At 47.2% G+C, this 140,423-nt stretch overlaps 12 protein-coding genes across 16 annotated transcripts; 6 read left to right on the forward strand and 6 right to left on the reverse strand.

Moving 5' to 3' along the window:
• The first annotated feature begins 40,555 nt into the window (after positions 1–40,555).
• On the forward strand, positions 40,556–44,113 carry LOC131271742 (uncharacterized). The gene is made up of 4 exons (XM_058273263.1): positions 40,556–41,213; positions 41,283–41,697; positions 41,760–42,149; positions 42,222–44,113. The coding sequence occupies exons 1-4, from the start codon at positions 40,775–40,777 to the stop codon at positions 43,126–43,128; spliced, it is 2,151 nt and encodes a 716-aa protein (XP_058129246.1). The 5' UTR covers positions 40,556–40,774; the 3' UTR covers positions 43,129–44,113.
• A 24-nt stretch (positions 44,114–44,137) lies between these two features.
• On the reverse strand, positions 44,138–47,174 carry LOC131260118 (coiled-coil domain-containing protein 39). Its single transcript, XM_058261785.1, has 3 exons — positions 46,799–47,174; positions 44,385–46,733; positions 44,138–44,316 (listed from the first exon to the last, which is right to left on the reverse strand). Exons 1-3 carry the CDS (start codon positions 47,172–47,174, stop codon positions 44,138–44,140), a joined length of 2,904 nt encoding a protein of 967 aa, XP_058117768.1.
• A 733-nt stretch (positions 47,175–47,907) lies between these two features.
• Positions 47,908–49,978, forward strand: LOC131259502 (zinc finger protein Xfin). The gene is made up of 3 exons (XM_058261007.1): positions 47,908–49,042; positions 49,106–49,303; positions 49,377–49,978. Exons 1-3 carry the CDS (start codon positions 47,908–47,910, stop codon positions 49,976–49,978), a joined length of 1,935 nt encoding a protein of 644 aa, XP_058116990.1.
• Positions 49,979–51,072: 1,094 nt separating this feature from the next.
• Positions 51,073–66,456, forward strand: LOC131260022 (E3 ubiquitin-protein ligase TRIP12). The gene is given in 11 exon segments (XM_058261674.1): positions 51,073–51,160; positions 52,924–53,134; positions 55,299–62,405; positions 62,487–62,826; positions 62,910–63,271; positions 63,801–64,097; positions 64,176–64,901; positions 64,985–65,173; positions 65,240–65,441; positions 65,512–65,826; positions 65,829–66,456. Coding segments are annotated over 9 exon segments (9,279 nt in total). The 5' UTR covers positions 51,073–51,160; positions 52,924–53,134; positions 55,299–55,709; the 3' UTR covers positions 65,981–66,456.
• Positions 66,457–67,800: 1,344 nt separating this feature from the next.
• Positions 67,801–70,075, reverse strand: LOC131260585 (probable mitochondrial glutathione transporter SLC25A40). Of its 3 annotated transcripts, XM_058262351.1 has the most exons (5): positions 70,008–70,075; positions 69,166–69,284; positions 68,909–69,078; positions 68,029–68,841; positions 67,828–67,926 (listed from the first exon to the last, which is right to left on the reverse strand). In XM_058262351.1, the coding sequence occupies exons 1-5, from the start codon at positions 70,058–70,060 to the stop codon at positions 67,924–67,926; spliced, it is 1,158 nt and encodes a 385-aa protein (XP_058118334.1). In that variant the 5' UTR covers positions 70,061–70,075; the 3' UTR covers positions 67,828–67,923. The 3 variants fall into 3 exon arrangements, with proteins under 3 accessions (XP_058118331.1, XP_058118332.1, XP_058118334.1); XM_058262348.1 differs by having other exon boundaries at positions 67,801–68,841; positions 70,008–70,073; XM_058262349.1 differs by lacking the exon at positions 70,008–70,075 and having other exon boundaries at positions 67,801–68,841; positions 69,166–69,433.
• On the forward strand, positions 69,815–75,464 carry LOC131260584 (scaffold attachment factor B1). Its single transcript, XM_058262347.1, has 8 exons — positions 69,815–70,011; positions 70,096–70,509; positions 70,592–70,763; positions 70,834–70,927; positions 70,993–71,027; positions 71,656–72,877; positions 73,989–74,126; positions 74,379–75,464. Exons 1-8 carry the CDS (start codon positions 69,886–69,888, stop codon positions 75,241–75,243), a joined length of 3,066 nt encoding a protein of 1,021 aa, XP_058118330.1. The 5' UTR covers positions 69,815–69,885; the 3' UTR covers positions 75,244–75,464.
• Positions 75,465–75,658: 194 nt separating this feature from the next.
• On the reverse strand, positions 75,659–77,541 carry LOC131260586 (mannose-1-phosphate guanyltransferase beta). The gene has a single exon (XM_058262352.1). The coding sequence runs from the start codon at positions 77,179–77,181 to the stop codon at positions 76,072–76,074; it is 1,110 nt and encodes a 369-aa protein (XP_058118335.1). The 5' UTR covers positions 77,182–77,541; the 3' UTR covers positions 75,659–76,071.
• A 422-nt stretch (positions 77,542–77,963) lies between these two features.
• Positions 77,964–79,327, forward strand: LOC131270811 (geranylgeranyl transferase type-2 subunit beta). The gene is made up of 4 exons (XM_058272479.1): positions 77,964–78,074; positions 78,140–78,244; positions 78,310–78,669; positions 78,738–79,327. Exons 1-4 carry the CDS (start codon positions 78,072–78,074, stop codon positions 79,266–79,268), a joined length of 999 nt encoding a protein of 332 aa, XP_058128462.1. The 5' UTR covers positions 77,964–78,071; the 3' UTR covers positions 79,269–79,327.
• On the reverse strand, positions 79,254–80,131 carry LOC131270826 (transmembrane protein 256 homolog). The gene is made up of 3 exons (XM_058272480.1): positions 79,963–80,131; positions 79,594–79,890; positions 79,254–79,521 (listed from the first exon to the last, which is right to left on the reverse strand). The coding sequence occupies exons 1-3, from the start codon at positions 80,053–80,055 to the stop codon at positions 79,378–79,380; spliced, it is 534 nt and encodes a 177-aa protein (XP_058128463.1). The 5' UTR covers positions 80,056–80,131; the 3' UTR covers positions 79,254–79,377.
• Positions 80,132–80,577: 446 nt separating this feature from the next.
• LOC131260880 (Bardet-Biedl syndrome 5 protein homolog) lies at positions 80,578–81,679 on the reverse strand. Its single transcript, XM_058262724.1, has 2 exons — positions 81,624–81,679; positions 80,578–81,565 (listed from the first exon to the last, which is right to left on the reverse strand). Exons 1-2 carry the CDS (start codon positions 81,677–81,679, stop codon positions 80,578–80,580), a joined length of 1,044 nt encoding a protein of 347 aa, XP_058118707.1.
• A 106-nt stretch (positions 81,680–81,785) lies between these two features.
• Positions 81,786–83,710, reverse strand: LOC131260879 (RNA polymerase II-associated factor 1 homolog). 2 transcript variants are annotated; one of them, XM_058262723.1, is made up of 3 exons: positions 83,574–83,710; positions 82,261–83,508; positions 81,786–82,173 (listed from the first exon to the last, which is right to left on the reverse strand). In XM_058262723.1, the coding sequence occupies exons 1-3, from the start codon at positions 83,639–83,641 to the stop codon at positions 81,861–81,863; spliced, it is 1,629 nt and encodes a 542-aa protein (XP_058118706.1). In that variant the 5' UTR covers positions 83,642–83,710; the 3' UTR covers positions 81,786–81,860. The 2 variants fall into 2 exon arrangements, with proteins under 2 accessions (XP_058118706.1, XP_058118705.1); XM_058262722.1 differs by having other exon boundaries at positions 81,786–82,197.
• Positions 83,711–131,546: 47,836 nt separating this feature from the next.
• On the forward strand, positions 131,547–136,984 carry LOC131260881 (putative odorant-binding protein A10). 2 transcript variants are annotated; one of them, XM_058262726.1, is made up of 3 exons: positions 131,547–131,667; positions 132,090–132,327; positions 136,420–136,984. In XM_058262726.1, the coding sequence occupies exons 1-3, from the start codon at positions 131,656–131,658 to the stop codon at positions 136,557–136,559; spliced, it is 390 nt and encodes a 129-aa protein (XP_058118709.1). In that variant the 5' UTR covers positions 131,547–131,655; the 3' UTR covers positions 136,560–136,984. The 2 variants fall into 2 exon arrangements, with proteins under 2 accessions (XP_058118709.1, XP_058118708.1); XM_058262725.1 differs by having other exon boundaries at positions 131,565–131,681; positions 132,098–132,327.
• The last annotated feature ends 3,439 nt before the right edge of the window (positions 136,985–140,423 follow it).

Genomic DNA, 140,423 nt, shown 5'->3' on the forward strand with positions numbered 1-140,423 from the left:
TAACAACATTTGCTCTGCTACCATTTTTCCACCGTTTCCATATTGCTACCATTAGTCCTCCCACTGCAAGAAGCAATCTTCTTTGGAACCATTTTTAGCGACCCTTTACCTCCTTCGCATACTCCAAATCCGGGCGCGGTTGTACAACACATAAATTAACATATAATTCAATTTACATATTTTTACATCGTTTTCGCAGCTTGTGTGTGTACATGCGCGAAAGCACCTTCTTGTTGTTTCGGTTAAACTACAACATCGAGAGGGGAAAGAAAAAACGATGTGTTTTCCCCCCTTCCGGAGGTCCGAGTAATTTCATTCTATATTTCTCCGGTTTTGGTTCTTTTCTGTCTTTACACATAACAGGCACAACCGACATCACATTTTTATTGCGAGTACAAGCAAACAACAACCGTGATTGTTGTTAATTTTTGGCCTCCCTCCCTCCGGTTCCTCGCCCCGTGGTTTGGTTCTCCATGGAAACAAAAAGATTTTTCAGCACAATTCCACCCATTCGCCCACAGCGATCATTTGATTACGGTTGCAGAACGTGGGAGGTGATGGATTGGGGGCATTTGTGTTGGCTTGTTCCATCGAATGAATAAGTGGGGGGGAGAGGGGAGAGGCAAAAAAAGAAACATTATTAAAGCGAGAAAAAATAATGTTCAAAATTATGAACGCCCGATGTTGTGGCTTTGTGTTTCCTTCTTTTTTGACAGTGGTTTGTTTTTCGAGAGTTCTTGAGCCCCAAACAGAATCGGCTGCGTTGGTCATTTCAGAGCAGAGGGGCCATTTTTCGTTGTTATGTTTTGTTTTAATTTTACGATTCTCTTCCACATCCCCCTATTGTTTCGGCCGTGTTTTTCCCATTCCGGGACGATCCACAACCCCAACAAGTACTCCCGCGCATCAAAACGGAGAAGACATGCTGCGTCCGGCGCTCTTTTAGCTCAACAACTGGGACCTGATTAATTGGTGCGATTTCGAGGCGCACTGCCGAATTTATAATGTCCATTAACGGGTCAAATGGAAATCATTTGTTTCGTTCAGCAAATTCGTTGCCCCAGCGCAAATTGACGCGGGGACCGTGAGGAAAACTCAACCCCCGGGGGTTGGAGGGCTTGCATCCAAGGTGAGTTTCGAGAGGGAAAATTAGTTTTCCCCCGTCCTTCGTCTGGCTCCGGGGCCGCCTGTTTGGAATGTAACGATAAATTGAAGGCTCATGTGGTGGCCACAACAGAAGCTCCACATATTATTACGAACACGGCGAAGGTGGTCTCGAGGGATGAAGAAATATTGATAACGTTTAATTGGGTTTTATTTTCTCTGGGTTTTTTTGCTGATTCCGATTGTCTTGAATTACTTTTTGAATTATACTCAGTATATTTACATACCATTTAGAATGATATACATGCACTTTTAATGAAATATACTTTTCTATTCAAGACAATGTAGTTCCAAAAAGGATTTAAAAACCTGTTTCCTCATTCCACTTGTTAAAGACTAGTATAAGTAACATTTCCTTAAGTACACTAAAACAAAACTAGCGTTATCAAGTGAAAATAATTCTACCCTAAGCTATTCCAGAAAAAAGCGTGGTTCTGTTTTCGAGGCGATCTTTTGAGAGCAAAAGGGTCGAAAGAGCTGACGTAGTGTTCGGGGATCGTGGCACACGAACGAAGATACAAACAAACAAGCACGAAAAAAAACGCAGCACGCCCCAGCAGAAAAGTTAACAACTGGTTTTATTTTGGCTCCAGCTCGCTCACTCCCACCGCAAGAAGCGAACGATTGCTTGCCTTCCCACTCGCACACGCGCTTCAACGGCGCACGCGTCCAAAACATCCCTCGCGGCAGCAGCAGGTTTTCCGTTTCCGTGGCGAGGGAATTAATGTTTCCCCGGTTTTACTCACGCGCATCCAATCTTTTTCTCGCTCGCTTCTCCTCCCTCTCACTCGCACCGGGGGAAGCGTTGTACCAACATCAACCCACAACAGCGGGGTGCTCCTCTCGTGCACCACACACAACACACACCCCCGCGGACCAAGGGATGAAGGCGCGAGAACCAACCAACACCCGCGGACCCGAACCACGCGTGCTCCGCGACAAGCGCATGAACAGCGCGCACAGTGGGCGCGGTTTTCTTCGCTTTCCGTTTCCCAACCACCCCCTCCGGGAGAAAAGAAAAGACGGCCTTTGGTCCTCCCCGCCTGCTCACCGGGGGATTCCCCCAATCCTGGCGCGTTGGGCCTCCCGACCGTGCGACATCCTGTCGAAGCAGTGCGCTCGTGGCGTTCGGTGTGAAATGAAGGCGGACTGTATCGATGTAATTATCTCGCGGTTTCTCCTGTCTTTTCCCGATTCCTGAAGGACCTTCCCTTACCGCAGGGATGTTCCCATGCCAAGGACGTACGAATCAAGGGAGACCCTGTTGGGATGAAAGGGTTTTTTCAGTTCGGTTTCTTGCGCTAACGGTGAAACACAAGGGCGAAAATGATCCCTTCCGACATGAGTCGGTAGAATCCCCACCGAGAGTCCTTGGGGCGAATCCTATGGTTTCCCTTCCGATAAGTGGTTTTGCGACCTTGTTTGGTCCATTGTTGGCATGGTGGGAGTTTTTTTCCGGGCCGCATATGGAAACTTCCTTGAGTTTCGAGAATATTTGGGATATCAGGAACTTGAGGTCAAACGTACCAAGAGCTTATAGATAATACATTATTTAGATAACTTCCATGAAAACTCGATGAAATTTTACATTACTATTGAAATACTTCAAACATCACATCTTCTAACAAATTCCCAGTACTTTCTGCGCCATTTCGGCGTCTTACCTCTAGCCGAATCAATTAGTATTTCCTGCCTCTCAACACCATTTGCGCTCCAACCTTCCCAGCTCATCATAATTAGTCTCTGGGAATCCAGGAAAACCTCCCAAACTATGGCCTCGTGAAAGCGGAAAAGCGAATCACAAGGGTCCCAGAATGGACGTCCCGGTTTTGTGGTCGATGATTAATTAGTCCACTCCGGAGTACTTTCCGCCCGGGAGGGAACCCTCAAACAGAAAAGGGAAAATTCGTGGAAAATGGGATGAAACAAAGCTTCACGCGGTGGATGAAGAATTTTCCCTGTTGTTCCCTTTGGATTGGAGTGGGGAAACCGAAATGACCATTCGGCCCCCGTAAGTGGTACAGCTATTATTGTTGAGGCACAATTTCCTTCTCCCTCGTTTACGATCGCATCAGGCGAGTGTTTATGCAAGTGGGCCGCGATAGGCGGAAGTCGTTAAACCGTGGAGGTTGATTAATTTGATTTTATGAAGTATTCATAATTGTTTGTACGCAGCATAGAACGAATGCATACTTTATTATTTATTAATCGGAGAGAGTAGAAACAAAAACCCTTCCTAATGCGTTATGAATTAAACATAACGTTGTTTTGAACACAAGAAGTGAGATTTTGATTCTGCTGTCAAAATACAACTAAGAGGAATCCCTAAATGATTCATGAACGTTGTGATGGAGCCTTAATGAACTTCCGCAACATTCATCGTGTTTTAAGCAATAAAATTGTGCGGAAATTTATATGGATCTGTGGGTCCAAATCATCGTTAACCTGATTTCATATTTAGAGTATAAAAATCTCAATTGGAGATTGGAGTCCAAAAACATAAGTGAGGAATTTCTAACATATGTTTTTAAAAGGTTAATAATTATTATTACGGTTCATGTTTGATCATTTTTCCACTTTGAACAACACAAACCTTTCATAAAACATGTTTCATCATGCGATAAAAGTGCATTTCAAAACACTTCGTCTGGCTTCTGAGGGCAACGGCACATTTCCCGTTACGAGCCAATCGATAAGCCGTCAATCTAACACCAACCCGGGCAGACACTTTCCACATTCAGCGTGTTCCGTGTTGAGTGTGGAAAAGCACCAACACCAGACGGTGGGTGCTCGCAAGACCCAATAAAGAAGCAAACCCGACAGGGGCAAAAAGCACTTTTGCAGTAGCATTTTCACAATCGCCCACCCCCACTGATCGATTAGCCTTGTAGCCATTCAAACACACTCTCTGTCACAGTCCTGCGCGCGCGCACACACACACACAGAATGTCGGACCCACAGCAGGGCATGAAGAAATGTGCAAAAACAACATAACAGCGTAGCTCCAACTGAGTTTGATCCCCGAGTGGAGCCCTCGAGCTTCGAACGACGCGTCGTACAGTAGTTTGCAGCCGATCTAGGGTACGATCGATCGTGTGCGCCCTTCCTTCGCGGGGAAAAAGGGACGAGACGGAGGGTGGGTGGGATGAAAATTGATGGCAAAAGAAAATGGAGTCAATGTTCGCCCAGTGGCCCAGTGTCGGGCGTCCCGGGGGCGTCCTGCTACCGGTCTGCACGATTCGCATTCGCCTTCCATAACTGGAGAATCATATTTACGATTTTGGTTCACTTGATCGGTCCGGGCTGCGCTGCTGAGTTCTCCAAATATACCCGTCCTCATACACAAACACACACACACATACACCCTTAGAGTGGTCCATTTCACCCGCAGGATACAGAGGCACACATCCCGGTCATCCAGATCCAGGAAGGTTTCCCAGGAACCACCGGTTGTCTAATCAATTTCTGCCCCTTTTTTGCGCCCGCCCAGGGGTCCTGGAACTCCTGGAACTCTGCTCCCGGTCCGAGGATCGGAGGTCAACCGCTAGCCCGCCCCTCGCACACACCCTTCTCTGGCGATCCGCATCGCCCGAACGATATTCCACGCGTATGGAAGGGTTTTATGGGAACGAAATCAATTATCTTTCGAGCGCATTCGCATTCGCTGCCGCCGCCTCCACCCGTGTTGGCTTCCGCCCCTATCGGTCTGCGGGTTCTGGAGCACGGTTTCGAGCTGAAAGGCGCTTCCCCCAGCGCCCTTCGAGTACTTGCCTCCACACTTCGCTCCGTTTGGAGGTGGTACATTCCTTCTGCTTTTCGATAACGATGTGCGCTCTCCACCGAGATTGCCCATTTCGGACTTAACGCAGAAGGGAGAGAGAAAAAAAAGTACAAAAACAAACAACCAGAAGGTAGCAGTTCTCCTTCCAGCCTCCCTAATGAAGCCACCGACGCGAGCCACCCGGCAGAAGAAATAATTTTCGAAGCGCATGTTTTGATAAATTGATTGTTGAATCAGTGAAATGCTGGACTACCTCTCCCATTTCAATACGCCTGTTTTCCGGGCAACCGGGAAGAGCTTCCGAAGCTTCCTACTGGCCGGCACACCTCCACCACCTCCTTGCCAGGAATCCTTGCCCGGTTAACCCTGCTAGGAAACCCTGCGAGCCCCACGGGAGTCCTGGAAAACGGAAAACAAATAAGCAGAATGATATAAATGATTTTACATTAAAACGATAATTAATTACCATCCCGAACGCGGGTCTGTATCTTGGAGCCTTCTCGTCCGGCCTGTAATCAGCCCGCCTCCGACGGCTGAGGAACCCCCACTTGCGATCGATTGGTTTTCTATTGGTTCTTGAAGGAGCGGAACCGGGTTCGAGTACTTTGCAGCGATTTCGCCAACACGTCCATTTCCGAGCCGGTTTGTATACCTTTGCCAAACGTTCATGATCAACATCAATAACTTTTAATGTCGTTGCCGATTGCATTTTTATTACAAAGTTTATTCTGGAAATATATTTTTTCCGTTCTTTTTGGAATTACACTGCTGAGCTGTTTCTCCGTTTGGAAGCTGAATCGATGCTCATATCTAAAAATACTCCAAGATTAAGAAATAATGAGTTGTGTTCGAAACTAATATCGTTTAAATTAAGTAAACCCAATCTCCCTTCCTCAGTCCAATCGATCAAAACTATGTATCGGAGGGCACAAACTTTTAGATTTACGTTGTATAAATCCGCTCAGATAAGCTTTCACTCGTCTCGAGCGAAGCCACCCTGAGCGTACTGACCCTAAACTGGTCGCTTCTGCTCCTGCGACGAAAGGATTAATTTATCAATCTCTGGCCTTACGACATTTTACTATTATTCACTCCGTAAGCCGTGAATGCAACCTCACACGCAGATTTTTCTCCCGCCCTGCCCGATGTTCGAGGATCCCTTTTGCCCCTTTCCTTCCTTTAGGGAAAAAAGAAAAGTCGCACCGAACCCTTCGCTAACCGTCTTGGCTGGAAGCTTTTCGGTGGAGTTGGAATGTGGCTTTCTGTTGTTTTTGCTCCCCTATTCGATCGATCCTCGCGATTGCGTCCCGTTTCGAGCTGCGATCGATACCAATTTATCATAGATCAGGAATCCTCCCGTCCCGGGATCGATGGCCGTCCGTCGCGTCGCGAGATGGATGGGAAACTAATTTTGCTACCAAGCATTAGCCCTTCTCTCCGTGCCGAGACTCCGGGGCGACTTTTACCAACGTAACGCGCGCACTGGAGCTAAATGATGAGAAATTGCTTTCCGCGCTGATTGCTATTAATCTCCCGCCCGATGATGCCCGAGATGATCACCCGTTCGACCACCCTCAGGACCTCCGCGACCAGTATGGTACGGCATCTTGGAGCTGCTGGTATTTGCTGGCCTCGGGAGCCAACTAATCCACCATCCATCGTCTCTCTCCCCCGTCTCTGTCTCCAGCATGGAAGCGACTGCTGCCGACTGAAAGATCGCGTAGATCAGACGCCGATTATGATGGTGGTGGTGGTGGTGATCGTGAGTTGGCTCGACGTGCTTTGGGCCAATTAGATTGTCGAGCCAGCGCCAGCGAGTAGGAGAATCTGGTTGGAATGCTTCTACCGCAATATGGTTCCAATCAAATGGAAAGGATGGAAAGCTATGGTTGGAAAAATGAACCTTCAGCACAGCCTACTACGCGGATCAGCTCAAACTCGTCGTCAATACATCTCCACCGGGACGATATCCATCAATCAACAATGCGATCCGCTGCAGTGAGGATAACCTTCGCCATTCGATTGCTTAGCCTTAGGACTCGGCATGTATTCCGTTCTATTAGTAAAGGATAAATCCTTAAAACTGCACTTCTAACATACTTCAACTTTTTTCTACCCAAAATGTTTGATACAATTGCTCCAACTATCTATCTGTTATGATGGATAGAACTATTTTCAGATCTTGTTTTTGGAGAAATGATTGAAAGCTACTTACATTTTTTTTTGGATTAATTCAATACTCTCGAAAGTGCTTCATATTTAATGAGTAAATAAAGACTCTAACCGTATAATAAAACACAACAGATCTAATGAATCATTCCCTTTCCCTATTTCTCTAATAAAGTTTCTCTCGGAACATGCTTCCAATTTAATAAACGAACGTCACAAGGACTCGTTGCCTTTGTACGAAGAACAAAGAAACTATCGTAAGACACTGAACTACGCCAACTTCTCAGTGGCCCGCTTTATTTTCTTCCCAATTTTGTGCATCATAAAAATTGCGCCCAGAACAACAAAACTGCGTAACTGCGGCGAGCTCGAGTCGAGAGGCGCATCGTCGAACCCGCGTGGAACAGATCTCCCGCAGGTTTTATGGTCGTAACTCATCAATAATAAAGTTTTGCCCCAGCGACGGGCGTCGGCTGACCATTTCCTTGTCTCTCCCTGTCCAAATCCCAAAGGCGATAAAGGGAGGCGGACCGCACGTTTGTGGCCGGTTAGTGTGACCAAAGTATGTTCCAAGTTTGATATCGTTTATCGACCGTAACCACAAGGCCCTCCTCTACGCGTCTCCAGTGTGACCAAACCATCACCATGAGGTTCCACTGGTGGAAAGATTCTATCGATATAGAGTGAAAGGTAATTAAAACTACCAAGCCGACGATGAAGGTCCACCCGATCGGTAAAGTGGGAAATGTCCGACATTTTCTTCGACAGTCGGGCTTCTTGCCTTTTGGGAGCGGGGGACGGGCAAAAATTGTCCGATTGGGAGCCTTGCCGCAACGCCCATAAACATGTCTCGTTTGATGTGGTCAGCTGAACGCGCCGCGGCTTCCCCGGAGATTATTTTATTAACTTTCTCCCAACATCCCTCCAGCGAAGGGTTTAGTTTATGGCGGGAGGGGGAGCAGAGGGCGCCATGATATAACGAACTGGAAGTTGTAGTTGCTTCCCTAGGAGTACTAGGGGGGACTAAATGTCTTTTCCTTCCGGCCATACTTTAGTGGACATAACGATACTTCCGTTCCCATCCAATAACTTCATCCCAAAAAAGATAATGTTGTAAAAGAAAACACAAGGGCCACATTCATAAGACACATAGGTAACGTTCCAGCTTTTTTTATTCATCTAGTGAAGGTCTGGTTGGAGGTTCTCTACTACTAAACTTTTTGTTACTTGCATTTCCTGGTTCGTTTATGAAAATATGCTAGAAGATGGTTCTATAAAAACTATATTTTTCCATAATTCAGACATAGTTTGTCCCAAGGTAACGAAGAAGTGTAGGAAGTTAGTAAAATAAATTGTCATCCGTAGGGCATTGGAAGAGGATAAGAATCTTTCTCCTCCTACATGCTGTATTCTTTTCGGATTTATGTTTTCATCCCGGAACCTGTCATAAAACCTTCAAATGAAGGCTCAACGAAGCTTTCGCCTGCCAAATGACCAAGTGTCGTTCAAACCGGGTCCTTCTAGGATACATCGCCGTCAATTACCCTCGGCTCGACAAACATTTTGGAGGCTTGGACGTTTTATCGGTAAAGTTAATCCCGAAGTCAATCGTTTTATGGGCCGAGGATCAACCGTGCTGATTTGTTGGAGCGTACTTCAGGTAGAGGTAGAGAAGCATCTGAAAATAGCTAAAGATCTGATCAAAGACCGCTACGAAGTTAGCCAAAAAGATGTGTTTTATGATCGGTTTATTGTTTTACGGCATACCGAACGAACTCGAAACGAGAAGCGACTTTAAACAACGAACTGCAACTAAGAAACACGATGTCCTTCGGAAAATATTGAACGGTTTTGTTTAGAAAGTTTAGTTTACAGAAATATCTACAATTGAAGTTTGAAAATTCCCTTTCACCAAGGACATACCGATGTACTCGAGACAATTCTACCTCCACCGTTCCGTACCTTAGGATCTCGATCGGCTTCTTTACCTTTTCCTTCTACCTGAAGACGACGAAAGATGCATGAAAGGAAAATATACCGTTGATTGACATTGAGCTTATGTAAATATTTATCGCCCGGGCTACTCTGTTTGTTGCTTCTTTTGGCAGCGAGCGACCGACGAACCTTTGCTGCTGTTTTCCGTTTTACCACCGATGGTCAGAGACCGACGTTGTTCCTGCCGTCCGAGGATCTGGAGTTTGCCGGCGTGAAATGCTGATGAGCCAATCGATGCTGATGTTTATCGGTTTATTGGCAATCACTGGCGATAACGTGCATCTCGATTGGGCTGGGGGTTTTACTGCAGCGAGTCAAATTTGATAAATTCTACACAACTTCTAATTGGATGTGTTGCCTTATTTATTGCCTGAAATATTTCGTATTTTATTTGCACCATTCTAGCGTAGGAAATATTAGTTTAAGCATACCACTCGTTATGGTATAATTTTATTTAAGATAACTGCTGCAAATAGCTGAAGAATATACATCAATAGACAACAAATATTAATCATTTCTGTATCTGAGCATCCTTTCTTGTTTTTCTGGTGCTCCAAATTTATCTTTCATTTCTCTGTTGCACGATGACATTTTTCCTACGCAATCAATTATGAAGCTTATGAAATCCTATACTCTTCTGATTGGCCGCTTCGTTGAATACGAATTGATTGTGCTGCTCAAAGAAGCCGCTGCCTGATGCCAAATAAGATCGTAGAAGAAGTCGAAATCGAATACGCAGGAAATTTAGACGAAAGATGATCCTCCACTTCCTGGCCCGGGGGCCACTCCTAGAGACGATTTGTCGCATGCGCAACGCCCCAATGGAAAAGGCCCCATAAAACAACCGCTTTTTTCTTCTGGGCTCGAAAGGAGTCGCCGCCACTGACGCCACCGGTCAGTCTCGAGCAAGTGTCTGGTGTTTGGATAATTTATCGTTTCCAGCCCATAATCAACTGATAAAAATCTTGTCCATTTTTAATCCATTTAATTTCTAATCATCTCGGTTTTGTTTCGTTCGGGATGGCCGCGTTCTAAATTGTCAGCTTTTCGGCCCAAGCGACGCGTCCCCCCTCACGAAAGTCGCTCGACGAACGGCCAGTAAATCATAGCCTACTTAAACATGCTTAGTCCACCCGAGCGCCGACTTTTCTTTTCTTTCCCTTTGGGACACTTGACTTGACGCTGTATCCAAGATGGCCAAGAGCCATCTTCCCAGAGCAGAGCGGGGATACAAAACAAACGACGAGATGATGATCGCTGGTTCGTTCGCTTTTGTGTCGTGTTTACACAGAAATTATGGAACGAGCATCCATTAAACCGCATGGAGGCTCGGTTATATGTATTTTTTACGAGCTTCTCACTCATTCTTTTGGTAGGTCTTTAACATCGGCTGCCCCCAAGACTCCTCCACAAAACGTCACGCGAAAGAAGGGTAGGATAAGGGAGGGGGGAGGGGATGGGGATACCGACTGCCGACAGGAGGGAGCTGCTGCTTAATCATTTCGTAATATGCGCCGGCGCAAGTAAGGGCTCCGGGAGTTTGTTCACCAAGCGGAGTACGACGAGAGTTTTCGGCTTGGATTGGATTAAAGCCAAACCTGGCGTCATAAGCGGATTGGAGTATTTCGGCCTGAGTTAAACCTGACTTAGTTGCAAGCAAATGCAAAGGCACGTCTTCTTCTGCTCAAATAAGCAAAAGAGGGATAGAGCAACATTAAGAAGACGCCGCAATTCTTTCGGTGGCCATTAATACCGAATTTTAATTATATTTTGATTCGCTCGCAATCCGCAGCGAATGGATAAATGGTATTTTTATACGCACATTTTCACCGTTCGGCGCGTTGGGCAATGTGGCCGAAGTGGCCATAATAAATATGTTTAATTTTTTTCCAACCCCCCTTCTGGGTATCGGTTGGAAGGAAAAAACCAAAACCAGACTCCAGAAAAGCCGAGGCTGGTCGGTAACAAATAAAACGCCATTTGTAAACGAAGGAAACGTACAAATTGTATGTGTGACTGTGGCATTGCTTGCTACGTTAATAATTACAAAGCACGCCAATTATTATCATTATTGCTTGTCTCGCCATCTTAGCATTACTTCTGGAGCGTGTGTGTGTGTGTGCATGTATGTATGTGTAGCCCTCGAACCACAAGCCCTGAGGTGGAAGCAGTTTCTACATTTCATTATTTTTACCCTACCAAACTACGACTAGGTTCTGGCAATGTAAAGACAGTTTATTTAAACGTTGGAACTTGGTATCTGAGTGGTTAGGAGGAAGAAACGGAAGGTAGTGAACGCCATGGCAATAAACATATTTGATAAAATGTTAAAACCGTTCCGAAATGCTCATAAAATGGTGAAATATATGCACTTCGAAGGCAACGTGGTTTGTGAGTCTGGTTAAACTGGCAAGTCGAAGGTACTGGGCAGGAAATGTGGTAGGACATGAACTAGAGGAAGACATTCTGGGAGAGGCACGCATGAAATGATACCCTTGAGTTTGTGTACGCGTCTAGGTGTGCTCTCCAAATATGTGGCTTTCATACTTTCATCTTTGTTCAATAAACACCGAACGAAAGTCACGTTCTTTGTGCATGAAAAGCTGGAATTTATTCATATCTTTACTCATCAATGCTCAAACCAATTTTTGAAGGTTCTATAAAATCCAAATCGTTCCTTTCCAGAGGAATCAACCTGCAACAAAAACTGTCCTGTATAATTAGCTCGGAGAGGGCAAATTACTTCAATTTGGGGGTGCCCGGAAAGATCTGACAAATGGAACAGGTCGTCCCCGTCTGTAAGCAAGCGCACAGACCTAGGGTCTTACCCTTATGGGTTGTAAAGTCTACATGCTAATGCCCCATTACCTTCTCAAGCCTCCAGACTTAAGATGAAAGTCAACGTGCGTCAATGAAGCCATTAGGAAGTCGGAGGATCTCGCGGGAGGTAGTCAGAGTTCGAGTTCGTGAGAGAGTGGGACATTATACACAAGCATTTTTGGCGATTTTAGGGCACGGACACGTTTATGGGAGCATTTAAAAGTCAAACACTTTAGGATCGCAGGCAATTCGGTGGGAGCGGTTGGCGAATGTGTGTTGACCAACCGAGTCGTCCGAAGTTTTCCCGTCCGGAGGCGTGCTTGGTGGGCGGTGTAACGAATGAGCCCGTGAGGGTAGGTACGCTGGCTGGTTCGCACAATTTTCCCATCCTCGGAGAGAGTTAAAGGGTTAAGCCATTCGATCGAGGGTAAACCCCGGGTTCGAACAAAAGGCGAAAGGATTAACACTTAATCTATTTATGGGCGCACCTACAATCGGCCGACACCGATATTTCAACCCCTCGCTCGGGGGTTGAAGCCACCGATCCTCGTCGCAGTACCGAGGGAAAACAGATCGGTGCGACAATGGGAAGAACCCAGCGAGCGGGCAACCGTAGTTTGCAAATATTGGTACAGACATATTTGTTGTTTTAACCCTTTCTCGACGCGGGACGATCCGGCAAATCCTGTTAGGAACGTAGCATGGGGTCGACCCGAACCGGCGGAACCGAACGATCGATCGTTGACCCATCGTACCCCTCGTTGCCGAACCTGTCGTCGCCTGGTCGCCAGGTCGCACGTTCTAAGCCAGTGTGACGAATTCGGACCGGAACGACAAACAAGCAAGTCCTCAGAGCAGGGAAACCTTCCAAACAACCATTTTCAGGATGGTTCGAACGAAAGCTATCAATTTGTACTGCTGTCTTCTTTTAATCCTTTTATTGAGTTGTCTACCGTAACGATTTGATTTATTGGCAAAGATTGTAAAACCTCGAGGCTTAGCGTTCACAGACTTTGTGCAATGAGTTTTATCCTGTTTTGCCAAAGTAATTGTATCCCAGGATTTACATTTATCACCTTGAGGAAGAGATTACACTTTCACGCCAATTTGAAGAAAGATATACTTGGAATACATTGACTTTTATTTCCCTCTCCTAGTTCAACTTAAGTCCAATCTCTAATCCCAATCAAAGTTCATACAAAGTCACTCATTACCTCACCCTAAATAATCAACTTGAATCAATGGACACAATTGTTGATGGTCGAACAAATTTGTCAACAAATAGGCAAGGTCCCGTTTTGTAATAACCAATTTCCCTTTGCCCTGTTGTGGTTCTCCAGCATGGAAACCCATAATCCAAACGAAGGGTGAGCCTTCTCTGTAAACCAATTGCTCTTTGATTGTCATGATTGTCGTCATTGTGTATGAACCTCCTTTAACGACGTGAACTTCGGCTGGTAAAAGGCAAAAGGCCTCAACAACAGTCATTTGCGAAACAAATCCGCGTAACACAGAGCCAAAAGCGGATCGCTTTCTGGATGGTGACACACACCCACCATCCCACGGAAGGCGGAGAGAGCAGCTTCACATTTAATGGCACTTTAACTGGCCCATAACATTGGGGCTCCGTTTATGGCGGTCGTTTAAGTCCATCCAAACGTTTGACAACATACGGCTTACACTTTGACCGCGCGAGTTTCCCCCACGGAAGTCCATAAATTGGGATCAAACTGGACCAGGGAAGTGGTACTCGTGCCGCTTCCACTTTTACGCTGACAATTTAAGCAGCTCAATCTCGGGGCCCTCTCTCTCAGCATCATGGCTTACTCTTGGCCAGCTTGGGCAAAAGAATGGCTCGCCTTCGGATCATCATCAACACCGCCGTAATCGATTCGTTGTTGTCGCTGCGCTTCGGGAAGATTATTTTCCACCCGGCGGAGGGTTGGTGGACGCGAAATGGTGATCGGTTTTGTGTCGGGGAGAGAAACGATCCGCAAACAATCCGGCCGCTCATAGCCAACAGATCGTTACGATTTCCAGGGGGTGACCGTTTAAAATTCTTCACAGCAATCCAACAAACCAAACACCGGCTGACCGGCTTTCGGGGCGAACAACAACGACAAAAATGCCACATAACTTTAACGAGCCCGACGAGATCCTCCGAGAGCGCGAGAAGCGTCGAAACCTGCATCATCGCCGGAGCAATCATAAATTTCAAGCAAATCGACCAATGGACGAGAAAGAGAGGAAGATGTAGAACAAGAAAAGTTTGTCAAATCTGGACCGAGTTTGGCGCGATCAGCCCCGATGGTTTGGATTACGGAAATTATTGGAACCCGTCTTTCCGAGTGTCGGTGGTTCGGCAGACAAGGCAAAGTCGTCCTTCCAGGCCTTCGAAACCGACAAGATGATCCAAAACAGAACTAAAAAAAAAACTTCGCTGAAACCAACGACTCGGAGCAATATGACAAGAACGATCGCCGGGACAACGATAAATGGTTAAATGAGGGTTTGAGAAAACGTACGAACGCATCGCACCGCGGAGAAGAATAAAAAAACGAATGATCTCGGCCCGCTTCCCGAGGATGATTCCGCAGATGATCGAAACACCCATTCCGGCATGCTTCGGAACCGAACCGATCAGCATAATTTTTATGATAATTTTATTCATATTTCAACTTTATATATCATCCCCCCAAAAATCGTTTCGGGACCGCGCGAGGGATTGGATTTATTTAATTTTTATTTTTATTTCAGTTTTGTTCATTTGAAGTGTTCTTTCTTCTGGACGTCGCCAGCGCATCGAGGGTGGACGATTTTCGACGGCAACGAAACACTCGAACAAAATCGGCTGTGGAAAGATGACTGTGACTTTCATTATTGTGTTCGAATTTTGTTCCTTTTTCGACGTTCATTTTTCTTCGATACACTTCTTTTTCTTTGAAACTCCTCACGATCGATCGATCGATCGATGATTCTTCCGCTCGCTTGACACCCCTTAATGCCCGGTGCCATGCGGCGTTTTCTTTTCACAAAAAAGGCCAACATTGTTCGAAGGAGTTGTGCTGACCTCTTCCTCACCGACGCACACCTTCGGCTTAATGAGAAGGTTCAGGTAACGCAAGGACGCCGGCAAGTGTCATTAACGGGCAAACGGGCAAACACACGCCATGCTAACAATTACTACCGACGTATCACCTTCACGATCGCGCCCGGATGGGGGATTAATGGGAAACCCTGGGAGGCAGATTCGGTGGTTATGAAAATATTTGTTTTGCACGTCTTGAAAATATTTGCTGCCTTTTTTACGGCTGCTGCAATGCATTCGGTCATGTTTTTATTGTTATTAATTTCCCTTCCCAAAGTCCCATGTCCTTGCCGACCGGCCAGCTGAGTGGGGGTGAGTGTTTGTTATGTTACGTACCATCACTCCGTTCCGTGTTTTATGTTTCGAAGGTTTTTACCACCATTTTTGCCCGTGCAATAATCTGCCGAGAAGTGTGTGTTTGTTTTTTTTGTCCACAGCCAACTCGATGTCTTTTATTTACTTTTTTTACATCCCCCTTTTTCCACGTAGACCGGGGGTTTCACTAACAGAGACAACAACACGCAATAAGGCAATAAAACAATATAATTTTATTTCGTCTAACATTCCTTCCACTCCCGGGCGAAACCAATGTCCTTCGACGGTAGGCCGAGCCGTCAAACGAGCCTTCGTCTCGCGCCTACGTTGGAAGTTCCTTCCTTGGGGAAAGCTAGCCGAGAGCGAAGCAGTTGAGTGTGGGTTTAGCAGCTTTACTTTTCATTTTTCCGTTGCCTTTGCCGTCGTTGTTTACAACTCGCTTTATATGATTATTGGTACGAGACACGTTAGGTTTTAACGAATTTATTGGAATATATCGTTCCGGGGCTATTTTGTCTCCTTTTCGTTAGCGTTTTCCCCATATTCTTTCTTCGTTTAAACTTTAGCTTTTTTACATTGCGATGTGGCCTTCAAAGGAGTAACCAATCTTGAGCCTCTCGGTACGCACACGGGGATTAGCATTTTTAGCATGGGAATCGTCGCGATTGCGCCCGAAAGGCGCGCCTTCGGACACAAATTGGTGCTCGAGCTCGTAAATTTGTTAGAAGTCAGCAATAGGATTGTAAACAATTTTATGGTGAGCATCGCACACCTATTGCCTCTCACTCCCACATTAAACGGCCATAGACGGGTTCGGGTTATTGATGGGATCGAAGCGCTATTAAAGTGACAACTCGCCGTGAGAGATGTCTTCATAAAAAAAGGAGGATACCCTCAGCGGAGGGGAGGGAAGGAAAAAAGTTGTGAGAGTGAGTGGAAGGGTCACGTTCCCACACCAGCTGCACACGACGCGTGATGTCACCTAACGGGTCTACGTAACTCCTTCCCGTAACTTGTACCAGCATCACCGTCCCAAAACAATCTTAAAGAAGGCAAGGACGCATGTCCTGCTGCATTTTACGATCACAGGAATCGATCCCGACGATCAAAAGAAGATACTCGGATGTTCCGTTGATCCTGGTGGACAAAAACAAAAGGACTCAAACACCACGAAGGGCCAGCCGGGCGGAATTATTAATGTTACCAATCAACTATCGAAGACGAACAAAACACTTTTACGACACCGTTGGGGGTTTGGCACATTGCGACTGTCCGGAGTCGGAACCGCTTTTCCCTTTTCTTTTATCCTTTCTATTTCATGTTGTTATCGATAAACAACACACCAACCATGGAAATGAAGGCGGTTTTCGGGGCCACGGATCTAATCGAGACAAATGACCATTTTGTTCGGGTTCGTCCTGCCACTCGATTTCACAAAGCAAGGATGAGCCATGTTGAAAAATGAAGGACGTCATCCCGCATTCTTTCGCCCAGCCGACCGCACGGTTGGCAGCTGCACTCAAGGAACAAAAACAAAGTGGAAAAGGATTCGAAAGGAAAAGGGTGAGCGCTTTCTTTTATCCTTTTATATCGAGAGAAGAGTGTAAAAGGATTTGTTTGGGTAAAAATAGCGTGAAATAAAATTCCATTTCTTGGTGAAAAATGGTATCGAATGATTCTGGCAAAGCTTTGTGAATGTTTTGGATTGGATTAGGAAAGACAAAGAAAAGTTTGAATTTTATTTAAATTTAAACTCCGTTTGTCTCCTAGACCTCCTTTACGTGAAGAGATAAAAGAGCCTCGAGGAACCACCCCAACGTTTGTCTCATTCCGCTATCCGGATGCAATCTGCATTTCCAATCACTCCGCCGGACAGATATTGTTATTAATTACGGTCATTACGCGACCGTAACAACCTTCGCTCCGGTCCCGATCCGCGCGACCAGATATCGCTCCCATGATTAATGCCTGTTTACACAATTCGCCTTGTGTCCATGCACTGACACCGCCGGGCCGGTGCAGCGAAGTGCACTTGGGGCGATGCACATTTTTGCGGTCGCCCTCAACGTTGGTAGCCGGAGAAACTATTCGACGAGTCGAGCAACTAGTCGCGACGCGGTCCTGAAACGACGACAACCTGCTTATGAACGGTTCTTTTTCCGTAAGTCCGGGCCGGTAGCCTCGATGGCGCCAAAGTGTTGAGCTTTCAACCTGTACGAGACACTGCGTAATCTGATATTTTGGATTCCGAATTAATTACCACCACTAACGGGCCTTCCAGTTCCCTTCAAAGCCTTAATGCGTATAAGAATACTTCAAGCTGGCGCCCGGTTTGCCGGGAAAAGATGGGGTCGATCGGCGGATCATCGGATTTCATCGAGTTTCGTCGATTTATCTCAACTGTCATCCGACGGTACGAAGTACTGCGACGGTTGCGATCGCCAATTCGCTTGGCCGTTCGATCGATTGACCCTCCCTGAACTGGTCGACCGGCCGTTACTAATTGCCCGCTCGGACACAATCCACGAGATCCTGCAGCAGGCCGACCCTAGAGACCTACATTGTGAGCATGATTAATTGCATTTAAATTAAGCACACGTGGAATGCAAGACCCTGAAGAGAGCTCGGCGAAGGTGGTTGAAGGTGGAAGGATTGTTGGATTTCGATTGCTTACCCGATTCCTTCCCGATTCCTGGCCCGTGGGTCGTCCTCGAGGTCGAGTTCTTGGAAAGCATTCCTCTACTCGAAGGCCAATTAATTATCCTTCCTTAGGTCAGGGTGTTGGACTTCGAGGATCGAAGCCCCGAACAAGAGGGCTTTGATAAAGGGAAGATGAGAGCACAAAATGTAACACCCAGTAACGGTCTTGGACCCTGGACCCCGAGCCCAAGAGCGAACACAAATATGTTAGCGCGTCCCAGTCCGCTTAGTGTTTTAATTAAGGATTATCACGAAACCAGCCCACCGATGGGCAAGCGCGCATCGGTAAGCTCCGAAGCTTCAGAGGCTGACTCACCCTGATCAGGTACATCGGGATCGAGATCCCTCTAGGAGGCTCCCAGCTAATAAATCATCATCGGGTGTTTTGGAACAAGAAGTTCTCGAACCATTTAGCAAGTTTGCCACGACATGGAAAGAAGCTCAACCTCAAACGGTCACGATAGGTCCCGGGCTCGAGCGTGTTAAGACGCTGACCAAAGTATCGGGGAGGAATCGTGCAACCTGTCCGTGGTTTGGGAAACTCGCCATCGATCCACTGTGGTGTGGCATTTACACGTGGTGTTTGTTTTCCTTCTAATTAAATGATTAATTAACGAAGCTGGAGGCTGCTGGAGAAGCGAAACTGGCTGCGCAGGCGAAAACTACCGGATCGGTATCATTCCTCCCTTCCAGCATTCCTTAATTCCCGGTTGGTCTTTGGGACCTCCATTAACCAGACGATCTACGCGACCCGCAAGTGTTTGCCTCATTTCTTACCGGGAACTCGGTTATTTCTATTTTCTCGTAGGTTAGACGAAACTGTTGTCCATACGACCGTTACCATACCTGAGTTTCATTCAACGGCACATGCCCTCAGAAAGAACTTACAAATGGGCAGGACAGCTGAAGATTTTGTGCAAACATATCGTCCGGTACTTTGGCCGATTTGCGAAGGCTCTTTTATTGTCTTTTAATTTTCTTCCACCTTCTAACGTTTGGTTTTGTGGAAAAGTGTTCCCTTTTGTCTTCGCAGCGCACCGGGAGGGCAAGAAACGACCTGTGCATTGCAGACGGCGTCCACCTTTTCCGGCCAATTCACACCTTGTGCCAAACCCGTCGCAAGGAAACGCATCAATATATTGCTGGTAAATGACTCCGAGGTCGACAATGGGCGACGGAGGAACACTTTGGCGGCACGGGCGGTTTGTGTAGGCACGCCAGGACATCGAACATTTAGGATTGTCAATGCGGGGAGAAGGCAAATAGATCAATTCGAAGATGATCGACGGTGCAAGAAAGTCTGGAGCGAATAAAAGGAGACAATTGACCGATTCGTTGGCAATTCGTTCGTAGAAAAGAAGGCGTAAAGGTGGCCGACAGTCCCTTGCGCCATCACATCGAAAGGGTCTGGGAGTCATTTGTGTCCCTCTCGTGGACCTAATAAACCGCCCTGTTATAAATAACGCAGCCAAGATTGAACTCACATTGCACATTATTGCATATTCCGTGAATCGTTTTGTGTTGCTCGGAGGGATTCTTTGTCTGTGCTTGGGATGATCTGGCAGCAAGTTCCTCCCAAGGTTGTCCAAACCGGTACCGAATGCAGATGTTGAACCAGTGCTTCGAGGTAATTACTCTCTCGACAAGTTGAACAAATCACAGACCCAACCCGTGGACTGGTATATACACCGGCACAAACCAATCCACGATGAGCCAAAGAGATGTGAGCGTGTGTGACATGATGGCCCTGTTCTCGAAATGTTCGACCAGGTCGTGTACACTACCATGTTGTACAATGTATCAACACGGCCCTCGGAACTGGAAGCAACGGAACTCCGGAACGGAAGAAGGGATGGGACGTTTAAGAAGGGAGGCAGATGCCAACGCCGCTGGTGATCTCCCGCCAGGAGGCGCGTGCAATATTGGCCGGATATACGTAACAATAAATAAAACACCACACCACTTTGCCGGGTGCAGCCATGCCAGAGGGAGGGAGTAAACGAAATAATTTACTTTACTACTTTTCTCTCCACCCGGCCCCGGAGACATCTGAGGGTATCCTTTCCAGAATTCCGACCAGAATGAAATCATCAATGAAGGAATGGTACATCTTCCGAGACGTCATCGTGTACGGAAAAAGTTCTTTGTGTTGCGACTAATAGCGATCGTTGGTTTATCAAAAGAACAAAGGATTCTCTGTGAGGAGAATTGTCTTTAGAGTTGCAATTACTGCATCTATCATCGATCTATGACAGTTTACTCCTACGCTTTAAAGATAGTTTCTAACCTTTTCACGGAAACATAAAATCAAATACTCGCGGCTACCTCTGCGAACCCATATTAGCGAGAGTGATTACCATAAATATTGAGAATGGATACACTTTATACGGTATAAACAACTCCAGCGTGAATCCATGTACCTCGGGGAGCTCACCTTTTTGTCATCTCATCCCTTGCATTCCCAAGTCCAAGCCCCTCGGCTCGAAGTCGCTCGTCTGAATTATGGATCTCGCTGTTCACGTTGCTTTATTTTTGACCACAACTCTTTTGCCATGCAAAAGCTCGTAATATATTTAATCTTAATGGGTAAATAAACCTGCGCTAAATCATATCAACCGTCCCGAGGTGTTTCGCGAGTAGCAGCCGAACAAGAACGTCTCGGCCGCGAAGTGGAGATCTTTCTTCGGCGATCGTCTGCTTACGATCTCGATGGCAAATGGGTCTTGTGGTTCGCCTCCATTCACGCAACGAACCTTGCACCATTAGGACCGGGCTGAACGGTTGCATTCGGGAACGTAATTCAGCAAACACCACACCCACCCGGTCGCATTTGAGTTGATTTATTCCAGAAAATGATTTATTCACTCCACTCCGGTCGGAAGCTTCGTTTTGCTGCCCGGTTCCAGATTTTTTCCTGGTCGCATGAATGCAAGCGTCATTTTTTCCTGAATTGGAGATGGAAGTGAAACCACGTACAACAAGTTTATATAATATATTCTGAGAAAACAGAGTTGCAGCATAATTTTAAACCATGTTTAGAGAGACCTTATTTGCTTCTACTTTTAATTTTTCCTACAATTTTTTGAGAAAATGAATAAATGTCAAACATTTTCTAAACGGACTAATTGAAAATGTTTCAAGTGTTCCATTCTGACATCCACACACATCACATAAAACCATCATTTGTCATATGCTAAAAGCGCGTCATCAATCTCCCATTTTGTGACTTCGGGTTCGGGACGAACTCCATTCCAAAATGTTTGTACCGACATTTAGGACTCGGCCCGATAATAGAGAGATAACGCTTGACCAAGAACCAAACTGGAATCGCCTTCAAATGAGCATCTCACCAATGACACGAACACCTTTCGCTAGGTTCCACCTTCCAGAGGGAAGCAAAACAGCTGCGTCATCAGGACGAACCCTGGTCCCGAAAAGAATGGTGTGGTGATAAATGATGGCTGACGAGTCCTAGAACGAAGTGGTGTAGGCGAAATTGGGTTCACCTTTGGAACTAGGACCCATTTGCTCAACCTCCCGTACAATGGAACCATTTTTGCCTCTGAAGAGCATCAACCGAAATAGTTTCCTTTCTGACCCGAAATGGAGGCAGTAGTCCGCAAACAATCGGAAAAAACTGGAACACACACGCGCTTCCCGGTCGTCGTTCAAATGTTTGTGTACACTTTCGGAAATTCATCATCTTTTCATCGGCCAATTGATGTAACCATTTTGATATACACATTTCACGCTCATCTCCAAGGGAAGGTACTTGAAAGGAGATCGGCATAATATGTCCCCGTCGCAGGAGTCCGACTCCGTCCGTGCTTTGGAGGCAAACAGAGAATGGCGAGCAAATCAGGGAACGAAATGAGTTGTGCATTTCATTTATTCCAAGGATGGGTCTCTTTGTGCTAATTGTTATTAATACGGTCGTGGGTGGTTTCCTGATTAAAAACTTTCATCAACAAAAGCCGAAACCCTACCGCCGTGAAACGTAAGACAGTTTCTCAAGACATTCCGACCGAGAGACACGGTTGTTTACTGCAGGTGAGAAACCGGGCCCATGAACCGAAAACTCCGTATGGGGTAGCTGTAAGTTGTTTTTTAATTAAAATATTGTTAATTCCTCCCGGTTAAAAACGCCGTTCTGAGAGTGAGAAAAGAAACCAAAGGCTGAAGAGATTCCTCTTTGACTTTCGTGCGGTGAAAAAGACGACACACAAGGGGTACACAAAAGGAATTCTTTTCTCATTTCCCCCAACCGCCCACCGAGGCGGCCCTAGACGACGGCCCCGTGTTGCGTGCGCCAACAACAAATAATAATTAAAATTTAATAATGAAACCGTCCTGTTTCGTCCGCAAACCCGAGTGCAACAGTAAATCATTTGTAAATATTCCAAAGAGTTGCGATGCAGTTATAAGAAATATTTGCCCTCATACCTTCTACGTTAAAATCTATGAGTCGCAGGTTTCATTTTCAAGGCACGATAGGATGGAAATTTTTAGAATTGATCAATTTTACTAATTAACCTTAAGGTAAACCAACTAAAAACTCATTGTCAATGTCTATGAGGAGATGCACAACTTTACAAAATGCTGAAAACAAAACTTGATCGTTGATGAGCTATCGCTATAACGGAAATGAATCGCCCCAAGGGCACTGAATTGTCCCACACTTTCCACCGCACCAGAGGCAAGTTCCTGCTGTGCCTGCACACGCTACCCACGCCTACTCCAGGAGTACGCATTTTATCAATTAAAGCCTTACCATGTACTTCTTATACCCTTTTCCGATCCGGAGCGAACACAGCTGGCTGTGCGAAAACTTTACTACCAGCTAGGTTGATTGGCAAACACTGGGCAGCTCGACCGGAGTCTGGCGAAATCTGGCCCCCGGGGGTTGTTTTGCTCGATGCCACTGATGTCCGCGAACTGTTGGCCTTGTTTGTTTCATTTCTTCGGCGTTGCGATCGGTAGGTGCCAACTCATTATGTTCACTTAGCGCTGTCTTACCGTCGGGACCTCGTTGAACCCCGTTCGCGATTCATGTTGGACACTAAATGCGAGCAAATGACGCCCAAGTTTGCCACCGGCAATGCTCCCCAATGGTGGTGGTATTATTCTTCTGGACACCCTCGTCCACCTCAGTGGCGGTGTTTGTTAATTTGTTCCATAATTCGTATCGACACCTTCTTTGACACTTTCTGGGGAGCGAAAGGAAAGAAAACTTACAGTTTCATTCGGATTTGATAATAAAAACGTTTATCTTGCAAAGAAAAGCATCATTCAAACAGGGTGGTTGAAGTTTAAATAACACAAAAATAAATGTTTGCATAATGAAATGAACTTAACGACAGTACGATCATGGAGTATACAAGAGCCTTTCAAGGACAAGCTCCAAAGAGGTACAAATTTTATGTACAGAAACATTGTACGTCAGCCTCCTGTAGACCCCTAAGCCCCTTTTCCTATGCAATCTCAGCAAAGGACTAACAACTGCATAATGGGTTGTAAATTATCGACCCAAGAAGTGAGGGAAAATTTTGGGCATGTTCACAAATCTTCGTCACAAATCAATCTTTGCAGGCCTTTTTCTGGCCCTGTTTATTTCTCTCCCATCTTCTGCTTGAGGTCTTCGTACACCCGATTCCGGATCCTCTTATTGTTTCTGCTGCTAAAGATTTGGATAGGGAGAAGAACGAACAACCGTAAGGCCGAAAGGCGCGAACGCCCAAAACAAACTTGTTACTTGACTTTTGACACATTCCTACATTGCCAGCCGAAACGAATGCGACCCCCGAGAGAACCCTAATAACCCCGGCAGTGTTGTAAAACAATATCATACACCCGAGAACCCGTCTCCGACGATCCGCTCCGAGCGGATGGGAAGTAATTGACCTCCTACGTCTCGGAACAGGATCCTTCCCACAACTTCTCGCAAAAACCAACAGACCACACCGCACCACCAGGGTGTTTGTGCCGCTGTGTGTGAGCTGTGTATTGGGACTTTTATGGGTTACGGCTTTTATTGGCCACTATTTAGGCGAAAGTCTCGAAAGTCACTAAAAGTCGATTCATGGAAGGCAAAGGAAGATCCGTTTTTCGGGACGCTCTATACCAAGGTCCTTCGCTTTACCAAGGCTGAACGCAATTACCGATTTCTCTCTCTATCTTTACGCCTAATAATCAACCCAAGAAATACGGTTTCGAGTACTCCAGAGTTTTCGACGTGGAAGACGTGCATCGCCGGAAGCACACTTTCAATCGTCGCCGCATGGTGTCCCAGAATTTCGTGCCCTGCGAATTAGGCATAGATTTCTTCATTTTCCTATCACCGAACCGTGAACCAAAACACCGTGCGGCCTACCGCAAGTTGTCCAACAGCGTGCTCCCGATTTCCGAAGCGCTCCATCGATCAAACAGCCCATCGGAGCATTTACTTTCGAAAGAAGATAATTTGTTTCGTACTGCGTAACTTATAACTTTCCGGCCCCGTTGGCTTTCGGAGTTCGGAAGCCTCCAGAAAAGTACGCAAGCGGCAAGTGCGCAATTGGCCCCCCGGTCGGACACCATTTTAATTTCCACCATTGTCCGCCCTGCCAAACGGTGGCTCTGTACATCTCGGGTGTATATATTTTTTTTCTGTATTCGGGTATTGTCGATTCCTCCATTTTCTTCCATCAGAACTCCCACAATGTGATTCTAAGCGTGATTCGAACATTCGGTTCAAGGAGCCGAAAACCACTTCAAAGCGAAATGAAAACCCTCATTCATCCTTTACGCGTAGCCGAAAGTTTTTTGAGCCTATTGAAATTTGTTTCTTGTTGAATTGTTGAATCCAATTCAATTATAGAACCAAGTACTGCCCGCCCTCGGAGTTGATTTTCCTTGCCTGTGATGTAATTTTGGAGTTTTTCAAAGATCCGTATATGTAGAACTCCAGGAAAAAGGATCTTTTTTGAGGGATCGAAAATCAAATTCTCACACTCTATTCTTCTCTACCGAACATTTTCATGAACTATTGGTAAGGAATGTTTAATTAGAATAAAATAGCCCTACACAACAGAGCTGTTTTGAATTGAGAACATCCGACAATCAATGTGCGCACCTTTCGTATAGGAAGCTCACACTTGCGGAACGACATATTCTTCCCTTTTATTGCATCACGCAACTTGGTAAATCCCATTTTCCGATGCGATAAATATTTCCGTTGAAGAACGTCCCCTAATATTTCCCATTGGAAAATTCGTGTAGGAAAATTCGATTCCAATACCCCGCAGTTGATTGAAGTTGGTCGTGATGTTGTTTAGCACAACAACCTCTTTTCATCTTCTCGTGTGCTGGGATTTTCTGAAACCAGTTCATTCGTTTGTACGAATTTCTTTGATCTAGCAGGCCACGCGAAATACTGACCAGTCGAGTCGAGCTCGCGATTTCTCTAGTGGCGTTATATGTATGTAAATGGAAATGAATAAACAGAAGTGGTATTTTTAATTAAATGTGAATGCGGTGGACCAATGGATTTATATGCGACCAAATTCGGTGATGCTGCATGGAGGTACACTCCAGTTCAATAGTGGTCACGACCTTCCATTGGCCTCGGATGCGTTTCAAACCACCTCTCTGACCTTTACTCCGGAGTATGATTTAGCGCCAAAAATACTTCACGTGGAAGAAACGTTACCGTTGGCGCTTCGATTGTACCTTTGAAGCCGCCATTTAACCTCGGTTTGGCCTTTCGCAAATACGGTACAACTCCAAAACCCATCGGGGCCATCTGGTCCGCCAGCGGCAAATCCGTCCGGCCTATCAGCGGGCTACCGAACTGCGAACAATTATCGATTGTTACTTGCGCCGCCACTCGCTGCGAGGAAAGGCCTCCAATTTCTTCCTCGCGGTGGGTTTTCGCTTGTTTTTTTTTTTTTTGCGCAATCATCATCATAGTACGCGCGGGACTTTGATTATGATTATTATATCATCATGTAACGTATTTATTTTATTATCACTGGGAGGTCGTTAGCCGCGTGATGTCGAGTCGGGAAAAATCTCCCGACCAACGCGAGAATCGACTTCTAACAATGGTTTATTGCACCATTGACATCACCCCAAGAGCGGGCCAACACGACACAGATTCTGTCTCTCCCCCCCCGGAAGGTGCACACACTCCGTCACGCCGTACACCCTCCTGCCGGGAGGTTACACACCCCCCGGAAGCATTCGTCCAGGGAGGTCTAACCGAAAAATTACGCAAAGTATAATGATCTCAAAGGACGCTCCTCAGCCGCGCCCGGGGTGAGGTCTCAGGCCGAATCCGAGACCCTTGGCTCTCGATAAACAGTGGCGGGAAACGTCCACCGGGACGCTGCCAGAACATAGCGCACGGTTCCCGCTAATGTTATTACTGCCAAACGACGGATGGAAGTCATGTTCGTTGATGAATCTGAAACGAAAAACACAAGGGTTTGTGATGAACAACATGAAGACTGTGTGGAACACAACGCCCGTCACTGCAGAGATCGGCCGAACAGCAAAAGGAAGGAAACGGGAACGCCACTAACTACTCCGACAGTCAAATGTGACAGCGCGCCAATGTAGGCCATTTGTTGTTTTGTTTTTGACGAGCAAGAGAGTGAGTTCGCCGTCGCGTCCCGAAAAAAAGGGGGAAAGGATTCAAAAACCTCTCAATGGCCACGGATATTGCGAAAAATTGACGTGTCCTCACAGCGGGCTTGGGGCGGCGGTAAAACGGTTCCAAAAGTCGGCCAGCTTGCGATGGCCTTCCCGGGGCGTAGGCTACCCGGCGCAAAACAAAAGGGTTTCCACAGCTGGGGGTTTTCGGGTACGGGTTCGGATTCGGGGTAGGCGAAGTGCGGGTGATCGAGGGAGGCGCTGCGGCTAAGTGACTACTTCAGCATCCAAATGCCCTCCGTCGCCGAGCACGAGCTCCCTCTACGAGTACGAGGACTCCGTGCACAGCACGTGCCGATTGTGACGGCGTGCCTTTTACACCCTTTTTTCCCGTTGTGACGGAATGTGCATTCGATGGCCAGCGTTCGTTCAGTAACGGCAGATGAGGTCTGTTAAAAATTCAAAGGAAATCGTACACACATAATCATAACCGAAAACTCTAATAATCTCTCCAGTAGGAAGCTGAAGTCAAAACGGTGAACATCCACAAATCATTTCTCGATGGGATTGGGGAATTTTATCAGCGCGAGAAGATCTTCGCCGCGAGTCGTCGAGTCCCAAAACGTTGAGAACGTCTCCACGAGTCTTACTTCCACGGTCCATGGGTGGAAATATGTCCGAAGCATCCGGAAATGATACCAATTTCCCACCGTAAGATCGAAATCTCACCAGAAAGGGCCACGCAGAACTCGGTGACATCTTAATCCCTCCGATCCGAGACGCCAGCAGGAAGATGCGGAGATAGCCGTTGTGACAACTCGGCTCATACACCCTAATCGTTACAATCGTCGTCGACATCATCATCAAGCAGGCGTAATATTCATCCTCGGGCCTGGATCCGGTGAATGCAGTAACGTAAGGAGGAAAATGTCCAACCACTACGGAGAAACGACGTCAACGACGACGGTGCGGACGATTGCCATCGTCTCGTGAATGTGAATAAAAATTAAACAAAAATAACTTGATTATATCAATCAATTTATCACATTCTTCGCGTCCTCCGGAAAATCGCAAACCGAAGCTTGTTGGAGGATGTGATGCAAGGCAGAAGAAAAGGACTGAAATTGACGGAGACCAATAGTAAATCGTTGTTTGCTTATCGGATGAAACGGTCTCATTAGTGGCTATATTGTAACCATAATGAGTGTCGCATTATGACAAATGTGAGAGATGAATTTACCTCGTCCCGTCTCGTGGCGAGGGCATTCGTTCGCTTGTACGGGAAACCTTCCCCAACATATGGACCGGTGGAAGCAATGGCGTTGCATTCGAAAGCTCATCCGGAAGGTTTTAGGGGCCATGTTCCCAGATTCCACTCAGCGCGGGGTGGAAAACTCGGCTCGACTTCGGAAGCCACGAAAGTGAGAAGCACCCTGTCGATCGTGGTGCGATCGTGGTGTGCTTTCGTTCCGGTTATCCAACCACGCGGGAAAAACAGAACGGAAAATAATTTCCGGCGGTGGCAGCCGGTGGGAGAAACAGCATGCATTTGGCTACCATATTAATTACGACAAGAGAAGGTAGCACGGAGTGAGGAAGCTCCCACCGAACCACACGCTCTTTTCTTTTCTTCTTTTTTTGGAAAAGTTATCGGTAAGCATTTGGCTCGAAGAGTCGAAGATTGATCCCTCTTTCCCCAACCAACGTGTCGATCGCAGATCAGCACCGCCAACCACTCGAACATCAGAGAGGAAAAGCCGACCGACATATGTGCCACGGGCTCCTCCCAGGTGAGGCTAAGCTTCCCTCTCAAAGCACCCCCACCGGGACGTGGCCAACTCGCGACTCCGTTCGAAAGAGTTTTGAAAAAGGCTTGATCGAGCTCAGGCAGCCGCCGCTTTGTTTCCCCATTTTCTTCGCCCTTGGCTAATCGAATCTTCTAAACTTCGCATTTCCAAACCGCCCGATCGATCGATAGAAAGGACTTCAACAGCACCAGCAGCAACAGCAGCAGCGGCAGCAGCGGCAACAGAAGCAGAAGCAATAGCATCGCACCACGGGGTAAAAGGGTAATTTTCCCGAACTCCGCTTTTCAGCTCCACCGCGGGAGCTCTTTCTCTCTCGCGAGTACCACCCACCGATCGGGAAGTGCGGTTCATGTGTTACCTTTTCAGCTTCTTTTTCCCTGGGTCTTCTTTCGGGAGTGGGTTATATTATGTTCCAACCGATCATCATCGGGCAAACTCCTATCCTAAAACCGCCGGTCTTTGACGCAATTCTTCTTCAATTCATCCAAAAGAATTGATCTACGCTGGCAGCGAAAGAAAGACGTGGCGAGCGAATCGATCCCGGGCGACGAGGCGTTCGTTTCACACCCGAGACACTTTGTCCCGGACCGATTTTTCCGAGCCGAGAAGTCTGTTTTCCATCAGACGCGCTGCCGCTCCACCGATGTAACTGTAATAGCAATAATAATCATAATTATACCAATGAAAGACGCTTTTTTGAATATCATTATTGTTGCGTGATTGTAGTTGCTCCGTGCTCCAACACCCTCTGCTCCTTCCCTGGCTGTTCGACCTACGTGCAAACAATGATAATCTCTAATGGCGGCCCAATCGTAAGATGATTTGTGTTGTTCGTTTCGAGGTTCGTTAATTCATCTTCTGGCCGTTCGGGTGGGGGGAGAAAAAAAAGGAAACGAACACCACACCACCATTTCGGGCCCGATTTGGCAGCTGGGAAAAGGGTTTTACATCGGAGCTGGTTGGTAGCTGTCTTCCTTCTCCTCTTTTCCTGGTGGCAGAAAATCATCCACCGAATGCCGGGCACCGGCAAACCCGCAGAAGCAGCAACCGATGGACTGCGATTTCGGCGTTTGATGAAAGAGCGAACTCAAACGCACCGCAGGTGATCGGTATCGTTTGATATCGTGAATGTGATTCGTTTCGTTGATCCTTGCCCCTTTTCTCGGTGCGCTGCCAACTTGCCTGACGGTAGAAAAAATACTATGACCCACGCCTTTGGGACGCAGAGGGCGATTGAGAAGGCCACCCAGTCACCCACCCAAGCGAGCATAACCGCGAACCACTCGATCTATTAACACCAACAAAGTTGCATTCAAACCCGACTCGATTCAATCGATCAAAGGGGAGGAAAAAATATCGATTGGACGAGAAAGACGACCGAAGAAGCTAAACACCTTCCATTTCTATTTATCCGTGCCGTAATTATGACAACGTAGAGTCTTGCCGCTGAGGTTTCTTTACACCGAAGGTCAATCGGGCCGCATTCTGCTAATGAAGGGCTCTAGCAATTCGCGTTAGCAATCGAGGAAATCATTGTCAAAGTACTATCAATTATTTCACCCTCGCTCGTTACCTCCTGTCAGCGAGTGGCTTGACAACTCACCGAGCCAAAAACCATTAAGTTGCACTTTTACTTTGCAAACAAAACTGGTTATCTTACACTTTTTGAAACATTAATACAATCTATCAGGAGTTGATAAATCTTCCCCTAAACTTGTGACAAACAATTTCCCAGCATCTGTAGGAAAATACGGTTTTATCGATTGATTGAAACAGAAGGAAACTGTTATCTCGAGCTACACTAACGATGCAACTATTGTGACGAAATCACTACACTCCAGACGATATCTGAAATCAGAGGAAACCATCTCAACACGATTGGAGTCGTAATTATTTAAACAGAACGACGGGAACGGATGTGTCGTTCCCCCTACTGATGATGTTCTTATCGGTCCGAATCGATCTTGTTCTCCCGTGAGATCTTTGTGTTGTGTGGTTTTCCGGAACATCCCGCACAGCATCGGCCGGAACTAACGCGTGTGAAGTGACAACACGTGTTGTGTTTGGCGCCACAATAAGTTGCTCAATTAAACGTTCTCTTGAACACGAGTGTGTGTGTGTGTGTTGGTGTTGTGTCGTCCAGCCGAGTGCACTCTACCGGAGGAAAAGTGCTCTCGAAACATGCAAAACACGTCATCCATAACTCCAGCTCTGGATGTTATGAAGCATTTCATCGATTTGATTCGAATACAACAGTTCGTCGAAAGGAGCGAACAATCGCAAGGAAAGCTGCATTTTGTAACCGAAATTCCCACGTACGGAAGCGTTCCTTTTCCACCGCGGCGAGACATCGAAAAGGCATTTACCATTTGCTATTGATCCAAGTTGGAACCTTCCCGCGCGCAGGGAGCCTTCATTCAGCCGGTACGATAATTGTTAGGTTTGCGAGGGCACAACAATGCGGGAGCTCATTTGACGTTGCCGTAATTTGGCGGTGCAAACGTATGGAGAAGTAAACGCTGGCCAAAACACGGCACAACTCCAACCCTTCGCGAAAGCGAACAAAAGACCAAGCGAAAGACCCTAACGCCCGAAAGTCGAAAAGTCTTCCCCCTGAGAGGGAATTCAAGGTGCGAACAATAAACGTGAAGTTCACCTCCTTCTAGAATCTCGGGAACTCGGGAAAGATTTTCCTTCAAGATGCAAACTACGAACTGGAAGTCTCGAAGGACGAAATTTGACACCGGAAGCAGAAACAATGGACGTGGATATCCCTTTTCGGTTCCGCTCTACACCGCATACAGTGAACGAAAGGGAATAGAGAGCGTCATTGTGAAGTTGTCGTAATGAGTTTGTAATTGTTGATACTTGACGAATGTTACGACAAAGGACTAGAGAGAGTCATGTCGTAGGAAAACTACGTCGCTTGCAAGCCTCACTCGGAAGTGATATTTGGAATGCAATCGCACACACGAAAGATCGCTCTGGAATGTGGTCGAAAATTAATTTATTTTCCCCCCGATTCGGTTCAATCTCTGGTGAATTCCAAATAACTGGACCGAATGTGATTGGAAATTGCGGTTTCGTTGGGTTTCCGGCCTACTGGTAGGGTTGATTATGATGAGCAGAAAGCGCTCATCCATTGATGTTTGCATGATATGATATAATCACGTGTCAAACGCTGGAAACCCCAGAAGCGAATTACGATGTCCCACTGTGGCCATTGATTAATGTACTGCCCGGATCTATTTATTGCGCATAGCATGGGTGCAAAATCGCTTCATTTTTTCGCCCTCCCTTTCCTTCCCGTTGGCGTGAAGCACATCCTAGAGAGACATAACCGAACGAAATGCCATTAGTTGCGAGAAACAGTTACAAACATTTTGTTTTGCGGGAAAAGGGGCAACTGTTACGTGGCATTCGGAACCTTACACGTTTCATTACGAGGAATGCAGGCATACAATAACAACTATTTATCAAAATTGAACCATCAAACAATGCTTATAGATAGCTTATCCAAGATCGAGCACTTTAATAGTTCAGAACTTGCCATTTCAATCCATCGATCAAGATTACATCAAACCTCATCAGCTGTACCCATATTTTGTGCACCTTGCCACGTTTTGCTCGAGGTAATGATGGAGTCCCATTTTGGCGCGAAAAACTTCCTCGAGGAGTGAACGGACATTTTTGAACGAACGGCAACGAACAAGTCCGGGGAATCAATGGATCGCAGCATGTTGCATTTCACGTTTGCCCTATCGCTTGGATGGAATCTCGAATCCAGGCGTTTTTCCTGATCATGCTCGAGAAATCCATTCTAACAATCTCTAATCCACAAAAGTCAGGGGGCTTTACATTTATTTCTACCCTACAATTTCAACCACCTCCTGCTTGCTTCGTTCCTTCATTCATCAGCTTTCACCGAGCAAGATGCATTGAATATCCTTTTTACCGATCGTCGCGAATGTTTTCTCCCTCTACAGGAAAACCCTCCATAGTTCGACACGGAAAAGCACGGGTCTCCAAGCAATGACCACGCAATGCTTCGAGATCTGCCCCGCTGTTGTTCCTTTTGTCACCCGACAGGACCCATCGGGAGCTCCGGCACAGCAGTAGGCACTAATTATGTCCTACGGACCTCTTTTCGACTGCATAAGGGATGGCTTTTTTCCTTGCTTCTTCGTCTTCTTTTTCCCGCTGCAAAAATGGTTAATCGTTTTCCGACGCTATGTTGCGTCGTGTTATGCTAATATGTGCGCATTTAACTTCAGCACTTCTGGCTGCCGTTCGTTTGTAGGTCGCTTTTGGGTTTCCATTTAATCCACGGCACAATAAACAAAGATCGAGCTCAAGCTAAGGCGCAGACAAGTGAAAAGGTTCCTGTGTGGAACCACGGAATGGCAAATAGAACAAATCTCGGAACGACTCGGACGACCCCTTTTCGGGGGTCGCAATGTTCGAGGCAAACGGGAACACTGGCAGGCAGCTTTTTCCTCCCGGCTTGACGGGTGAAACGAGGGCGAAAATTGAACAATAACGGGGCGTCGACTGGAACGTCCTTCGTACTTCTCCAGCCAGGAGTCGTCTACTTCCACCCCAAACCGGAGTGGGCAATTAATGTGTACATACGCTTTCATTACTGCGGGCGAACCTCGTCGGGAGGAACGTTTTCCCTTCACCTTCCAAAACTGTCAAGCGTAAAAGCGCAGAGACCGTCGTGACGCTTTTTCCTGCCGGGAAAGGGAAATTAAACTACAACAAAACAACAAAAAATACGGGGACCACCAAACGACACCGGAATTCCCACGCTGTTGGAAGGATCGACTAGGTTCCAGGTTTTGAAAAACATCGGGGAGCAATCCCTGTCCCCGTGGCACGCACCTCCGCCACATCTTGCCGTTTATTTTAAGAAACGAATCATTCCAACATAACGACATTGAAGAGTTGTTAACAGGGACTCTATAAGTTTGTTTGAATGACAAAATTTGTCAACCAAATAATTTGCGTCTGATCCAAATAAATTTAAACACCAAAATAAGGGGGTAGAAAAAGTGAGAAATAGATTACATAACTCGAAAAAAATAAATAACTGCTCGAAATTTAGTTCATCCTCTATAAATAAAAATGACATATCATTTTTGTTTCAGAAATATCTGGAGAACATCGCTTGGTTACAAAAACGGCATTCCTTGCTCCAATTTCTTGTATCGGGAGGAACAAAAAAACAAACAAAAATGTATCTTCTCAATCGTGTTAAAAAACCCGGTAGAACGTTTCTCCATCCATTTGGTATACTGAAGGACGTTCCCCAAAAGAACATCCCTGCAACCTCGGGGAGCAGAAAAAAGGAAGGACAAGTAAGTCCTCAATGCACCAAAAGAGCGATCTCCATCCCACCCTGCACCTCGTTCGACTCGACATTCTTTTCTTGCACCGGCACTTCCACTTCCTTTTCACGCTCGCATGGCTTGGAACACGAACACGAACACGTCTCCGCCACCACGACGGTACGGACAGGACGACTGGCTCCAAGTAGGGTAAGGCCGGGTGGTCGCGCTGATGACGACAACATGATGTATCATAGTTCAAACTGCGGGGATGCCTGATCAATTTCGCACGCAGCATGAATTTGCTTTTATTTAATGCAAGATTCTGATAATATTATTTATAACAATCTATATGAAATATACGTTTTGTGCTCGCCCTTTCCTTCCTGTCTTCCAGCATCCGCTTCCATCCTGTGGCCACTGTCGGAATTATTGGTCCAGGACGTTTTTCTTCTTCTCCGCGAGTGAAGCCTTTTCCCGTCCTGCAAACATATGCTGCAGGTTACACTGATAGGGGAAGTTGAAAAGAAACTGAGCTTTTGAGTTTTACTAGGTAATAACCATTTGCATAAAAAAATATGTCAAGCATACTTATGAACCAAAGGACGTAACATTACGTATTGAGAGAATCGGTGAATATTTCAAAGACTCATTTGGTAACTTTTCGGTTCTACCACCGTCGCGGTATGGTGCTGATATAAAAGTACCTCCCAAAGGCTCCCGAGCCCATCCTCTCCAAGCTCCACGCGTTCGCAAACGGGAAGTTGGCAGGCGTAGACGAACAAACCAAAACAGTGGTAGCACTAAAAGCACTTTTTCCATCGACACACACACACAATGCACACACACGCGGACGCGAGCTGGAAGTTGCCAAAGTGCTCCTTCTCGAAGGCACTTAGCCTTCCGGGCCCCAAGCCACCTCCAGGAGATCCTTCCCCCAGTGGGGAAGAAAAACACACTCCGAACCGAGGGCGCCATGAATTATGAGCAACGATATACTTGACGTACATGCGACCAAACATAATTCGGGTACATACACTCGACACGCTCGAAGGGAAAACGCATCGGGAAAGCGGTTCGGAGGAGGGCAGCTTGTGCTGCTTTCTTCTCTCTTCGAACAAACTCAAGGAGCACCCGTGTCCCCGAAGAAGTAAGGGATTTCTTTTTCAATTTGCTTCCCCAACCTTTGGCCGGGTGGCGTGTTGATGCCGCTGGCATGATTGCTGTATTGCTGTGTGGCCTTATAACACATCCGGCGGCTTCCCGTTCCACGGGCTGGCCAGCAGGCAAGTGCCAATAAAGGCTGCCACAAAGCGTAGCTAGAACGAGATGCAAGCAAGGCAAATGGGGACGATGGCAAGTGGAGTGTCGAACATAAACATGCTAGCTCGATCCGCCCATGTTTGTCCTTTCCGTTCCGTTCCGTTCCGTTCTGTTTGCTCTTTTCTCGCCTACTTCGACCTCAATCGGGACCTTTTCCTACAATCAGCACTCTCTTTCTCGCTCTGTTTGTCGTGGAAAACTAAACTAAATCGAATACATTCCATCACTACAAAAGGTTGATTGAATCTTCTATCATATTTTCATCCGATATTTGTCCAAGGGAAAAGAAAATGGGCAAGCTTTGGCCAGAAATAAAACACTAAATAATTCACTCGATTTGTAACCCCGATTCCATCGATGCCATCGCTCGGTGTAACGTCTTTGGCCCCAACCAGGGTAGAGTGGCCGAAAATTGGATTTTTCACTTTGTCGGCTTCGATTCGTCGGGAAAGCAGCCTCCTTCCACCCCCCCCCCCCCCCCACCCCCCCCCCCCCCCTCCTGGAGTGACGGTCGCCACGGGGGAAAATGCGATTTGCCGCTACCGCTGCTGAGCCGAAACCGCTCCGGCAGCAATCGACAGCACAGTGCGATAATTATACAAGATTAGATTATGCGATTTAGCGTCTGTTCCGCCGACTCATCATCGTGGCACGTTGTATTGAGCCCGCGGAAGTACTGCGCCGAGGCTAATGGGTTATTTCGGGATGCGGATTCATTGGGCCGGCCGCTATTTGCGGAACAGTCCGTCATCATTAACCCCCGGTTCGCTAGGGGAAACGATGACGTGCGACGAATTTTTGGAAAAGTGGAGAAATGCCGCTGTCTTTGATCGTCGCCGGAGTAAAAACAGCATGCTACCGAAAACCGTTAGATTGCGGTAATGTCTTTATTAGTTTTTATTCAAACCCCCTGTTAGCTTGCTACGATTGAAAGTGTCTTAGCCACACGCAGAAACCGTTGGCATATAAAGTAATCATGAAGTTAAAAGAGGTACAATGTACAATCGAAAAGTGTGCTAACCTAATACTTCTAAACAACGTAATAATAGGGCTAATTTTAAATTATTTTGATTAGTAGCTAGACCAAGTGCAAAATTTGGTTCTATCCCAATTACTCCAATAATCGATGATCAAAAGCATCAAAAAGCTAACGTCATCTAAATCGCTTCTATTATTGTTAAGTTCGACAGCCTTTTACAACACTCAAAACTAATGAAAATTAGTACAAGGACCCCCCTCGGATTTCAATAAAGACTAATAACAAGAATAATCATAAAATTTGGTACGTTCCTTATTGTCTAAATATATCTTTATGTTGTGATAACCGATTACCACAAAAACGGCTTTGAGATACAAATTAACCACGAAGTTACAAGAGGGCTAAGTAGTTAAAGAGTATAGTGTGGTCCCCCACAGACACTTCCAAACATCCGTATAACATTTAAAAAACACTCAAGCACATAGAATTGACATGTTCCAATCCTTTGGTTTTTAAGGAAAACTAAGCAATTAGATGTGTTAACATTCGCTCCCAATTGGCTAAACATACCCCTATTAAGTAACGTTTCTTCGGGTATTTTTTCCTCTCACTAATTACGTCATACCCTTTATTGAGTATTTTGCTAATTATCGACTGCAATGATTCCTGCGTGGTGGCGTTGATTGTTTGAACCCTCCCCCGGCATTAACGAGTGCCGTCGACAATTTCATCCCATGACAACTTCATCCGCTGTGAAGTCGTAAAAGTCTCGGCCGGTATGAGTCGGTCTCCCATAGGTCATAGACCATTTCTCAACTCGTCAAACACAGCGCCGGCAAGCTCCCACGTGCCGCCCGTGGCCGAGGCCTCCAGGCACCCACGAAACAGCGATCTCCCGTTGGTGATCCCGTGATGGGACACGACTCCCCGACCCCCATGACTCCCCAGGAAGGCCAGGAGCGCACGCACCAGGCACCAGTGCCACCGGGAAGCGGTGCTTGCCTGTCGTTGATTCTGAAGTCGAAATTTGCATCCAATCTGGTCACCGGACAAACACTTCTCAGGAGACCTCCTCCTACTCCTTTACCCCTCGGGCAGGGATCGATTCCGAAAACCGCTGGTACGGTACACGCTCGAGGAGTCATGGGGAGCAATTTTATTACACTGTGCTAAACCACTCTCGACGAAATTGGACCACGGTGTGCGCAATTGGTGTGCGGGAAAAGACACACGACAGGGGAGGAGGAAAAAATCGTAAAACAGCACGGATGGACACCACGGACACCGGGTGAGGTAAGAAGTTCGGGGCGTTTAATCCTCGCTGTTCGAAGCCGATGAGGGAGCGTTAGGTCGCACAGCTTCACGCACCGCATGAGATTGGTCCGAGTGCAAATAAATCTGGAAAGAAAAAACCACATCAAAACCACGACACGGAGATATCTTTTCACACCTTCCCGCAAATCAGTCCGACCGGAGTTCCGGAGTAACGGAGTCGAATCGAGTCCAGGCCTCACCAATCGTTGTGGCCGTTGTCGTCCGACCGTCGTCGGATTGTTTCGAAAGAAAATAATTTGACAGCACTCATCACACAGCACGACACATGATGCGGCGGTCTTGGGATGGAGTTCTCGAGTGGTTCAATTTCCCGTCGATTAGTATTCGCCTCAGCTCGGTGAGCCATCGAGTTATCGCGGGTGTTGTGACCTGTCACCGCAAACTGTGTTTAAAGAGCCGAAAATTGATGATCCGCGTCACATGATGTGATAAGTACCTGATTGAATTGATAGACTAATTAATAACCTTAAATAGATTAGTTGCAATAGTTTTTTTTTACAGTCCTATAACTTTCTCATATTTCAATTATGTGAAACTAGGCAAAAAGGTTGTTTTAAAATGTTTTTGAAATATAATTCAAGTCATGAATCCATCGGTAAAATCTTTCAAATTTGATATCAACAGCTTAACAGATCCTAGTCATTTCATTTTTTTTGTAGTGGTCTACAAACTTATCAATCCTGTATCTCCGGAGAGTTTTCAAAACTTTCAACCCGGAGGACGCTTCTTCCGTTTGGACGACACATCCAAAATGGACGATACAAGTTTGAATTGATTTTTTATACCCGTTTTCTGTGCCTGGCTTTATTCATATTTAAATCGTTTTTATTTACCTCCAACTTGTCTCGTAGTAAAATCGTCGGTTTATGATCTCGGAGACACTGAACCTAGAATACAACACGCACGTCTTACGCTTTCTCATGGTGATAATTACGGTTATTGTTTTTTGATTGGCCGCTCGTCACCATCAAAGTCAGTCCGACTATGGAAATATTATTACGCCTCTCCTTACCAGGATGGAACAAGCTGGCGGACAAAGCCGCTCGACAGTAAAAATGTCCGTATAAAGCATAAATCTACTCCCTCTCCCGGTACATTTGGAGTTTTCCGCACCGTCTGAATCAATCCCGGTGATGCCGGTTGATTTTCCAAGAGTCTCGCTATTACAACTCTTATAGGCCATCCTTTCTGATTTCTTCCAAAACTCGACGTAATCGGTTTCTTTCGAGGGCTTAAGAGTTGTTGTTTTCTTTATTCCCATTCCCCGTTGCGCTTGAGATCGTAAAATCGACAACCGTTGAATCATTCTGTATGTACGCTTGCTGCTTCCTTTTCTAGTGATTCTTGAGATTGCCGTTCAAACAATAGAATTACTAACCGGCTCAAAACGTTCAGACCCAAAATAGATTCGAACGAACATCAAACGAGACCCTCTTACGCTGGAAGGACCTTTTCCGACAGAATCCTCGGAATTCGGTTGCCGTACTTGAAAGCTTGCAACAATTGCCATCGGGTGGTCGGTTGCAAAACAATCTGCATTGTATCGCGCGTTAACTCTTTGACGTCAGAAGAGCACTTCTTACGTCTATGCTTCTGGTGCCTCCGGGGGCCAACAATTGGCACTCCTTATACGACTCCTTGATACTGTCCCCATCTTTATCGGAGGAAAAACTCCGTAGTCGGGATTGCGCCCCTAGAAACACCGCATGACGTACGAAAACGTTGGGATATTTTTGCAGCTGCGCATTCTGATAACGGCTGCGAGGGTATTTTGTTTTTTGTTCGGTATGAAGGCGGAGCATTTGCGAACCAATCAAATCCAGTTTATGCATATGCACGATGTTATGCATCGCAGAAAAACATTGTTCGCAACCAATATGAAATGTTACTATTCACAATACGTGCCATTTCATTGAACTTTTATAAATTAAGAGGAAGTATCAAATATCTTGTTTGTTTCACACAGAGTCAAACAGCGATCGAGTATCTTACTTTCATGATGACAATATATTTTATTAACATAATCATCTCAAACATTCAGTAAACTATTTGAAAATAGCTTAACTCATAACTTTACATAAGTGTTTTAATCTTTGCTGCAGCCTTGGTATTTGTTTATTAAGACATGCGTTTATTTACTAATCTTGCATCATTATCGAATATCATAATTTTACCATCCCATGCCTTTGATTAAAATCGATAATATAACTATGTACGAAATAAAAGAAAATTTAATTTGAATTTGAATTTTTATCGAAGTTCCCTTTTCCCGGTTGGTTAGCCGTTACCGGTTTAATGAACTGAAGAATGAACAAAATGAATGGGTTCATGCATTTGACAAGTCGTTCATCGAACGCTGTCAAAATTAGCTGTTTTTCCTAAATTGTAATTCCGGGTTTCTCTACATTTTCCCTTAGATTGCTATACCTTTCTGTCGAGGAGTCTTAAGCTGGCTGTAGACGTCACATATTAATCTGTGCAGATCTTTGACGTCTACAGATTTCCTTTGTTCTCTCGTACCCATCGTCTGTCAAACATCCCTCCAGATATCCCGAATATCTCGAGGGATGTTGGAAATAGCTAAGGAAAGGCTGTAGACGTCAAACATCTGTGCAGATTAATATGTAACGTCTACGGCTTGCTTTACTTCGAACATAATTATGCGACTTAAAAAGACCTTTCATTTAAGGGGTCAATCGTTATTAACAAATTAGCAGATTTTTGATTTTTACTAATCAAGGTTTATCAACCTTGTTCCCGGTAGAGAGCTATCTCTTTTTCAAACAAATGATTTTCTCAAAAACTGGAAAAAACCAGAAAAATCTTTTATAGCAAAAGTTGTGTGCCCTGAAAAGACTTTTCATTTGAGGGGTCATATGTACCAATCGGTTAAGCGATCATGAAGTTATTAACAAATTTGTTATTTCAACAGAAAATACCAACCAAGGTATTTGTACCTACGTCCCAGTCAAATGTTTATTTGGTAAACCTCAATCCGACAGCAGCATGCTTTGACAGTTTCGCTCTGTCTAGTACTAACAATCGGCAGAAACATTTGTGCGAATAATTAAATGTCCCTGCGTGCCGGTCTTTAAACGTAAAAAAGCATACCGTCCAGTTAATAATAACCGCGTAGTTGAAGACTTTAAGTTAATACCACATTTTCGCGGCACCCAATAGTTAAACAAGTGCTTTACACATGAAGAAAAAGCAAAATTGTTTTGTTTGTTTTCACTGTTTGTAATGTGACTCCCGGATGTGACAATGAAGCTCGGTGGTTGTGATTGTATCCTGTTGCAAAAGCTTGACCACTAGCCAATCCATGTTTCCCGGAAAATGTCCTCGAAACTGTTAAACTACCCTTCGGCTACCAGCACCCGGTTTGGGACTGATTCCTCGTCAGCTGTGTCGTCTAGCGCACTTGCAGGGTCCTGCTCGCTCAACTACGACAATCTCCAGCTCGACGACATCCTCTGCCCGGTCTGTACTTCGGTTCTTGTCGAACCAGTCTTCCTGCCGTGTAAACATCTGTTCTGTCGCAACTGTCTCAGCGAGACGATCGAGAAAAATAAACTTAACTGCCCGTGCTGCCGGAAGCGTTTCGGTACCTGGTACCGCAATGCATCCCGCGTCAACAACCTCGTGCACGAACGGCTTTGGCAAGCGATACAAAGTCAGTTCCGTGACCAATTGACACTAGAAAGCTCCCTAGGATCCCAGAAAGGCTCATCGAATGGATCAACGCAACAGGACAAAAGCTGCTACGAAATAAACCGTAAGAGCAAGTGGTTCTTTTGTAGCAAACCATCAAACGAAACTAATTCTGTTCAACATTTAATTTTAGGGCCAAAACAAAACATCACCTTGGCCACGCCGGGAGAAATTAGGAAGGAATTCACTAGCGAGCTGAAGCGCTTCCAGAAAGAGCGTCTCGAGGAGGCTACAAAAGAGCTGGCCGCGACTGAGCAGTGCATCCTTAATCTGTACAAACAAGAGGGGATTATAGAAGTTGGTGACAACAGCAGCCATGTGTCCGTATCGTCCACAACGACCCCAGATCCGCACGATGGAGTGGTTGTTCGGAAAATTACCACCGTTGGCAACATCTCCCCAATGGCTGGTCCATCCTCACTGTGCAATACACGGCGACAAGTTCCAGAGAAAGTCCCACAAAACTGTAGTCAAACCACCAAGGATGGGATACAAAAAACATTTGGCACAATCGCATCGTTGTTTGTCAAATCTCCATCAACCGGGAGGTAAGTATTTTTGAAGCTGCCTGGTTGTAGCTGTCGACTAACGAATTCTTTGATCCCTTCAGCGTCATCTCCATCTCGTCGACTTCGTCCGCACAATCTGCCGTGACCGATTCTTCGTGCGCTTCTTCGTCCGCGTCAGGGCGCTACAGTTTGCTCAAGTCCGTCGTCCAGCAAGTTGGCCGCAGTGCAGAGATGGTGAAGCAAAAGGTGCAAGGTACTATTCTGAACCGTCTAACGACCGGGAAGTTGCAGCAACAGCATTATAAGTCGCTGAGCATGTTCGATCTGAACAAAAGTGAACATTGCATAAAACCGACCGCGCTACACAAAATTGAACACCGTGGCGTTAAGGAGGAGGAAGCCAATGACGATGGCACAATGGATGATACCGATAGCTTGAAGTCAGAGCAGAATCACTTCATACCGATCATAGCGTCATTGCCAAAGAGCAGGTGAGTTAACAGTGGTATAATGGTCGATGTAATGGCACTTAATTGTCTTTTGGTTTTACTACTATTTTACAGTTTCTCGCTTGATACGGTCACCCGCGCAGTACCGGTGCGCCCAATCGTTTTCGGTAACAAGTATGGCTATTCGCCTAAAAAAAGTCCCTATCGGCCACTGAAGGCAACAAGTGTGCATCAGTCAGCTTTCTCGGTTGTGAAACTATTTACACCTCCCAAAATATCATCCCCGGTTGAGAGTGAAAAGGTGGGAGCGAAAAGTAAACGAAACGATAAAACACCCACCAAAACTCCCCAACGTCGTGGCCGCCCACGTGGTACGAAGGTAAAGTTCAGTCCTACGAGGGCGAGAAAAACAGTCCCTCGGAGTCTCGATCGTTCTGCTAGATCCGGCGGTGGTGGTGGTGGCGGCGGCGGCACTAGCACCCGCACGACCCGTAGCTCTGTCGAGGCTCAAGCCAACGCAATCAGAGAACTGATCATAAGCGATCAGCAACGACGCGAGCAGCAGATCGAGATGGAAAAACGCGACTTCGAGTTCGCACAAAGACTGCAGGAAAAGTTAAACCGAACCAGTGGCATCATGCAGGAGATTCACCGGCAGTATCCGGCACCTAGAAGCACCGGTTACTCGTTGCGACGAAAGGGTCCCGCCAATTGCACACCGAACGACGAGTCGCCCAACCTCGGTGCCTCGTCGTCGACGGAAGAGAGCAGTTCCAAGAATACTCCCGCCAAAAACTCGCGCAAACGAAAAGCCACCAGTAGCAGCGTGGAGAATGATGTTCCTTCGAGTTCCTCGCCGGCAAAACAGATCGCTGGCCGTGCAACTCCTCCTCGTCAGACTAGACCGAATCGCACATCGAAACGCAACAATGTTACTCTTCCGGCGGACACTTCTGTGACGACCGCCAACGAGCAGCCGTCGATACCGCAGCGCAAATCTACTAGAAACAAAACACGTTAGAAGCAGTTGATTGCCGGTAAGATAAAATTTAAGCCGATTGGGGGAGGGAGGGGGAAAGCAATTCACATTCAATATTTTGTCTTTTACGTATCATTAATACAACGTAATACTGTGCCAGAAAGCCCGAAACGTTACCCATTGTGGGTGACCACCGCCCATTTGCATCGTAGGGCGTTGTCTTCAAAAGACACACGTTCGTTAATGTAAGGTACATACACGGGGGGGGCTTTATCTCAATCCAGATTATCCGGGTATCTATGCATTCGTTGCCAATCAGCTCGAGCAAGACTCAGTGCATGACACGAGCTGGTTGGGATAGCGTTCGACGTTTTCTTTTGTTGCAAAAGTATAATATTTGTTTGTAAATCCAGAAGAATGTTATTTCCCTCAGTCAAACCACATAAAATGTTTTCACTGTCCTATATATATTTTCTTCTAGTAACCTCTGTTGCCACCAGAAAACTAACAAGTATAGGCAGAATCGTTTGCGTGCGTGGTGGTCGAATTAAGTGTAGATATGTATTTCCATGTATATTAAATCCTTGCGTATTTGTACGAAAATAAATCACATGTCGTTATCAGTGTGATAGCTTTTTATTATAGCATAAAACTACTTTTTTTTATTCGCGAATAGAAGGATCAGTTCCAGACTTACAATATACGGTAAAACCACACAAACAAACAAACACACAAAGTCGACAGTTTAATTCTCGTCCTGCATTTACGATAGTGTTAGCCATAGCCGAGAGGAGGAAAGCATTTCACTGAAGCTACGTTATCGATATTTTTTATATGAAAAAATCAAACGCTCCATAGGTCCACGCGACATAATATACGACATAACCAGACGCGGTGTCTTCGAGTAATTTGAAATTTCTGTTACTATTATAGCATGGTTCCAGAAGCAAAAAAAAAAAGAATGCTCAAAAACACGACTCATACAAAACTTGCGGAAATGGTAACAAAATAAAGGTAATCATTGTCAAATCACACACAATGTTTTGGCTCCTCACTTCTTCATGCCTCCTCCAGCGCCCATCGATTTGCTTCCGCCCCCTTTCGTGCCCGGGAAGTCAATCAGGATGACCGAAAGCCCGGCGCTCATGCGATTGTCGAACGATTTTGCAATATCTTCCGAAGAGTCCGTGTTCCGCGATGACGTTGTTGTGCAGATGGACAGGCGTGATGCTAAGCAATGAAATGGGACAAGACATGGAGTCAGAATGGATCATCATCTCTTGCGCTTACGCACTTACCTTGTTTCGATGAAATTGTATCAACACGACCGCTATACTCGGTTCCGTGTGAATTCTCACTCCGCCATGAAATCTGGCTCTTCGTGCGCTTAATCAGCGGCAACCGTAAACCACGCTCGTAACAATGCTTGCTAATCGATGCCGCCAATTCCGAATTGTGCTCGACCAAATCGGCCAAATGTTGCAGTGCAATCCCGTTCCGTTCCTCCAGCTCCTTCAGGTTTAGATCCTTCTGGAAGATCAGCATCAGATCGTCATCGTTCGTCTTTGCCTTGGCCGCTTTAATGGCCAGCTTCAGTTCCCGCTCGGCTCGTTGGATTTTGGTTCGCTGATCCAGCAACTCTTTTTGAATTCGTAGCAGCACATCGTTGCTGTCGAGACGCTCCTTTTGGGCTTGCTCGAGGGCTTTGTCGTTTTGCTCGCGACACTCGTTCAAGTCGTGCAAGTTCTCCGTATTCATGGCTAGATCGGAACGAACCGCTTTCAAGGCGGCCACCGCCTTGCAATAGTCCGCCTGGATGTTCTCCATTGCAATCATGTCGGGATTTTCGTCTTCCACTTTCTGAAAACCGCGCTTGTACTTCTCGTTCGAATAATTCATCACCTTCAGCGTGTTCTCGAGTGCCTTTAGGTCCTCCTCCGCCTTTAGTATCTTCACGTTCAACTCACTGCCCTCGCGTAGCAGCATGTACTTCTCCTGGGCCGTTTTGATTTTTATCTGCGTTGCCGTCACAATCGAGCCATCCTCATTTTTTCCCAGCAAATCCAACGACAGTTCGTAGCGATTTTTCAACTGATCAATTTTAAGCGTCCGCTCCGTAATGTCCGCCTTCAGCTGGGCTCGCTCTTCGGCAAGATATTTGCGTCGCAACTGGAGCATATTCCTCTGTGCGCTGATGTCCACCATGCGCTTGCTGATGGCCGCCTCCAGCTCCATCCGGTGCCGCTCGAGCGTGTACATCTTATCGCTCTGGTTCTCGAGCTGTCGCTCCATCTGCTTGATGCGCATCTTCAGCAAGCTCTTCTCGACCAGTCGCTCCTGGTTCTCGATCGTACATTGACGCACCTTCTTCTCACCACCCTCCACAATCAGTGTCTTTTCCTTCCACTTGCCGGTCATACGCTCAATTTCGGCGGCGTCCTGCTGATAGACCAAACTCGATTGTCTATATTCCTGTTGCGTCCTTGCCGTTTCCCCCAGGAGGGTGGTTAAATGTTCGTTACGCTGGGCGAGCACTGCCGCGGCGTACACCAACTTTGCGTGGACACGATTTTCCTCTTCCTGCCTGTCGCCCGCCCCCTTCATGTTGGCGATTCTTGCCTGCACCTTCTCCATGCTGTAGTCCACATCGTAGGAGATTTCAATCTGCCGGGCGATTTCCTTCGTAAGCGCCTTTTTCGCCGCCCTGATCTTGCCTATTCCCGACTCGGTAGAGTACACCTCAGTTTTTAGCAACTTGTCTTCCTCCTTCATGGCGAACAGTTGCTGCTGTGCTCGGTACAGGGCGGTCGAGAGTCGGGTCGTTTCCGTTTCCATGGCTCGAATCTGCTTTTCCTCCGACTCCACCATTTCGTTAAGCTGCCGGAGCCGCTCTTGCGCACACATGCTCTTGCTGCGGAAATTGTCCAACTTGTCCCGCAGTATCTCCAGCTCGCTCAGGTTCGTGTGAATCTGGTTTTTCTTCTGATCTTCCTCGTTGAGCGCATGGTTGTTACGGCTACGCATGGCGGACAACTTGTTCGATAGGTTCTGCACCGATTTGCGCGTTACTTGGTACTCGTTCGTCTTCAGCTGAACGCTATCGTTCAAGATCGTCAGACGGTTCCTTAGCTTCGAAACCTCGACGTTGAGATCGCCAATGCGTATCTCGATTTCCTGGTTGTTTCTTTGCTGCTCCTCCAAAAATTCAACCTGCGCCTGCATATCTCCCTGCAGCTTATCTGTCACGTCCCGTGCCGTGTCAATTTCGGCCTCTACGTCTTTGATATACCGTTCGCGTTGATTCATATGCTTGACCGCTTCCTTCCACGTTCGAACCAGCTGCCGGCGTTCATGGTGCGCCAAACGAAACAGCTGTGAGGTACGCTCTAGTACCTGCTCCAACGATTTGTACTCCTCGTACAGCGTCACCAGTACCGCCCTTCGTTGGGCAATTTTATTCTCCAACTGTTTGCGCTTCGCCTCCAACGATTCCGCCCGACTGGTGTCCAGTTTGGAGTACTTCAGGATCAGCTTGTTCGTCTCCTCTCCGCTGCCCATCACCTGCTTCCACTCCAGCAGCGCCCCTTTGGCCCACTTGATGCTCTCCGTGTATTTCTCCACATTGGCCGTGAGTTTTGTCATGTCCCCTGTAAAGCATAAGTTGGTCCATTTGCGAAGAGCATCATAGAACTTTGCGCGATGCGTTGCTTACCCTGAGCACGATGGTCGTGTTTCTCCAAATCCGAGTGGGATTTTTTCACTTCCAGCACCTGCTGCCGGAAGTAGGCACGATCGTTTGAAGCCACTTTAAGCAACCCATCCTCGGTAGAGATTTGACTCTTTTCCGCACCGATCAGCTTGGAGTTATGCTCAAACTCAATCTGAGCGTTTTTCAGGTGCACTTTCAGATTTCCTAGCCGCTGGTCACTGATTTGCAACTTGCCCGAGGATTGGGTCTTTTTCTCACCCAAACGGTTAATGTACTCCAGGAACCGCTTGTTCTCCTCGTTCGCAATCGGAATGAAGCCACCATCGGCTAGCCCCATCTCCTCCATCACTCGTATAATGTACGGTTGTGAATCAAGCATTTTTATCGACGTTTTTTTTTTGTTCAGGTAAAAGTTTAATTATATCGAAAGAACACAGAATTTTATTTGCAGCAAATGCAATGTTACTGTAGAAGCTTCCAAGGAGCAACTGTTTTTTCGCTGACAACAACTAGCAACTCCTCCACGACGTCGGTTGCCATATCAACGAAGGATTTGAAATACCGATCGCGCCTGCTTCGCAATGAATGCACTAGCATCGTCGGATGACGCTATGCAGAATGCGCATGCGGCTGCACCAACTGTTGCATTCCTTGGTTATATGGAACAGTGCGATTCCAAATTTAACACATTTGAACACCAGGTTAGCACGTGGGAGGATTTTATGGTGAAGAAAATAATTCCTCCATATCTTCGATGCAAAGTGCCGTTACAAAAGATTTTGAATCAGATCCACGCTTATTTGTTTTTTTGGTGGAAGGGTTTTGTATCGAGGGTGATCGGAACGAGTAGAGTCGCAGGAAGAGGGTATTTACCATTCCTAGCTATTTCCGGACGGTTCGACGGTGTGTAAGCCAAAATACGACTCAATCATTTCACTTTCTAAGACTGCGGACGCCTGCGCAAAGAAGTACATAATCTTACGTCAAAAATCACCTACCAAAGCTGAAACGGCGCAGATCAGTTTTCCTTCGAGTGAGTCTCGTCATGAATTTTCCTTAAGAAAACTTGGATCCCCACAAATCAAATTTGATCAACTACTTTCTTCAGTAAGATGTGCACAAAAGTTTTATCGTGTATTTTGTGTGGGCAGCCCAATTTCCCAAACGTGGATGCGTTACGGGTCAGCCTGCTCAAAGTAACGGCGCGACCTCTAAAATGTCCAATTTGCGGTGACGAGTTGCTCGGTTTGGACAAACTGACCATCCACCTGTTTGGTCATTCGCTGCTCGAAGATCATCAGGGTGCGCCGAACCGACAGGAAGTGGCCGATGAGGGTAACTCGATCAAAAGTGATTCCATAAGAAATGATACAAGTGGCAGCAAAGCAGAAGGTTCGTCGAAAAGTTTGCGGAAGGTGCGACGGAGAGAACCATCATCCGAAGCGGAAGTGAAGCGTAGTGAAAATGGCACTGACATTGGACTGGGGAAAATGTCACCAGCTGGTGGTCCGCTTGGTGGCTCCAACTACTGCTCGATGTGTGATGTTGAGTTTCGTAATCCAGCACTTCTCAAGATGCACCAGGAAGTTTTCCACGAGAACGGAGCGGCTGCAACCAGCCCGGCCAGACTCGGTGGGGGAGACAAACGATTCGTTTGTCACATTTGCCCGAAGGAGTTCAAGATGAAAGGATCACTAAAAATCCACATGCGGGTTGTGCATGCGGATGGGCCAAAGAAGTTATGCTTAGAAGGGACTCATCGAGCGAACATCACACATGGACGTTCTTCTACTACCACGACGGCGGTTGAAGCTGCCCCCCGCAACAATGACGTCATGGCAAAAAACGACCAACTCATCCCCTCGCCGATGTCCTTGCAAATGCTCGATCAACATCAAAATATAGCCATTTTCCATCCACCCGCAGCGTCCGCCGATGGAATTGGGGTACCACCCCCAGAACCGCACATTATTCAAATTATAGATCCTCGACAATTGGCGCAAGTGGTTTATCTTCCTCCCAATAGCTCCGGGACACCTTCCGTCGACAGTGGCAACATTGTCGGTGCGCAACAGTTCATACAAGAAGCTACTAATGCTTCCCCGCGCAGAATCGACAGCCCGTCACTGCCTTCCTCGCCCCAGCAACCGGGACAAACGGACAATCCAAAGCAATGGGAATGTGATGTTTGTCGAAAAACTTTCACTACGAAATATTTCCTCAAGAAACATAATCGACTCCACACAGGTGGGTTTTCATAGTTTTCCATACTTCGAGCGTAATGCAACAACGCCTCACTACTTTTTGCAGGAGAAATGCCATACACGTGCGGTATTTGCAATAAATCGTTCACGTTTCAACAGTCCTACCACAAACATCTACTTTATCATAGTGATGAAAAACCACACGTCTGTTCGGTGTGCAATCGTGCCTTCAAGGAACTTTCTACACTGCATAATCACGAGCGGATACACTCCGGTGAAAAACCTTTCGCCTGCGAAACTTGTGGTAAGTTGCAACAGCTTCGAATGTTTCCAGGTTCAAGTCATTTCTAATTTCCATTTCCAAAAATTTTCCACAGGAAAATGCTTTCGCCAGCGCGTTTCTTACCTCGTGCATCGAAGGATACATACCGGGCTGATGCCGTACAAGTGTTCCGGATGTGAGAAAAGTTTCCGTTACAAGGTTTCCCAGCGTACGCACAAATGCCCGGCAAGTCCTCCGGGCACAGTTGTGCGGAAAACCGGTGACCTGCTGCAGAAATTGCTCCAGTCATCATCCATCCTCCCGGAAGGATCGTCCCATCCAGATACGGGGAATTTGTTTCCCGTCAGTCCTATGGAGGAGAGCAACAAGCAGGAAGTCGATTACGTGAACCGCACGCTAGACGAGCTTGTTCAAGGAACGTACAACAAGTTGGGTAACATAGCTGGAACATGTGATTCTTCTGCCACGTTGTATGACCATCAGACACAGCAACAGCCAATTTACAGCATCTCCATCAACGAAGCTCAATTTAAACAACCTCATCCTGCGCAGCTCGAACAAGTTCCAGCAGCGTCCAACTCGCCTATGGATGGCAGTTTTCCAAGAATAGAAAACCTTTGCCTCCTTTCTCCAAGCGCCTTCGATAGCGGGCAGCTTGAGGATCTGGAAGGATTGAAACTAGATAACGGGTGGTAATTAAGGAGGACATCTCACAGTGCAATGTATCAGTTTTATTTATTTATTTAATGTAAAAGCATCTATTTAAAATACTTTATGCAAGTCACAAAAGTCGCTTACAATAGTAATAATAAAAAACTTAAACGAGAAAGGCAATCGAAGTGTTTTGTAAGCTTTCTACATAAAGTCTACTGATAACCCCGAAGGAAAAAGTACAATATTTACGAACAGATTCTCCAGAAATTTAATTTAAAAAATCTAAAGTCGGAGTCGTGTAATAAAATTGGCATGAAAAAGACTTCTTACCAAGGTTACTGCGGATACACGCGGAGTTCTTGATGTTTGACGCATCGCAACGCATCAGCTGTTCAAAGTAGTTGTTCATTCGGGTGTAAACTTCAAAGAACGGAAAAATCTTAGTTTGAAAAAACAAATTTTGGGTTGAGAAGACGATGTTTCATGTTTCAAATATAAAAATCTGTAGAAAAACTCCAAACAAATTGGCAATTCTAGCCATTTTCATGTTATTACCGTTGATGTTTGAAGCTTTGCTCAACAACCTTGGTAAGGTAAATATTTTGAAAGATAGCAAAAGTCAACTCCGCTGTCAGTGTCATAGTGGTGGGAGATGTAGCTCCGGGAAGGGATCAAATCTTATAACTCCAATATGTTAAACGAGCTAATCCTTTCATTAGGTCCGAAGCAAAAGGCAGCTTGATTATTATTACTCCGTTTACACATGTGCACCTTTATTTGCTGTCTTACGCTTACTAGGTTACAAATTTAAATAGTGGGATTGCAAGCTGTCTGTTTAGGAATCGATTTCGGGATGATCCAACTGTCGGGAAAACATCTAAAGCGATCACAGATCGAGAAATCGTCAAACCACATTCATTCCCAGACAGAACCCAGTAATATTTCATTAACTCCTGGAGCGATTAAATATCACAGCCCCATTTGATCCCAGATCAAGTTTCTTCAAGCATTATTGAGATCGGATCGACAAACTCCCTGGAGGGATCGGATGTAACCAGTCGCTCCACTAACGGCTTCGCATCTCTACACCAGCAGCTGAATCAGAAATGTGTTTTCTTCGATCCCAATCGTTGCGACACTTCCTTTGTTCAACTGCTGAAAAATCTACCAGAAAATTGTCGTTCTTTCGGTGAAACTGTGGTTGAATCCAAGGACAAAGCGATGGTGAGTAGCCTGGTGGTGTAGTTACATTGATTTTACCGCTCGGAAGCCTTTAATTATATAATTAAATATGGGATCGTTTGCAAAGTGCCACTCTAAAAATGGCTGGCAGTTGCTCGCACGACAACGACGACGACGACGACGAAGACGTTCAGAATAGATTGAAGTAAATTTTTGCTACCCACGTACGGGCGCTGCTGGGGTATGGAGCATGTTCGATCAGGTTTCTTCTCGTCTGGTTCGAGCTATGCTTCGATGCGCTGCAGTAGCGCACCTCGCACTTCCATATTCGCTGCTCGATGCGAGAAAATACCAACCTTCCACTGCATCTCCGATAGGCCATTTTGTTGAAAATTTCTATATCAGCTCTCGGGCAAGTCAGTGTAGTGTCAGACACAGTGTGTCAAGCTGCCGAGAGACGAGGCGATTCAGAAAGCTGCTGTGTTAACACTTGTGCTAGCATTTTTTTTCTTTACGAAAACGCACTTTACAAAGGTAAAAAAAGTTAATCGAGAAGGAAAAAAATGCCAACCGATTCTGAACGCTCCGCCACCAATCGTTCGTTCGTTCGGTGGGGCATGTGAAATGCAGATACAGCTGTAGCTTTTAAATATAAATATTAGATCCATCCGCAATAAGAACCTACGGCGGGGGCATATGTGCTTTTTTCCTGAACTGTTACGAAATGGCAAAAGACGACCTCCCAGCTCGCTTCACAAATCGTCGTCGGTTCACAAGGTGTGTGTAGGAAGTGAAAATTCAGATGGAAACACGTTGCGAAATTTACGTTTTCAAGTTGCGAACCGTTCTATCGAATCATGTTATCTTCAGTGTGGGATTTAGGGGAAGGAAACATTGAATGATTAGACTGTAATTGCACAGGCACAGATTATTTTCAAGTCTGAGTTCAGCAAATGATTGGTGGCAATAAGCAGTGTGGTGTGCACATTTTGAAAGTATTTGATTAAGGATCGCAATCGTCATTGCACACAGGCGTTGCCGATTTTTCTTTTCATTTTTTTTTCACATGCCCGTTGCAAAGTGGGATTGTGAGTGAGCGAATCAGTGCTATTCTCCGAGTCCAGGGGAAGCGCATGCAATATAACAAAAAATGCTTGCAATTGCTGTACCAGCAGTCGCATCAACACATCAGCAGAGCTATTGCGTCTGACTGATGCGCGTGTTCCGCGAACCCTCGAGTTTTCCATTTGTCGTCGACTAACTGGCAGAACGCGCCTGGACAAGGGAGGACCCCGACCGTACCACCGTCAGCGAGTCGATAGCATTATGAATATGCTGGTGGTTGGCATATTCTACGCCTTTCGAAAGGTCAGTAACCTTTTTTTCGAGGTAGGCTTTGAACATAGTTCAAACAACAAACGTTCAACATAGCCGTTTCGGGTGTTGATACATTTGACATATTCGGGGTTGTGCGTTCGATTTGTTGCTCTCTATTATGTGCGAAGGACCGTTTTCATAGGTTTTCCTCCGCCTTCAAAACACGAAAATAAAATAATGCCCACGTTGTCATATTTCTCGACTCTCCTACCGTATGGTTAGCGTCTGGCTGTGCGACACACGAACGCTTTCTTTCCTAATCTTATCGCTATTTGTTGCTATGGTGATTACATTTGGAAACTAGTATCGTACCAAATGGTTGGTGTATCAGAGCAGCAGAGCACAGAGAGATAAAAGTTGACCAAATGGAAACGTTTGAATAATGCGTATTGTGGTAAACGCAGTGTGTGTGTTGAATGTATTTTCAGATAAGTTTCCCAAAGGCGAACCCCCTCGGAGAGGAAAAAGGATTCTAGCTTCGTGCGCGTGAAAGCAACGTCCGTGAACGAAGGAAAAACTACAAAGAGAGATAGAGCGAGAGAGGGAGAAAGAGAGTGAGCGAAGAAAGGAAACCTGTGCAAGTGCTGTTGTGTAGTGAGGCCAGAAAACGGAACCCGATCGAAGGAGAAACAAAGAAAGGTAAACAGAAAAAAGGGAGACGCTACCGATTGTGCCCACGTAAGGGGAAGGAAAAGCGGGACGAAGGGATAGGAACCTGTGGAAAAGGGTGGTGGGCCTTTTTGCCTCCTAGACACCCCGATGACGACGATGCAGGCCCAGCATCAACTGGCAACAGCAGCAGCAGGACTCCAGGATTCGACATGTTACTGCAAGTTCCTGAAGCATCGCTCTCTCGTGCTTTTTCATGTGGTGTCGGGAAATCGGTGCGTTCGCACACAATTTTAGCGAACGGAAACACTCTCCGTAGGTCGCCGCTGTGTTGTGAGGTGGACTTGCCTGCGGGTTTTCCCGAGATCGAGCCATTCGGAAGAAGAGAAGAGAGAGACAGAGAGCATAGTTTGGTTCTGCAAGTTTATTTTCATGTTCGAAACACTCGGGCTTGTGGCTTTATGGATCATGTCGTTCCGAAGCGTAAAGGGAAATGGTAGGTCGGCCAGGTCAGGGTTTGATATTTCGATATACCTTTTGGTTTTTTTTGCCATTTGTTAAACGATATATCGAACCAAAACCGGACGTCGACAAGCATAAAGGAGATTCTGGATGAATGGGTGTCACCTCCATTGAACAGAGATCTGGCATTATTAGTTGCACGTTCATATCAAGGAGAGATTGTCGATAGCAGCATATGTTGGATGTTAATCCATGTTTGGTTATTTGATTTTGAAACATCCATCGGTCGAGCAACTCGAGGGCCCGTTTAGAAGTGTGTGTTGTCTGTACGGGGTCATCAAACATAAATACGAATCTTTCTCTTTCTTTCGTCTTGTTCGTCGCTCGCGTTTCTGTCTGTCTGGTTTACCGTGATTCCGGTTTTCCACGGTGCGTGTTTTTGTGAACGAATGACGGAGCCGATTTAAGTATTCGTTTTTCGAGCTGGTTCCCTTCGAGCTGTCTTTTCGCTGCTGGAGGTTCCTTGTTTTCTGTTCGTGAGCCCCTCCTTCCGGAGTTCGCAGACGAGTTGTGTGTGTGTGTATGTATGTATATCGTCTTCTCGTCCTCGCGACGAACTTCCCGTGGGCTCCAGATCATGTCGGGCCAGAGATCGTCCAACCGGAGCCGCCGGTAATATTGCGGTGAGCTCAGAGCCCGACCGATGAATTAATATGTGTCTACGGTGGTCGGTCTTCCTTCACTGTTGCTGTGTGCGCTTTCGACCCCTGTCGAGAACGAGATCGTACCGGATCATGTTTTCCGTGCGCGGAGGTGCGTTTTTTTTTCCTGTCCGTTCGCTGCTGCCGTTGCTTCGCGAACGTTGATACCTCGTCACACCCCCCAGTTAGTACCTCACACACACCGTCAGTTGGTTCCGACCAACCGATACTCACACGCGCCGTGGAGAGGGTGACGAGAAACGTCCCAACATTGGATTAACTAACTGGGATGGTGTGTTTTTATGCTGTCGACCCAGCCAGCCAGCTCCACCATCGATGATGTTGATGCGTTATTGAGATGGACAATAACCTTTATTTACATTCGTATATATGTCTCCGTTTCGCGTTCCCCATTCGGTCCGCGTGGTGGTCCACAAGCGGTGGTGGTGGTGGTGGTTATTCGTGTTTCCTCTTTAAGGGTTGCCTTCATCCCAGACTTCATTATGTTGTGGCTCGCATCAAGTGTAGCAAACGCAGGAAAACACATCAGAGCAGGCTAGCGGTGCGCAGCGACTGGAAGGAAAAATAGAAGGCGTATCGCTCGCGCTCGCTCACTCCTCGTCTGCAAACGCAAAGAGCCCTAAGTTCTGTGTACGTGTGAGAGAAAAAGGGCACGAGAAAAAAGGGCCGCGGCTAACATACGAACTTACTGTACCTTCGAAAACGAGAATCGTCATTACCGAGTGACGACGGAGGGAATTTCACAAGCGGGCACAGAGATTGGAATATTCATTCCAGCAGTCTCGAATCGTCGGATCATTAGTTCATTGATCTGACTTTTCGATAATTGTGTGCTTCAGAGACGAAGAGAGAACTTACTTCCAAGACGCGTCTCGACCCGCGAAGAGGCATTATAGGGATCATTTCTTCTTTTGCGAGTTGGAACGATTTTCTAAATCCCAAATTACTTTCTGCGTATCGTCCATAACTCGCTTACTAATGCATTTTTCCTGGTCTTGTTCCCTTTGCAGATGCGACGGATATCCTCTGGGCTGATTCTGTTTAACTAATGTGGAACGATCAGAAGCAGACGGTGCCGTTTAGTGTGCATATGAGTTGTGAAGAAAATAGGACAGACTATTACAAGTGTGAAAGCAAAACGAAACTTTGAATCCGTGTGAAATCAGTGGACGATTTCTCCCAGGACGGTCTCCATTATCCGTCCAGTTTCGATGAGATCGATCGAGGAGTGCATCTGAAAGCTTTGTGTCGCGACCAACGTCGCCAACAACGGCTCCATTCGGCGTGTGTGTGTGTGGAGGTTAGCTCGTAGTTTTGTTTGTTTGTTGCCAAAGTGCCCCGCAGCGAGCGCGCATAATCGCCATTTGCACCACGCAGCCGGGTATGTTTAATGGAAACAAGGAGCCGTGTAAGTGTCGTCTATGGCCGAATCCGTTGGTAAGCAAGTGCTCTCTGCAGTGACGGAGGGGCATCATCATCTTCATCCGCAACAACAGCAGCAGCAACAAGAGCAACAGCAGCCGCAACAACGGAACCAATCCGCCATCACCACCGACACAACAAGTAGTACCAGTAGCGAGAGCCGCCGATCCAGAGGTGGAAAGACGGCCAAGGGAGGTGGTGGTAGCTCGCGTGCAGCTTCGAAACAGGACCGTACGGGGTCCACAGACAAATCGACACAGCGTAAAGCAAAGCGGAAGCACAGCTTGCCACTGATTGGTGGAACAACATCCGACCTACCGTCGAGTTCCGAGCCTTCCGTCTCCGCCAAGCGGTTATCCTTAAACGTAAAGGCGGCCGCACCGACGGTCACTGCTGTCCCGGTCGCGTACCGCACCCGGTCCCGGACAACCTCCAAAGAGCTCGTGTTTACAGCGGCGGCGGCCAGTGACGCCGTCGTCGAGCAGCAGCACCACGGATTCGATCTCAATAGGCAGTCGCATCAGCTCCAGCAGGACGTTTCTTCGCCGCACCCAAAGCTTGTAGACGTTCGCAACAGTCGCAACAAGGCTACTGGCACTACCAAGAACCCCGCATTGAAGCGAGCGGCGGCGGCAGCAGGTGCCAGTCCCCATGAGAGTACCAAGGCAACCGGCCACCAACAACGTACTACATCATCGGGCGATCAACAGACATTCGATAGCAGTAGCTTATCACCGTTAGTTAATTCTAGCTGCTCGTCGACAATCGTCCATCCATCGTCCGAGGGAACATCCACGGGTGGAGCAGCAGCAGCTGGCGGCGGGGAGAAGAAAGCTCAGTCCAAAAGTAAACGAGGAGGAGTAGCAAGTCCGCCACCCCTCACCTCCACACCACCGATTGCATCGGGGTCGCGTGCAATAAATAAGAAAAGCCCACGAAAGTCCGCAGCGGCGGCGTCCAAGCTATCGCGGAAAATCGCCGACCGGAAGGAACTGCTGATCGGCGAAGGAACGTCGAAAGGGGGACCGAAAGGCAAATCGGGTCAAAGGAGATCGAAGGGAGGAGAGCCTCACGCAGCACCGGAAGGAGCAGGGGGATCGTTACCGGGAGTCGAGGTTACGGTAATCCGTAATTTACGTTCTCACCAACAGCATCTGCCACAGCAGCAGCAGCAGCACCAACCGCAGCAACCGCAGCATCTAACTCTAACCGCTTCCGTCAGCGAATCGGGAGTGGTCATCGGTGCGCAGGTTTCGAACGTCGCACCCGCACCCGCCGTACCCTCGTCTTCTTCATCGTCGTCCGGTGGTGCCCAAGTGCCCAAAAAGCGCCAGAAAGTGGGGGGGGACCACCACAATCATCACCATCACCACCACCAGCACCACCAAGAGATCGCGGGCAATCAGAAGGCCCCGAATCTGGGGGCAAGACTAGCAGCACGCGGTAGCGGTGGTAGGGAACAGCACCAACTGCAACAGCAGCAGCAGCAGCAGCCGCAACAGCAGCACTACAGCCATCATCCTCTACCAAACCCTGCTGCCGGAACGCACTACCAACATCATCCGCAGCAGCAGCAGCAGCAGCAGCAGGTGCATTATCATCAGCCACCGAGCCATCAGCTGCAGCACTACACGGCACTACATTCCCAGCAGCAGCAGCAGCAGCAACAGCATCCCCAATACATCCAGCAGCAGCAGCATCCGACACGTTTCCATCACTATCAACATCAGTTGGCAGCCGTTCCTCAGTACCATCCTCAGCAGGCGGCGCAACCGATTCTCGGTGCGAACAACAACAGCAGCAGCGGCCAGGGAGAAGGTGCGGCCGGATACCATCACCACCAACAACAGCAACAACTACAACAACACCACCATCACCAACAGTACGAAGCGCAGGCACAGGTGGTAGGAGCAGGGTCACTGGTGCAGCAGCAACAGCAGGGAGGACGAAGCGGTAGTACAACCGGCAGTGGAGGAGGAGGAGGCAGTGGTCTTCTGCTTAGGCGCAGTTCTCGAGGCAAAAGTTCCCACCCATCCGCAATCACGGGGTCTTGCGTTAGCTCGAATCCGACCAACAACCCCTACCAACATCACCACCAGCCACAGTCGCACTCTTCGGCGTCGCAGTCATCATCGCGCTCCGGTAGTCACCACCATCATCATCATCATCACCGTGGCGGTGGTGGCAGTGGGGGAGCGGGCGGCGGCGGCGGCGGCAGCGGCGGTGTAGTGATAGCGGGCACTTCATCCGGCTCTTCCTCATCTTCCGCGAAGGGGGGCGCGAAGGGGGCGATTCTGCTTGCGACAAGCTTCGACGGCACTGGGGGTGGTGGGGTTGGTGGTGGTACTGCTGCCGGCGGCCCGTCTACCTCGGGCGCGATGGCCAACGATGGTTCGCGGAACAACAATAATAACAACAACAACAACAATGGCGGTGGCGGAGGAGGAGGCAATAGTGGAGACGGAGGGCACGCCGCCACCCACCATGTAATAAGGTTGACGAAGGCGCTGGGCGTTGTAGCGGGTTCTTCGTCAACGACGACCGCTTCTTCGGGCGGCTCGGTTCCGGCGCAGTCCGCTTCGTCGTCGGGTGGAATGGTTGACGTAAATATGGTGCATGCGTCTGGTGGGAGTGGTGGGGGAGCTGGAGCAGCTTCGAGTTCATCCGGTTCCACTGCGACGGCAAGCGCTGGAGGAGGAGGAGGAGCATCTTCCGCCGCACCGCCTCATCCAGATTCGGAGAGCGATGACAGTGAGGTGGGTCGTCTGCAGGCACTGTTGGAAGCTCGCGGTCTTCCGCCGCATCTGTTCGGTGCGCTGGGGCCACGGATGCATCACCTGTTGCACCGGACGATGGGCGCGAACAGCAGTTCCTCGAAGGCGCAACAGCTGCTGCAGGGATTGCAGTGTCCCGACGAAAGCCAGCAGCTGCAGGCTGCCATTGAGATGTGCCAAATGCTCGTGATGGGCAACGAGGACACGCTGGCCGGTTTTCCGATCAAGCAGGTCGTTCCGGCCCTCATCACGCTACTGCGGATGGAGCACAATTTCGACATCATGAACAACGCTTGCCGGGCGCTGGCCTACATGCTGGAAGCTCTGCCGCGCTCCTCCGGAACGGTGGTCGATGCAATCCCGGCCTTCCTCGAGAAGCTGCAGGTGATCCAGTGCATGGATGTGGCGGAGCAGAGCCTGACGGCGCTGGAGATCCTCTCGCGGCGCCACAACAAGAGCATCCTGCAGGCGAACGGTGTCGCGTCCTGTCTCACGTTCCTGGACTTCTTTTCGATCAACGCGCAACGTGCGGCGCTAGCCATCACGGCCAACTGCTGTCTGAATCTGCACGCGGAAGAGTTCCACTTCGTGAAGGACTCGCTGGCGCTGCTCGCACGTTTGCTGGCGCAGCAGGACAAGAAGAGTGTGGAGAGCATCTGCACGGCGTTCTGCCGGCTGGTGGATAGCTTCCAGCACGATCAAGCGATCCTGCAGGAGATTGCCAGCATGGAGCTGCTGAAGAACTGCCAGCAGCTGCTGGTGGTGACGCCATCGGTGCTCAACAGCGGCACGTTCACGAACGTCGTTCGGATGCTGAGCGTAATGTGCGCGAATTGCCCGGATCTGGCGATCACGTTGCTGAAGAACGACATCGCTTCGACGCTGCTGTATCTGCTGACCGGCTCGGCGGAACCGGTGACGGCCGACGTCGAGCTGGTGCCCCGCAGCCCCTCGGAGCTGTACGAAATCACGTGCTTGATCGGGGAGCTAATGCCTCGGCTGCCGACGGACGGAATTTTCGCGGTGGACGCGCTTCTCGAGCGGCCCCAGCCAACGATTCAGGACGCGGTACAATGGCAGTGGCGCGACGATCGCGGGGTGTGGCGTCCGTATTCGTCCATCGACTCGCGCATGATCGAGGCGGCCCACCAGAACTCGGACGACGAGATCAGTCTCAGCACGCTCGGGCGCACGTACACGATCGACTTTCACTCGATGCAGCAAATCAACGAGGACACCGGCACGACTCGCTCGGTGCAGCGGAAGATCAACCATCGGCTGCTGGCCCTGCAGGGAGCGGCGGCGGCTGCGGCAGCGGCAGCGGCATCTGCGGCTACGACGTCCTCGAACGAGCCGAACTCCTCACCCTCAACACCCTCTGGTGGAGTGGCAATTGAGGGTGCTGGGGAAGCCGCTGGTGGTGCATCTTCGACGGTCGCTGTGGCCACAACGGGTTCACTGAATCTTGCCACGCGACCCCCGAATGCGCAACGTGACGCCCGTATCGCTTGCCTGAAGGAAGAGCGTGGCCTGGCGGCCGAATTCATTCGCAACCTGTTCTCCGTTCTGTACGAAGTGTACAGCTCGTCGGCCGGTCCTTCCGTACGGTACAAGTGCTTGCGGGCGCTTTTGAGGATGGTGTACTTCGCCAACGGTGACCTGCTGCGGGACGTGCTGAAGAACCAGCTCGTCTCGTCGCACATCGCCGGTATGATGGCGTCGAACGATATGCGCATCGTCGTCGGAGCGCTCCAGATGTCCGACATTCTCATGCAGAAGCTTCCGGAGGTGTTCGGAGTGCATTTCCGGCGCGAGGGTGTCATGCACCAGATCAACCAGCTGACGGACCCGTCGATTCCGATCTGTGCAGCTCCTTCGCCGAAGGCTGCCAGTGGGAGTGGCTCCTCGCAGAGTGCGCCCCCTTCGGCCACGATCCTTCCGAGCGCGTCCAGCAGCTCCGGGGGAACCACGTTCGATTTCGACAGCAGTGCCATTGCGTCCAGTTCGAAAGCGGGAAGCGGTCAACAGGTGGCCATTGCCATCGGCGGAAGTGGTGGCGGATCGCACGTGAAGAACCTTTCGTCCGCCCTGATGCTGGCAAGCGGGAAGATGGGCGGTGGGCATCATCATCATTCGTCCGGTCCGAGCTCGAGTACCATGACGGCGGGTGGGGGCGTCGGCATGGCCAGTGGAAGCATGAGCTACACGACGACCAACTCCCCGGCGACGGCCATCAATATGAACAAGTCTTCGATGCACCACCACCACCACCATCATTCGCATGCGCATCCGCCGCAGCAGCAGCATCATGGCCATGCGCACCTCGTCAATCCGATGCCTCACGGAGGAGTGGCGCAAAATGTCGCTGGCGGGGCGGCACCCATGGCCGTGGCCAACCTGCACCATCATCATCTGGAGGCAGGAGTGGTGGGAGCAGGAGGGACGGGTGCCATCGTACAACCAGCAGCCGGAACGTCGATCGTCACGGCCACCGTCACGACGACGAGCAATGGGAACATTCTGCTGAACGCCATCTACAACTCGGCCGCAGCGGCCGCCATCAATCCGATACCGCATCATCCACCGCACCCGCACCCGCACCACCACCACGGTGGTCAACCGGCGGCCACACATATCTATCAGCCGCCGCATCACTTCTCCGATGCTTTCGGCACCTACAGCACCACTGCCGCCGTTACGGAGACGGCCAATGTGGCCCTGATCAACTCACCCACGCCCACGACGGGTGCCACCGCACCGAGTGGTTCTTCTGCGACCGTGGTGGTCACACCCGGCAGCCACCCACATCAACAGCACGCTGGCGGGGCCGGGGCTGGTGGTAGTAGCTCCTCCGGTCAGCTGAAAATGTCCGACATACTGAAGCGCAAGGTGCCACCGAAGCGAAAGTCGCAGGGAAGCTCCAAATCAAAGTCGCGCCAAGATGACGGTCACGGCCATCACGGTGCCGCTGGTGTGGCCGGCGGTTCGTCGTCATCGTCCACGAACCCCTCGTCGGGGGGTGGTGTTTCTTCGGCGATGCAGGATTTCATCAACAAAGCCACCACGATGGGGTCCGGCTCGTCCGGATCTTCCGGCCGGCAGACACCGTCGTCGAGTTCCGGCTCGACGCGTTCGCGTTTCACGGGGGCATCGTCCAAGACGAGTTCGTTCCTTGCGTCGCTGAATCCGGCCCGCTGGGGTCGCCAGTCATCCTCGTCGACGTCGTCGGCGGCTGCCGCGCACAACGCGTCCGCATCTGGCTCCGGTTACGGCGGTGGCAAAGACGGAAGTGGGAGCGGTTTGAACAAGAGCCACTCGAACTCGAACCTCATCGCGGCGGGAAATCGGGAAAAAGCCCGCCAATGGATACGCGACCAGGCGCTTCTGTTCGTCAGCCGGTACTCGGGTGATACGGCGGGTGGTCGGGTGGTGGTCGCCGGAGGAGTCAGCGGAGGGTCGATGCAACAGCAGCATCCGGCCTGTACCATTCTGATCCGGCTCACGGCCGCCATTCGCAAGCTCGACGGACGGTACGAGGAGTGTCTGGGGGCGCTCCAGGAGTTGCGCGACATCCTGATGGAAAGCGACATCTCCCCCTTTGAGGTGAACCACTCGGGGCTGATCCGGGCCATGCTGAACTACATGGCCAACGACGAGAACGCGCTGGTCGAGCGGCCCACCCGGCTGCGTATGTTCCTGCACGTGTTTGCCGGGTTGCCGCTGGACGCGAGCTACTCGCAGGTCGGCGTCGGTCCGCCGGCAACCATGAACGGGGCCGCGTTCAGTGCGTTCGTCGCCAAGCTGAACGGATGCGTAACGCAGCTCGAGCAGTTCCCGGTCAAAGTGCACGATTTTCCGGCCGGCGTCGGTGGCCGCTCCAATACAAGTGCTCTTAAATTCTTCAACACACATCAACTGAAGGTAAGCTAACGGATGGGGGGGGGCAACTAGAATAAACAAGTAGTAGTGACACTCGTTTCCCCTCTTTTTTTTGTTGTGCAGTGCAATCTTCAACGCCATCCGGAATGTACAAATTTGCGCCAATGGAAGGGCGGTACTGTGAAAATAGATCCGCTCGCGCTGGTGCAGGCCATCGAGCGGTATCTGGTGGTGCGCGGATACGGCGGCATCCGCGTCGACAGCGAGGAGGATTCGGAGGAGGACATCGACAACATTGACGCTGCGGCCATGATCACGATGGGCGGGCTGAAGCATAAGCTGCAGTTCTTGATCGGCGAGCACGTGCTCCCGTACAACATGACCGTGTACCAGGCCATACGGCAGTATTCGCCGCTCGTCAACGATCAGTCCGAGACGGACACCGATACGGAGACGCCGATAGGTAAGTTCGGAGCGCAGCGGTCGTGGTCTGCTAATGGACGATAAAAAATCGCCACCATTCATTCATTCATTCGTCCCCTACAGGAAGTGCCAGCATTTGGGTGCAGCAGCATACCATCTACTATCGGCCGGTGGAGGAAGAGTCCGGTGGTTCGAGCAAGGGCGCGTCAGGGTCGTCCCGGAAGAACAGTAAAAATTCTTCCCAATCGAAAATCATGCGCCGCAAGCCGGAATTCTGGACCGACGGTCAGGTACCGGCCGTCGTCTCGCCACTGGGCCCATTCCTCGTGTCCAAGCTGCCGGATGTCGTGACAGTGCAGGACGCTTCGCTCGATGCGCTCTGCATGCTGCGTATCATCAACGCGCTCAATCGGCACTGGGCCACGCTGTACTTCTCCGTGCCACAGGTGTCCATAGTTCCGCAGGTTGAGTTTATCCATTCGAAGGTAAGTGGCAATTATTTGGTGGTGACGGGAGCAACATTTAAGAGATTTGAATCAGGCTTAACACGATCATCACGATGTGGTTCGATCCCATACAGCGTTTTACATCTACCCCGGCAGGGTACGTAGAACATCAAAAATGCTAGCCTACTGCAAAGTTTTTGATGTTGAATCGTCATGAAAACAAGCGCGAATCCCAACAATCCTCGCAAAAGAATGTTTTCGACCGGAAAGCGATTTTCCCCTACTTTTACCTACACCCCTCGACTAGTCGTGTCTACTACAAACATTCAACCGCTAGCTATCATTTTGGTAGATCCCAGAAGGCGACGAATTGTCTACTTGACGAATTGTATGACGATTCAACATCAAAAACATTACAGTAGGCTAGCATTTTGTATGTTCTACGTACACTGCCGGGGTTGCTAAGTGAGATGTAAAACGCGGTAACGATGAACGATCCTGTTTGTTTTTAATACGTTGATATTAATACGTAATGCATTTAACACGTGTTTTGTGTGATCTCCGACAGATTGCTGCCAAGGCAAGCCGACAGCTGCAGGACCCACTGGTGATTATGACCGGCAACCTGCCGCAATGGTTGCAGCAGATTGCGGTCGCGTGTCCGTTCCTATTTCCCTTCGAAACGCGCCATCTGCTGTTCTACGCGGTCTCGTTCGATCGTGACCGCGCGCTGCAGCGTCTGCTCGACACGACTCCAGATCTCAACTCGGCCGACACGAGCGAGCGGGTGACGCCGCGTCTCGATCGCCGAAAACGAGCCATCTCCCGGGACGACATACTAAAGCAGGCCGAATCCATAATGCAGGTACGGGGATGGGGATGTGTGTGGAATGTGGGCGGGCGGAAGATAATTTTCTAACGCTGGCTTTTGCTTTTGCTGCAGGACTTTGGTCACACGAAGGCACTGCTGGAGATTCAGTACGAGAACGAGGTCGGCACGGGGCTGGGGCCAACGCTCGAGTTCTACGCGCTGGTCTCGACGGAACTGCAACGCTGTGATTTAGGCTTATGGAACGATAGTGATAGCTACAAAAACAACAACCAACAATCGACCTCGATCGCGGACAACATCGTCAAGTCGTCGATAAGCGGAGGAGGGGTCGCGCTGGAGGACGGCTCGCTGGACACGACGACCGTCCTGGCCCTGACCCGTTCGTCGCTCGGTTCGGCACGCGGCAGCGACGATGCGGCCAACAACAGCGTCGGTGGTGGTGCGAGCGACGACAACAACAGCAGCTACGTCATCAGCAATGACAACTCGCTGAACATGCTGATCGAGCAGTCGGACCATCTGCTGCATCTGAACCCGCAGCAGGCGGAACTGGAGAACAACTCGACGCCACCTCCCGCCCCGCCGCCGGCCTCATATGCCGACGTCGAGAGCATGATGATTACACCGCTGACCGGGGGAGGCGCCACGGATGGCACCGGCAGTCTGGCTGCTGGTGCTGCCGGAACCACCTCCTCCGTGTCGTACGTAAACGCACCCCGGGGCCTGTTCCCGATTCCACTCAGCAAGACGGCGAAAACGTCGCAGATCTCACGCTTGAAGCATAAGTTCAAATTTTTGGGCAAATTTATGGCCAAAGCGGTTATGGACAGTCGAATGGTAAGTGAGGGAGGCATAACGGGAAATGTCGAGGATCAACCAACTGCAACCAACGTCTTCTTCTTGGCTCTCTCCCCACATAGCTGGATTTACCATTCTCGATACCGTTCTATCGATGGATGCTGAGCGAGGAAAGCTCCCTAGGCTTGGCCGACTTGGGACAGATTGCGCCGGAAGTGCAGGGCACTTTGCTGCGCTTGAATGAGATCGTTAAGCAGCGAGACCAAATCCAGGCCGACCATACCATCGATGCAATGGAAAAGACTGAAAAGGTACGTCGTGTAGCTGGCCCATATCGAACGCCCAAAACTGATTCCCCTCATAAACACTCTGTACAGATTGAATCTTTGGACTTGGATGGATGCCCGATTTCGGACCTGGGGCTCGACTTTGTGCTGCCGGGTCACCCGAACATCGAGCTGCGGCGCGGAGGGCGCGACATGGCGGTTACCACCAGCAATCTGCATCAGTATATCTCGTTGGTGACCCACTGGTTCCTTGCCGAGGGCGTTTCGCGCCAGTTTGAAGCGCTGCGTGAAGGTATGTAATGATAAATTGCAACACAGGGATGTAAATATAAACCATGGCTTTTGCTTTCGTTACCCTCCAGGATTCGACTCGGTGTTCCCGATGAGCCGTCTGCAGATGTTCTACCCGGAGGAGCTGGAGAATGTGTTCTGCGGCTCGGGACTTGGCGGTTCGCAGCAGCAGCAGCAACGCTGGGACGCACGGATGCTGGCCGAATGCTGTCGCACGGATCACGGCTTCAACGCGGACTCGCCGGCGATCCAGTTCTTCTTCGACATCCTTGCGACGTACAATCGTGATGAGCAGCGGCTGTTCCTGCAGTTCGTCACCGGCAGTCCCCGGTTGCCGACCGGTGGCTTCAAGGCGCTGACGCCTCCGCTGACGATCGTGCGCAAGAGGTGGACGGCAATCAGAATCCCGACGAGTACCTGCCGTCGGTGATGACGTGCGTCAACTATCTGAAGCTACCGGACTACTCGAGCCGGGAGATGATGCGCCAGAAGCTGAAGATGGCCGCCAGCGAGGGTAGCATGAGTTTCCATCTGTCCTAAGGAGCGTTCCTTCCCGCGCGTCCGCCGCCTGTCTCCTCCCTGTCGTCGTAAATGGTTGCTAGCATTTTGTGTTGTTGTGTGTGCGTGTGCGTGTTGGTGATTCGATTCGAAGCCCACGAGAAATCGTTCGATCCCGCGTGGTTTGTGTTTCGATTCCTAAAGAGCTAAATTGTAATTGTGTCAGTCAATGAAAATATCTCCCCGCGGGGAAAAGAAAGGAAAGGGCGCGTTTGATAAAGCGGCGGGTGGCAATACTAAACAAATATATAAATTTATATCTCTAGATCTATTCCATTGCGTGTGAGTGTGTAGTGGCTACAATATTAGCAAGCGGAACATTTTCATACCGAGCCTGTGGCTGGAACGACGAGAAACGAGAGGAGAGGTGGGCGATGTAGGATACAGCAGACACGGAACGCTAACAATGTAAATAATCTTTTTCCTCTTTGCTCCTAAAATATAATCATAAGGTATAATATAGAAGTAACAGATGAATGGAAAGTGAAATAAAAATCAGTATAAGATAATATACCAACAAAGAAAAGCATTTGGTGGTTGGTGGTGCATGGGAAAAATCAACCTTTAGCCATCACCGGCCCCCCACCACATCATCAACGTGATCGTGTTTTCGTCTACTTGGATGACGACGTGCGCATAGTGCTTCTTTCCGTTCTGTGACACATCTCTGTCCCCTATAACCCCGCACGCACATGGGTACATTTTTTTTCTGCGCAAGCAGCATAAGATCTTTGATAATGGTTGAACTTAAGATAGGTGAATACGTAGTATAAAACAGGGGAACATGCATATTCAAAAGAGCGCGATACGGTGTTACGCACTTCAACTAAACACAACAAACGCAGTTAGTCGGAGATGTGGCAAACTATATACATATGCATACTGAAATATCTATACATATATACATATTAACATAATTATGAATATAAGTAAAATAAAGCTCTATTATAACAACCACATCCGTTGATTGGTCGCTTGGAAAATTATTCTTATCCTCGGGAATGTTCTAATTGGCACTTGATTAGTTTCTTTTTTTTTCTTGTTTCGGATTGGAACTACGTAAAATCCCACCGCGTGTACCGGCCGTCAGCGTTTGAGGCACAAAGGCAATGGCAGAAGGAAAAAAAAACTAACGTTTGGTTAAGCTATTTTACGCGATATGTCTGTTTTGTTGAACGTACGTAGAGCATTGAAAATGTGCAGGAGAGGGGACATTAAGTAATTTTGAAATTAAACGATCACCTAGTTTTACGGGGTGGGGACATAGAAGAAGTAATAATTGATTTGGTGGTTAATTTTTAATGGCAGCTTATTTTACATGGATAAGGAGGAAGCATTCAGTATGGTTAAACAAACTACAAAGCATGCAACTCAGAAAGCAAAACGTGTACCGAGCGGTAGCATCCAAAATAACATGATGCCAACCAATGAAAGTTAAACACACGATGAAAACGATGAAAAATCAAATCAATTTGTGAGGAACCAGTACAGAAATGATATAAAAATGGTGGCTACACAATAGATGGAAGTGAAATAAGGTTCGCTTCGAAAGATGCTTGGATTTCTCGTCTAGATTGGAACATCATGAGCAAATCAATAAACAAGATAATATCCAATCAATAGAATGTTGGTAGTATTTAAACATATTTACTGACGTGTAATAAGTATCAATAACTAAATAGAACCAATAAAAATCGATGGTCAAGTGGTCAATCAAAACTGTATTCTGAGTCTTTGCTGCTGGCTGTTGAATTCTTTGGGAATTCTGAACGTTTCAATTTAAATAACGAGAACGGTTTTCGAACAAAATGCTAACAATTTTATTTTAAACAGCTATAAACACATTATTACGTTAAGTTTACGATATAGGCCTTCATCCTCAACCATTGCCAATGAGATTGAAAAAGGATGAAGTAGATCGGTGTTCACTGAGGAGCAACAAAATAAAAAAAAAACAGCACTTAATATTTGCTTATCTGCTGGCCTTGGCGCGACGCCGGAACTACGAGAGTGGCGGTTGAACTACTAACCACGGAGCCCGTGCCTCCCCCCGGTGCGGTTTTCTCCAGGTATCGCTGCACGTTGTAGTTATAGAAAAAGTTCTTCCCGTACTCGAACGAGGCAATCATGATGGCACAAGCTGGGGCCACCTTTACCAGCCGTGGTGTGAGCCCGGCAAACAAACCTCGAATACCGTGCACTCGGTAGATGTTTCCCATCGTCTCAAAGGTGCTAGCGATGCGGAAGGATTTTTTCTTTGCCTTTTCACCGTTTTCAGCGTAGAGAAACTTTTCTCCGAACTCGATCTGTTGGTGCGTTTTGACGACGTCGAACGGTACGGTGAAGAACGCTGCCACCCCACCGGAAATGGCCCCTCCGGCAAAGCTGAACGCAAACGTTGGCTGAGTGACGTTGAAGTGTTTTTTGAGCGACTCATATGTTGTCCAGTAGATGCCACTGAACGGTACGTCTCGCAGGATCGTAGGGAAGAAGCCATTCCAGAGCCCAAATACGCCTTGAACTCGCAGCATGCTGCGGAACGCGTGGCCCACTTCTCGGTAGCTTAGCTTTTCGGACTGCATCTTGGTGCGCACTAGCTCGAGCGGATTCACGATGGTCACAGCGAGGACACGGGCCGAACTGCCCGCCAACAGCGGCAACCAGATCGGAAGTTCTGCATCGAGTCCTTTCTTGCTTTGGTACAGTTCTTTTAGGCGAATACGAAACTGTTCATATGCCACAAAGTAGATTACGGTAGTTGGTAGAGCTAATACGAGCGTTGGCCCCAGTCCGGACCAGAGTGAGCGTACACCTTCATAGCGGCTGATTTTGGAGAAAGCATCCTGCAAGGAACAGGCAAGTGTGGGTTATCCAAATGGCAAACATTCCTCGATTGCGATTACGACTTACGATAGTTCCGGTGAAATGTAGGGTGGGTTTGCTGACCGCAGATGGACCCATATTAGGACCGCAGGGACAAATGTGGTCCATCAGACCATTACAGTAAAGGTAACACCTGTTCGATAGCAACAACTTCTGTTGTGCTTGCAAACGCGTTTTAACCACATCCAATGGCGTCACTGAAAAAAGACAAAACGAAGCAACAGCGATTAGCAAAAGTGCACTATCACGCACTGTATCACCTAGATGTGATTTGTGGCACCTACTGAAGAGCGATGTTACCAAAGCACCACTGCACGACGATAGTATCTGCTGATAGGGCCGGATGCGGAATCGGCTGTCGTCCATATCTTGTCCGGGGGCAACGAATGCCCTGCTGCCAATGCTTTGTGCCATTTTTCCGAGCGATCAAAACCGATTGATGAAAGATAGCCTTCACGCAATTAACAACCAGCAATCTATGTAATAGTCAGGATCATCTTTTGCCGACAAAAACACCACAAAACAGGTGAAGAAGCAACAAACAGAACTATCGTAAATTGTTCCACACCTGCTTGTAAAATACACTTGACAGTGGCAACTTGGTGACATAGAAATAAAAACCATAACAATCGATGAAACTAGTGTTGTGCTTCATGAATCTTTCGATGAGATTCATTGCTATAAATCTTTTGTGAAAAGTGATTCGAATCGCGAATAGAATCTTGAGCCCTCTTGAATCTTGAGGAAAGTGAGAAATTATACAGCTTGAACGTGTTGAGGCTGTGAATCTAATCATCTGAATTCAATGAAATCGAAACGTATACAGCTAATTCGAATCCGTTCAATGGGTCTCAATCCCAAGGAATCTGTCAAGGGTTCGAGTCTTCGAATCTTCCGATTGCCGATTCTGCCAACACTAGTCTGCAGAAAATCAGCATCGAAAAAGCGTAGTGCATCGATGAGACGATTTTAAGCAACTATTGTACATTAAAATACCGAGTAAAATGGCTGAAACAACCGACAAAAGAAAGTTGAGTGAACTGCGTGTGGTGGATCTGAAGCACGAGCTCGAAAAGCGTGGTAAAGATGGAAATGGTGTGAAAAATGTGCTACTCGAAAAACTCACCCAGGTATGTCGGGCGCCGCCATATTGGCTATCGATGTTAGATGCTTTCTCATGCCTCGGATGATGTGATCTCTTTAACTTCCACTAGGCGCTTCGGGATGAGGGTTTAAACCCGGAAACAATGGAGTTTGAAATTGTGGTCAGTAAAACGCCAGCGAAGAAAGGCAAGGCAGGCGCGGGAAACAAAACGGATGAGGAATCTGGCAGCAGCGGGGATGCTCCTGCTGTGGAACAAGGGGGTGACGAGAGGGACAACACAAAAGTGGATGAAAACACCAACAACGCTGAGCCGGAGGGTGCAGTAGAGGCAGTGGAGGAGGAAAAGATTGGAGAAACACAAGATTCGAAAGCAGAAAAACAGCAGGCAGATGTTGAGGATGGTCAAGAAGAAACTGCCAACGGTAAGGATCTATCGGAGAAGGAGAAAACTTCAAAAGAGGACGTGAAAGAAGAGCTATCGGAGAAGAATGCAAACAGGACGAATAAGGAAGAATTCGTAAAGGTATGGCAAAGGAAGGAGGAAGTTAGATTATGGATACGCCGAAAGTGTTTCTACTTATGCTTTTATCATTATATAATTCAAGCCCGTTGAACCCGTCGCAGTGACGAAATCTGAGGACAATTTTGGCAAGCAAATCGATTTAAAGGACGACCCAAAGGAGGCAGATAACGAAGATTCGCTGAACCTAACCATCGGCGAGGAGGATGAAAAGCTTCTCCATGATAGCAACATGGAGGTAGATGCGAAGGATGAAGGTAAGTTTTGTTCTGATTTCACAATGCAGGTAATCAGGTTAATGTTGCTTTAATGCTCAACGTTTCTCAGCTGAATCCAAGCAATCCAACCAGGGTGGCGATAAAGTATCCGACAGTACTTCCGAAGAGCCAAAGAAAACTGATGACAAACGGGAAGGCAAAAGGTAAGTTCTATAACCACCTAATCGATAGGTTCAAGCGGAAACTAATTTATGTATACTTTTTCCAGTGAGAAAAGTGTGGCTGCATCCAGCATCGAAAAAGGTAACGTTGTCCGTCAATAAGTTCGTCAACAATTCTGATTGCTCCAATGTTATCTGTAAAGTGCCTTCATGAACCACTTCTTTTTAATAAGCCACCATTAGTTTATTGGAGTGTATAGTTGTTAAGTTCTGTTTTGGTCAATTCAGATTGTTCCACTTCATGATACTCATCGATTTTAAATCTAGATATTTTATATCGGTTCCCGATCCCGTGTTGTAGTCGCGCGTTTTGTTGTTCTATGCTTTAGCCATTTTAAGTTTAATTCTTACGATTGGTTGATTGTGACGTTGTGACGCTCGTTGTGACAAACTCGCACGGCATTGAAAGACACTCGACACGGTTGGCGAAAGACTAGAATGGTGGAAACCCGTACTCCCGCAGCTACGAGGAGAAGTTCGTGAAAGGGATGTGTCTATGGCATGGAGCTAATGCGCCCGATGTCCGGCTGTGCTGGGAGAACGTGGAAACGCGAGAGAAACAGATAACCGATAGCCTACTCTACCGATGACCGGCCGTGAATTCGCGAAAGGGGGAGAAAGAGAGCTAGAGATTTTGGTGTTATTGTAAAATAATCGTTCTATATGTTGTTGTTCTATATTTTTGCTCGGATATGCGGAATATATTGCAGACGGTGCAGCAAAAACAACAGCATCATCAGCATCCTCCTCTTCGACTACAGCGTCCTCGGCGAGAACGGGCGGCGAAAAGGGGGCGAAAGCCACCCCACCCACCTCCAGTGGCTCCACCGTCGGTGGAGAGGATAAGGTAAAGGCAAAGACGAAGACGAGCTCGGGCAGCGCGGGCGGAAGTAGCAGCAGCGGCGGTGGAGGAGCAGCGAGCGTGAGCCGCAATCTGTGGGTCTCGCGGCTGTCCTCGCTAACCCGGGCGACCGATCTGAAGCAAATCTTTTCCAAGTACGGCAAAGTGATCGGCGCCAAGGTGGTCACCAACTCGCGCACCCCCGGTACACGCTGCTACGGGTATGTCACGATGGCTTCCGCCAAGGACGCGACCGAATGCATAGATCATCTGCACCGCACCGAACTTCACGGACGCTTGATCTCGGTGGAGCGCGCCAAATCGGAGCTCGGCCCAGCACGCCAATCGGGGACGACGAAGACAACGACTGATTCGACATCGGCGAAAGCGTCGGCTTCCAGCAGCAGTACCGCCAGCAAAGGAGGATCCAACGGCACCACCGGTGGGAGCAAGAGTGACGCGGCCAAACCGAAGGCCGCATCAGCATCATCGTCGACCGACGATAAGAATAAAAACGGCGAAGCGACCGGTGAGAAGGATCGAAAGCCAGCGCAGAAGGATACGAAACCACGCCCGAGTCAACCGACGGGAGACATCAAGCGGCGCATTGGAGAGAAAGCGGGACGCAGCGTCAACAGCAAGAGCCGGGAAGCCAGCACATCCGGACGGCGCAGTACCGATCGCGGTGGTGCAGCCCGATCGTCCCGCGATCGCCGCTCGACAACGCACGGATCATCGTCGCAGCAGCGTGATCGTGATCGTCCGCGCAGCCGGGAGAGTGGACGGACCGGCGGCGGGGGAGACTCGCGAGAAGTACTATCGTTACAGAAGATCCGCGAAGAACGGGAACGCCACCGTCTGCGCGAACGCGAACGGCAGCTGCGCGAAGAGGAACGGCGTCGGCGGGAGATCCGGGTCCGGCAGCGGGAAGAAGAGGAGCGGCTGCAGCGGGAGCGCGAAAAGCTGGCCGCCGAACGCGAGCGCATCGATAAGGAGAAGGCGGAACTGCTGCGGATCGTGCGCGAGCGGCAGAAGCTCGAGCGGGAGAAGATCGAGCTCGAACATCTGGAGCTGAAACGGCAGCAAAGGAAGTACGGTTGCAAATTCATTCATTTCTCACACCAAAACCACACATTTTCCCTTCTATTCTAGATCGCTCTAGTTACAGCTAGTTACGTTTTTTTTTATTTGTGTTGCTTTCCATATGACTTACAATATATTACTGTGAGCTCATCAACGATCACCACAATCGCGAGTTAAGTGAGAACCGAACCGAACAACAAGCGGAACAAATACAATACGTGTGGGGGCTTGCATTTGCATCCGATTCGTACGCGAAGCAATCTTCTGCCTGTGCATATTTCAGATCGTGCTCGTCAAGGATCCTCAGTTCCAGCGAGACCTTCGAAGCAAATATCCTATGTCCCGGTGATTCTCCACAAAAGTAATGCGCCACAAAACTACTCCTACTCCCGTCACCCTCCGAAAATGTGCCAATACAGTAAAAAGGACGTTTGTAAGATGAAACAATATCAGTGAACCAAACCGGACGATATTATTCTGCAAGGAGGGTTTCCCAAGCAGAGAGCATCAACCCCAACGTGCGTCTTTGCCTGTGGTCTTTCTGCGGTAACTAGATGAACCAACCCGAGTGAGGTACCGACGGTTGTTTGGAACCATTTGAAACCCAAACCAGTCTTCTGCCGATAGAGGAACCTTGTTTCACCATCACGACTCACAACCCACGAGTGAAGAAGACATTGACGGATAAACAATTGGAAGCTGTTCTGGGCACGAGAGATCTACAGTTTTCAACAGTACGACGCTATCGGGCGGTAACATTCGTGCGAGAAACAAGTAGCAGAAATGTAACAACAGTGAAATAATTGATAACAAGTGAAATACTCCAATGGACAGAATCTAATTTGAACAAAAAGCTCTCGGCAAAGTTGTCAAGTGCACAACCAACTTGCAATATTGATTGAAGATATGATATGGTGAAGCATGTAAACCATGTAAACCCGCACAGCCACATGCTCCAGCCAGTTCAGTGCTCCCGTCATTCTAAGTCGTCCCCTCTGTCTAGCGCGAAATAAGTGTATCCGCGTCTTCTAATCTGCAGCAACCTTATGTTGGAAGAGGAAACCGTTTCGGTTATTATTGAGTTTAACGTTGTATCTCGTTGTAATACCCCCGTTTCAGAATTGAGGAAGCTAAGAGGTCGTTGAAACGTCCCTCCACTGATCGGTACGATGATGATCGCAAGCGACCGGCCCCGGACCGTCGTGTGGAAGCACCTCCGCCGCCGAGGTTTGATTCGTCGATTTCTACCAGTTCGGGGTAAGCTTTGTGGTACAGTAGGGTGGCAATAGGCAATGGGGGTGGACTCTGAAAATCTCACCAAAACTAAGATAAACTGTGCAAAAAGGGTAAGGGTGGGATACTTTCCAGGAAATTATTCTTTTTTTACAGTTGTCCTTCTCACCCGTTTTGCACGGTCATTAATGCTTAGAATGTTCACAGAATAATGGTTATCTCTGGTGGTTTTATCTCTTTTTATTTTTTTTATCAATCCACCCTCGACATGTGCAGACGTTCAAATTACGATCGTATTTCGGGATCGGAAAAGAAAGGTCGACTGGATGACTACCCTGCTTCATCGAAGCGGGACGACTTCCGCCGCGACAGCTTTAAGCGGGGCGGCGACGACTATAAACGCGGCGGGGACGATTACAAGCGCTCCTCTGGCGACGACTACAAACGTGGGACGGACGATTTCAAGCGTGATTCACGTGATGACTACAAATCCAGCGCCCGATCCGGTGACGACTATGGCAAACGGGACAGTGGCTACAGTAAGCGCGATCTGGACCGTCCCATTTCCAGCTCGTACGATAGCCGCGGAAGTGGGGGAGTGGGAGGGGGACTGATGTCGCAGTCGCTGGGCAAGGAAAGCCGCTACAATGATCGCTCGAGCGACTATCGAAGTGGCACCACCGGCGGAAGCGGTGGCCTGAACGGTGGAAGTGGAGGAGGTGGACGCGGTGGCACCGACGATCGGGATCGCAACAACTCGTCAAGCAGCAGATACAACGATCGAACCGGCGGTGGGAGCACCGGGAATGCTGGTGGCGGTGGCAACTGGCACAACAATTCCGGACTTTCGCAAATCGGCGCCATTTCGTCGCTGGGCAATTGGGGCGACAAAACGAACGACGTCAGCAGTGGCGGTGGTGGAAGCTGGAGGAACATGGACAACGGACAGGACCGGTACGATCGGACCTACAATGAGCGGAAACCCATGCCGATATCGTCCGGTGGGGGCGGTGGAGGTTTTATGGATCAATCCCGGCCCAACCAGTTCATGAGTGGAGGTGGTGGTGGTGGTGGTGGCGGCCGACAACAGGACCGCTATGGCCAGTCGGTGTCGAGTAGGTTTGACAATGGACGTTATTGAAACCCCAATTCCCCATCGGAGTTTGGCACATGAAAGTGAATATCGAACGGACAGACACTTTCGTTTTATAGAAAGGCACACGTAATACCCTTCGAAGCAGACTATAAACATGTCCTTGGTAAAATAATGCAGTTTTAAAATTATTACACGCAATCCTAAGTGTAGTTTTATTAAACATTACAATAAACTGAATAAATTTTCATCAATCATAACTAACGTAATCAAGATTGTTTCCTTGACGTTGGAGAATCATCGAAAAAATAAACCAAATATCAGTTGGTAAAGTTTCGTTATTGTTGAAAACATATTTGAACAGAAAAAAGAAAACTACACAATAAGCGAATATTTTACATTTTTTTCACATTTTATTTTGGAATGCAAAATATAGTACATAGAAGTAGAATAATGCCCGTGATTCGAGAATCTAAGTTAGAGGTCCTTTCAGTGTAGGCACTTTTATGCACTTAAAAAAAAAGCTAAAACCAATCAAAGAGACAGCAAGAAGGTAAATATGGAAAAATTCCTTTACTTAACTTCGATACACAGAACATATACCTTTTTGAACCAATGTTAGTTTGTTCATGCGTTCTCGAAACCTTAGAAGATAAATTTCAAATAAATGTAAAACTAGGCAAACAAACGCACACGTATCTTTGATTCAACTAAAAAGATTAGATGCCACGGTAGGTGGAACGCAAAATAACCGGTTTATCATATTCGGTGGATAACGATTGTATTCGCGGAACCTCCGTTTTATGTTTCCTCTTCTCTTCTTTTTTTCCTAATCAACGTCGGGCGATGGCGAAGGGTATGGCGCTTATGCCGGATTTACATGATAATTTGTGGTTCGGGAACGCTCAACGCTATGCTCTTGTGTGGCAACACCTGTCCACCGTTGATGTAGATCTCGTCCTGCACGATGACGTCCTCCCCCAGCACTGTCGTTCCCTCGAGCCTCACCCATCGGCCGACGACGCAACGCCACCCGATGATGCAACTGTCCAACCAGGAGTGCGACTTGATGATGGCATCCTTCAGAATGGTGCACCGCTTAATACACACTCCGTCCTCGATGACGACATTTGGGCCGATGGTAACGTTCGGTCCGATCCGACATCCGGCTCCAATCTTGGCAGTTGGATCGACCAGCACGTTCCCGACGAATCCGGCCGGCCCACTGTACAGTCGCTCCGGTTGCCTCTGGCGAACGGATGACAGATACAGGCACATCCCAGTGAGGAAGTCTCGCGGCTGTCCGATGTCCATCCAGAACCCGTTCAACTCGAAGGCGTACAGTTCCTTTTCGCGCGACATCACCGGGAAGATTTCCTTCTCGATCGAAGTAGGCTTCAGCTCGATGCGGGAAAGGACGGACGGGTTGAGCACGTACATGCCGGCGTTGATTTTGTTGCTCACAAACTCCTGCGGTTTTTCGATGAAGCTCTTGATGCAGCCATCGTCCGCGTACAGCACCACGCCGTACTTGGAGGGTTCCTCGACACGTGTCACCACGATGGTACCCTCGCGTCCGTGCCTCCGATGGAACTGTTCCAGCTCTTTGAACGGAAAGTCGCAAATGATATCGGAATTGAGCACAAAGAATGGTTCCGTGCTCTCGGAGAGTATCGATTTAGCCAGTGCCAGCGGTCCGGCCGTTCCGAGGGGTTCCGTTTCATGCGAAAAGATAAGCTTCACACCGAGCCGCTCGACCTGGGCGCTCAGTTCGGCCTCCATCTGCTCGGCGCGGTACGACACGGCAAGGATAACCTGGGTAACACCCGCCTCGACGAGGGCCTCAATCTGATGCAGCAGGATCGGTTTGTTGGCAAACTCCACCAACGGTTTCGGTGTGCTGAGGGTCAACGGGCGTAGCCGGGTGCCATATCCTCCAACCAGAATCAGAGCGCGCATTCCAGAGCCTTTGCCAACGACACCCATCTTTTGCTCTTTCACGTACTTACTGCGAGGTAGCGGACACGATGTCGGACACGTAAGTGATGTGCTTACTATGATAGCGATGAATTAGAAGTGCCTTAAGTAGGAATCGCTGTTATCAGCAAAAATGATCCTTCTGAGAGTTCGTCTTTTCGTTACACAAAACCGGCAGTGTGAAGATATCACAATCGTTTATTTTCCACAAATGTCCTCGAATGCACCAAACTCCACAAACTATAGGATTGAATTGGATGCAACACTACACAGTAAACACATAGAATAGCTTGATAAAAGCCCACTTGGGGTTAAAAATGTTAATGCTATTTGGCAGAAAAAGCAATATCAAGTGCAGAAGTGAATCATTTGGTCAGATGTTTACTTAGTGTCGAACCGAAGGGGGGGGGGGGGGGAGGGGGGGGGGGAGGGGGGGGATGTAATCAAAACGTAAACGTTTGTTTGTTTGACGTTTGTACTGTTTTCGTGTTACTTTGCTGTCAATATGTCCCAAGGATTGGTATTTCCAGGTTGAGATCATGAAACAAGTTTATAATGTTTCCACTTCGCAGTACATACTCTCTTGAATTTTATTTGAGTTACTTAATATTTGAGATATTTTTACAATATCATGGCCCGTGAATTGTTAGGTTCCAACATACAGCAGCTGATCGTTCTGTACAAATCACTCAACAAGTTGACATAATACTCACAGGTAAACCTGATCTCAATATACGACACCTTTTGAATTTGCTAATGAATTTGACATTTCTTTGTTTTTCTAAGGTCATTCGTTATTAACGCAATCGTATCGCAGATCTCGCACGAAATTAGCACAGAATCACAACAGTCGCGGTATATTGCTGTCGTAACTGGCTTACAAATCCACTGAACACAAAATGGTAAGAGCAGATAGAAATAAAGGAGGATTGCCTGAGCACCTCAGTAAGACACTCTTTATTTGCAGGCATTCGCCTCGAACGATGTGACGATCAGTGATGATTCAAGGGAATTGCACTTCGACAAACACGTCGATTACATCGCCAATCACGGGAATGACAAAAATGACTACGTGAGAAATTGCTTACTCCTTACTCCTTTCGGTGGGGATATATCGTCCTTTTTTTCTCGTTGCAGGAATATTGCATGACTGAATTCCTTCGTATGTCCGGTATATATTGGGGTGTAACGGGCCTTGATCTGATGAACAAGCTGGACCGATTGGACAAGCAATCGATTATAGAGTTCATCAAGAAGTGCCAATGTCCAGTGACTGGAGGCATTGCTGCATGCGATGGGCACGATCCGCACATTCTCTACACCCTCAGTGCCGTTCAGATATTGATAATTTACGATAGTTTGGATGCAATCGATATCGACCAAATCGCCAAGTACGTAGCATCCCTGCAACAACTCGACGGAAGCTTCTTCGGCGACAAGTGGGGAGAGGTGGACACACGGTTTTCCTTCTGTGCCGTTGCCATTTTAAGCTTGATTGTGAGTTCGATTTGTGGTAACGTTTTTTGGTGTAACATTTTTCACTAGCTTTTGATTATTCCAAAAAGGGCCGCATGGATGAGATCGACCTCGAAAAGTCAGTGAACTTCGTAATGTCCTGCTGCAACTCGGACGGTGGCTTTGGCTCAAAACCGAACGCTGAAAGTCACGCCGGTTTGATCTACTGCTGCGTCGGATTCCTATCGATAACGGATCAACTGCACCGGCTAGATTGTGAACGGTTGGCGTGGTGGCTATGTGAGCGTCAACTTCCCAGCGGTGGGCTCAACGGTCGCCCAGAAAAGCTTCCGGACGTGTGCTACTCGTGGTGGGTATTGGCCTCACTCACCATCATCGGCCGGTTGCATTGGATCAGTTCGGAAAAGCTGGAAAACTTTATCCTCTCCTGTCAGGACGCGGAAACGGGAGGGTTTGCCGACCGGACTGGAAATCTGCCGGATATTTTTCACACCCTTTTTGGATTGGGCGCACTGTCGCTGCTGGGAGATAAGCGCTTGAAACCCGTCAATCCTACCTACTGCATGCCGGAGTACGTCATCAAACGGTGCAATTTGAACCCAAAAGTCATAGTGCTGTAAACTTTATTCTAATGTTACCCACTCGCTACGAACAGATAATGAATGTTTATTTTCACGCTTCAATCTTTTGATTATTTTAATGTGTAGCTATGTTCCCAATCCTAGATGCTTAAATAATAAAAGACAGCCACCCAAAGATCAACATAAATCCTCCTACAGGAGTTATTTTTCCCACTGTTCGGTCGTTGGTGAAGGCGATGTAGTAACACGAGCCACAAAACAATGCCATTCCCGACGTCAACAGGAGCGATGTCTGTTGTACAAATTGAAACATTTAGTAAAGAACTAGCGAAATCGCAATAGATCGCTTGTAATCGGTACTTACCAAATACGGTCGACGTGCTAGAGGAGCTGCCAAAAGCGCCAACGAATGTATGAAATGGTACCGATTGGTCATTTCGAATACCTGCCTCTGGTCACGTCCTCCTTCTTCGTCGTTGGCGGGGAAATGATAGTGGGCACCGTAGGCTCCCAACATAACGGCGGCAGCACCGCTCAATCCGGCCAGTCTCAGGATGTGTCGGTTATGGCCGAGCAGCTTCCACAGCGGAGGCAATGCCTGTTGCACAACCGCAGTTGACTGTGTGGCTGCAGTTTGAGCAATGGCTTTAGGTTTAAGACCCTAACAATTACGGAGAGAAAAACAATGTAATCGTTTGTGACTTTGTAAACGATTTGAGGATTGTGTAGTTACCACCGCTTTTGCTCCGTGAGATGCTATTGACCACATGCCGCTTGAAACTGGATTGTTGAAAAGCACGTAATTTACGGCGTCGTTCAAACCCATCTCTTTAGAGAACTCTTTTTAATTGTGAAATATGCTAATGCATGATACCAAACAAGCACAGTTTTGTTATGCCGAATAATAGTGAAACAAGAAACTGTCAATACGGTTTAGGCTAATGCAAGGTTGCTGGAACGAAGCAATACATGTATTTAAAATATTAAGATTATTAAAACAGTTTCTCTTCGGTTTTCGTTAATTTAACATATTCAGATACTATAAGAATTTCTGGAAGATTGAATTATATCGTACCATTACGGCGCATCTTGTCACACTTTCCCTCATCAACGATTCGATTGAAGTCCCTGCTGGCACTGAGTATTCAATTGAAATGACCGCAGGGTGTGTTACTGAATTTGTAGCGACTCTTGTAGCACAAGTAAGGACTTCTCTAACCATCTCTATTTAAAATCAGGAGGAACATTTTAATTCAACCAATAGTGGATAGTGGCGTTTATTTGTTTACACTTTATTTGCGAAAGGTGAAATCTGTACGTTCCGGCGAATATTTCAATGCATTCTATTCTATTGGGAAGGTAACACATCCCACAGATCTTTAACGGTGTAGCCATCTTTTAGTGATTCCATCGCAAACCCGAGTTCTTTGCAGTAGAATGGCTTCCGTTTCATTCCCGATCCATCTCCGCCCGAGCCGGCGTCAGCAAGGTAAGCAGTGAATTTTGAATTTATATCACTTCCTGCGGTCGAATCGAACTCTTCGATGTCGTCGATTGAGTCGGTCGCTGGACGATGGACATCGGTCGGCCGTTCGTAGGACACTCCGAAAACGGGAGTCTCCGTGTAGACACTGTGAAGGGAAAGAACTTCCCGGTAGACATCACCCAGTCGTTCCGGTGGGTCGATACGAAAACCGAGCACGTACGAGCCGCCCGTTTCCAGCGTTTGGATGACCAGAGCTGGCCCATACTTGGACTCGCGGATGCGCACGTTTCCGATTTGCATGTACGGAAGGGATATGTTGAAGCTATTGTTCATCTCGGCGAACCAGACGAGGCGAACGTTGCTTACGATCAGCATGCCCAGGTTGCCCTGGTCGCTGGAGAGATTCCACACCCCGGAGATGCTGTTGAAAATTTGCTCCTGCGGCAGGACTTGCAGTTGGCCGGCCGTAACAATCGAAGACCGGAGCTTAAGCTCGCGGTAAATAGTGGACCCTTGGTACAGTCGATAGATGTCGAAGATGGAGGCAAAATGTTTCGTATTGACCGCCATGAGGTTGGTGAAAATAAATTCAAACCGAGAGTTGGAGCCGACGCTCAAAATATGCAGAGCTTGGGTTGTGCCGCGAAGCTTCGACACGACCGTTTTGGTGTTCATGGTCAGTATGCAGGAGTAGCCGATGGAAAGGCTGAACCGATGCGACGTAACTGAGTACCATATTACTCGAAGGTTGGTCGCTAGTATGCGCCCGCAATCGCCACTGTTGCCCTTGGTGTCCTCCACGGATTCTAGGACATCCAGTATGCGCTCACCACTGCGTAGAGTTTTATAGCTGCAATGTAATTCGATATGTTATGCATGAAGGTTTATGGTTTATGTACTCCACTTACACCGAGGGAATATCGAATTTCACTTCTCGATCCTCCCACACTGGTTTTTGGTTCATAATGTCCGATAGCACCATACAGCTGCCGAAAAACTGACTAACTGTGTTGTTTTTAATCAACCTTTGTTATGTTGGTGGTTGCCATGGAAGCGAACTCTGTTTGGGATTCCATATTTCAATGTCAAATATTTATTATTTAAAATGGATACAAAGCTGAATCAAAGTTGCACTAATCAACGCGTTATTCTGACTCGCTGCCCGATCGGCTGGCCGAACCACTTCGGGAACCACCACCATCAGGGGTACCGGAACGACTGCGAGAACCGGAGCCGGAACGTGAACCGGAACGAGAACGAGAACGAGAGCGAGAGCGCGAGCGTGATACCGAACGGGAACCGGATCGTCGATTAGAACCGGAACGTGACCGCGAACGTGACACGCTGCGACTCTGGCTTCTTGCCGGAGAACGACTGCGACTGCGGCTTCCAGATGCCACCGACCTGCTGCGACTGCGGCTTCCCGACTTTGATCGACTGCGACTTCTCGAAACGGATCTGGACTGAGATTTTGTACCCGATCTGTAATGTATGAAATATTTGTAAATAAGTTCTCATAACCTACGCTGCATTCCTTTCTTTTACCTTGATCTTGAACGTGACGAACGGGATCGGTTCGATGCACGGGAGCGTGATCGAGAGCGACTTCCAGAACGACTCCTATCTTCGTCTCGATTTTCTTTACCATCATCGTCTCGTTTACCGTCAGCGGCCTGCGTCTGGGATCCTTGAACCTCTTCGTCTTCCTCTTCTTCCTCTTCCTCCTCGATGTCCTCATCATCCTCTTCGCCCGGTGGTTCGAGCTGGCGCTCGCGATAACGTTGCATGCGATGCTCGGACGCATTCAACGGTCGATGCTTCACGACAAGCTTCGTATTGCTTTGCTGCTGGGCGTTCTTTTGGCGACGCTTGCTCAAACGGACCCTTGTTTCCAGCTCGTTGTAGTAGATACCGTCCGGACGCAGCACAAGGTAGTAGTTCTCCTCGTAGCCCTTGGAGGCCTTGCTCTTCACGTTCCAGTTGTACTCGCGAGCCATCTTGTACTCGTACTCCTCCTCGTCTTCGTATAGCGTTTCGTTCACCAGATCGCGACGACGCTTTTCGAGTGTGTCCTCCGTTGGTAGGAAGTATGCTACGAACTGTTCGCCACTCTCGTCCATCACACCGCGAATCATGGCCTGCGACATTTCCTCGATCTGTGCCGGAACGTTCTTGCCGCTCGGTGCCGGATCGGAATCGAATATGACCTGTGCGCACGGGTACTTCCAGTTGGCGAAATCCGGGAACAGGGGCAGCACCTCGACAGGCGTGACACCCGGTTTGCTGTAGTGGGTCGTGATCGGTTTCGTGTTATCCTCGAACGTTTTATCGATAGCCTTAATTTGGGCCTCCCGATCCATGTACAGCGTTTCTTCGCGCAAACTTTTCTTGACGTTAAAGCCAACCTTCGCCTCGACCTTCTCCATCGTTTGCGGATTGAAACGGGTCTGCTCGGTGGAGATGTACTCCGATTTTCGCAACCAGGAGACACTCTTCGCATGGCGACTGCTACGCATCGAGTCCTGCGGCGTATGGATATCTTCCTCGAGCAGCTTTTCATCGGCAGGATCAAGCTGGGCCGTGTGATCAATTTGATACAGGTCTCGATTGATCAAGTCAATTGTAACTCCGAGATCGTGCTCGGTAAGCACCTCGTACCGATAGTTCCTCTCCAACGAGGTCGGATTGTACTGGATAAAACGATCGTTTTCGAAGGGATAAGTGATAAACTTGAGATCGAACGGAATATCCGGGAGTGTGTTGCAGTACTTCACACGGGAAATCAGCTCCGATCTGTGAAGGAAAGCGGTAATGTTTACACACAAATAATGCATCTCCATTGCCCTCAAACAGCTTACCTGCGCTCTTGCTGACGAACCGGCCGTTTATCGGCACTATTGGCACCGTTCTGGACAGTCGGAGCCATTACAGTTTATGCTTTTTCACTCGATAATGTTGACCACTTCGATTAATCCATCAGACGCGTTTCTTTTTAGTTGTTTGACTACGCAGATTGTTTGACAGCAAACTAGCATGCGAACTATAAACCTTGGGCGAAGCAGTAAAATAATGTTGTACTCGCGTGGATGACAAGATATTCAAATTGCTCAGTTCAGCCACACGTGTTTGAAATGCATTCGTTAACTAACGATAAACAAATTGTGCAGCTGCATCTTAAATTTACCGGCATACATAATAGAAATACACTTTGATTTGAAGTAGCCTTTTTGTGATAGAGTGGGAAAAGATGAACTCAGACTTAGGTAGATACGATGTTGGTACCATGTGGGAGTCAATTCTTTCTTGACCGCTAAATGATCAGCACAGATTTACGCAGATTTAAGAGGCACTAACGAGTTTGAAAAGGGGCTGTAATGAGCGCCAAATTTGCAGTGTTTGATAGGTTGTTCCATGTGGAAATATGTTTTTTTTACAATTACCTTTAAACGAGATAAAACTTTATCTTCATGCTCGCCAAACCAAACCAGAACGTTCATCTCGTTTCTGATACACAGGAAGCACCAACACACTCCGTCCATCGGCTCACCATCACTGGTAACACTGGAAACGTGTCTTTCCGCATCCGTTCTGGATTTCGGAACGCTCCCTCATCCGGAGTTGAAATTGAACGAAAAGTTATAATTTACTAAGTAAATTGTATCTCACTCATACTTGGCGTATCTCTTCCAATCTTCAGTCCGCGGTTATACCACTACTCCCCGTTCCTGATTCCTTGGGGTTGCTCCTGGCCGTGTAGTATTTGAACTTCCGTTCGATGCAGTGCCGTTTACGAAAGGAAGTGTTTCAATTTGCAAATTGCGGAAACCGCCTCTTGTACCCATTCGGGAGCGCGTTCTGTCGTATTTGTAAATTCGTCGTTGGTCGCTCTTGCTCATACATGGTGTGTTCGCGCAGACGGGACCGCCGTGTGTGGGCCACCAAGCTGCTTCTTGTAAATTGCATCGGCTATGAAACCGCCGTAACGGCCATTGAAGACTCGGTGAAATTGTTGGCGCGGTAGAAGAAGGGGGCCCGGTGCGCCAAGTTTGTTAGAAAGGAAAAGTTTCACGTAAGCAGCGGTGTAAACCGTCAGCTTGTTCAACATCCGAGATCGGTTCGACATCGGTGTGGAGTATTTGTGCAAGCAGCCATCGGCATGAGTCGGGCATGTGCGCCATGCAGGGATACATGTATCAATCTTGTTTGTCTTTCCAGGCCACACACTTCTCGGTTCAGGTTGCGCTCTACGAGTCCTGGCTGGTCCTACGCATCACTCAGACGCGAATGGCGAGAAGTTCTCGAGCACAACATAAACTTTAGCCACGATTGCTCAAGAGGCGTTCGTTGGTTGGTGTTTTGTGGAGTTTCTTTAGAGTTTCGCAAAGTGTGGCTGCTTGAACACTGCTGCTTCCGGTGTTCGTTCTATTCCATATTGCAGCTGAGTGTAGAGTGCAAAAATACTGCAAATAATTACTAAGTCTCACAAAAATGTTCGTCTGAAGTACAAGAGAAAGTTGGATCCTTTAACATACGGTCGATTGAATGATTGTTGAAGTATGGTTAAACCTCATTGCATTGAAGTATGGATTTGGTCACACTTCGATATTTTTATAATTTACTTCATCATTCAAATGAAGGGTTTGTCTGAGGGAAGGTGTTTTTTCTCAAAAGTAATCGTATGTTTTAAAATCAGTTTCACAAGAAATTACATTTTGAGAATTTTTCATCAAATTATTTAACCTATATTTCTTGAAAAAGTAATCCATTGTCGTGCACCTCCAACGGCGTACCGTGTTTTAGAGATAAACGAGTGAAAAATGTCGCTAAAGGTTGATTGTACCGTGCACAACACACAATGGATCGTTGCGAACAACGGTTGGAATAATAATAACACCAGGCAAATCGGGGTGATAGTCACTCGGGACCTATTTTGTCGTTCCGAGCAGCTAATTTTCTTTCTTTCCGGCTTCGGAGAAAGTATTTCATTGCCGCACAAGAAGAGGAAAAACTGGAGTAAGAAAAAAAGGAAACACATTTCGAGGTGTGAATTTAATCGTGTTTAATTATGTCCTTTCAACGCGTGAACAAAGGTCCCTTTTTCGGGTCGCACTTTTTTTTTTTGCGTCGTTGCAACTTCCGCGTCACGAAGGAGTTAGGACGAAGAAGTCAAGTGGTAACAAGTTTGTGTTCTTTTTTTGTGCTTTTGCTGGTGGCTTTCAAAGCCTCATACCGTGAACTCGGTGAAACGGTCGTGTGTTTCCCGGGCAGGTTGGGTTTGAAGGGTAGTTTTAAAATTCGCCGACGCAGAGCCTTATCATAAACCTTTCCCCAACTTTCTCCCAGCATTGTGCGCTTTTTCTTCTCATGAAAATTGCTTCGTTTGTTTGCACACACTTAGGACTCTGAAAACACGCGGAGGCGGAGAGGGAGTGAAAAAATGAAAACCGAATTTAATAAAGCGTCAGGTTTCGTCGTTTGCCAAATAGCCCGTGGGGCCGCTTTAATTGACTTCTGTTTCTAAACTCTTTCACGTTTTTCTTTTTCCTACCTCCCCTTTGGCAACCACGTGGCTGATAATTTTGCTTGACAACTTTCAACGGTTTGTCATTCTTCACTCGTTCTCACGTTGTTTCCATGACGATACAACCACCCGCCGAACGATGGCTATGACTATAGTTACGGAGAGACTTCATTACTTATTTTATACGATCGCCAAAACCGAACCAACGAGTTCTTGTATCATTTCTGGCTGTGTTTTTTCATGATTAGATTGTCTCTAATCTCGCAATGATGCAGTGCATGTGTGGAGTGAGGGCACTTTTCGTAAACCCCAATTTGGCAGAATAAACACCACCGCCACTTTTCGATATCGATGCGTGTGCGCGTGTTTCGGAGTCCACCGGGATTTTGTTTGTTTGAGCGGTTCGTAAATAATATTCTAACGTTCGAGTTTTCGCACCGCAGTCTGTTTGGCAAAGAATTTCCGCAGACAGGGGAAGAAGTGTGGCGGGAGAGAGAGAGTAACCAAATTTAATTCCCTGCCAGTGGCACACCAATCCCACCCCCCTTGGTACCCTTCCTTCCCGGATGGAATGTAGAGTATTGATCCAGGAGTCCAGAAAAACCCTCGGCACTATCCAGCTTGCCCAATTTCGGCCGGTTGATTGCGTGAGATGCGCCGGGAATGCCGGTCCGAGCGTTCCATGGAACAATGATTGTCCAATTATTCGATGCCAATGCTGGCGTAAGGGTGGATGCAGGGCGTATCCAGGGGGAGTGTTGCATACGACGCGCCAGAAGAATGTGTGTGCTTATTGATCGATGTAATTGATTTTGGGCAAAACGACCCGTCCGTGTCCGGTGCAGGAGCAGGAAAGCGGCGGAATGGAAGATCCCGGAACGACATCCCCCCACCCGAGGAAACGACAGGGTGTTCGGCACCGGGATTTCCCGCGGGCCTACATTCCACGTGCATTCGGTTCGTGCCGTTCGTGCCGTTCGCGCCCAAGGGAAACCAGGGATAAAAGGCTCCAACCGATGCGCCCGTGCTCTGAATGTATCATAAACATGGAAATTTTATTATTAAATTACGTCCGGTTTCAATTCGGCGGCTTTTGCAATTTGTGAACTATCCTCCCCCACCGTCACCCACTTTTTCCCACCTTCTGCAAAAGTATGTGGCAAAACGGAAGGGGTCAATGGTCAATGATCAAACGTCGGGCACATTCACACAATCGCACAATTTCGACCTCCGTCCAGCCGCTCGACTGGACGAAACGGAGGGTTTCAAGTAGAGGACACGGGCACGAGTATGCTATGTCCAAATTGAGTATGGCCCATTTAACTGGGTTCCCTCCTATTGCTAATCAGCAAAAATGTGAACAACCGACCCCGGGAACATGGTGCCGGACCGCGCTGTCAAGCGCTTCGCCGTTGGCATTTTGGAATATAATGTGGTCTGGGTGATTAGGTTAAAACATAATATTCCATGATTCCGGGCAGGGTTCCGGGTCGCAGCATCCTGCACTCTTCCACTCCATCGGAGCCTATTTTATTTCGTGTTTGCGTATGTGTGTGTAAATGGGGTCTAGTGTCGCATGGCAGAAAATAAATGCTCTTACAATTAATTTAACAACGTCCGCGTGGAAGTGCCAGTCCATCTGGGGATTCCGGTGCCTTCGCACTTAATTTTAATGCTACACTAGATCTCTTACGTGCTTACGATGTTGTGGTGCATGTGGTACATTCCTAACGAACATAGGAAAATAGTTTAGAAAGGATCACCATTACAAGTCCCTCAAAATAACAAATTATAACGACAACCGAGAAGAAAGAAAAAAGAACTCTTGGGGAAAGGGTTTTTGGCACCCAAACGAAAAAAAAAAAACCAGCGCATTGTAATGAAGAGCTAAATATTATGAACTGTTATGATAATAGCCGTATCTGCTCAAGGGGCGCGGTTTCTATCGGGGATTCGGTGACTGCCGGTCGAAAAACACGATACAATTACTATTTATTATATCGATGGCCTCTGTATAACGATAGCCTATAACTAAAGGTTCCTCCCACCCTGTGCCCATAATATCCTCCCACCTGTAACCATTAATTGAAACACCAGCATTGAAACATCCCCTTTTGGACGATTGGGCGATTTTATCGAACCCACTTGTGCGAGGATAACGCTATCAGGGTTCAAGTGGCCCCGACGAGGGTTTCACGCTGGTCAGTGGTTAATGTGCAGTGGTTAAATATTAACCTATAAATTGAATAGCTAATTGATCGATAAATTATTCCGCGCACCAGGTTTGTTTATTTTTGTTACTCTACAGTTTCGATATCGATATAACTGGTAGTTCGGGAGTAGTTCAGTAGTGCAATGTAAACAATATTTTTATACTAAATGTGTGAGGTATTTTCCACGAAGAAAAACATTAGGGTATATTACAACATCTGAGTGGTGAATGTTTCCTACAGTTTTCCTCAAATTAACAGCAACAAACCACGTTTCCAGTTTTAATTGGGAATTTCATGACGAACTGAAAAGGCCTCTAATGAAGCTGGTACAAATGTTTTGCATCAGCAAAAGTGTTCTTCTAAATGTGTTCTAATTTAAAGTCCATTCAACATGAGTGAGACTGGCTTTGAAAATCTTTAATTTGTTTTTATGATTTTATAATTAGATCTCAGTTTTATTGAGTTACACTCCATTAACCGATATTAGACTGTTGAACTCTCACTTTTCACATACCGAAAAAGATATAAAGAAAGTAATAAATAAGAGAGCAAATCAGCCAAAACATTAAATAAGTGTAATAGTTTATTATTCATTTTAAGCTTAAGCCTATGGCTTAATACTGCCTAGGGAGCTGTTGAAATAAGGAAAATTTGAAATAAACTTATGAAATAAGGTTTTATAATAAAAGCCGATCATGCTTTCCCTGAACAGACCATCAACACAGACATTTTAGTTGTTTAGAAAATGGTTCAAGGAACACTATAATATCTTTTGATATTAATCTTTTACATGTAGGCGTATGAAAAGCTCTTCTAAAATTGAAATAAGCTGTGTAGTATCTGCACAAAAGAGATATATGCATGTTTTCTCTGTATCACCGGCTTTAAGCACGAGCACTAGGAAGTTGTTTGTTTTGGGGTTGCTCTTAAACCATTTCAAAAGCGGTGGGTTTCTGGTTTGTTATAAAAGCACATTGTGCAAGCACGGAACATGAACATGTTGCCCTTTTGCTCGAACAGAAAACCGCGGGTTGCGACATTAGCCAACGAGCTTGTAATGACAACGGGTTCAAAGGTTCTGGTGGGATGTAAAATGTTGCTGCTCTGCTGGTGACAGAAAAGCCTCGCCGAGGAAGACGCAACTGCATTCTACGAGTCGGTTGGGACGTCACGAGACATCGGAGTGTGTTATCGGAGTAAAATTTTGCAAAATCTGACAGTGAACTGTTTTTCCTTCTCCCTTCTTGAGTCTATTGTTGGTGTCATTTCATTCGTCCGAAGCAGCTGAATCGCTGGTGGAAAATTCGTACCACAACCGGCAGGATTACCAGCGGATTATTCTCGTACCACGGAACGGTGCCACGCTGTGGGATGGAAAACACAAGTGGAAGAATAACGCAATCCCATGGTGCACAAAAAATTGCGACAATGGGAAATGGGTAGCGCGCAAAAAATTAAAAACAACAGAAAAATATCCTGTATCAAGGACGAGTTGCGAAACAACGGCACATCCACCGTTTGTCTCATGCACCATATCAACGGTTTCTTGTAGGGTTTTGTGCAGCGCGATGATGATAATGGCAATTTATAGAATTTTCATCACGCTATCTGACGCGTTCCGATTCCCTGTCGTGGCCATTGGGGACCCGTTTATCATTGCAAGGTGAAGCGAAAAACGAAAGCGTTAAGGCAGTTAAGGGCCCCCGGGAAATCCGCATCCTTATCCCCACCCCCCTCCATCTCTTCTCACTCCCCAGGGTGTGATAGCAAGGACACGGATGAGGTGCGATTTTTATTTCTGCGAGAAAAAGGCACTTAAACAAACTCATTATAATGTTAATTTGAGTGCGAAAGCAAAACAAAACACGTCCGATCGAAACCTGGGATGGACCCTTCCCGAAAAGCGTCTTCCCCCAGCGGTTGGTTGGGAAAACGGTTGACCGTTTTACCGAAAGGAAAAGCGGAACGTATACCCTCCGCTGCCCAGGACGATGGGAAAACAAATAAATTATAAAAGAAAAATAGGATGCAGAGTAAAAATAACATAATGGTCTTGAACACGACCACCCAGTAAGAAGGTTAAAAGCGAGTCTTTTCCGAGTCAAACCCCGGACAAGGCGTGCTCGCAGGCGGATACAAATACGCTTCTACCGATGAGGTCGCCGCTTGTGGCGTTCTTGACCGGATCTTGGGACAATATCCTGGGAGGAGGGAGAAAAACACTACTGAATCGAGCGAGAAAGCTAGCTAAAAAGGCCAGAATGGACACAATTCTTGCGCCCAACGGGCAGACAGTGAAAATATTTGTCCAGTGTCGAAGAAAAATAGCAAACGCTCGGTACGCCCGAAAACTACCACGATCGTGAAGTTAACACTTGGTGTCAGTTTGTTAGTTCGGTTTTTCGGGCTTTCGGGCGAGGCCACGGTGGAAAAAGTTGCAAAATTTGCATACTATTTCTTGGTTGAAATTGGTCGCTCTCGGTCTTCCCAATCCATTCCCGGGCTACACCCGAAATTCGGCTAGTTTCCGACCCGAACCGGAGGGATTCCTCCCCCGTGGGTGTGTGTACTTGATTCGTTACGTTACGGCTGACATAAAGCGCCATCTGTCGCCGACAGAATTGCTTGTCATTTTTGGGCACCCTCCCTGGAAAAGCGGGCCAGGTTCTTGTGTTTCTTGTGCCGCTGCTGTTGGGGCGGGGGGTTTGTTTTCTAAACCATTCCTTGTCCTCTTCTCCCTATAGGAAAACTTGCATCCTCCAAAAGCGCTGGTATGCAGATGTATGCAAATGTCTGTAACGGTGGTGTGTATCTTTTTGGCCCCTGAACACGAAATACGTAGCCTTGTCTGGGTAATTGATCGTCGGAGAGAAAGGTTGGGAGAGGGGTTGGGGTAAGGAGGAGTGTATTTTTTAATACTGCTGCACGCTTGTTTTGCTATTGCTCATTGGATAGCAAGGGAATGATCGCGTTGTAAAATATATCCAACGTAAACGACTGTTGACTTTTGTTGCGGAATTCCATTGCGGGAAGCTGCTTACATTGGTTGTCATAATGAAAACTCTTTCCCCTCTTTATCCGTTAGGAGCTGTTTTCGATGTATTTATTCTTTTCAAGTGGCATACCTCAAAGCAGAGAGTGTCCGGTTGGAAAATGTTTCCCTTTTGTAATTTGTCCGAAAGTCGAACTCTTGCTAGTGAATGGCAAGGTTGCGAAGCGAACTATGTTTGAAGTACATTTTCGTTTAGGATGAAAGAGAATCGGAGTGTTTGCGAACAAACATTAATTGGAGGAATTTTTGCGACCCGCTTTCCCCCTGTTGGAGGGAGTGATGTTGCAGAGCAAATCAGAGCTTGCTAGAGTCGAATCTAAGAGGGGAAAAAAGCGAGCAAGAGAAGCAATCGAATGTCACGATGAATGCAGGGCGAAGGGTGGCTCACGAGGATCGCAGCTATTTCGCCCGCGTCTTCAGTTGGAATGTCACAAGCATATCACAAAGCAGCGGAACAAATCAAAATTTGATTAAAATTCTTCGCCAGCATTGATATTTGCCAGAGTTAGCGTCTGATGCGTACGGAAGAGGACGAGCAGGCTGGCGGCAAGGGAAAGTTTTCATCGCTCCCCAAAGCTCATTGTACCGAATTCTTGGAGGATGTGGATGAATAAAAAAGAAAGAAAACAGCATCAAGGCAACATTCCGTTCGTTCTGCAACAAGCCGCGCACTCCGCAAGTCGCTCTCGAGCCTCTAGTTTTATGAAGCGTGCGAAATGTGGCTAGATTCTCGGGCCGGGGGAATGAAAGTTACGAGTTGCCAGCATCCGTGGCATGTCCGTTTTCAACTCCGAGCCACGCTGTGCCCAGAGGAGAGGGAGGAAATCCGGGCGCGAGCAACATAAAAATAGCGTCCATAGAAGGAACAACTAAAATTCGTTTATGCATTCCCTCGAAGTCGACGCTGAAAGCTCGCCGAGATACAGCAAAGTCGAAACGAAAGTTTTGCAATAATTTTTATTTCAATTGTATCCTTTTATTAGCTGCCCTTCGGGGACGCAGCAATGCTGAGTAGTTTATTTTCTACCCACTAAAACATCGCCATCAGTTTCCCGAACACAAGCTAGAACGCGTATCTCGGAAACTCGGAAAGGAGTAAAATGAAACAGCAACATGTAGAACTACAAATAAATTGTTTGAAAATGGGTCCAATGAAACACACTGCTCCAGCGGGGTTTCTCGCCTCATGCCACGTGGTTAATGGGGAAAAGCAATTCTTGCTTTCTGTTTTTTAATCCTTTACTACACGTGACCTTCGGTTGTTCCTTTCGATTGGATTTCTACTTTGATCTGGAGAGAGGGTGGATTAATTTTCGCTTTCTGGTGCTTTTACTTTCGAAAAGTTATCTTTAATAGAACTTTTGTAGTTCGTAAGCTCTAAGCCAGTACGATTTGTTGGATTGACTTTCACTTACACTGTTCAATTGAATTTTATATTCCAGAATATATTGGTCTTTGTACGTCAAAAGGCATAACCACTTACAGAATGGATTATACTAGCATAAAAGCCACGATGATGAATGTCTTGTTGAGACAATGCGCCCGATTCTAGTTGGACATGATAAGACCCACATGCGTGTGGAATCTGTTTTGCCATTACAATCTATTACATCTCGCAAAACAAATAAGGGTTGCTGGAAAATGAATACAAAAGCGAAACGGGCAAGTGGTTTTTGATTTCAACCCAGCTCAATTTGAGGCCACCGAAATGCCGGCTGACATAGTCAGACCCTCTGACAGAGCGGAGAAGATGTCGACAAAATCTACTCCCGGTCGGAGTTTTCCGTCCGGGGTCGGAAGCCAATGCCGATGATGAAAGGAACCGGAATGGTAACAACGGATGGAAAGGATGGATGGCATGATTCACGTCCATCGTTTATCACGGCGCGGTCACAGAGAATGACACATTAATATCGAATTAGAGAAGCCGCGATGTAATCGGAGGCGAGGGAACGAAGCCCGAGGTCGAGTGTCGAGTGTCCTGAATGTCGGCTAGTAGGCGCGAAGAGTTTTCGGGAGCGGCAGGGAGTGGGGGCGAGGGCAGGAGTTCTGTGGTGATATTTAATCCTATCGTGAATGTCAAATCGTTGGCGGATGGTTCATCCATCAGCGTGCGCGGGTATGTAATCAACACTCCGCACCAGACATGCCACATGGGCTGGAAGATGTAGCTCTAAAAGCGGCTGACAGCAGGCGGATTCTCGCCGGCTTCAAATCAAATCCCAATAAAGAGAAGCCCATAAGTGTCGACCACGTGTGCTGAATCGGCAACCACTTCGTTCTGTGATTAATCATCCCTCGTTGAATCCTTTCTCTTCCTTCGGTAAGGTATTACATTTACCAGAACGATGCAGGTGAATGTCATTTTCAAATGACAAATTTGCCGTTTGTTTAAATTTTCCAATTTCATTTGAAGGTTAACGACGCAGGGCATATTCTCGTGCCATTTAATTATTGATATACTTGTTTTATTTGAAAATCGAGTTGGTTTTGTTTTGTCGTTGGCTATTTCGCATGATGGTTTCCCCATTTTCCTTGAACACATAATTTTACCTAGTGGATTAAACACATGGAAACAAACATTGCCTTGATGGGTACACCAGCGTTACTGTGGGACATTTTAGAGGCCACCATTTTTATTTCCCTTCGTCGACGCGGCCGACGTTAGGACACAGTCGGTAACAATGGCACAACATTTACGCAACGATTAACGATCTTAATTCAGTATGGTGAGGTCAATTTATCACGATGTCGCATTTTTGGTCAGCAGCGAGACAAAGCCCGCCGGTGGCTGCCGGGAAATGGAGCCATTGCAGTTGGGTTGGTGGCCTGTTGTTTCATCACATACGCAAGGGGGGGAGGGAAGGGGTCTACACACAACCCCGTGTAGTGTGTAGTGTATCCAACGTCAACCATCCGGACGGGATCCCGGTGCTATCAAACACGGCTATAATTTATACCCTGGTTTATGGCAAACCCTCGGAGCACGGAGAAGCGGAGGGCCAACACCGTACCGAAAGAAAGCGATGAGCAAACATTACTACAAAAGACTGGCGATGATTTGTGTGCACGGTACTGGTATGGCAAACAAAAACATACATAAGGTGACGTGGGGCACTGTGTACCTCTGAGCTATTAATTTTTACCAGTTCTAAGTTTCTGTACATTCCAGCACTCTAACGTCTAATTCATGATTTAAAAAATATCAAAACTACTTTTAAAATAGCAGTTGATTACTCTTCATTCTTTTTTGCGTAAGGGATCCTTGAAACAGGTTTCATCATTCCAAGAAATTTAAATTTGTTTCCAACCTCTTGTAAATAGTCATTTATTTGCTATAATTTTTTGCCTTACTTTCCCCTACACACACACAGTTTGGAATGGTACAACAAAAGGGAAGGTGTCGCTCGGAGGGATGGACATTAAAGGGACCGCTTTCAATCGGAACTCCAGAGTAGGAATCCTGGCCGAATGAGGCCCGACGGCGTCATGGCAATGTTTTGCCCACCGCAACTCTTCCCTCTACCCTCCCCGCTCGCATCCACAAGCGTTGGAGTGGCGGATGGTCGCAAACATTGTTACGGCAGCGGGAATGATACTTGATGTTGTTGATATCATAAATAATGGTAGCCTTCTTGATGGCACCGGATACCCTGGTCCCTTCGCGGCTTCCTCCCTGTTCCCCCGCTGCTGCTCGATTTCCCTCGATGGCGTTATGGGTTGCGGTTGGTAGCAACAGCGTCAATGGTGCAGCTGTAAAACACTGGACAGATGGGTGGCCTAGCAGCGTCTGGCGCGTATATCTCGACTTGCCGATCTGTGTGGACGGAAGTAGAACAATTTGATCGACATTTATCATCGATTTGATGAGCCGTAAAATAGCTCGCCGTTTGTCTACGGGCTTAGAAGCGATGTGTACAGATATTCTCGACCGCGGGCTCCGTGGTTCATTTGGCACAGCACGTTGATGAAGTAATATTTTTATTGCACTTTCACGTAAGTACCTACCCTCACTTCCAATTTCCATCGAGGCACGCGTTTGGTGGAACGGGAAACAGCGTACGCCTCGTACGTATTTCCACGCGAATGCTAATTTAGCGCTCCGATTTAGGCACCGAAACCACGGAAAGCAATACAAACGCACCACGCACCACAGCGGAACGTGACTGATAATGAATGATTTTGTACGGTTCTAATGCAAAGCCACCGTCTCCCGTCACGCGTTGTCCGTGTCGCCATGATTGGCCTTAGCACGACCGCGCTTTCGGTGGAAAACACGCCAGGCGATTTGATTTGATGAGTTATGCTGTGGCTCTTTGGCGAGGACAGCGCGAGGGGTTTGTTCCACGCCGACCCGCTAGCACAACTTTCCGCGCCGCCATCGGCGTTTCCAAACCGGGAGGCAAAAGAAAAATCTCAAGCTTCCGCTCGATTTCCGATTCTGGGCTCGTTTTTCAGGCTTTCCCAGCGCACGTACGTGTGTACCGTCGGGGTGGAGGCTCATCGTGGCTCCGTTTTGCTGCTCCCACGTTCGACTAGATCTAAAAGGTAGGCAAATACTTACACCTTAGGGCGCTGGCGGAGGCGCACCCGCGCGGCGGGATAAGGGACCCAACGAGGAATTCAAATTATACATTCGAAATATGTGCGTAAAATGTAGCGTTTTTCGTCGATTGCCATTACAATATTTTTTTCGCCTCTCTTCTGTTCGTTGTTTGCTTCCCTCTTTGTGTGTGTGTATGTGTATCCAACGCGAGAGGAGGGCCTTTTGGCAGTTCGGAAAATTCAATTTCTGTTACCACGGAACTTCGCTCGTCCGTTTGTTGTACCGTTGGAGTATTTTCTTTTTCCCCGCCTATTGCCGGCCCCTCTACGGGGTGGGGACTTGTGGGTGGAAAGAAAAAGAGCGTGAGAAGGGAGGGGAGGGGGGGGGGGAGAAGTATTTGTCGACGATTCCGTAGATTTCGTCTGACGGCACGCTTGAGGGCAAATCAAGTCGATGCTGCCAGTAGGTAAACAAATATTGGGCGCACTTTTGTTGACTGAAGAATGAATTCATTACGCGGGGATTCGGTTGCGATTGGAATTTTGATGGCAATTAATGATATTGGTTTTACCGAGAGTTTTCCCCCATTCTGCTCCCATGCGTTGGATGGAAAAGTGAGCGCCGGGGTTCGAGTTTCATCGTACATTTTCCAGCATAGTATTTGACGGTGGTTTGTTTCTTTTTTCCGGCGGATTAATTGAGCCGACGATTGCAGCTGATGTTTCCACCGAGCTTTCCACACTTGATGAAGCTAGTTACGAATTATCCAACACTCCCACAAGCAAGCGTGGGGAAAAGGGAACCTCCCGTGTCGGAAAATTTACCCATCGCCCAAACTGTCTTGGTTCTGCCGCCAGTTGTTCCTCCAACCCGGTAGGAAGGTGTAGCATTAAGCGAGCGGAAAAAGGATTCTTATTAAGTTAAGGAAACCCATTTGCGTGGCGCTTCACCCGGCAGCGAAACAGAACGAGGAGTGAGAAAATAAAATAATAAGACACAAGCTGACGGCACGGATGGTGCTCCGAGGACGTGGACGACAACGATGCCGACGAATGATGAGGCTGATGAGGTTGAAAGCTCGTCATCGGGTCCGGATCGTCGGCTGAAAATGAAACGATCGCCGAAATTTGCCTGCGAAACGAACTGGATGGATACTGGAAATGAAATATTTCGTACGACTTTCATAAATTTCCGAGCCGAGAGAAAATGTAGAAGGCACGGTTCATCGCTCGGCGACAGGTTGGGAAAACCAATAACGTTCTTGCCCGGAGAGCCTGTCAGGGTTTTGTTCGGCAGGGAGTTGTTTATTGGGTCACGAGTAAAGTCCTACATCGAAAGTAGTTTACCTTTGGGGTAAAAACTGTTTGTACGAGGAAAAAGCAATACCATCAGTATTAGTATTGGTTCTGGAGTTGGCAAGTTTTCCGCTAAGTCTTCGTCCTATAAATATCGTAGGATATCAAACATAGATTTAAGACACGTACGTCGACGTTCTTGTCAGTCCCTTGACATACGACAAAGTCCCGCAGATTACCAAGATTTCATGAAACCCGCAGCAGATAACTGTTATATGACGGGGTCTATTGTGTGTTGAAGTCACGTCAACCGCGGAGTTGGTGATGGTTCGCTAAAAGGGGTTTTCCCCATTGAAAACTGATTCTTTTCAAAGCTGACCGAGCTTCGGCCGCGCTGGGATTATCAAGAACAGTTCCTTGCGGATTTAGCACGCACGAATTTGGCACGGCGAGCGACGAGGTGAATAGTGACGCACAAATTGGCAGCATTGTCCGCCGAAAGTGGCATGTGCATGTGAGTCTTCGTCCGCGCCGGTTTGCCGCAACATTGATGGAGCTGGAATGGATAATGGGTTCCTATTGTTTCGTGTTATCGCAGGTAACGGCCACCCAGCCAGCCACATATCCTTGGTTGCCTTTATTGAGCCCCTCATAAGTTCGCCTTCCTCGTTCGGGTCGGTTCCGCCGTCCGAGCAGGGAGATTCTCCTCCGCGATGCGGACAAGAACGCACCAGGGATGCATAAATTTATTAGAAAACAATAGCTCCAGATAACCGTGTGAGTGTATCGATGTAAAGGGTGAGGGGCTTACCGGTTGATACGAGCGGATTGTTGTGGTTAGCTCCAAACGATGCGCATCGTGAAACGTCGTGAGTTCCGGGAAGCTCTAAGCTATAGCTCAAGGCTTCGCTAACTGGATGAAAGAATTTCGAAGCGGAGGAAAAGTCAAACAAACCGTTGGCCGAAGCCGTTCGCTAGTCGTTGGTCGTAATCCAGCCGATTCGAAGCATTGTATCAATCAACTGGCGAAAAGCTGGCAACACCATTTGTCGCACATTGTTTGGACATTGGCGGAGGAATGGGGCGCGTTTTCGGGTCACCTCGGCGGCCGTTTATTGGCGGTGCAATCGAAGCCGCAGCCGAAAATTCATTTCCGGACCGCTGCAACGTGGCGCAAACAAAAGAGCCACCCCTTCTCCTACGCCCTTCCTGGCCGCGCAGGTCAAGGGAAGGCTAGGCTTAATGCCTTACGCTGACCTGACCGGGACCGGGACATGAATATTAATTGGCCTGGAATAGTTCCGGACCGTTTCCCGTGAGATTGGCCGCTCAAAGTGAGTGATCATAGTCCGGGGCCCGGCGAAACAAAATGGCGGTCGGTGGGCAAATGGGTCAAAATGGAATTCATATTTTCGCTCAAATGAGCCCGACAGCAATCAATCGCTCAGGCCTCCCATCTCCCATCCCTTTTCCCCCGGTGGGGGAATGTGTTTGACCCGGCCCGGCGTTGGATTGTTGGGAAATCCTAAAAATGTTGTCGAAGTACCTGGAACTGTTGCCACAAAACGGACGTACCGAACCAGCATCCAGTTCCAGCGGGCAACGATATCCATTTGTAAGCCACCCGATGGTCGAGAGAAAGTTAATTTCATTCGATTTTCTCCCCTTGGGCGGTGGCCAATGCACTTTGTTGATGAATTGATTGGCATCTATCCTGGGAAATTCTCGTTGCCTGGAAAAGGTTTCTTTTCGCAAAATAGAAGGCCTCGAGAGGTGGAATGAAATTTACGAGAACTGCATCACACTAATGGTTTAACCATGACAACAAGCTCGAATAGTTTATAGGATTTCTTTTATCCCCGTTTGTTTTTCAGGGTTAACAATGGAAGGAAAAACAACGAACGTCAATCCATTTCATTTCCCGACAGTAATAACGCCCAGCGCAACGTTCTATTTGCGTACAATGCGGTGGGCGATTTAAATGGGATTTCGATTGTGCATGGAAAACCACCCCACCCGGTGCTAATTCGTGGCCATTGGCGTGGCGTGGCGTGGAGGTTGATGGCGCCGGATGACGTTTGGTTGACCGAATATCTAGATTTCGCTTCGAATTAGCGCTCGATGGCGTGGCGCGGTTCGGGTGCGTGAGCGGGTGCTTTCGGTGGCCGAATCGAAGCGTATCGAAGCTCTCGGTCGCCCATTGACGGTGGTCATGCAGCCGTAAAGTACATCCCCCTCTTTCCGGGCCTTTCCGCTTGCACATTTGACGGCCATCGTCAGAAAATGGCATCCATTTGGAAGCGCGGGTTCTTGTGTGATTATTTCTGTTGCGTAGCCGGTCGCAGTGTCAAACGGACGAAAACCAATGAAATAAAATCAAACTAACAGCAGTTGTCGGTTGATGCATATTGTTTGAATAATTTAGTGAAAATTTAAACCTTCTGGGCCGTGCAATATTTGAATTAGGAACAATGGAATTTGTATTACCCGGCTTTGTCTTCCAGTATAAAATTAATCCATTTAACATATTAAATGCACTCTTGTTCTTCGACTAAAAAGTTAAATCTATACCCACAACTGTACGACTCCAGCTCCGTTCGAAGGTTCGAAGAATCCGATTCGATATTTGGACTAACACAAAACCCGATGGCCTTTGTTGGCCGCGCGTGGAGGAATCTGATCATGATAGATGGCAATGATGGCGATGGGTTTTCCACTGGTGGTTTCGATTGGAAATTGGCCACCCGCGTGCAGAAAAGGGAGCGGTACACACTCCGGGTGACGATGTGTACGAAGCTCAATATGTAGTCGTTACTCACTGCCTTTCGTTCCTGCATTCCGGCACGCTGTTATCGCACCCCGGGGGCTTACGAGCAGCCATTTTCCAATAATCACATCACTTCTTCGTCGAGCGTGTGTGTGTTCCGCGTGAGGCGGATCGCAAATTCCAAAACCTTTCGGGGTCCGCTGGCGTACAGATCTTGCCGATCTGCACCAGCCGGGGGTTCCTTCACCCACCCGATTGTCCTCCGTCGATGTGCAGAAGAAGAATAATTCCATTCCAATCTGAAATGTGTCAACATTTGTGGGAATTGCACGCGCATTTCGAAATGTGAAAATCACGCCCGCCCGGTCACACTTTGCTGATGCTGGCGGTACTACCTCCTCGGCGCTCGGGACGTTCGGGTTTTCCATTCTGGAAATTCCACTTCTGGTTTTTCCGAAGGCCACTCCAAGCCACCCATTTCCCATTTGCATCCACATTCGGAGATGTCTTGCAGAGCGAAGCGAAACGGACCGAAAATCGATTCCGAACAGGAACGAAAGCCGAGCGATTGAGGGATGACGGAAGGAAAATTATATTTCGGCCATGAATATGAACCACCCGGTTACCCTTCGCTCTAATGATGTGGCACATTAACACGCTTGTCGAATTGCCGATACTTCCAGCTACGCCACAGCTGCGCCACTCGATGATGATGGCGATGACGACATTTGGATCGATCGTGCAGGCTGTGTGTGTGTGTGTGTTTTTGCATGATCGTTATTTTCTTCGAGTAAATCCTTTTATCCGTACATTCTGTACCGCCGGGAAGTAGCAGAACAATACGGCCCGGGGGAAAAGTTGGGAAAATCAAATGGAAGCATCCTCCCGAGAGGCGCTAAGTATTTATCTGTTCTAACTTGGAAAACCCGGTGGTCATGGTGTTTTTGTTTTCTTCGGTCGCTAGCAGAGGGTGTTGAGGGTGAAGTCAAGAAACGGAGAAACCGTGCAATTTTCCAAAGTAGTCCATCATCGGGCCCGGCCGGCAGTGTAACTCTTTTATGCGAGATCCGCACCATAAACAAACGCGCGCGCATGTAGGAAGGCTCCGGTTTTGCGTCGCGGAACACGTCCGGAATCGTGGGTGATTATTTATCTCTTGCTGTGTAAAGTTTTTTTGTGAACTCCCATGGCCAACGCAAACCCAACTCGTGGCGCTAGAGCGCGTACACCGATCGAAAGCTTTGTGCTTGCGTTGCCTGCAAGCACCTGGAGATTATGGGAGAAGTTTTTCAATTTATTTTTACAATTTATTAAGCACAACCACCGCGCAGCGGTTTGGGTTCGGAAAACGGAACAACCAACACCCTCCCCATGGCCAGGAGAAACCAGGCTAGGGAATGGGATGAAATGGAAGGTGGAGGGACACGAGGAATGATGCTGCGTACATCCGCTACCGTCGTAAGCCCCGCTGGGAATAGCCCAGAACGGATGAAAAATGTTTCGTTGTTTGCATGTTGTTTCTTTGGTCAGAAAAATCAACTTCTCTCCCCCACCCACTGCGCCGATTTTCCTTCACCTGCTTCCTTAACGAACTTCTTTTTTTCTACTCCTCAGCGCCATATTTGAGTTCCCTTGACCGTGGAATAGTTGTAGGGAGTCTCCAAAGCGAAAGGTTAATTTTTTAAGGCTCGGATATCAATCGATTGTCATGTTGAAAGGTTTCGGTACTATGTTCCTTTTTTCCACCGGGAAGAAACTGTCAGAATTTCATCACGGAACGGGATTCAAGATCCGTATGAGGGTGGAAAATGCAATTAATAGTATATGTTTGTCCTCAATTCGTTCTGTGGAGCGGATCAAAAAAAAAAGAACGATTGGGGTTTGGAAATGGTCTCCAAGGCTTATAGAAAGGAGTGAAAGCCTGGCCGCCCGCAAAAGGTAGGGCAAGAGGATAGTTTTAAAGCACGTGCACCGAACCTCCCAGGCCGACATATGTCCAGGGATAGATAGATCCCCGCTCTCGGAAGAAAAATGGCACACAGAGAAAAATCCCATCACTCAAACGTCAAAGGGATAGGTTCCTTTCCTTCGGCGGGGACAGATTCTCGATTAAACATCTTGACGTCACCGGAGGAGGGGATTCATCGGTTTCATTCGCCGGTTGGGACGGATTTGTGACCCGAAGAATGTATGCGGTGCAGTGGGGGGGGGGAGGGGGGGGGGGAATGTGGTCCACTTCGATAAGGTAGGGAACGGATCAGAGTTGGTGCATCTGGCGTCTTGCCTTCAGCGAAACTATGTCCTCGTTCGAGTTCGCTCGAGTCGATTGGTGGTGCAACAGGACACCGGTGATATACACAGACTACGGAAAAGGAGGGCACGAAAGGATAAGTCGTCGATGTTGCCTGAATCCGGCGAGCGTCTCCTTGTTCTAAATCGTCCCAACCGGATTGTCCCGGGGAGGAGAGAAAACTGCCTGCGGCTGACGCGAAGCGAACACTAAAGGAAGCATAAAATGGACAATAACGATCGGGCGCTGGTGGAAGAACGAACAGAAGAACATAACCTCACAAAAACGGGCAAATGTTCTGTTCTGTGTGGAGAGAAGTGAGGAGAGGAAGGGAGTGATGCAACCACGACCTCTGGGAAGGTTTCCCGTCACGTCCTGCGTGGCGACATTGCGGGGCATTTTTGAGGACGTTTTTCTCTGATCCCATGTCGGCTGTAGTCTGGTTGAATGTTAGCAGTATCATCAGAAGATCTGGGGCCATGGGGATAGGGAAAAACAGGAGGTAAAAGAAGCTGGCCGAGGAATCAGCATCAGCTTCTGGCTTTGGAAAGCGACAGTGAAAGAGCTTTGTTGAAGATTTAACGGATAGAGATGGTAAGAGAGTGAGTGAGTGAGATGTGAAGATTAGGGATGGGAAATTGAACCGATTCAAGAAATAGAAGATCCACATCATCGCAGATCGTTGCTAGGGATAGCGAATCGAAGTAGACTAGGAAATTGTACGGTAGTCAGCTGGCTTCGTTTCGCTCCTTGGTCCTGTTCTATTCATTCCCATTCTTTCCTCCCGGAGGGTCGGTATGTCGAACCCTGCTCAGAAATGCACCGGATCCCTTAAGCAGCTGCGAGGATAGCACAGTGTTCAGAGCAGTGCTTGCAATCGCTCACAGGTTCCCAGGTTCCCGAAAGACGAAGAAAAAACACGATACTTCACATTGCTGACTCCATTCGCAAGCGGAATGATGCGCTCAGCAAAGAATAAATATTGAATGAGACCCAAATGCAGCCGCCGGTTTTGTGGGAGAAAAGTTCGTGAAGTTTCCTTTCAATTTCGGGCTGGAAGTCGCTTTCCGGCGGCGCTCGGTGTTCCGTACGTTCCGCTTGCGAAGCGAAGGAAATGCGATTTCTGCGAGAGCGCAAACCGGAAATCTGTTTCGCTTAATGTTTGAGAAACCGTCTTGCCGTGACCAGCATTCCCCATGGAGAAGGGTACGAGGTAGAAGGGGTAAGATTTGGTTGTAATTTATTTGAAGTATTTCACCCACCCCTACACACATACACCCAGCAGACGGTTGTTGCAACTGGAGCATTTTCCCCCTTTCCATTTCATTGTGCCAATCTTAATGCCTGCTGGGATCCGTTTCGTTCAATTGTGTCTATTTTATCGTTTTGACAGCGCGCAAACGTCATTTCTTTCTGTTGCATTTGACGCGAAGCTCCGGTATCGTTCCACCATTGTTGCTTTACCGTGCACCTCGTCCGATTGAATTTCCTTTAACATTTTATCCTTCGAAGTTTCGCGAGTACGAAAACCGTTTCCAGCAGTGTCATGTAAAATGTCACACTTTTTCCATTCCACGGATCGCGTTTTTCCTCTTTGGCGCGGGCGAGGAATGTTTTAATTTCGGTTTTAATTATCCTAATTCTGTCAAGAAAATGAATGAAGATTAATTTCTCTGTTAACAAGCGGTTATGGATGGGCAGAGGTTTTTCACGTGTTTTTTGTTTCTTTTCTTTCCGTTGCCATCCGTCAAGGTTTCCTTTTGTTTGCTTTGTGGCGTTTCTTTTTATGCCGGGTGAATTCCGGGCGAAAGAATTAAATGGGTAAAATTCGAAGGGAAATATTGCCGGGGAATGAAATTAGTTACATGAAGGTTCGCCATCACGTAGTCCGGTACGTGGAGTTACGGATGAAGCTTAGGGAAGGATTTCCAGTGGCCAACTGCATTAGGGTAATTAATTTTGGCTTATCACAGAGGCCAGTGTTTTACTTGACATTGATACCGTTTTTTTTTACTCATTAGGCAAATTTTTAATACCCAAATATTTGGTAATGGAGGCGCCTGGTGGCTCAAGAGGGTTTTGTAAGGACTCCCGGGTTTGCGCTTCAAACTTTCCCGTTTTCAACTGTCCACACCGGCTAACTATGTTAGCAAACAAAAATATTTGTGACAAGCATGAAATTTAAAAATAAAATGCAGCTACTGCTGTCCCGGACACCGACACAGACTGTCCCAAATTAGATTATGAACTACGGGCTGTGGATCGTTAGAAAATCACCGCACGGACTGTCATTTTCCGAGGGACGGGCGCCCGTTGGGTGGTGGACTCCTCCGATGTCCAGAAGGCGATAATTGTTTTAATTAAGTTTTCTTTCTCCCTAATGGGCGTTTCATTTCGGTCTGCGTCCTTCGAGACAGGTGGTTTGGGAGGATACTACCCGGTACGAATTAGAACAAATGTTCTCCCGTTGGTCGTGATTCGAAGGAGACGTCGGTTTGTGCATGTGTGTGCGTGTTAGGTTGGGTGTGTGTGTGTGAGCGCATAAGCAACCAACCGAGCAACCAACATGAATGCATGCATGCAGGACAGAAGTTATTATAGCCATGAATTTATTCCTATTAAACGAACGAAGTCCACCACGAAGACTCGGTGTTGCGAGAAACAGATAGTCGACCAAACGCGCTTCCACACAAACTAATGCTTCCACACGAAGAGATGCCGTAATGAAGCTTCCCAGGTTCTTCTTCCGACGCAAAAGTTTCCGGCATACATATATAGATATATTTTCAGGGCTTTCTGGTGGTCCTTACCGATCGGTTCGCCTATTTTTCCGAGCTTTGGTTGTCTGGTGCGGGGTTTCTCCAACCACCACACTGGCGAGCTGTAATGTAGAATTCTAGGGCATATCGCGTGTACGTACGTGCGCCCTCGGCTCGTACTGAAACCTTTAGTCCTTTGGTCAGTTCGCACGTACGGGTTAACATACACACCCTGGGAACCGGGACGCCGTTCCAACTCATTTGATGCCTTACTATCCCCACTGCGCCGGGCAATCTGAGATCGGGAATGGAAAGGGGAAATGAAAACTTGGTCCATATTTGAGTTTAATAGTACCGGAGGCTTCGTACATGCAGCCATTATTAGTAACACCGGTTAGAGTTCCGCCTTGCGGCCATGTTAAAGCCAAGATGAGGCAGAGACCAAGCCAGGTTTATGCCTTCATATGTTGAGCCCTATCTTTTGACGAAATTTTCCCAAGCTTAATGTCTGCTTAAAACGTTAAGCCGGAGTTGGATACGCTTTCGGATGCGGTGAATTATGCAAAAACTGGTCGAGTATTAAATGCCAGGAGGAATCAAGTTCACTAAGGGAAGCTGAAGGATTAAGTCGTCATCACCAAAAACAATTCGATTAATCAAAGTGCTACCGGGGTTTGAGAGGAATGTTGTACCATAGTTAAACCGTTAATTTATATTATAAAGTGATGTATAGGGATCAAATTCTTTAGTAATATTATTTTAAAATAACACTATTACACTTTCGATTTCAAACAATATTAAATGGTACTGATCTACGTGGTGAATAAAAGGAGCCGTATTAGCTGTGGACTTTATCTTAGCTCTTAGCATACCTCTTAACTAATATGGCTTTACATAAAAATCTTGCAAATTATCCTATACAGAACTAATTGTTTGAATCCACCTTGAATCGTACATTTGAAGACCGGTAGACAGTGACCTCCTCCTCACCACCATTCGTCATCGACTTACGGTTTGTTGCACTTTCTCCCAACACTCAGGAGTTCGGTTTGTTGTTTGACTCGGATTTGGGGCTCGTACCGTATTTACGCCGAGGTTTTCAAATGTACATATATACGACCATCTGTGAGAGGGCGCTGGGAGGGATTCGAAAAATATTTAAACAACTTTTAGCTTTCGCCAGCATCAATCAACAATTGCATCTCGCAGGGGCCCCACACCGAAGTTGCTACAGCTCTTGCGTCGCTGGAAAAACCCCAAACCCAGGGCCTCATAGAAACAAAAAAGCTGGTGGCCAAACCCGGACCGAACAGTGCCCGTTTTGTTATGCATACATGCATGAATGCAGCGGGCTAACTATTGCGCTCGGCAGTTGACGGCAAGAAACGTTGTTTTGTGCCGCGAGTGTGTGGGTTTTGTGTGAAATATGCTGCTATTTGAGTTTTTCGGTGAGAGATTTTCCGTCTGGCCATAATACATTCCCTGATTCGAATCATTTGACGGACGATTGTGGAACGTGCGATCGGGGAAGATGGGGCAGGTTGCCCCATCGGTTGCCTGGGCATTGGTTGGCCGGGGGTTTTGCTTATTTTACTAGTCACATATTTAAATATTGTACCTTTTTTGCTCGGTTGGACGGGTTTTCCGGGTTTTCAGGTTCCTTGTTTTCCGTTCCGTTCCTATGCGAACAAATGCCTCGTGTACCAGTTGTTGCAAGTGGCACAAACACACACACACATACAAAACGGTGTACTCTTTTATTTCTCTCGGTCGGTTTTGTGTGTCTGCATTGTTTAATTTTCGACAGTAGTGGCACAAACGGTTTTAAAACGCTTGGCACTGTTGCAGCGTTTAACACGCGTTCGCTCTCCTGCCCGCTTTTTGTTGATCCAAAACGGACGTACGGGGTGAGATGTAAATAGTGTTTTACTCGAGTTACCGGTTTTTTTCTTCTTCGAAGTGAAAGTCGTGTTTGGAAAAATAATCCTCACGGCTGAAATCCTGTACGGATTCCGAAACGAGCCGAAAGGCGCCGTACGAGTGGAAATTCCTCCAGCAACCAGAGCAAGGCGCAATAATATCTCTCGCTCTATCTATCTCTATCCCTCTCACTCTCTAGCACTGTCGCATCAAAAGACTCCACTTCATTAATAAAAGGATTTCTCGAAGACGAGCGCTGCTGCTGCGTTCCAGACGGGCTTAAGCCACTGGGAGGCCACCGACAGCATCGAGCGAGCGAGCGAGCGAGCGTTCCGGGTTTTCGACGGAAGAGGAGACTTCCATTAATTGGCAGCAATTATCATCCCGTTGGCACTCCATTATCGTCGGCTTACGGGGCCCGGAACGAAAGGACGCACGCATCTCGTGCGTCTCCATCGTGCGGAGTTGATGATGTTTTCAATTTAGTCTCTTCGCATCCACCTTCCTCCCTCCGTGCGCCCGAAATTTCCACACTAATGCCAAGCGACAGCAGCGTGCGCCCATTTGCATAATAATACTTAAGATTCCCCGTTTTCCGAAAGGTTCGACCAGAGTTCTTTCCCTTCTTCTGGTGGCTTCGCTCGTTCGTACGTTCCGTCGGTCGAGGAGCGTTCGAAACCGTTCCGTTTTGGGGCGTGACCGTTTGGGGTTAGGTCCACGACTTTGCGAAGAGGGGGGGAAAGGGCCGGTTTGGGCGTCTGCAATCAGCAAACGACATCATCGACATCGTCTGGTGAGATATCGCCTCAAACGGTCAATAATATCTAAGCTCCTCACTCAATTTGGCCAAACAACGGGTAGCTTTCAATTTCGATCAACAGTGGGGAGAGGAGGGGGAAGTTTCTTGAGCAGCGGGGATGGAGTGGGAAGAATGTTTTTGATGGGCCCGCAAATGAAATCAACTTACCTGAGCGAGAAGAGGAAGCAGCAGGAAGCGGAGCGAGCAGAAAATTTCCATCGAAGGTGTTTAGGCAGAGTCTTCAAAATTAATCAAATAGAAAGTAATTAAAGGCAAGCTGTTACGGCAGGACCAGAACAGGGAGCCAGAAGAGCAAGGGAGAGGCGAAAAGGTCAGTTCGGAAAAAAGGTCCACCCTTGGTTTTAGGGCGACCGGAGGCTTAGGAGGGGGAACAAAAAGAACTCCGTTTAATTACCGAAAGTCAACCATAATCGCCTGTCGGTAAAAGCTGTTCTGTGGTTTTCTTGTGTATTTGCGTTGGAGTTGTTTGGAAGAATAATGAGATTGGCGAGGGCGTGGTGGTGCAGGAACGGGGGAAGATGGTGTTGTTTGGGAGAAAAATGGTTTTGGTTTGATTGTAAGCAACCATGATACCCTAGGATTATGTGCCCTGAAGTGATTCTTTAAAACGATGGTGAGCCGCTTCTTCTATTTCTCTCCTACGAATAGGAAGAGATTCCACCGAAGAGCGAAGGTATTTATTTATTATTCTTTTGTTTGTTTTTCTTTTTTGTGTGATAATCTGCATTTCATCAGCAGCCAAGTCCGTTGGATGATGAATCTCGCTTTCCGTTTCCGTTTCTAATTTTCTTCATTTTCTGTTATCTCATCACCTAATAGCGTCCCTAATTCTTCGTAGCGAGATTTCCAATTAACACTGGCCGGAAAAAAGGAACGATGGAGACCTTGAGCAGTATTATTTTGTAGATATATTTGGCCCAACATAAATTTTCCCCTCATCTCTCGTGTGGAGCAATAGTGCGATGAGCTATTTCGAATGTGTTTCCCAGCTCAATTAACTCGCTACACGGTCCCTGAAGTGCCCTTAAAAGGAATCTCTGTCAAAAAAAAAAAAATAAAATAACACTGTACAGGCGATCTTTCGAAAGCGCTTTCCCCGAGGAAGCAGATGTTCGTTCTTAATGGTCCGTATTTATTTGTTCAGTTTGTGAGCGGAAAATCGGTACGAAATGATGGAACATGATTGGAAAATAAATTTTGTTAAAGTAAACAGTTTGCCTCAGCTGGTGGATGAGCGAACTCGTATGTGTGCTGTGTGTGTGCCAATTCTGTTTGATCGCCTTTGAAATCGTTTACGTCCTTTCACGGGAACGGTTGGCCATTTTTTCCCCTTTGGCCCACGCTAACTAGTTGGCATCGTTCCGAAAAGGGTTGAGGCCGGAAAGAGAATAAAGATTGCAAATGTTGCCAAGATTTGGGGTGGGGTGGGGTGGGTTTTGTGGAGCAGAGTTTTCGCCAATGCCGCCCTTTTTTTCCGAGGGTTCCTGATCCTTTTGGCGAACATTAAACGAAAATAAACATATCCGTCTTAACCGTTGGCTTCCTTTGGATCCTCGCCGAGTGCTTTGCATTTTAAGTTGCCAGCTTATTTGGGATTGGGACCATGGGCATGGAGCAAGTGTGTGTGTGTGTGTGTGTGTGAAAGTTTGGTGGGTTTCTGCTTGGTACAATGATGCTGAGCCGAAAGCGATTTGCTGATTTCTTATCCCTCCGGACAGGCTGGGGATGGGGACATCGAGTCCCGGGAAATCAGCGGGAAATGTTGTCTCCGTGCTGGCCTTTGATGCGACGCGCGGTAACGTGCCGCTATTTTCCGGTAGCACTTCTTCTTCCGTTTCGCTCCTTTTCATCTCCTTCACCCACGAGTTTTTTTCCTTCCTTTTCTGTTTCGATCGTACCTTTCCTTTCTCTTCTTTTCATCGGATTGAATCCTTATTGAGCTGAGATTTGTTGGTGCAGGGAAGATACAATTCTATGGCAAAGTCGCGGCCGGTGAAAGGCGAGGAAAATACGGTGGTTGATCTTTTTTTATTACATTTTCACAGGCCATTTTCGGGTAGGAAAAGCCTCCCTCCTTCGCCATCCTCGATTCGCTGCCAATAACTTTACGTATCCGGCTGCGGCAACTTCGTTTCAGTGACCCACCCACGTATCGTGTTATTAATCAGTAGGATTTTCCGTTCCTTTTTTCCGGACGAGCTGGTTGGTAACGGATTTTATTATCTACTGCGAGGGCGAAACGATGGTTTAATCATATTCCGTGGTTTATGAAGTGCGAGAAATCTTTCGACTTTAGAGGCTTTTTGAGGGTGCAATCGCTTATCCACGAATCCGTGAATGTCGCAGAATACTTGAAGAGCAGCACAAAGTGGAATCGAAAGAATGATACAGAAACAACCATCCCACTGTGCCAACTTGTTTGATGTTGTCGATCATTGAGATCACGGTGGATCTTTTCGTTGGTTATTAAAGAAAATAAATACAAACGACCCTTCGAGGTTTGGGTTGTGATAGTGAATATTGCATTGTGTTTTTTACAATACCAAGTTTTTTCGAAAGAATCTAACGAAATTGTTGCAAAACTTTGTCATGAGGAAATAATCAATAATATTTTTGTTGGTTTTACATATAAATGTTTTAAATAGATACATTTGCGTGGATGAAAGTTTTGTACTAATCCTAGCAAATCATAGAACGAACAATTTAGGATGTTTCCTGATTTATAGATTCTTTACATGCCCTTTTCTAATTGACATTGGATTAGCATTACATACAATAGCAAACATTGCTCTATCGTGTTTGTGATGTTATTTGCATTCAAAGTTCATCGTCAAAGCTTGTATGGTTGAATCAATGTATTTTTCAACTGTTTACCATCATCTTTCAGGATTAAAGTTTTGCGCTTGTTCTTTCGTGAAGCGTAGCGCGAGAGAAAATTTCCATTTATTGTCTACGAACACTATAGGAAAAGAAAAACGCATGACAGAACGTTGAGGAAAACAGCATCGCAACGGATGAAAATACTTCAAGACAAAATTGCGACTGAAAGGGTTATGAAAGTTTTGATGGGTTTTAAAAATTATGTTTCATTTTTCACTCCAGAACCATGGCGGGCACTGCGAACTATGGGATTTTTGCTTCTTCCATTCTCGTGTCGGACGCGTTCGTGTGGATGAACGATGGTGAATTATAATGCAACACTTGCAGGGTGCACAAAATTGCACCTTTTGCCTTGGCAGGCGCAAGTAAAGAGATTTATTTGCGTACTCAGTTCGCAAGACAAACAGCGACATTTTGAGCTGTCTTTTTTTTTACGAAATTATCCTCTCAGTACGAGAAAAAGGAATACTTTTGCAGGAATAAACCTGTGCGATTTTTCGACCAACTGTTGCCAATGACGTCGATGCCGTTCGTTAGTTAGCACGTTTATCAATAAAGGAATGCATTTCCCTGCCATTTACACACGCTTGGAGCTTTATCAAAGAAAAACCCGCTGACGTAAAAGCCGGCTTTATGATCGTGAAACGCCGGATGTGGCGTGTTGATTGCGGAAAAACCGGATGGCAAAGTAAATCAATCTGGAAAGTTACAGCTGTAAAAACAAGATCAACATTTCGCTCTCCGTTGTCCACCGTTCGAAGTCCATTATCAACATTGGGCGAAAGCGAACGAAAGAATCCAGAAGCTCTGCGCCTACCATATCCATCATCTTTTCAACGTGTTATATTGTCAGCTCTGTTTTTTACGGAATGGGATACTCCAACTCACCACCGAGCTGCTTTTTCATATTGATATTTTCCCATTTTTTATTTGAATTTTTCAGTGACCAACTTTGATCACTCGCTCATATTCCATATTGCAGCGTGTTTTCGTTCGATTAATTTTACACACTGCACACTTTTTCAATCATTTTTCCGCGATATGCGTGATGAAAATTGGTTCGACCAGTGACGTGAGGGAGGGAGCATTCTGTGGAATGTCAATATCCTTTGTGCCATTTCCACAGCAACGATCTCCAGCTCTTGCGGATGGGAGTTTCTTCTTTCCGCACGTGATGGTTAGGCTCTTTTTCTCATTTTGGAATACGTAGAACTTTGCTCCTTTGTGTTTCCGGCGTCAGAATTATTGCAAAATAAGGTAGAATTGAAGGGTGAAAAGTAGATACTTGCACACTCCCATCATTTTCCGTTCTCCCCCCTTTGCGCACAATGATCAGGTCATCAACATCGCAACCCGCATCATAATCGGTTGCCATTTTGTGCAGGCGTTGCCCAATGGCAATAACCACATCATTGCATTGCCCCTTTGTCCATCACAAATGCTGTGATGCACGAAGGACAACACAAAAAATAATCACACAAACACACACACACACAAAACTGGAGCTAGTCAGCAGGCGTGGAAAGCATTCATCAAAGAGTACTGGTCGGAAAATGAAAATTCGCATATATTGAAACGCCCGCGAATCTGAGAAAACGCAGATTTTTTCTCTCCACCTCCACCTTTGCAAACCTTTCGCCCAGTTTGTACGCTGGCAGTTCCGAAACACAAACACTCTTTTTTAGTCGGATGCATTGGCGCGACGGCGGACGCGATCGGGATCAAGCTGGTGAGTGGATTTTTATGCTGGCAAGGGTGAAGTTCAGCAATGAAATAATTGAATTATATTTAACCGAACCGGAAGAACCCGAACCGGAACGCTACCAAAATGACGGAAGGCTATGTGTGTATGTGTGGGTGGATGTGCAAATCAAAGGGAAAACATCCACCCATGCTTTTGCCGCTCGTCCCACGGAATGGGGATGCAAAAGCGCGCTCGAAAGGATATATTGGAGAGAATTATGGATGGGATTTTATTTTCGAGTGTGGGTGGCGTGCTTCTTTTTTGGTTTGTTTTTCTCGCGCACGACGCGTCGCTGCTGAGAAAGTCTTTCTGGTTTTATTGTGCATCCCTCGAAGCGATGCATCATAGTTGGGTGGGAAAGTATGTATGCACCGGGACCGGAAATGAAGCAGCCAGCCTGATCAAAACCAACAGCATATTGCATATTTGCCATCGGTAGGATTTATGCTCTTCAATGAAGGAGAACGGAGTAGGCGGTAGGAGATGCTTTCGTTTTTGTTAATAATTTTAATTATTTATACTTTACTCTAGCACGAACGCCATCGGGTGATCATAAAATAGTCTCTGTATCATTGCTATTATACACTGTATTCGCAACAGCTGGAGTTTGTTTGTATTTGTTTTTATTCGAGTGAAAACAATCGCCAACAAATTTACTGAAAATAAGTGTAATTTGCGTAATTATATTTTTTCGCAATCTTGAAAAGTGAGCTACACCTATTAGTTGTATATGGTCTGTATATGTTCTCTAGGTTGGGGTATTATTTTTCCTATCGTCATTGCAAATGATTAAAAATATGCAATCAAATTTACAATTGTTGCCGTTGAACGATTTCCGTAATCTCGTGACGTTCTTTTCGATTGACACCTTCTCGTTCTTTTCGATTGACACCTTCACGTTCAATTCACAAATCTAAACGAGCAGAAAAGAGTCGTTAAGATGATTATCACCCTTTTTTTTTGCCGACACCTCTGGTTCTCTTCTCGGACGATTGTTGTCGTTGCTAATACTTCCATTTTTTGTGCGCTGTGAAAATCCTCTTCCACAAACAAATGCCATTAACGAAAATAAAGCAGAATTGTTCACGTTTCAGTGTTAACTTTGCCATTCTCGCTGAATCTCTCTGTGTCTGTGTGCCCATGACAACCGCTGTGGGATGTTGCTATCATCACGCAATCGCCCAAATCGTGCACAAAAATGATACTTTTAGAAGTTTCCCCGTCTGTTCGTTTATTTTTTCCACTCAACACTATCGTTTCCTTCAGTTCGAGTGTTCGCCGTCAAGCCGTTATCGACTTCCGTCCGGCGTTCCGGGGGCTTTCGCGTTTTTACCGCCAGCGAAACTAATCGAATAGTCATCATCATTAAATTTTTGTTCGAATGAAAACAATCCCACCTCGCGTCGTCCTACCAACGCGCCATTTCCAACCGGATTGAGCGGCAACTAATTCCCGCGCTCGTGCTCACGTTGGCGTTGCCAAGAAATGCGAACGGGGAAGGAACACGCCGACGGACACAGATAGCCGGAAACGGAACGGAGTAAAATAGAACGCAACAGACGGTTCAATCGTAAAATTTAATAACGCTAATAACTTTTATATTGCCGATACTATTTTTCAGCTTCTCAAGCGAGAAACTTGTGTACCGCACGTGTATCACGGCCGAGTGTCACTGTTGTTTTGCTTGTTTGGGATGGGTTTTGTTGTTTTTTTTACATCCAATTTTTCACAGTAGCAACACACACACACACATGCCGGGAGGATGGAAAACAGTCGTCCCGTTCCATGTTGACTCCAATGGAGTCGGCCACTCATAAAGTTATATTCTTCCGTGTTCCTCCCTCGTAATTGCCACCGAGCCATCCTTGCCTTGTGACTCCATCGGACATCATCCCCTTCTTCCCCCTCCTTTCCCATTCGTCGCACGTAAAAGTCGAACAGTGATTTATATCGTCCGTTCAGGGCGCGTTTTAATCACCGAGCTCACTGTCGGCAGTCGGGCCCGGTTCGGGATTCGATGCAAGCCGTGCGCCAGGGAAGCATAATGAAATCGAACCGTTAATCCGGAAGCCATCAACAAGCTAGGTACCGGAAGGTTGTCCACCAACCCACCGCCACCAGACTACCAACTGTTTTATGGTGTTTGTTTTGCGGTTTTATGTCGCTGTTCGAAACTTAACTCGTGTATCGTCGAAGCGATGGCAAAAGGTGTACATCACTAAATATGCCCGAGTAATGTGATTATTGGGGCAATATTTGCTGGGCGGGTTCGATGCCAAGGAAGTACGTCAACAATGTTGTTGTGTTTGTTGATGGGGTTTGTGCTATTTACGGATGGCTGTGACCAGTGGCCATTTTAGCCTTCGGGTATTGTTTGATGAACGGATAATCATATTATGGTCTTTTTATCTTTTTTCTGCTTGTTTTTCCTAGTTTTTATGGAAAGGCCACACGGCACTTCCGGTGGATATTGCAAAATATTGATTACTTTTATTCGAAAGCGGTTCGTGGTTTTGCATGGTCTGTTTATTACTTTTTAATTTATATTTCTAGAATCATACTTAAACTCGTTTCAAAAGTACGACACGTGCATTTATTTGCATTTGAAATGTTAAATAAAAACAGAAGTAGTGCGTCTGATTTTGATACAGCTACAATAACTCTATTGATTCTGATATCAAACGGGACTACCAGAAGTAGTTTTATTCTTAGAGTCCTATTTACTTATTGATATTTAATATTGATTAACACTGGTTTGTTGTTGACCCATTTTCGATTGGTAGTGGAATGCGATAGACCAAGGTTTATCATTGGATATTGAACACTCGTATGACCTGAGGCATTGGGTATCGAAAAGAATTTGTCATCATTCGTCGTATCGTTCCAAGGTGATAGTTTTCCGGTTGTGTGCTGTTTCTGTATGCTCGCCGGAGCCAGTATTACTGCTTCGGAAGGATAACCGTCTGCTGGTGTGACAAAAGGTAAGCTAAGAGAAGTAAATACACACACAAAAACACACCTACACACCTACACACACACTAGAGAAACAACAGTAGGGCTTTGATCTCTTGAAGCCGATCCAGACATCGGGGAACGACAGCGAGACAACAGAACGCAGTCCTGTGTGGTTCTTGAAGGGAAAATGAACTCCCAGCTCTCCACTTTGGCTTGCGTGTGTGTGGGTGTGTGAGCTACAGAAGCAATCCTCGTTTCGTTGTCCGTTTCTTATGAACTGGACTGTCAATCACGTCCGTTGCCGCTGGGAAAAATAAAGCGCTTCCGAGCCGACCGGTGTTGTCCGGACCGACGATGTGGTCAAGTTCTAGTTAAAACCAATATTGATTTAAAAACGAATCGATACTGTTCTCCACACTGGCAAGTTCAAGCAGTTGCGACATTTTCGGGGCGCGTACGCTCGCCTGCACGCCTGGTCCGGGTGATGGCGATTCTTGCGGACTAACAGGCGGAAGTGTTGATAAATATGTGTATCGAACGGGTATCGACTGTCATCCGAAAGGCGAATGTGTTGGCTTTATTTTTCCGCCCCCCCCCCCCCCCACCGTTTCGAATTCGAATCGAAGTCTGTGTTTGTTGGCAAAATTTCACAGCAAGCACAAGACGATGACCAAATTGTGTCACCTTTGGTTTTGGAGTGGCTGCCGGTATTTTTTCGTCAGCCGTAAAAACCGGGTGGGATTGTGTTCCCTTTCGAATCGAAAGCGCCGACGATGATGGTGATGATGACGATGATGGGGAGGCTTACGGTCAGTTTCCAGATTTTCACAGCCTTTCATTATGCACCTGATCGAAGGGTAAGGGTTTGACGAGTGCTTCGATTGCCATTTCAACCTAGAATCTCGGCGACAAAGGACTTTTCATGCCGTGTCTCGTCGTATCCGGGGACGGAGCTCTAGTCGAAGGGAGATTGCATTTGAAATGCAAGGAATAAATAAACAAAAACCAGGTGAAATAACAGGAGATGTATTTTTTGCGGCAACTCATATCCCGATTTCCGTACGCCATCTAATATGGTTAGGGCAAGTAGATTTGACCATTGCCTACCGTTCACCCTTTGCTTACAGCCTCAGATCGACAATGCAATAATCAATCATCAATGGGGATAATGAAAAACATTCAAAATTAATGTTTCAATTTCCTTTCTGAATAGGTGCATTGTTGAGCATGATTTCCACGAAATGTTTGAGAATGATATTGTGCTAGCTTTCCATGGTAAAATAGTTCACCGTTATGAAGCAGGAATATTTCTCATCAATCAAATATATTCAATACTCCTGTTGCATCTATCTGGAGGACTTGGGTCCGGAATTTGATTAAGGAAATCGAATTAATTACGTGTGGATGAAATTCATAACCCAACATGGACTTTTACATGAAGAGCTTTGTGTTTTGTGGTTTGTTTAATAGTTATCCAACCAAGAAGATATTGCAATGGCATGAAGTAGAGAAAGGGTAAAACAGTGTCGAGACGGTAGTCATTGGATGTCGAGAAAATCCAGGACAATTGTCACAGTAATTGGTCCAAATAAACAGGGAAAAAAGGATGATAATACATATTCAATGCTAAAATCCGTTCTTCCAGTTACGCAGCAACTGGAAACACGTACACAAATGCGCTGCGTTTCGACGAGAGAGGCCAGAGAAAGCAAACCAAAAAACGCTGGTCGGAGGGATTCCGATAATCCACAAAACGGCAAAGTTCGCTCGTTATCGTTTTGTCGGTGGCACAGAGGAAGGTGTGAGGGGGGGGGGGGGGATCGCTGGGGAGACAAACGGCCATATTTGTGGGTAGAGCAAAAGGATACAACACACATGTGTGGGCTTCCCCCGGCATACATTTATATTCATCGGAATCTTATGATCTGGCACCGATTGTGAGCACTCACGGCGCTCGTTACTGGCGAGGGCGCACCGAGAGTACACTCCTTGTCACTTTATCCGGAACTTTTCCTCCCCAAGGACGCAATCCACCCCCCCCCCCCCCCCCCACGGGCCGTCACTCCTCAACCCGTTACAACGGGAACGAACGGTGCTTGCTTTAAAAATCCTCCGTTTGCCTTTTCCCGTGTTGAACAATTTACTCCGGTTTTCTTCGGATTTTTGTGGGCGACTTCCGGCCTACTGGATTCCCAATATTCTACGGGATTCACATTCGATTATTGGTCCCTTATCTTGCCTTATTTCGATGTCTGCTCGCGCGCAAGAGTGGGCTTAAAGCTGATTCGCTACTTTTTCGATTTTCCACTATCGTAAGCGAGTTTCTCGACGGCAATTCGGGCGTATTCGATTCGATTCGACGAGTCACGGCGCAAAAGATGGAATCGGAATCCCCGGCCAGCAGTCAATTTACATGCATTTCCATTTCCGAACATTCCCCGAGCTCCAAGTTGGGTGAAACCTCCTCCCTTCTGATGCTTTTTTCTTTCTCTGGAGAAAAGCCTGTCAGAAGCTGGGCGTCGGGGAGTGGAATTTTGCTGTCTGTTCGTTTCGGTTTCGGTTGTGTCAAACGTGTGGGGAAATATGAAATGTGTACGGATGGCTTAGACGGGGCCAGGAGTTTTGGCATGGCTGGTTGGTCCTTTCATCATGCGGGCGGTAAGACAATGGCACGTTTCACTGACAGACACCAGTGTGTACCATTATTGTCAAAATATTGGTAACGATACGATGTGCAAACACTCGTCAAAACGTCGGCAGTGACACGCTTTTCGAAGGGTATTTGAATAATGCCCGGGAATGTTGATTATTGCTTCTTTATTATACGCTCGCGGTTTAGCCGATAGATGTTTTCCATTTAGTGCTTTTGACATTTGCGTGTGTGTGTGTTGTAACCAATGTTGTGTTCCAATGTCACGTCGTTTGTTTTGTGGAGATGTAAACGTTGTAACATGACATCACGTAGAATCACACATTTTGTTCAAACGTTTTTCTAACACGTTTGATTTACTTGCTTTATTTTTCTTTAATTCTGAAGAAAACGAAAGATTTGAATAATCAAACCAGAAGATAGACTTCATTGTAATTGATTAATTGCTAAACATCGAGCCTGTTGTAGGTCTTGTATATGAAAACTAATCTAAAATAATTATCGCTTGATAATATTTTCCTTGAAACAATTTTCTCCTCACCGCTCGACGTTATCGGTTAACTGACAATCAAGCCGGGCTGGCTGTGTTCTTTCTCTTGAGCCACCGGTCCCAGTCCTTGTTCGTGGGATAAGGTTTACCAGCCGTATCGTTGCCATCGACACCGGGAGAGGATGCGGGCAAAATGGGGACAAAAACATTTAGCGGCGGAAATTAGACAACTTCTCGGCGGCGCAGTATGATATGTCCTCGTTGGAGCCCCACACACAATGGCACGGGGGATCATTTTCCGGACATGTTGCCACTCTTGCGCACCACCGCTTGTTACCACCGCACCTCGGTGATTAGATAAAGCTGCACAGCAGCCGGAAGCGGAAGCCGAAAGATGAAATGCCAGGAAAAGCACAATCACTTTGTTGACATCTTTGTTCATTTCCTTCCTTCCTGACTGCCTTGTGTGTGCCGGTGTGTGTCTGTGTGTTGCCGGTTGGTATGCTTTGTCTGGCGGGCCGCTTGAGAAAAATCTTGAGGTCGACAGATGGATGCAGACGTACGCGAGGTGGAGTGGGTGAGTGTATTTAGAATTTTTGTTTTCCCACTGAAGTTCACTTGTTTCCCTCCCTGGATGCTACTGACAAGTGGGGGGACGGATCTGTATGTGTGCATGCACATTTTCCGACCGGTAAAAGCAACAGAGCGCCGCGGGAATGGCGTATGATTACAGATATGGTACGTCACAGACTCCTGACTGCAGATTCTACAATCAACGCAATCTGGCGTGTCGTTTTCTGCAAAAAAGCAAAAGGTAACGGAGACAAAGAAAGAACAAAACTACAGGAGACAAGTACACCCAGGGCAGCCGGGGTGTGTTCTTGTTAGCCCGCAATTTCCTCGCATTTTCCTCATGGGAAAACCGTTGCACCATCATTTGATTCTTCCTCCTCGCGCGACGTTCTCGTAGTTGATGAACTTTAACTAGCATTAATGAATGCCTTCCTTCCAATTGCGTATAAAATGTTTGTGAAGCGAGTCGTTATCTGTATCAGCATCTCAAATCCCCTTAAAGAGTTCATCTGCCGCAGGGCAAAAATAGCATGAATGCGTAATTTATAACAATTCGCTGTCAATCGTATCCCCATCCCGTTGCATTGCATTTGCGGGCCCCGGATTAAAACGGGCCATCAAAGTAGGAAATAGAAACTGGGCTCTCGAAACGACGACTGTTGGGGACTGTTGGGTCGTAAAATTTGGCCAACGGTTGACTGGCAAAGTGGGGAGGAAAAAAAAAACCCCTACGTTTACTGCCCATCCGACACGGGGGTCCGAAAAGCGCACAAGATCGGGTCAGTTTAGTTCTCCACGCGAGGAAAGCACACCGAAACCGCAAGCTTCCTTTTTGGTCAGTACCCCACCGAAGGGGGAGGGCAAAAAGAAAATTCAAAGCGGGCACAAATCGTGTGCCATCTGCGTCCATCTGCGATCCTGCTCTGCAGTGCTTCAAATCCTTGGTGGTACGGTGATTCGTAGAAAACCCGAGGCCCGTAAAAAAAACCCCCCGCCCGACGCCGGGATGGAAATGAAAAGATGAAACTTTCATGCGCTACCAACTCATAAATGGACAGATAAATCTAAATATGCACTTCAGGCGTCGGATGGATGGTGTGGTGCTTCGTTACTGCTTAGTTTGGTCCGAAAGCTGCCCTTCGCATTCGCATTCTTCTGCAGACTCCGATGGCCAGCTAGTTTCGCCTCGCCACGTGACTAGTCAGCCGTAGACATCGTGCTTCACGTGGTTTAACGGTTTAAACCCGGGACGGACCGGGACAAAGAATGTTTGGGTTAGGGGAGGGTGAGGGTCATAAACACGACATTTTCGTTGGCGTCATGTCTTGTGGGAGTATTCATCACAAAAGGCAGCGAAATGGCAGCCCCCACCCTCTATCCCCAACGTCTGGCACGTTTCACCGTTTCCAGGCCATTCCGATGTATGTGTGCTCCATGTTGGTCTCACACTTCTTTGGATTGCCACCGCTCCTCAACGCCACGCCACGACAAGCACACAACGTATATATGACTTTTCATTACACATTTGTAGTGTCATGGTAGGATGAAGAATTTCTTCTTCGGTTCTTTTCTTCGCCTCCCTCCCTTGACTGCGAAAGATGTACAAAGAACCAACGATGGGGTATATTAGAAATTTTACGACCGAAAAGATTTCCATTTCAGTTTCATATCCCCAGGTTTGCACACGGCCACCAGCGGAACCAGGAGCAAACGTCAACGCTCAGCGGTGGATGAATTCCAATTCCACACACACACATGCAGCAGAACGGCGTCATGTCTACGGATGCCTCGGGAAAGCAGTTAATGAAAATGGCCTATTAATTATGGCAGTTTATTTCGGCAGGTTGAAGCCTCGAGTTCACTTTTTCTTAACACGAGTTTATATGTCACTTGATTATCGTTAGCACCCTGTCCTGAGTGTGGTTTAATGAAACGCGAAGAATCTTTAAAGCTTTGCTGTTGCCTTGGGGTACATCACTTTCTTCAGAAGTTCTTGTGCTACTGCTGCTCTGGTGACAATATTAAATTTGGATGATTGAGTTTGGTTCCAATGGTCGAACAATGTGAAATTGGTAAGATGTGAAGCTGCTGGCAACTGCTGGTAGTTCCAAAAATTTGCCTGTTTCCGTTAATTTCGTTACCATCGTCGATCGAGTACCAGTACTCCATTGTAGGCAGCAAACCTTCCGAGATCCAACAGATTCCTGCATCGACGAAGCCTTCAGGGCGCCGTTTACTAATCGCCTGAAAAGTTCTCTATTATTTATCAGTCTTTGCTGGATTCTTTCTGCTGCTGCACGGGAAAGTTTTGCGAAAAGTCCACCGGCAGTACGCTTAAACGGTGCTACTGCTCGAGTTTTCCGTCGGCTGCGTTGAAAACGAAAACTTTGTGAAATCTTATTAACTTCATGGTGCGAGACAATGCCCCTGCCCCTTCCTTGGCGCCCGTTTCCCAGCCCCTCGGGAGATGTAGATGGAAGCATAAATCCGTGCAGCTTGCAGTCCATTTCCCTGACCAACCGTAAGTGGTTCGTTGTTTACCAGCCGCACTCCGAAGCACGGCAGCAGGAGAGAAATTCTATTACACTTACTTTGACAAAGTTTCGCACTTCCTGACGCTGGCGGCGCTTCGTGATACCCTTGGGAAGGGATTGTGGGTTGTGTTTTGTGGAATAATTTGTCACTTTCAAACCCTGGAACGGTTCCACTATTTTCGCTCGCTGGAGTCGGTGCTGTCGTCCGCTGGCAGTTGTTATAGGAAGCTTGTCATTCGTTTTGAGAAATGTGATTTGTGTTAGGATTTTTTCTGATAGTTTAGATCTACTTCGGAAGAATCGAATTATACATTTCACATTTTTTACCAAAACTAACATTATTTTTTCTGTTTTTATTTCGGAATTTACGGTACGTGCCGTATTGTAAAGGAAACTAAAAAACTCTTTTCACAAACATATATAATATATTCCTAATCATCATTCTTTGTTTAGGGCCAACCGAAGTACGCTCGAGTTGATTTGGTTTTCCTAGAAATAGTTTATTTTAGTGCAAGATGCCTTTTGACTAGGAGTGGCTGACTAACGATTTCTACTTGTTTAAAATCCAAACACTGAACATACACGTATCCTTCGGTTGGTTCACATTCTCAGTATCCTAACTTGTTGACTGATGGAAATATGTGTATCTTGTGAGATTTGGGTAATTCTTATGCTTGATCGTACGAAACCACGTACCATTGTGTTTCTTTAAGGTGCATTATCCTTTTCCCTAACCCCACTCAATTTCTAGTTTGACCTACGTCTCTACCTAGAGACTTAGAATTCTCTCTCCGTTGGTATTTCTCGATTCGATAAAAAAGGATTAGCAGCCTAGCAGGAAAGGGTTTAGAAGGATCAGTTTCCGATGCAGCAGAATCCCTGCACGCACGATCTGGTCAAACGTCGATGGTTCGAAGTGGTCAGGCATGCATTGATGGGATATTTGTCGTCCGTAAATAGTATTAGCTTGCAACTCCTTTAACGAAATCGAAACGCATGCTGGTAGTGAAGTGGAAAAATACTGGCACACACACACTTTGCATCCGCACAGATGTTCCTCGGTCGGCTACAAGGCTACTGTCTTGTAGGTTTCCTCACTCTCGAAGACCAGGAAGCACACTATCTCGTTAGTTGAATTATGAATCTTCTTTGCGTAACTAACCGCAAACAAGAAAAGCTCCCGATGTGGTTGAAGGAACGACAATATCGTAGCGCACGAAGGAATGACGAGAAGCGAAATGTGAAACTGATGAAGTGGGCAACATATTTCCAATCGTCGGAAAGAGTAAGATTTTAGCATAAGTCAATATTTGCTCGGGCTCGGGTGTATGTGTGTGTGTGTGGGTGGGTGTGTTTGTGTGTTATTGGAGCCTAAGAAGAATGTACCGAAGCGCCCAGCTGGTCCTCTCGGTTGTTCCTCGATGGTTGCGGCTGTGGTTTTGCAACATCCGGAACGACAGAGAACGGCATTGAAGATTAACTCCTCGGTAAACATGGTTATGCATCTTATCGAAGGGTGGATGGAGTCCCATCTAACAAAAGCCGGGAGCATCATGGAGAATCGAAATACGTCCCCATCCTCAGGAACAGCCGGGAGTGAAATGTTGTTTGCCGTTGTTGATTCGATTGTTAACAGTAACAATTACATGTCCACTTGCATGAGGCGCTCGACTGCCGACGAATATTCGCTTGGTGAGAAAGGGGATCGGAGCGTCTAACCACAACACGATCATCTCAAGCCTTCCCGACTGGAGGTCCAAGCTTGAAGAGAAACCGCTCCGTGACAGTCATTAATGGTGTGATTATGTAAAATTAATTTTCGATTACAAAACGTCAATCATGGTCGGGTAGAAGGCAATGCAAGGCAAGGCACGGAGGGTTGGATGCTGGTGCACGTGTTTTCTGCTCCTTCATCAACCTCAACTGGCATCAGTAAATCGAAGGATGATATGCAACCTCTTGTGCGTGTGTCGGACAGCTCGTTGAGCATTGAGCATAATGAGGATTCTCTGGAAAGACGACAAGTGGAGAGTAATTAATTGATCAATAAAATTAACTGCATGACTGAATGGCGGCCGGTCACGTGCTGTCGGATCCGGTTGCTCGGAGACTCGGCATTAAGAAATGTGACTATGAGAGCAAACAATGTCGAGTCTGTTTTGCGTGAAGGTTCATCCGAACTCGTTTGATGAGTGAAAGACAGCGTAGCACGAATAATATTGCAGTAAAATTCAAACAACACACATTTGAGTGATTCTGTTCAAGTGAATTATAATTCTTCACGCTTTGTCTGGATTGAGCAGATCCTTCGCTTACTGGTCAGTTCCAATCGAGAGACTTTCCTCTGGAAATGGCTCAATGTAGCAAATTGATTAACATCTCGAAAACGAGCCACGCTGGTAGTCGACTTGAATCGCTTAACCGCATTTCCTCGAACGATCCTCTCGAAACCAGAAGCTGTGGGTTGCACTGAGAGAGAAGAAGAGAGAGAAAAGAGCTTGGAAAATGGTTAGACATGGCTCGCTTTCCAGCTTCGAAGTGGAAGTGACGAGCGCGTTAGCTTGCGCCAACCATTTTCTTTGGTAAATACACTTCAATTTGATTGCTGGCGAATTGGTTTCGGCGGTCGTATTCCCCGGAACGGTGACGCTTAATGCAATTTAGGCTACCGTGCGCTCATTTTCACCTGGCCGGTTTTCTACTTTTCTTTTTTTCCGCACAACGGAGAATGTCAGGAATGACCGACCGGATCGATTTCCGACTCGGAACAACGCTTGGCTTCGAGAAAAATTTGTAATTGAATTCGCTACTGGGCGTGAAAATGAGCTGAAAAGCACGAATCGAAGCACTTCAATCTCGAGCTTTGGGGAGGAGAGGTGCCTTAACGCGTTAAGTTTGGTTTCTTTCAATTTACAGTTTGTGGAATTCGGGTGGCGTCTATTGTAGCACATTTCCAAGTGACCAATCCCTCTCTATTCGCCTTGGAAGTGAAGAATTTAATAAAGACATTTTAAATCCAGGGAATAATTAAGTTGTACTCCTAAAGATATTTTAAGTGAAGATGTTCTTAGAAATATTTTAAAAATACAGTTGAACAGCGGCCCAAACCGAAGAGGCGGTGACCCAAAAAAAATCGCTTTTCCGAGCAGGGAACATTTGTTGCGCGAACGGTATCATTAATAGTGCGGCACAGCCGAGGATAATGCTGACGAACGACGGTGCGCTGGTTCAAGTAACGCCATTAGTCACATCAAAAAATAACACAGCCATCATTAGTACGTCACCGTGTATTGCACCCGGGGGTTGTTCTGGGGAAATCTTTGGCCCGCTTTTCGAACAACACATGACGCCCAAGCCGAGGCACTCGGTTGTTCTCGGCGAACATTTAAAACGACTCCCGTGCCCGGATTCGCCCGCCTTTGCTACAAAAGGTAGCAAGTGAATAATGCGTTTTAACCTATCCCCCCCCCCGGTCGGAGAGGTACCTGGGAAGGATCCGTTGCGCAACATTATTCAAATGTGAGAAGTTACTTCGTAAGACGTCTTGGCGCACCATTATCAATCAACCGGCTCCGGCGCTACGAAATGCTCTTCGCTCGAACGGGCTCGAACTCACAAGTTCAGCGGAGTGAGTTGATTTTATTACACCTTAAAGCCTGCTGATGCCCCTTCGTGCAGTCGGTCGAGTGTGCGATCGGTACGAGTTTATGCAAATTGTACCTCCGAATTAACAAACGCATTAATCCTCAGCCATCACTTAATTGGCCTGACAGGAGAGGAGGAAGTTAATGTTCGGTTTCGTTGCGGAGATCGAAATAATTGATGATGTTTAACGTTAGGTACTTTTTTTATTCTATTTCAGAAAATTACGGAAAATGTATACCACCGAAAGTTTTCCAACAAGCATACATGAACACACACACCCACACATATCCTCCCCTGTCTACGTGCAAAATGTTGTTTGTAATTAAAAAGAACCTTTATTTTGATTACAAAATTCCAATCCCTAACCCGGAAATAGTGTGGTAGAGTGGGAAGAGGATTGTTCGGTGCAGGGGAAATGGAATGGAATGATGTGTTTTGGACACGCATCGGATTTTTCCCGAAATATCGAGCCTCCGACGGAGGACCTCGGAATCGACTCCCATTCGCCAAAACCCAGTTGGCGCATTTCGATAATGGGGTGGAAAATTTCATTAATGTAGCATCCTTCCATTTTCCTACCCACAGACACACACACACACAATCATGTAGCCCATGGCTAAGCAACTGTAAAACAGTGGTTGGATCTGTTCTGGTTCTCCAGAATCAGCGAAAAACCAACGTTGCACACTCACGCACGACGCACGTGATGGTGGAGTATGAATTCAAAATGGGTGACCATCCAATGGCCGGGGACACCATTTTCCCTGCCATGGTCTAGGAAACGCAGCTGGACACGGTGTCCACTTGTGTCTATTAGAGACGTGCGAACAGACCAGCTCAAAACAAAAAGTGGAGTAAATTTGCAACAACCGCCTGAAACATTGTCACCAGCAACACACACACACACCAGGGGATGTCGGTGGGTGGGCGAGGTCTCATGCGAAATTAATGCCTCGTGCGTGTGGGGCGTGTGTGTGTGTGTCGATGTCGCGGAAAGCATGTCGACGTGGTGCTCATTTATTTGTAACGTGCGCGTATTGTTTATCAGTCGCTGCTGCCGTGCGTGTGGCTTTCGGGAAAATCCGTTGTCCGAACCAGAACCAGCCGGTTGCTGCTGATGTGATTAAAATACAGTCATTGCGTTGTCCGAGCAACCGCCAACCATTTGCCATTTCCGGTTCGGTATCTAATCTTGATGGGTGCAGAGTCCCGGGCGCAATGAGATAATTCCGACGGCGGAAAACGGGTGCAATGGGGTGTGCCAATGTGAAAAGTGTCAAGCGGGTAATGACAGAAAAATACCTCGGTTGGAACCACAAATAACACGCATTGAAACGGGAGATACTGCGCATCATGAAGGATTCATCGGTTAAAAACCTGCAACTATAATAGGCGAGGTTGGCGAAAAAAAGACACTCTTGCCGTACAATATTCAACACAATTAAAGGGGAACGCCTCTACGTGACGAGTCACCAAACTGAACGGTCCGCCCGAAGGTCAGCGTGCCAAGGTAAACTTTACTGCCAACTGCAAGCAATAAACGTTTAAAGTTCACCAAATTGCCCTTGCCTCTCGCTTCGTCTTCTTTCGTAATCGATCATACGACATACAGCTCACGTTCACGGGGGTTTCCCATTACCTGCGCCCGAGGGTTAAGCGTTTACAAACAAACATTGCCCACCGCACCAAAACATGACCTGGCTTGGGCCAACCTGGGGTAATTAATATTTCGTTTGCCACAACCCTCCAAGCTGACGTCAGCGGCCGCCTCGTCGGTAATGATTGCCGGACGACGCCGGAGCCTAAGCTCCCATAATACCTCGTCGTTTGTGTGCGTTTTTTGTTGTTGCTGCTCGTATTATGGCTGCCAATTCCCATTACATCGGCGCCATCCCGAAACCGTTGCCGATCAGAGGAATTGATCCCGGCAAACTGTTGAGCCGCGCGTCAAGATCGATTACGAAAGACCGGGGGAAAGCCGGAAACCACGATGGAGGATTTTAAAATAGTGCCACAACAATCGCAGTTGTCAGCTGAGTTTGGAGGGGGTGGCGGCAACCACAACGCCCCCCTCCACCTCCACCTCCACCGTGGGGGAACCTTGGTGGACAGACAAGGGGTAGAGATAACGTTCGATTGTGTTAAAAGGTTCTGCTCAATTATACTAACACGTAATTAAATATGGATGCATAAATCCGCCAAATTGAAACCTAATGGCCCATTGAGAAATTAATTTATGGATTTTGAACGTCGGAATGTCCTTCCCTTTCCGCTCGCCGTTGTACCGGGTTTTCCGGCGTTTGGGATCGGGCCATTTAAAACCCCTTCCTCGCCTCCTCGCCGAGGGAAGCCTACGAGTTCGAGTTCCGCGTTATCTTGAAGCTTCTCGGTGCCCTCTCGCCTTTCAACTCCAGTTTGTCGCCGTCGGTGTAATTGTGTAATCGTTTGGCCAAGAGCTTCGATGCGAATTGCAGTCGCTTTTCCCAATCTGCTGTGCGGATAACACACACTCTCTCTCTGTGTCTCTGTTGCACCGAACGTGAAGGTGCAGCCGATTGTTGCAGCTGGTCCACGGGCAGCTGGAGTTCCCACGGAGATTTTGGGGCCGTCCGCTCGGTCATAAATATAACGAAAATTTTACGCAAATGCGTGCAGTCCGGCGCCCGGGCTCTGAGGCTTTCAGTCGATTAATCCTCGATTAAGATACGTTTTAATATTTATTAAAATTCATTCACACAAAACAAAAAACAAAAGGGGAGAGGAAATATGTACATATATCCCGCATTAAAACATACCCCCCTCCTCACCGTTCCCGGTTCCAGACCGTCTCGATTCACTGAGCACTGATTAAAATTTCATCCTCACCAATCATATTATAAAAAGGCACGACAAGACAAGTGGAAACCAGTGGGGGGGTGGAGAAAACAACATTTAAAAAAGCCAATACCGAATGCAATAAAACCGGTTCGACCAATTTAACATTCCGGGGTTTGGTTTTTTTTTTCGGGAAGCGCTGCACGCACCTCACGAATGAATATTGCGATTGTAATCGCGCAAAGCCTATGATTAAGTGTTTGCTGAGGTCGCACGGCGAGAGATAGCAAATCCTCGGAAAAGTGTGTGTACCGAAAGGGGGTGCGGGGTTACCATTAAGGCTGTTTGTAAACGAATCGGGGTGGATTTGACGCGCGGCACACGGATTGTGTAAAAGTTTACGCGAATTTTTATTATCGCGGCCGGCCGGTGGAAAAACCCCGGTGAGCAAACATGAAAGGGAGGAAAATTTTGTTCCGATGTGTTGGACCGGGGAGGCCATGATTAATTTTGAGCTTAATAAAGGCTCTATTTAAAGGGAAGTAGCACAAAAAGAGTAAAAACAAAAACATATAATGGCCGCATTAAGCACGCATGGATGAAAAATAACGGTGGTTTTTATGTTTCGTTCTATGCTCATTGGTGTTGGACAATAATTAAATGTGGCCTGTGTTTGTTTAAGGATAGAGAAAGGATGTTATGTTTTATTGGAATTAAAGCATCAAACTTACACGATATGTTGTGCTCTTATCCAAAACCAATGATGAGTTTCATGTCACAAACACGCAAAATACTACCGAAACGATTAATGAGGTGTCATAATACATAAACTGTTTATCGTGTGTTCTACATTAGATTTATTATCCCTTGGATGGTCAAGGTTTCATGTTCTTCCTTGCTTCATGCTATCATCTTTCAAAAACAACACTCAACCCTCTGGTCCAGCGCGTTTGGAAGGTTTTCATAAACATAACAATTAAATTAGCTTACTCCTAAAAGCTGCCGTAAGGATGGCCCGGTTTTTCTCCCATTCTGGCATTAGCAAGGTCCTTCCACCCTCCTCAGCGCCATTTGATGGTGCGTGTGTGTGTGTGTGTGTATGCATCGGATGGTAAAATAAATTATGTTATAAAAATCCCATTAGCTGGCTGCTACCGGCAAAGTCCCGAATCCGGTTCACTTTTGGCGCCATAATTTTGTTTATCCCGAACGCCAGACCCCTCATCCTATCCCTTTCCCCTCCTCGGTCCTCGGTGTCATTTACTACCTCTTCTTGTGGCCCGCGGTGGGTAACCAGAGCTAAGGCGCCCTACGGCGACCCACCCTAAGCTGGAGCTTGTTGTGTCGGGACCAGCATGGTTTCCCTTTTTCTCCTTCGTCCTCTCTTCCCCAGCATCCCCACCAGGGAGGGAACGGAAAGGAGGCCATAACTTCTCTCGGGTGCCAGTCGGTTGTAATCCCCTATTAAGTGGTCTCGAGGGGATTTCTTTTCGGTTAATCCTCTTAAACGGTTTCTTGTGTGTTGTTTGTTTGCTCGGAAGGAGTCCCGGTAGGAGATTTTCCCCGCTTTCTCACTCTCTCTCGGAGGAAAAGTTGTTTCCTTTGGAATTTCGTTTTTCGGCGTGACAGAAATAGATCTTACTAGCTTTTCGGTCGTGTCTCGTGTGTGTGATGTTTTGTTGTATGAGGAAAATTAGTCCCGAAAGGAGGTGACGTTCCATGATGAAGTGATTCCTGATAATTGTCGATTTTCAATTAAGAACCACGGCGAAGAAAGGCTTGTATTAAGTTCTAAAGGAATCAGAATTTAAAAGTATACAGTATTATGAAATATAATAATTGGCTGGAGCTACAAATCCACTTTTTTGAGCTCTCAGTTATCTCAAATCGCAACGTAACGAAGTATTTCCACGCCATATCTGGATAGAGCCGGATAAGTGTAGGTAGTTCTAACCGCGAATAACGCATTAAACTCCCCGCTCTCCCCTCCCAACGTTGTTGGCCAATTCGAGCCGCAGGCCAATAAAGGGTTTGCTGGCGAGTTTCATGACGGCTGACGGTAAAAACCCGAAGCCCCGGTGTCGCAACCTTCGGAACTCTACATTACGTCTTTCTTGAGTCTGTCATAAACTTGCCGCCGGCACCGGGTACCTCCCCCGTACCTCCTCCACCTCCACCGATGTGTAAGTTCGATCTACATCATTCGAATGACTCTCTCTCTTTCTTTCTTTCTCCTTTCCTCTCTATCTCTGCCGAAGTGTTTAGGCTGTGAAGTCCCCCGAGACACACAAAGGCCCGGTCCTCTGGGGTGCGTTGCACCTGGATGGATGTCTGGCGAAAGTGAGAAAATCAGCACCACGGCCGTCCATTTCACCCGGCAAAACCCACGATGTAATTTCTTCCAAGTGCCCACCTACATTCCACACAGAAACCTGCAGGTGATCGTTACAATCCCCGCGGGCCCTCAGCTCGTGTCGCCCCGGCCACGTACGACCCGTGCGTTGAAAATGGGTAAGAGCAAGAGGGAGGGGACGAACGTCTTGCCGTTTCTCATGGGCAGCTGCAGCCGTGGTTGCTCCCACCATTTTTCAATCACCCACCCGGTCGAGCGGACGGACGAGGTTTTGTGGTTTCTCAGCCGCGGGTCCACGAGCCAGTGGACAGCACCGGAGTTCGCACTCCGTCATTTGGCGTTGCTGATTGATAGCCACCGGTAAGAGGTTCGCGTTCGGTCGTTCGGCATCGAAGTTGGCGAGGGTTTTAATACAGCGCCGTGCAATCATAGCTACCCTGGCAACTGTTGCTGTAGAATATTTTGCCAAGTGAAATCAGATAGCGTGAGTGCAGGAATAACCGGCTCGAAAAGGTCTATTTCAAGCTGGCCGCTATGAGCAGCAGAGTGTACTAAAAGGCGAGGGATAGTTTCATTACCCATTTATCGAACCATTCTCCAGTGTTTAGGAGTCTGAGAAATTTAACTCCCACGAGTGTCCGCGAACGAGTGCTTCCGAGAATTCTGCAAACCCATTTGCTCCAGAAGCTGCCAGCAACTGTTCGCTAGCGAATCTGTGAAACTTTTCAGTGCGGCCCCACCTTCCGTGTGTGGCTCAGAATCTAGTTCTCGAGCGCGCAGCTTGCTACCGAACAGCTTTAACGAACAAGTTTCCCAACTCTCACGCCCCGTTGCAGCATATCGCATCCGACTCGCTGGAAAGGGAACGCAGCCGTCCACACCCGTTCGGTTTGATTTGCCAGTGAAGGAGAAAGTGACAGTTACACAATACAACGGGTGGCCACTACTCTTCTGACATCGTGTCGTCACGGCAATCACGGTGCCGGTTGGGATTATTACCAGTTGTTTGACGCTACGCCAACCTTGCGAGATTCGCTCGTGAGCCCAAAGCCGCGCCCTGCTATATAGCGCGAGTGTTTACGCTTCCTTCACCCCCTGTCACACAGAAAGCGGCCAAAGATGTCTGGCAAGGTGAGTAATAGTTGGTTGCATAATAGCTTTAAAGAAAAATCCAAGTACGCGCGGTGTGCGACGATAAAGACATAAAAGGGATCCCAGTTCCAATCCCGTCAAACCGAGAAGGTGTACATGATGGGGCTTGCAGGCCGGGTAGCGAGGAGATAATGTTTGCTCGTATTGGTGATTAAAGCCCTCGTGCCCACCGGCCGGAGTTGAAGCCCCTTTCCCTTTCTTTTGGCCCGCGGGGCTGGGAATTGTTTTTAACTACCTTGTCTTACTTTCGTCGTACCTTGCTTGCCTTTCGCTCTTCGCTCAACGCCCTACATAACCTCTTTCTTATGCCATTTTGTTTTGCTTTCTTACCCTCTTCTCGTTTATATTTGGCTTGCTGAAATTTTTGCGGTCACATATTTACCCGGTTCGCAAAAAACCAGGTCAGCAGTCGCAGCAGCAGCAGCAGCATATGTTGGTTCATCGGAGTTGGACTGTGCGCGCTGGTAATGGTGGTACAGCTGGCCGGTTTGGCCGAGGCGGACGCAACCACCACCTCCCGGACGCAGGTATCGGACGAGGCGCTCGACAAGGCGCTCAGCGACAAGCGGTACCTGATGCGCCAGCTGAAGTGTGCCCTCGGCGAGGTGCCCTGCGATCCGGTCGGGAAGCGGCTCAAGAGTAAGTAGACACGTGTTCCTGCCTTCCCGAACGGGGTCAGCCGAACGGGGTAGGCGAAAGTTTTCATTGCATTGTCCCGGGGAGAGCAGATAAATGGAAGCTATTTCACGTTAAAGTTGGAAAAGTTCCGCCAGTACCATCGTCTGAAAGGCGAGGACGAGATAATGGGGTTCACTTAGGAGAAAAAGTAAAACTCAAAAAAATAGCGCAAGGTGGGAAACCTTTACCCCCCGGGGCGCATCGAATCACTTCCATGCCGGGCCGGGAAAGCGGGGAGGCATAATGCGAAACGATTTGAATTTGGCGCCTCTCAAAATCGCACAACTCAACTTGTTAGTTTGTTCGTTAATTAAACACAAGCGCGGGGTGGTGGGGAGGGGGTGGAAAACGGGGGAAAAACGTAAAGTGCAGAATGAAAACCTCGCAATCCATCACCCAGTAGGAGGACGCCACTGGCCAAATGCAGAAGCCAAGGAATTTGACCAACGCAAACAAACCATCGGGATGGAATCGGGGAAAAAGCAAAAAAAGGGGAAGGCTAGCAAAATAAGAAGCTAGGATTTTGCTGTTTGGCCATTTGCAAAGGCAAAGTTTGGCCCACCCTAGCCTCCCAAACAAACGCACGGTCGGTGATTATTCTACGATTTTCCTACGTCCCGTTCCTGCTTTAGTTCATCCGGTTCGGAGTCGTTTTCTTTCGTGTTCCGTTCGTCGTTTTCCCCACTCGTGTTTCGGCTCGGGGCTTCAAAAAAACGCAAAACACAAGCGGAACAAAAGCGGTCTTAATTAAAATTAAAATGATAATTACGTTTATTCCGTTCGATGACGAAAGCGAATGGCATTAGCACGGATTGAGTGTGTGGTGGAAAGCGTGGAAAGGGGATGGAGTTTGCATTATTTGGACCAAAAGTGGCTCAAAGTGTAGCAAGAACTATCTGGCCAATGGAGGAAAACTGAAACCCGGGGAGGGGTGTACTTTTAAAGTTTGGTGGGTTTTCGGAAGTTTGTCTTTGCTGCTATTGGTGTCTTTCCTCAAGTCAACCATGCGGTTTGTTGTGCATTGGGCGCCATCTGAAAATTGTATAATTATTTTTATACGCTTCGGACATAACACAGTTTCCGATTGTTTCCGTACGAATTAATTATTCTTCTGTACTGCAATCGCACTCCAACAACTTGGTTTACAAACTCGGACGAGATTGAGTGTATCGTAGCTGTTTGAGGAAGTCATTGGGTGGAACTTTGTTTAGTTAGCTAAAAGGCATCCTAATCAAATTCAAACTAGAGCTGCAAACATATCCGAAACAACTTCCCCCTGGTATCTAATTGCAAGTTTTTGTGGTTCGCATTCGGGTTTGCCCGGGAACACTTGTTTCGTCTCCGTCTAATGACTTTATTGCTTGTCTGGAGCCCTGATCCCTCGGGAGCTCAATTTTACTACTCGTTGTGTGGTGTGTTTGCATCCCTGTTTGCTTCTTCTGAGGCAAGCAAAGTTTATCGTTTTTGAATAATACTATTGAACGGTGGGGGCACTCCGCATGATCTCCACCCAGACTTTGTGTGTTTGTTTGCCTTTGATTGTTGTCTACAAATTAATCGTCGCTCGTCGTTCCCCCTTTGCGGAAGCGGAAGACTTTAAACGCTCGCTAAGTGACTCGAGAAGGAATAAAACGCCTTCCGTTGCGATGGATGGAGGGGAATATATATATTTTGTCAAGCATTTTATGGGCCGTAATTTCTCGCAGGCAGTCAAACCATTTAACACCACCGCGCGCGGCTTGGGCGACAATAAAAATGCGATTTATATCGTGTAGAACGGAGATGATATGGCCAAACAAGGATGGGAATAAATGATATATAAAGACACCGAAAGTTCCTTTAACCGGCACGCAACGGAACGCGTTGTTTTTCAATTTGATATCAACCCCGGAGTGGATGCAAATTAACATCATTGGGAACAATTGTTGTTGAAATTAATTATGAGGAATTTGTTGCCGAGCAATATGATTTAATTTATCAACGCAATCGACGGCGCACCGAAGTTCGTGCGTGAGGTTGTGATCTATCAAAGTGTCGTTGAATGCCCTTGATGAGGATGAATATCAATTATGAAGCAATTTAACGCATTCGCTCGATGGAGGCTTCCCTGTTGCGCGCGGTGTTCATGAAAATTCCTTCATTACATTGTTTCATTTAATGCGCTTTCGAGAGCATTAACACGCAGGGCACGCTCAGTGACAGCGCCGGGCGTCACGGGCTCATAATGAGATACATATGCGTTCATTAAGTTCTATTCTAAATTCAGCGATTTATGATTCCGTGTTTTGCCACGCATCGGCAGGTTTAATTGCAACAAATACGTCAGCGTGGTCCATATTTTGTGTTGTCGCGTTTATTTTTTAAGTCTCACCTCAGCACACCGCACCTCAACTCCTGTTTAAAGCTCTACCCCCTTTGGTGCAGCTCTTTTGGGGGCGCCATTAAGTGCGCTTTTAACACTTAATTAATTCGCACTTCATGGCACAGGGGTGGTTGCACCCCATTGACACCTGAAAGCGGGGTGGGAGAGGGAGTGCGGCCGGGGTGTCGATTGTCAAAATTGTGGCCCTTTTTCTCCGCTGTTGCTGGAACCCAATTCTGCGGGTGTTTGATTACGCCATGCGTTATTAGTGGTGGTGGTGGGGTTTTACGCGGTTTTAGAAGCGCATAGAGAAGTGCATAGCCGTCGGTGCAATGTGTCAATGTTCTGGTGCGTCTCATGCACGTCCGCCTGTCATGGCCGTGTGTTCGTGCGTGTCGTGCGAGCATTGGCCGTTCGGGAGTGGCAGACGAGCGTGGAATAAATATCACGAACTCGATGGTCGAAGCGCAGGGGGGAGGGAGAAATCGGGGGCAATGTTGACGATGGCAGCGGTTATACATAATTCATCGCCTGGAACGTTTCATGGTTTTGCACCGACCGATCCGCCGAACGTCAAAGAGCTATCCTCCGCGCCCTACCTTTGTTTACTTCAATGCCAATAAATTGTTGCATCCACCAGAGAGACACAGAGGGAGAGAGAGAGAAAGAGAGACAAGGGAAGAGAGATGGTGTTAATGCTGCTGTTGTTAATTAAATTGTTCGCATTAGTCCTAGGAAACCATAATTTATGGTTTGATAGATCGGTTTCGAGTGCAGCTTTGAGTGGGAGTTGGGGGAGTTGGGGGGTGGGGGGATGGACAACGTTTTTGTTTTCTTTCTATTAAACCATTGCAACGTTTTGTAAATGCCTACGACGAGACACGAGCGTCGCCATAGGGTCTATGTAAGCATTTATAAAACAGTTTATGAAACCACCATTTCAGATTGATGTTGTTTCCAAGCAAGCGGTGATGCAATTGGGAGGCAAATTAAAATAATTACTGCAAAACTCTCGTGGAGATTCGTAGAATTACAATTGATTTAATAATATTGACTCATCAATTGACATTCGTTGAATTTATGTATGTGATTTATTTATGCAAAAGAATTGAACATGTTAATTAACAATGGCAGTTAAATTTAAAATGCACTTTAGTGATGAGATCAACCTATTCTGTATACGTTAAACCCGGTTTGACCTTAAACTTTTACTTCCAATATTACCATGGAAACCTCTACAACTATGTAGTTTACTTGGATGGGGAAATTGTGGACCGAGGCAATGAGCGATTAATTTCAATCAATCAGATTTTTGTGCATCTTAGCATCCATCGATCAGTTTGGACTTTAATATAGCTTCCCGATGTGCGACTTTAATGCAAGAGAACGGTGGAAAGCGGACCGGTTTTTCGTCTGAGGTTTGCAATTAAGGATCAATTAAATCAGCAATTAAAAGCTAATTGTTTGCACACATTGCACATGCCTTCGGGGTCTGCGAAAGCTGGCGGTGGTGGCAAACGAGGGAGTTCTTTTTTTGCTTTCTGCCGTTGGTGAAGAGAAACATTATTCGTGCAAAACCATCGCCGGGAAGGACGCACGAAAATGAAAGTGTAAAATTACTAAATTCAACCATCCCATCGCCGCACAACATATCATCATTAATCGTTTTTCTTTACGCTTCCTTTTTCCAGGCTTAGCCCCGTTCGTCTTGCGTGGCGCCTGTCCGCAGTGTACGCCGGCCGAGATGAACCAGATCAAAAAGACATTAGCCCATTTGCAGCGAAATTTCCCGTCGGAATGGAACAAACTCGTGCAAACGTATGCTGGTTAGCTGGGGACGGGAAAGTTTCCGAAAGCAAGCGGTGGAAAAACGGGAGGGAGGTTTAAGTGTTATTAAAACTTTTGTAGGATAATGTAGTAATGTAAGAGTACCTGGTGGACCCTTTCGGAATTGACTGACAGACGGCCAGGGCGGAGCTAATGTAAGAAGATGTGCTGCAAAAATGAAGACACCAATAAAAGCTGTAAAGTAAGAAGAACAAATTCAAACATGAGAAAATTGGTTAAAAGCGTGAACAAATAGCTCGTGTAGCAAGTAAGCCCTTCAGGAAATCACACAATGTTTGCCGTCCATTTGAGCGGGGAAACAACAAAAGTCTTTCCAAACTAAATTGCTTCTGTTCGGGAAGATGAAAAAAGTTAATAAAAACAACTAGCGGGAGACAGTAAGAAAGGTAGAAGTGTAACATGATGAGATCAGGCCTGAAGGACGGTTTCGGATGCTTGAATAAAGTAACAAAAGCGTTCATAAATGACGCTACGAAATGACACACCGGCGAGTCGTAGCCGAAAGTTAAGTTTCACTACTTACCTACTGCATGTTACCTGGTTTTCCTTCCTCGCGCGTCGGTTACGTTTCACTTCATCCTCCTCGACCTGGCGGTTCGAAATTGGAGCCTGGGCCGCATTGTCAATGGAAGGGTTTTTCTCGGGGCAACTAGAAGCAAACTGTCAAGTTTTCCACATTTTCCCACACCCCCAACGTCCCCGTTACCCAAACCCCCACCTGTCGTGGTGATGGCATTTTTGTTTCGAATCTGGAAGGCAATAAGGCTGGCTGGCTGGCTGGCTTGAAAAGTGTTTTCAAAGCGACGGGCATGAATAATTTAGTAGCGAAATATTGAGCCAGTTAATGATTGCAAAGGGATGTTGGGGGAGGGGGGGGGGGGGGGGGGGGGTGGCGACATAAGAAAGCATGAATCGAATGGTGGAAAAATACACAAAACTTTATTGTTGAAAGAAGCATCGGATGGACTGTCGCCGAGAGCCAGGTCCTTCGCACGTATCAATTTTGTTCACTGTGAAGCTGCCGTACCAACACATGAACACCGTCTTCTTCAGATGGCTGAACGGTCTGAGACCGTTCCCTTCCCATCCCCCTTCCCAGAAGGGACATTTTCGTGTGAGCATTATTTTTCTTCACGTTCTATTGTTTACCGGCTGCGTCGCTTCCGGCGGAATACGAGCGTGGTTTAAACTAGCTTGACTTCTGCGCTCTAACGAAAGTGTTTGACTGCAGGCAGGAAACACAAACGCACATGTCCTGGGAATTTACCCCCTGTGTATGTGTGTGTGTGGGTGGGTGTAAAAGCCTTTTGACAAAGTTAAATTATTCTTTCTCAAAGCGTGGAACGCAAACGGAAGGTGTTAAATCCCGGAGGTGACGTTGGAGTGAAGTTGCAGAGAGAGAGGGGGAAGGAGAGAGACAGTGAGTGAGGCGAAGATGAAACTCTCCACCATTTCCGAAGGCTCAAGTCGATGACGGGGAGGGGGGTGGGGTGGTTTGTCTCGGGATGGGGATTAGTTTTGGCTTCTCCTTTCGCTGCCACACCCGACCGAATGATGCTTGGGATTCCGTTTTTCGAGTGTTAGGAAAATATTTTCCTTGTTCGGAAACAATTACACCCGTTTTCGTTACACTCGTCTGGTTTCATCTTGCTCTTTCTAACCGTTTTCCGTCTCGGTCGTTACGGTGGATGCTGGTGCTAATAAATTACGCTCGCTCTGGCCAACGATCCGTATTCTTGGAATGAAGGCAAGAAAAATAATGCCATGCTAGCCTTGAACTCAACTTTACCGTACAAACTAACTTGTTTGCTGCTGCTGTTTTGGCACAACTGTGTAATGATTACGATGAGAATACCGCAACCGGGTTACCTTCAGACAGGCCGAAAGGAACACTCCGAGATTGCATAACAAAGTGCATTAAGGTGAAGAATGCACTTTCCACCTTGAGAGCGATTGCTATCGTTTAGTGAAATATTCCTTTCCGTAAACACCCGCAGCAGGAATACTGGAACTAGTTGCTCAATGTCTGCATGTTATCTTCCTTCATAAGTCATACGATACTTTGCCAAATCGATAACATTACGAATCAAACCAATGCACCACGTGTGTCGGTTTTGATTTAGAGAGTAATATAGCAGGCCATGCTTGACAAAGGTTGTCTGTTGTGGGGGAGAAGCACTCTTTCGTTCGTTCGTCAGACAAGTTGAAGAAAGGGTACCTGAAAGAATAGGAATGGAAGTTTCGCTCAAAGAACCCCCTTAAGGAAAGGTGTAAAGTCCTGTTGAATTATTAATCCTTCCCCGAAGACAAACTCGGGCACTTGAAACGGGAACGGAGGAGCGCAAGAAAATCGCATTCCGCATCGTTCTGGCACTTCTTCTCGTGGAGCGATTGTCGGTTGTGCTTATTTGTGTGAAGATGGCGCGGGAGGAAAAGCATCGGGGAGTGCTGCAGCTCCCAGGCATCGCAGCAAGTTTCGCCAAAGGGAACGAAATCATTGCACACTGGAAACGCCAGGCGACAATCAAGGCGACCAATGGGTTCAACGTCGGTCCTTCGGGCCCTTGGAAGAAGCCTCAAGAACGTGCATTGCAACGGACCGAACGTCCCTCCTTGAATGTGTCGTCAATTTATGCCCCGTGGTAAGTGCCCTGCTGGAAGCACAGGGCGGTCGTCGTCAAGCGTCTGGAAGGCAGCTCGCTCGATTTGGCGCGATGTTTCGTGCTCTATTGTTTCTTGCCCGATTGTGCTCGATTGTGTAAAAACAGTCCGCGCCCGAGCAATGGAGTGCGGCGGAGTTTCCTTTCCCCACTTCGGGTTGGTCTGTTTTCCGTTCGCCTTTCGCAATTTATTAACAATTTATGAGGTTACTATTTGCTCGAGTGCAGTTTCACCTTTTATGCGCTGCATGGTGCAATTGAGGGAGTTTGTAGATCACTTGACGGTAGAGTTGTGTAAATCGGATCCAGATTCATGAATCTGAATGAATCTCTGCCTTATAAGGGATTCATGAATCTTTCGCCGCGAGATTCATGAATCCCAAAGACACACCAAATGGTGTAAAGTCACCAACCAAAAGTCGGTTGAGGGACCACCTTTTTTTTTTTTTTTTTTTTGGTCTCATTGTCCACGCCTATCGGGGAATCGGGGAGATTCATGACAGAACCATGAAAGATTCATGAAGATTCATTAAGGTTTCGAAAAATTCATTAAGCTTTGAATATTCGAATCCGCGAAGATTCATGAATCCATCTGAATGAATCTTAGGTAAAAGATTCATATGAATGAATCTCGCCAAAACATTCATTAAGCACAACACTACTTGACGGCGTCGTAACGGGGCTTGCGGCTTCGTTAGATTTACGAACCCGTGTACCGTTTGTTTGGAGAGCAATAAGAGGAACCTTTTGCCAATCGCAACTGCTCCGAAAGCGCAACCATGGGAACTTATGGCGTTTGAAGAAGTACATCACATAACTGATGCCATTACTACGCAGAAAGCGATTAAACTAACTCCATTTGATATTTAAGTTATATTTTAACATAAATAAAATATTAAGTTCTGTTTACACCACGACCAAAAGTGTTCCTAGAAATGTTAATGCAAATAAAGTGTTCGTAGTACTGATGACAGAATTTTTCCTTCGAATAAATAATGCTTTTTCAATAGAATATTTTGCGTTACGACAACAAGCATCATTAAGGGAGCTCAGTATAAAAATGTTGCCCCTGTTCGGATGTTCCGGCGAAACCGTGATCCAGTAAAACACATTAGGTCCACCAATCACAACAGACTATTAAATCACATCAACACCAGGCTTAACAGAAGCCCCGGTAGCTTCGCTCA

This window comes from Anopheles coustani, chromosome 3, assembly GCF_943734705.1.
Source record: "Anopheles coustani chromosome 3, idAnoCousDA_361_x.2, whole genome shotgun sequence".
NCBI lineage: Eukaryota > Metazoa > Arthropoda > Insecta > Diptera > Culicidae > Anopheles > Anopheles coustani.

Coding starts and splice junctions, on each gene's coding strand:
- LOC131271742 (XM_058273263.1), top strand. CDS start 40,775: ATGTCCTCGAAACTGTTAAACTACCCTTCGGCTACCAGCACCCGGTTT. Junction 41,698..41,759: donor AAATCTCCATCAACCGGGAG/GTAAGTATTTTT, acceptor TGATCCCTTCAG/CGTCATCTCCATCTCGTCGA. Junction 42,150..42,221: donor GCGTCATTGCCAAAGAGCAG/GTGAGTTAACAG, acceptor ACTATTTTACAG/TTTCTCGCTTGATACGGTCA.
- LOC131260118 (XM_058261785.1), bottom strand. CDS start 47,174: ATGCTTGATTCACAACCGTACATTATACGAGTGATGGAGGAGATGGGG. Junction 46,734..46,798: donor ACACGACCATCGTGCTCAGG/GTAAGCAACGCA, acceptor TATGCTTTACAG/GGGACATGACAAAACTCACG. Junction 44,317..44,384: donor TACAATTTCATCGAAACAAG/GTAAGTGCGTAA, acceptor TTCATTGCTTAG/CATCACGCCTGTCCATCTGC.
- LOC131259502 (XM_058261007.1), top strand. CDS start 47,908: ATGTGCACAAAAGTTTTATCGTGTATTTTGTGTGGGCAGCCCAATTTC. Junction 49,043..49,105: donor ACATAATCGACTCCACACAG/GTGGGTTTTCAT, acceptor TACTTTTTGCAG/GAGAAATGCCATACACGTGC. Junction 49,304..49,376: donor TTTCGCCTGCGAAACTTGTG/GTAAGTTGCAAC, acceptor AATTTTCCACAG/GAAAATGCTTTCGCCAGCGC.
- LOC131260584 (XM_058262347.1), top strand. CDS start 69,886: ATGGCTGAAACAACCGACAAAAGAAAGTTGAGTGAACTGCGTGTGGTG. Junction 70,764..70,833: donor GGTAGATGCGAAGGATGAAG/GTAAGTTTTGTT, acceptor AACGTTTCTCAG/CTGAATCCAAGCAATCCAAC. Junction 71,028..71,655: donor TGCATCCAGCATCGAAAAAG/GTAACGTTGTCC, acceptor AATATATTGCAG/ACGGTGCAGCAAAAACAACA.
- LOC131260585 (XM_058262348.1), bottom strand. CDS start 70,060: ATGAGAAAGCATCTAACATCGATAGCCAATATGGCGGCGCCCGACATA. Junction 69,285..70,007: donor GCGGCGCCCGACATACCTGG/GTGAGTTTTTCG, acceptor AATGGCACAAAG/CATTGGCAGCAGGGCATTCG. Junction 68,842..68,908: donor TACATTTCACCGGAACTATC/GTAAGTCGTAAT, acceptor TGTTCCTTGCAG/GATGCTTTCTCCAAAATCAG.
- LOC131260586 (XM_058262352.1), bottom strand. CDS start 77,181: ATGGGTGTCGTTGGCAAAGGCTCTGGAATGCGCGCTCTGATTCTGGTT.
- LOC131270811 (XM_058272479.1), top strand. Junction 78,245..78,309: donor GGAATGACAAAAATGACTAC/GTGAGAAATTGC, acceptor TTCTCGTTGCAG/GAATATTGCATGACTGAATT. Junction 78,670..78,737: donor TTGCCATTTTAAGCTTGATT/GTGAGTTCGATT, acceptor TATTCCAAAAAG/GGCCGCATGGATGAGATCGA.
- LOC131270826 (XM_058272480.1), bottom strand. CDS start 80,055: ATGGGTTTGAACGACGCCGTAAATTACGTGCTTTTCAACAATCCAGTT. Junction 79,891..79,962: donor CTCACGGAGCAAAAGCGGTG/GTAACTACACAA, acceptor CGTAATTGTTAG/GGTCTTAAACCTAAAGCCAT. Junction 79,522..79,593: donor TAGCACGTCGACCGTATTTG/GTAAGTACCGAT, acceptor TTTGTACAACAG/ACATCGCTCCTGTTGACGTC.
- LOC131260880 (XM_058262724.1), bottom strand. CDS start 81,679: ATGAACCAAAAACCAGTGTGGGAGGATCGAGAAGTGAAATTCGATATT. Junction 81,566..81,623: donor AAATTCGATATTCCCTCGGT/GTAAGTGGAGTA, acceptor ATTACATTGCAG/CTATAAAACTCTACGCAGTG.
- LOC131260879 (XM_058262722.1), bottom strand. CDS start 83,641: ATGGCTCCGACTGTCCAGAACGGTGCCAATAGTGCCGATAAACGGCCG. Junction 83,509..83,573: donor GTTCGTCAGCAAGAGCGCAG/GTAAGCTGTTTG, acceptor TTTCCTTCACAG/ATCGGAGCTGATTTCCCGTG. Junction 82,198..82,260: donor TCGTCACGTTCAAGATCAAG/GTAAAAGAAAGG, acceptor CATACATTACAG/ATCGGGTACAAAATCTCAGT.
- LOC131260881 (XM_058262725.1), top strand. CDS start 131,656: ATGTCTGGCAAGGTGAGTAATAGTTG. Junction 131,682..132,097: donor GGCAAGGTGAGTAATAGTTG/GTTGCATAATAG, acceptor CCAGGTCAGCAG/TCGCAGCAGCAGCAGCAGCA. Junction 132,328..136,419: donor GGTCGGGAAGCGGCTCAAGA/GTAAGTAGACAC, acceptor TCCTTTTTCCAG/GCTTAGCCCCGTTCGTCTTG.